This window comes from Hemitrygon akajei, unplaced genomic scaffold (assembly GCF_048418815.1).
Source record: "Hemitrygon akajei unplaced genomic scaffold, sHemAka1.3 Scf000201, whole genome shotgun sequence".
In the NCBI taxonomy this organism is placed as follows: Eukaryota; Metazoa; Chordata; class Chondrichthyes; order Myliobatiformes; family Dasyatidae; genus Hemitrygon; species Hemitrygon akajei.
Window position 1 is genome coordinate 247,440 of NW_027332086.1, and position 144,179 is coordinate 391,618.

Here is a 144,179-nt window from a genome sequence, read left to right on the forward strand (position 1 = left end):
AATCACAGTAATTGTCCTTCCGTCGCGTTTCAGACGCCAGTGATTAAGTTCACCCGGAGTTCGCTCTTACCTGCGTCCCATCGTCTCTCATCTACTCAGCGCATGCGCGAAATTCGGGAATCGGCCGCACCAACCACGCATGCATGCACCTGATGGCATGAACATTGACTTCTCTAACTTCCGTTAATGCCCCTCCTCCCCTTCTCACCCCATCCCTGACATATTTAGTTGTTTGCCTGTTCTCCATTTCCCCCTGGTGCTCCCCCCCCCCCACTTTCTTTCTCCTGAGGCCTCCCGTCCAGCTCTGTATCACTTTCGCCAATCACCTTTCCAGCTCTTAGCTTCATCCCACCCCCTTCGGTCTTCTCCTATCATTTCGCATTTCCCCCTCCCCCCACTACTTTCAAATCTCTTACTATCTTTCCTTTCGGTTAGTCCCGAGGAAGGGTCTCGGTCCCAAACGTCGACAGTGCTTCTCCCTATAGCTGCTGCCTGGCCTGCTGTGTTCTACTAGCATTTTGTGTGTGTTGTTGTTTGAATTTCCAGCATCTGCAGATTTCCTCGTGTTTGCGCATTGGTTTAACAGGCGAGAATCTGCAGATACAGAAACCCAAAGCAACACAAACAAAATGCTGGTGGAACTCAGGGGGGCAGGCGGCGACTATGGAGAGGAGTGAACAGTCGGCGTTTCAGACCGAGACCCTTCTTCAGGACTGGAAAGGAAGAGAGGGATTCTGAATGTGGGGGGGAGACGAGCAGATAGGTGAAAACGGGAGAGGGGGACGAGTAAAGTCAAGAGCTGTGAAGCTGATTGGTGAAAGAGATATAGGGCTGGACAATAATAATAAATACTTTATTGATCTCGTGGGAAATTCTTTCGTTACAGCAGCAATATTTAAAATCACACTTAGCAGTGTGAAGTCTTCACTAAAAATAAATTTTATACACAATAATACTGTATCAATGAGCAATAATAATGTATAAAGAAATATCGCAGAGACAGACTATGATCTGTCGCAGAAAGATGTATTTAAATGACTATATTCATCACATCCTTCACAAAATGTTTACGTTATGCCTCTGTCTAAAGGTGCAGTGTGCAATCATAGTAATTTATAATAAACAGAGCAGTCAATGTAACAGAGAATTACACTCAAATCAGCGTGAGTTAAGCAGTCTGATGGCCTAGTGGAAGAAGCTGTCCCGGAGCCTGTTGGTCCTGGCTTTTATGCTGCGGTAGCGTTGCCCGGATGGGAGCAGCTGGAATAGGTTGTGGTTGGGGTGTCTCAGATGCCCAATGATCCTGCGGACCCTTTTTACACAGATGTCTTTGTAAGTTTCCTGAATTATGGGACGTTCACATCTACAGATGCGCTAGTCTGTCTGCACCACTCTCTGCAGAATCCTGCGATTAAGGGAAGTACAGTTCCCATACCAGGCAGTGATTCAGCCAGTCAGGATTGTTACGTACTCGTGACACGTGACAGTGGTACCCTTGTCACGTGACTGGGGTTAAAGTTATACTGGACTTGAGGTGGGGTGATGTCATTTTCCCGCCAGTAGAGGTCATGTGACAGTTTTTTTTTTACAGGTTATAAAAGGAAGACCCACCCTGTCAGATGGGGCAGTTCGTGGCTAGATTTGCCAAGCTGACTTCATGTCACTGCGTGATTTAATGTGATGACGCAGTTTAGTTGAAAAATGAAGTTTTATATAATGCCTAAAGTTTAAAAGGTCATTGCCAGCGGTTTCTTTGCTGGTGGAGAGTGAAGATAAGAATTTGGAAGATAAAAATCGAGGAGAATCGATTTTCGACGGTGGATTGGTTTCGACCTTGTGTGATCCTCATTCGGAAGGATTTCGTTGACTGTTCTCGTGTTAATCTCCGCTGGGATAGCGGGAGATTGAGGACAGAGTGTGGAAGAAGAGGTTAGTGCCATTAAACCATTACGTTTCATAAAAATTCGACGTGGGAAAGTTCGACGCCGGGGATCGAAGGACAACGACGTGGAAGAGAATTTAAATCGTTTTAAAAAGTTTCTCCTTTTAAACGGACTGTGAGCTTTTGAACTTTCGGCATACCGCTTTAAAGAACTGTTTTGTTTTTTCAATACTGCTTTAAGAACTGTTTGAACTGCAACGCTATTAAGAACTGTGAATCTGCCGCACAGCAGCTGAATTCCGGTTAAGCTAGTGTTTGTTTACTTTTGGGGGGTTTGTTTTCAGTGTTTAATAAATGTGTTATTTGTTTTGAAAACCTTGCCTAACTCACACATATTTATTGTTGCCTGAATACATAACATAAATTTGGGGGCTGCGTCCGGATTGGATCGTTTGAGTTTAAATGCTTGTTAACTTTTGAGTCGGTGTTTTGGTAACGGGGATTGCTCGATTCTTTTGTTTGATTGGCTTGAGAGTGGTATTCGGCAACGATGAATATTGATGAGTTTCTGGATTCGCCAGCCGCGGATTTGTTAGCGAAGGCGAAAAAAACTGAAGTATCTGAGATTGCTAATAGATTGCAACTTAAAGGTATTTTGAAGACTACATCAAAGGCTGTAATACAGAGAAAAATCGCATCACACTTTGTGGCTTCGGGTGATTTTGATGAATCGATTTTAGAATCGTTTCCAATAAGTAATATGGAGATACAGTTGCAAATTGAACAAATGAAGTTGGATCAAAGTAAAGCAGAATTGGAGCGTTATAAATTGGAAGCTGAACAGAAGCAGAGAGATTTTGAATATGCAATGGCGAATTTAAGGTCTGGGAATCAGTCTTCTGATTCTAAAAAACCGTTTGTTGCTAGCCAAGAAATTAAATTGGTCCCTCCATTTAGTGAAACAGAAGTGGAAAGATATTTTCAACATTTTGACACTATTGCAGGGATGTCAGAGTGGCCGAAAGATAAATGGTCAGTGTTGTTACAGAGTGTGATTAAAGGCAAGGCACAACAAGTTTACACAGCTTTAACTGCTGTGCAAGCATTAGATTATGATATTGTGAAAACGAATATTCTCAAAGCATACGAATTAGTCCCAGAAGCTTATAGGGAAAGATTCAGGAGTTTGAAAAAGTCTGTGGAAAAGACTTATGTGGAATTTGCCTATGATAAAGCTATGTGTTTTGAGAGATGGGTTTCTTCTAAAAATGTAAATGAGGACTATGATACATTGAAAGAGCTGATTTTAATGGAGGAATTTAAAAGAAGCATTCCTGTTGAAGTAAGGACCTACTTAAATGAGAGGGATACTGATAAATTGCAGGACTGTGCTAGATTAGCTGATGAGTGTGTTTTAATCCATAAGAATAAATTTCCTCAGGGTAGAATTTTTAAGAGGAAAAATAATATGGAGACTGAAGGTAAATCAGAAATTAAATCAGAGGTTAATGAGAAAGGTAAGGAGGAAGGAAAACCTGTGAAGGTAAGACAGTTTGGTCTTATTTGTAACTATTGTAAGAAATTTGGCCATGTAATAGCTAACTGTTTCAAATTGAAAAAGAAAGAGAAGGAAGCAGTTCCAGATGCTTGTGTGCAACATACTGAAGCACCTGTAAAGTTACAGGGTTTCGTAAACACAAATGAGGATTTGTTAGAGTCTGACCAAGTTAGAAAGGGATATGATCATTTTATAACTGAAGGGTTTGTATCCTTGAAAGAAGGATCTACTCTGGTGCCAATAAAAATCCTTAGGGATACTGGAGCTTCTCAATCACTGATGTTAGACAGTGTGTTGAAGTTTAATGAAGAGAGTGATACTGGTGAGGTAAATTACATAAGAGGTGTTGGAAGTGATTTTATGCCTGTACATTTACATAAAGTAAATTTAAAATCAGGGTTAGTTACAGGATTTGTTAAAGTAGGATTACAGCATAGCTTACCTGTGAAGGGTATTTCTTTATTGTTAGGTAATGACTTGGCAGGTGGACAAGTTTTTCCTGAAGTGCATTTGACAATGGAGTCAGAGGAACCAGAGATAAATTCTAACACAGATTCTTCCTGTGTTGTGACTAGAGCCATGGTTAAAAAGATTGATGTGCAGAATGAGGTTGTTACTCATGACTGTTCAACCCAGGATTCGAGGTTTGAGGATGTGTCAGAGACTTTCTTACCTTCGTTGTTTGAACAAGGTTCAGGGAGTAAGTCTGCCTATGAAGATTTATCTCTGTCTCGGAAGGAGATGATAGCAGAGCAGAATAGAGATTCTGAGATTATAAAATTAAGGGAACAAGCTTTACTAGGTAGTGAAATTGAGAAGGTGTCAGTAGGATATTACTTGGAAAAAGGAGTGTTGATGAGGAAGTGGAGGTCGCCTACAATTCCTGCAAGTGAGGAATGGAATGTTGTTTACCAGGTAGTTGTTCCTAAAGTTTATCGGAATGAGATTTTGACTTTAGCTCATAGTGTGCCTTTAGGTGGACATCAAGGGGTAAGGAAAACTGTGGACAAGATTTTAAAACATTTTTACTGGCCTGGTCTGAGAAAAGATGTGGCGATGTTTTGTAAGACGTGCCATACTTGTCAAATTGTGGGGAAATCAAATCAGGTTACACCAGTAACTCCATTACAACTTATTCCAGCATTCGGTGAACCGTTTTCTAAAGTTATTGTAGATTGTGTTGGTCCATTACTAAAGACAAAAACTGGTTATCAGTATTTGTTGACTATCATGTGTACTTCGTCTAGGTTTCCAGAGGCAGTACCTCTTAGGAATATAAAAGCTAAAACTGTGACGAAGGCTCTTATAAAATTCTTTACTTATTTTGGATTGCCTAAGGAAATACAAACTGATCAAGGCAGTAATTTTATGTGTGGATTGTTTCAACAGATAGTTTATAAATTGGGAGCTAAACAAATCACTTCGTCTGCATACCATCCAGAATCGCAAGGTGCCTTGGAGAGGTTTCATTCTACCCTCAAGAATATGATTAGGACATATTGTGTGGAAAATGAAAGTGACTGGGATGAGAGTTTAAACTTACTTTTATTTGCAGTAAGGGAATCGGTACAGGAATCTTTAGGTTTTAGTCCATTTGAACTTGTGTTTGGACATAGAGTTAGAGGACCTTTAGCTTTATTGAAAGAACAATGGATTAGTAAGGAAGTGCATACTAATTTGTTGGACTATGTTTTGAAATTTAAGGACAGGTTACATAAAGCTTGTAGTTTAGCCAAGGAAAATTTAAAGTTGGCTCAGGAGAAAATGAAAACTTGGTATGATAAAGAAGCTAGGATGAGGATGTTTAAGCCTGGAGATAAGGTGTTGGTTCTTTTCCCAGTGCAGACAAATCCTTTACAAGCTAGATTTCATGGTCCTTATGAAATTGTGTCTAGAATCAATGATGTGGATTATGTAATAAAAACTCCAGATCGTAGAAGGTCAACACAACTTTGCCACATAAATATGATTAAACCATATTTTGGGAAACAATCTGATACTGTGACTGTTGTGGTTAGTGAGAATGAGTTTGATTTAACTGGGAACATGATAGATGATTCATCTGACTTTCATTCTAAATCCAACATTGTTTCTGTTAGGTTACCTAATTCGACCATTCTGGAAAATATGGATGAGAAATTAGTACATTTACAGCTAGAGCAGAAACAACAGATGAAGGAATTGATTTTTAAGTATAAGGATTTGTTTCCAGATGTTCCGAGAAGGACTACTATAGCTTCACATGATGTAGATGTTGGAGATGCCAAACCTATTAAACAACATCCATATAGGATGAACATGGAAAAATGTGAACTTGCTGAGAAAGAAATTGAATACATGTTAGAGAATGATATTATTAGACATTCTAACTCGAATTGGAGTTCGCCATGTGTTATGGTGCCAAAACCTGATGGTAGTATTAGGTTTTGTACGGACTATCGGAAGGTGAATGCTGTAACGAAAACAGATGCATATCCAATTCCTAGAGTAGATGATTGTGTAGATAAGGTTGGGAAAGCAAAGTTCCTTACAAAGATTGATTTATTGAAAGGGTATTGGTGTGTTCCATTAACAGACAGAGGTAGAGAGATTTCTGCATTTGTAACTCCATCTGGGTTATATGAGTATAATGTTCTTCCATTTGGGATGAAGAATTCCCCAGGTACTTTCCAGAGGATGATTAACTCTGTGATTCAGGGATTGAAAGATACTGATGCTTATATTGATGATTTAGTGACAGGAAATGATACTTGGGAAGCACACATAATTGCGGTGGAGAAATTGTTTGAAAAGCTTTCAAAAGCTAACTTGACTATTAATTTAGCTAAGAGTGAATTTGGACATGCCACTGTGACTTACCTTGGTTATGTTGTAGGTCTAGGTAAGGTAGCTCCTGTTCAGGCAAAAGTTCAGGCAATTTTAGAGATTCCCACTCCGACGGGGAAAAAAACTCTCAGAAGATTTTTGGGAATGGTAGGATATTATCGAAAATTTTGTAAGAATTTTGCTAATGTTGCCCTTCCATTAACTAACCTTCTGCAGAAGAATGTGAAGTTTGTGTGGACAGTGCTTTGTCAGGAAGCATTTGAAAAATTGAAAACAATGATATGTCAACAACCTGTGCTAAAGGTACCTGACTTTGAACAACCTTTTTCATTAGCTGTAGATGCTAGTAATGAAGCTGCGGGAGCAGTATTGATGCAAAGGAATGAGGGTGATGAGGTTGATCATCCAGTAGCTTACTTTTCTAAGAAATTTAATAAGCATCAAAGAAACTATTCAACAATAGAGAAAGAATTGTTATCTCTTGTTTTAGCTTTGGAATATTTTGAGGTATATGTTGGTACAACTCAAAAACCACTTATTGTTTACACTGATCATAATCCGTTAGTTTTTCTGAGTAAGATGAAAAACAAAAACAGAAGATTATTAAATTGGAGTTTGATGTTACAAGAGTACAATATTGTGATAACTCATATTAAAGGTAAAGATAATGTTGTTGCTGATTGTCTATCTCGATGTTGAATGTGCAATGTAATTTTTTTTTGGAGTGGTTAGTTTATTCTGATTGTAACACTCCTACTGTATTGTATGTTGTAAGATGTTATATGATGGTATTGTATATTGTGAATGTTATAATATATACATTTGTTTTTCTTGTAAGTAATTGTTAAAAATTTTTGTTCTTGTCAGACCAAAAATGTTTTTTTTTTGGCGGGAGGTGTTACGTACTCGTGACACGTGACAGTGGTACCCTTGTCACATGACTGGGGTTAAAGTTATACTGGACTTGAGATAATGGTCTTGTGATGGTGGGGTGATGTCATTTTCCCGCCAGTAGAGGTCATGTGACAGTTTTTTTTTACAGGGTATAAAAGGAAGACCCACCCTGTGGGGTGGGGCAGTTCGTGGCGGGATTTGCCAAGCTGACTTCATGTCACTGCGTGATTTAATGTGATGACGCAGTTTAGTTGAAAAATGAAGTTTTATATAATGTCTAAAGTTTAAAAGGTCATTGCCAGCGGTTTCTTTGTTGGTGGAAAGTGAAGATAAGAATTTGGAAGATAAAAATCGAGGAGAATCGATTTTCGACGGTGGATTGGTTTCGACCTTGTGTGATCCTCATTCGGAAGGATTTCGTTGACTGTTCTCGTGTTAATCTCCGCTGGGATAGCGGGAGATTGAGGACAGAGTGTGGAAGAAGAGGTTAGTGCCATTAAACCATTACGTTTCATAAAAATTCGACGTGGGAAAGTTCGACGCCGGGGATCGAAGGACAACGACGTGGAAGAGAATTTAAATCGTTTTAAAAGGTCTCTCCTTTTAAACGGACTGTGAGCTTTTGAACTTTCGGCATACTGCTTTAAAGAACTGTTTTGTTTTTCAATACCGCTTTAAGAACTGTTTGAACTGCAACGCTATTAAGAACTGTGAATCTGCCGCACAGCAGCTGAATTCTGGTTAAGCTAGTGTTTGTTTACTTTTGGGGGGTTTGTTTTCAGTGTTTAATAAATGTGTTATTTGTTATGAAAACCCTTGCCTAACTCACATATATTTATTGTTGCCTGAATACGTAACAGGATGCTCTCAGTTATGCCCCTTAGGACTTGGGGGCCCATACCAAACTTCCTCAACCGTCTGAGGTGGAAGAGGCGCTGTTGTGCTTTTTTCACCGCACAGCTTGTGTGTACAGACCACGCGAGGTCCTCAGTGATGAGGATCCTGAGGAACATAAAGCTGTTTACCCTCTCAACCCCAGATCCATTGTTGTCAGTAGGGGTTAGCTCGTCTCCATTCCTCCTGTAATCCATAACCAGCTCCCTTGATTTTCCGACATTGAAGGAGAGGTTGTTTTCTCGACACCATTGTGTCAGAGAGATGACTTCTTCCTTGCAGGCCACCTCATTATTGTTTGAGATTGGGCCAATCAATGTGGTGCTGTCGGCAAATTTAATGAAGAGATTGGAGCTGTGGGTGGCCGGTTAGCAGATGGACTGTTGTATGTGGTTATTACATCTGATAGGAAAGAGCTTCCGTAACGATCCTTGTGACAGCGGTGCTGAGTGAGTCTGTTCGAAAGGGTGCTCCGCTGCCTGTGCAGTCGCTCATGGAGAGGATGTGCCCGATTGTCCGTAATGGGTGCCCATTTGTTCAGTGACACCACTCCTCTCCACCACTCACTCCAAAGAGCCCCGGTTGTGGCCAAGGACGGTTCCAACCTTTCTGATGAGTTTATTTTGCATCGATGCTGCTCCCCCAACGTAAAGCCGCAAAGGAGACTGTAGTCGAAACAACAGACTGGTAAAAGATCTCCAGCATCCTGCCTCACACATTCAAGCATCTCGGCTTACTTAGAAAATGGAGCCCGCTCATTCCCTTCTTGTAAACAACATTACTGTTGGTTTTCCAGTCGTGTCTATTGCCGAGGTGAACCCCCAAGTATTTGTATTCCTCCACCTCCGAACGTCTTCTCCAAAACGTACACAGGACTCGTCATGACCTCTTCTTCCTAAATCAATCACCATTTCCCTGGTTTCGGCCACATTCAGGAGCAGGTGATTCCTCCCTCACTATTCCACAATCCTGTTCACCAGTCCTCTGTACCCCGACTCCTGCCCGTCTCTGATGCACCCAACTACCGCAGAGTCATCAGAGAACTTCTGCAAGTGGCCAGACTCAGAGTTGTACTGAAAGTCTGAGGTGCACAGTGTGAACAGAAACGGAGACAGGACAGTCCCTTGTGGGTCTCCAGTGACACTCACCTCCACCTCAGGCATTGAACCACCCAGCGGTACAAACTGGGCTCTATCAGTCAGGAAGTCAGATATCCAGGAGAGAGTGGATTTGTCTACGCCCATCCTTTGCAGCTTCTTGCTCAGATGACGTGGCTGGATTGAACTGAAGGCACTAGAGAAATAAAACAACTGTGATTCTCAGAATGCCACCACCATCACCCAGGTCGGAGTGAGCTCGCTGCAATAGGTAGATGATAGTGGAACACCCATGTCGGAGTGAGCTCGCTGCGATAGGTAGATGATAGTGGAACACCCAGGTCGGAGTGAGCTCGCTGCAATAGGTAGATGATAGTGGAACACCCAGGTCGGAGTGAGCTCGCTGCGATAGGCAGATGACAGTGGAACACCCAGGTCGGAGTGAGCTCGCTGCGATAGGTAGATGATAGTGGAACACCCAGGTCGGAGTGAGCTCGCTGCGATAGGTAGATGATAGTGGATCACCCAGGTCGGAGTGAGCTCGCTGCGATAGGTAGATGACAGTGGAACACCCAGGTCGGAGTGAGCTCGCTGCGATAGGTAGATGACAGTGGAACACCCAGGTCGGAGTGAGCTCGCTGCGATAGGTAGATGATAGTGGAACACCCAGGTCGGAGTGAGCTCGCTGCAATAGGTAGATGACAGTGGAACACCCAGGTTGGAGTGAGCTTGCTGCGATAGGTAGATGATAGTGGAACACCCAGGTCGGAGTGAGCTCGCTGCGATAGGTAGATGATAGTGGAACACCCAGGTCGGAGTGAGCTCGCTGCGATAGGTAGATGATAGTGGAACACCCAGGTCGGAGTGAGCTCGCTGCGATAGGTAGAAGACAGTGGAACACCCAGGTCGGAGTGAGCTCGCTGCAATAGGTAGATGATAGTGGAACACCCAGGTCGGAGTGAGCTCGCTGTAATAGGTAGATGATAGTGGAACACCCAGGTTCTGTTCGGCTACCTAAGTCTAGGGAAGAGCATCTCTGGCCCCGCCAAACGTGTGAGATTGAGGTGTGAGCTCTCCCCTTTTTGAGTGGATGCTGCGTGATTTGTTTCCCTGATACAAATCAATCCCACGAAACAACAGACTGTACACCAGACACAATTAAACGACTGAGCTGTGTAATTCTAAATGTGACTAAAGGGTTAGTAAAGACAAAGCAAAAGAAAAAAGGGCCCGTATTAATGAGACAGTCGAATGTGCACAAGTTGGAGATCCCGGTTTCCCCTCGCTGCTCCTCCTTCTATCACCCCGGCCCTTGTCGGATCAGTATCCCATTCAGGGACGGGGCCGGTATAATCTCTCCTCCAGTCGCTCCACGTCGTCACGGAATCCTCTCACTAGGTGTCGGCTCCAGTTCGGGCTCCGGGTCAACCTGCACCTCTTGTCCCAGAGGCAGAAGGTGGTTCCCATGGAGAATCTTGACAGGCCCGTTCCCATCCTCTGGTTTCACCCGGAAAATTGGTACGTTTGGCATCTGACTCTCCACTACACAGGGCGTAGCCACCCAGTGTCCAGACAACTTATGCTTCCCAGGTAGCCCCACATTCCTGATAGGAGTCTGTCTCCCGGCATGAGTTGGGAGATCCTAACATTTTGATCACAGCTCCTCTTACTTCCTTGATTCTGCTGGTTCGGAAGACTTTTCCCGGCTCCCTTCTCATATCAGACACACACTACAGATCAGTGTTCGGTGGTCGGTCCTTCTCAGTCCCAGAATAAAGGTCATGGGTCACATCGCCTCGCGCCCAAACATGAGATAATATGGCGAGTACCCGGGAGCTTCCTTACATGTACAGTTGTAGCAGTGGAACAGATGTCCAACATGTTGACTCCAATTGCTCTTCTTGCTGATTTCCAATTTTCTGAGCATGTCTGGTAAGGTCCGATGAGACATCTCCGGCCGGGGATCACCCAGCGGGTGATAAAGCGTAGTCCACGACTTCTCCACCCCAAGCAGGCTCAGTGAATCATGTATTCAAGTATGAGCCTACTCTGGAAATCCCGTCCCCGATCACTATGTATCCGCCTGGGGAGGTCACAATAAATTAAATACTTCTCCCATAACACTTTGTCCACCGTGGACGCCCCCTGATCGTTGGTAGGGAAAGCCTGCGCGTTTCTGGTGCAGTGATCCGTGATGACTGAGACATTCGCCGTGTTGCTGGCATCGGGTTCTATTGACAGTAAATCCATACACACCGGGTCCACAGGCCTCGCACATTTCTCTGACATTAAATGTACCTTTGAATTAAAATGGGGGCCGTTTGGAGATCCTGCTTCTCCTGGCGGATGGAGCGGTGGTGCTCGGCGAAGCGGTGTCCCAGTCTACGACACCAATGTACAAGAAGACACAGCAGATACGGTAGATAACCCCAACCGACTCACAGTCCAAGTGTTGCCTCACCAGGAAGGACTGTTTGGAGACCTGAATGGTAATGACGGAGGAGGTGAAGCGGCGGGTGTAACGCTCATTCCACTTGCAAGGACAAGTGCCAGAATGGAGATCAGTAGGGAGGGGAGAACGGACAAGGGAGTCACGCAGGGAGCGATCTCAGCGGAAAGCAAAACATGTTGAGAGGGAGGGAAAGAAGTGCTTTGTGCTGGGATCCTGCTGAAGATGGCGGATGTTGCAGAGAATTATGTGCTGGACACGGACGATACTGGGGTGGTAGGTGAGGATGACGAATCTTCTCTCTGTACCCCTGGTGGGGTAGTAGGAGGATGGGGTAAGGGCAGATGTGTGCAAGATGGGAGAGATGCGGTTGAGGGCAGCGTTGATGGTGGAGGAAGGGAAGCCCCTCACTTTGAGGAAGGAGGGCATCACCTTCGTTCTGAAATGAAAAGCAGCATCCGGAGAGCAGATGCGGCGGAGTCGGAGGAATTGAGAGAGGGGGATGGCAATTTTATAAGTAACAACTTGTAAAAGAGGTAGAGTCCAGTTGAGTAGGTTTGAAATGGACATCAGTGGATAAACTGCCACCAGAGCCAGAGACAGTGAAATGGGAAAGGGGAAGGGACTAATGGACAAGGTGAATTTGAGGTCAGGGAGAAATTTACAGGTAAAATTGATGAAGTCGACTTGCTTAGCTTTGGTGCAGAAGGCAACACCAGTGCAGTCAGAATCAGGTTTATTATCACCGGCATGTGAATTGAAATTTCGGAGACGGCATGGTCATGTACTTTGATAGAAGAAATATGACGGCAGACTATTTTGTAACTGGGAAAAAAAAATTAAAAACAAAAAAAGATGAAGGGTATTCTGAATCATCGTGTAGGATTCCCTGAAGGATGTCGATGGGCCGATGATGAGGAAGTATCGACGATTGGGACGATGATGAGGAAGTATCGATGATTGGGACGATGATGAGGAAGTATCGATGATTGAGTCGATGATGAGGAAGTATCGATGATTGAGTCGATGATGAGGAAGGATCGATGTTTGAGTCGATGATGAGGAGGTATCTACGATTGGGTCGATGATGAGGAAGTATCAATGATTGAATCGATGATGAGGAAGTATCGATGATTGAGTCGATGATGAGGAAGTGTCGATGATAGAGTCGATGATGAGAAAGTGTCGATGATTGGGACAATGATGAGGAAGTATCGATGATTGAGTCGAAGATGAGGAAGTATTTACGATTGAGTCGATGATGAGGAAGTATCTACGATTGGGTCGATGATGAGGAAGTATCGATGATTGAGTCGATGGTGAGGAAGGATCGATGATTGAGTCGATGGTGAGGAAGTATCGATGATTGAGTCGATGATAAGGAAGTATCGATGATTGAGTCGATGGTGAGGAAATATCGATGATTGAGTCGATGATGAGGAAGTAACGATGATTGAGTCGATGATGAGGAAGTGTCGATGATTGAGTCGATGATGAGGAAGTATCGATGATTGGGACAATGATGAGGAAGTATCGATGATTGAGTCGAAGATGAGGAAGTATCGATGATTGAGTCGATGGTGAGGAAGTATCGATGATTGTGTCGATGGTGAGGAAGTATCGATGATTGAGTCGATGATGAGGAAGTATCGATGATTGAGTCGATGATGTGGAAGTGTCGATGATTGAGTCGATGACGAGGAAGTATCGATGATTGAATCGATGACGAGGAAGTATCGATGATTGAGTCGATGACGAGGAAGTATCGATGATTGAATCGATGATGAGGAAGTATCGATGATTGAGTCGATGACGAGGAAGTTTCGATGATTAGGAAGATGATGAGGAAGTATCGATGATTGAATCGATGATGAGTAAGTATCGATGATTGGGTCGATGATGAGGAAGTATCGATGATTGAGACGATGATAAGGAAGTATCGATGATTGGGACGATGATGAGGAAGTATCGATGATTGTGTCGATGGTGAGGAAGTATCGATGATTGAGTCGATGATGAGGAAGTATCGATGATTGAGTCGATGATGTGGAAGTGTCGATGATTGAGTCGATGACGAGGAAGTATCGATGATTGAATCGATGACGAGGAAGTATCGATGATTGAGTCGATGACGAGGTAGTATCGATGATTGAATCGATGATGAGGAAGTATCGATGATTGAGTCGATGATGAGGAAGTTTCGATGATTAGGAAGATGATGAGGAAGTATCGATGATTGAATCGATGATGAGTAAGTATCGATGATTGGGTCGATGATGAGGAAGTATCGATGATTGAGTCGATGATAAGGAAGTATCGATGATTGGGTCGATGATGAGGAAATATCGATGATTGAGTCGATGATGAGGAAGTATCGATGATTGGGTCGATGATGAGGAAGTATCGATGATTGAGTCGATGACGAGGAAGTATCGATGATTGAATCGATGACGAGGAAGTGTCGATGATTGAGTCGATGATGAGGAAGTGTCGATTATTGATTCGATGATGAGGAAGTATCGATGATTGAGTCGATGACGAAGTATCGATGATTGAGTCGATGATGAGGAAATATCGATGATTGAATCGATGATTGCGTCGATGATTAGGAAGTATCGATGATTGAGTCGATGATGAGGAAGTATCGATGATTGAGTCGATGGTGAGGAAGTATCGATGATGAGGAAGTATCGATGATTGGGGCGTTGATGAGGAAGTATCGATGATTGAGTCGATGGTGAGGAAGTATCGATGATTGAGTCGATGATGAGGAGGTATCGATGATTGGGGCGATGATGAGGAAGTACCGATGATTGAGTCGATGGTGAGGAAGTTTCGATGATTGAGTCGATGATGAGGAAATGTCGATGATGAGAATGTATCGATGATTGAGTCGATGGTGAGGAAGTATCGATGATTGAGTCGATGATGAGGAAGTACCGATGATTGAGTCGATGATGAGGAAGTATCGATGATTGTGTCGATGATGAGGAAGTATCGATGATTGAGTCGATGGTGAGGAAGTCCAATGTGATGTTGGCAATCAATTCGAGAGGACGACATCATAAAAGCAAGGATGCATTGGTGAGGCTTTACAAAGAGGCCTCACTTGGAGCATTGTGAGCAGTTTCCGGCCCCATATCTAAGAAAAGATGTGCTGACCTCGGAAGAGGGTCAAAGGAGCCACAGGAATTTGAACAGGACCCCACTGAGTCTGTTGACGGGACATTAACCGTCTGGACTTCAACAGTCCTCTCTCCAATTCCAGCCTCAATCTTTCTGAACGTCGAGCTTTCCACTCCCACCTCACTAATCCTAACCTCTCCATCAAACCCGCAGATAGCGGAGGTGCTGTAGTAGTCTGTCGGACTGACCCCTACCTTGCTGAGGCCTATCGTCAACTCTCAGACACCTCCTCTTACTGACCCCTCGAACAGGACCCCAGTAAGGAACACCAGGACATTGTCTCCCACACCATCACCAATCTTTTTGACTCTGGGGATCTCCCAACACCACCACCAACCTCATACTTCCCAGACACCCCAGCTCCTCTTTCTACCTCCTCCGCTAAATCTTGTCCAGGTAGACCCATTGTTTCACCTTGTTCCTCCCCAATGAACATGTAGAATATCTCGACTCTGCTTAGCTCCCCATGGTTCAGTCCCTTCCTACCTACATCCGTGACAAGTCACCCGCTGTTAATCTGTTCAAGGACTTCAGGTTCCCTGCCCCATCACCTTATTAGTACTATGGATGTCCAGTCCATACACATCTTCACCCCACCCCCACCAGGAAGGCCTCAAAGCTCTCCGTTTATTTCTGGACACAGACCCAACCATTTCCCTTCCACTCTCCTCCGCCTAGCGTAACTTGTCCTCACTCACAATAATTTCTCCTTTGGCTCCTCCCGCTTCCTTCAAACAGGAAGGTAGCCACGGGCACTCGCATGGGTCCCAGCTGTGCCTGCCTGTTTGTCGGCTACGTGGAACAGTCTGTGTTCTAAGCCCACACTGGTGAGCGTCCCGCACTTTTCTTACACTACATCGATGACCGAATTGGTGCTGCTTCCTGAAACTCGTCAACTTCATCTACTTCGCCTCAAACTTCCACCCGCCCTCAAATTCACCTGGTCCATTTCTGACACCTCCCTTCCCTTTCTCCATCTCAATGACCCTATCACCAGAGACAGCTTATCCACCTGTGTCCATTGCAAATCCACGGACTCTCGTATCTCTCTGGACGAGATCTCGTCTCACCGCGCTGCTTGTAAAAGCGCCACCCCACTTCTCAATTCCCCCGTCTCCGCCGCATCTGCTCTCAAGATGAGGCTTTCCTTTCTAGAACGAAGGAGATGTCCTCCTTTTTCAAAGAAAGGGACTTTCCTCCCCCCACCATCAACGTTGCCCTCAACCGCATCTCTACCACTTCACGCACATCTGCTCCTACCCCATATTCCCGCAACCCTACCTGGGATAGGATTCTTTTTGTCCTCACCTACCACCCCAGATAAATCTCCGACACTTCTGGCACCTCCAACGGTTTCCCACCTCCAAGCACATCATTCCCTCCCCCGCACAATTCCCCACTCCCAAGTTTGTGCTTTCTGCAGGGATCCTTACGCAACCCCCTTGTCCATTCATCCCTCCCCACTGATATCCCTCCTGGCAATTATCCTGGCAAGCGGAACAAATTAAAATGGGTGGCTGCCCATACACCTCCTCCCTCACTACCATTCAGGACTCTAAACAATCCTTTCAGATGAGGCGGCACCTGTGAGTCTGTGTCCAGTGTTCCCGCTGTGGCCTCCTGTATACCGGTGAGATCCGAGTTAGATTGGGACACCACTTCGACAAGCATCTAAGCTCCTTCCGCCAGAAAACGTGGGATCTCCCCGGAGACACCCATTTTAATTTCACTTCCCATTCCCATTCTGATGTGTCCCATCCATGGTCTCCTCCACTGTCATAATCACGCCACACTTACACTGGAGAACCAACGCCTTATATTCCGTTTGGACAGACTGCAACCTGGTGGCATGAACAACGATTTCTCAAAGTTCCGGTGATGTCCCTCATTCACCATTTCCCATTCCCTTTTTCCTCTCTCATGTTACCTCCTTGCCTCCCTCTGGTGCTCCACTCCCGATTTTTTTTTCTACCATCGTCTTCACCAATCAACTTCTCAGCGTATTCCTTCATCCCCCCTCCCGATTTCACCGATCAGTTGTTACGATCTTAACAAAATACCAGCAACTGCGGATCACAACCGGAGGCAGGTTTTATTCTAAATCCACTGTTTTTATTAGTGACTACTTATAATGTAAGACATTAGTCAAAGTAAACAGAAGTGTGTGTGTGTGTGTGTGTGTGTGTGTGTGTGTGTGTGTGTGTGTGTGTCTGTGAGTGTGTGTGTGTGTGTGTGTGTGTGTGTGTGTGTGTGTGTGTGTGTGTGTGTGTGTGTGTGTGTCCCAAACAATTAAGCTTAGGAACTGGTCTGAAAAGCCTTTTCCCCAAATCAATCTCTGGAATCCAGTGTCGAAACGTACAACTGGTAAGACAACGCGGAGAAGTATTTACGAGAGGATTGTAAGACTGGGTAACCGAGTGACAGGCACCGCCGTTTGAAGTCGTCGAAATCTCACGAATCCACGCAGAAGAGTATCCAGAGAAGTATCCTTTGACACAACACCCCTCGACTCCTTGTACAAGGGAAACGAAAATGCGATCGCCACCAATACTTCAGAGACCCACACATGGATCAATCAACGTGACAGTTACTTTAGCCACAGGCACTGCGTCGATGTTTCAGTAATTCTCCGGGCAGGGAGAATTATCAAAGTTGTCCGTATTTTGAAACGAGCCGTGCCAGCTCGTGGTGCGATGCTTTTTAAGATGGTAAGTCTTCAGGGGAGTCTTCAGCCAGTCTTCATGTCTGGCTTCCTCCAGTTACCCCGCCCCCCACAAGTCACACTGTCTTTTCGAGCACAAACTGTTCATATATCCTCTCTCTCTCTTCCTGGCTGTCACTCAGAACCCAGCTCCGCCTTTTTTGACGTCACTCAGTCCAATGTCTTAAAGGGACACTCACAGTTAATGAAACGGGAGCTCGTGATACACGCCGGTTCGCTCTAAACTCCTTCAGTCTATTCTGAGATTTTTTTTAAATCTCCAGTCCTGCCGAAGGGTTTCGACCCTAAAGGTCGACAGTTCTTTTTCTCCATAGATGCTGCCTGGCCTGCTGAGTTCCTCCGGCATTTTGTGTGGTTTCTCACAAAAATGATTCCGGGAATGAAAGTCTTGTCATATGAGGAGATTCGATGACTCTGGGCCTCTGTCACTGGAATTCAGAAGAATGAGGCGGACTTCATTGAAAACCTATCAGGTGTTGAAATGTCTCGATGGAATCGATGTGGAGAGGATGTTTCCTGTGGGGACCCAGAGGACAGAGGCTCAGAATAGAGCGACGTCGTTTTAGAGAGGAGATGAGGAAGAATTTCGTTACCAAAAGAGTCGCGAATCTGTAGGATTTGTGGCCTCTGGACTGACCATAAACGTCAGGCTGTGACGTAGCACAATTTCATTCTCTCATTGGTGTTACTCCCTGTTGTCGCTGTGCTGCGCGTGTGCGCGGTTGCACAGTATCTGAAACACTCCCACGCAGATCGCAGTCGGTGCGGCGCTGATGGAATTTCCTTTCATTGGAAGTTCCGTGCAGTGTTCAGGCCATGCAGAAAGATTCCTGCCCAGATCAGTGGCCATGTTCCACAGCGCCACAAAGAGCCCGTGATATTACATGGCTAATCCCGGAGACTTTCCACCCACCCACTCTGACCCACCCACTCCAGCTGACTGACGGTGGTGAACCCATCGATGTCCAAGCTCTTGTCTCTCTGCTGCCATCACATGGACGGTACAAGAACCTCAGGACTCGCATCACCAGGTTCAGGGACAGCGGCTGCCTTCCCCTGGGACAGATCCCTTCCCCAGTGATCAGGATCGTGAACAACAGAGGATAATTACACTGCCTTGTCCATCCATTGAGATGCTCCCACAACCAATGATCGCACTTTAGCGAATTTATATCTTGTTATTTCATCTCCCGTTATTTATTGCTATTTATTTATAATCGCGTCTGCACAGTTTGTTGTCTTCTGGTTGATATTTCACTGATACTGTTATAGTCACCATTCTATGGATTTTCTGAGTATTCCGCAGGTAAATGAATCTCGGGGTTGTAGGATGTGCTCTGATAATAACATTTACTTTGCACTTTGAGTTTCAGGGAACCTCCCCTGATTCTGGAAACAAATGGAGACTGACATCTCCGGCTCCCGACAGCGTCATCAGACACACTCAACCAATCAGTGAACAGCGCTGGGAGACACAAGTTCTCATTGGCGGAGGAGTGTAGGTGGGCGGGGCGCTGGAAGACGCGTGTTCTCATTGGCGGGGGAGTGTAGGTAGGCGGGACGCTGAGCTCTCGGATCGGGCCGAACCTGGAACCGGGAGCGAGTGGATCCGGGGAGAGGCGGCAGATCGCGAGTTGCATCTCAAGCTGCAACACCGGCCGGGGGTTTGAATCCTTCCGATAGCAGAGGTGAAGAGAGTATGAGATGTTTCAGCTACACGGAGGGCACACACCCTTTCCCCGCCGTGGATCGGGGCCTACTGTCTGGAGTTGTCTCGCAGACACGTCCCTTGCTGCTGGGAGACGGGAGCAATCCCCTGTGCAATCCGAACGGCTGAAGGACAAAGAAGAACAAAGCGCAAAGGTAAACCCGTGCTTTAGAAGATAAGAAACAGGAGTAGGCATGGCCATTCGGCCCTTTACGCTTGTTCTGTCCTTTCCTGCGATTACGCCCGATCTTTGAGCTCAGCTCCACTTTCCTGCAACGTTCCCATAATCGCTGGGCCCCTAAATTTTTCTTTAAATTCGTAAACCTAGTGGAGAAAATTCCAAAGATTCACCACACTCTGGGTGAGAAAAATTCCCCTCATCCTGATGAGCCGGCCTCGGATTTTGAGTCTGTGACCCCTGGTTCCACACCCCAGCCAGGGGAAACATCATTCCTGCCCCGACCCTGTCAGTACCCTGTGAGACTGTGTCTGTCTCAGTCTGACCACCTCTTATTTCTCTCATTTTGAGACAGGCCCAGTCAGTGTAATCTCTCTGAGGACACCAGCACAACCCCAGAATCAATCTGGGAAACCTCTTCGTTCCTTTTATCCCACAGACTGACTCTGAGAGGTGAGCAGACCTGCGTACTCTCTCACCAGGACCCCGGATAACTTCAGAGGAGTTCGTCATTCTTGTATTAGACACCATAGGACCATTTTGCCGATCACGTCTGCTCCGTCATTTCATCATGGCTGATCCATTTTACCTCTCTTTCGAGTCTCCTGCCTCACCCCCTCCACACCGCCCCGTATCCCTTCATGCCCTGACCGATCTAGAGTCTTATCCACCTCTGTCTTAAATATACATAATGACTTGGCCTCCGTAGCTGCCTGGGGCAACAATTTCCACAGATTCAGTCCTCTCTGCACAGAAATTCCTCCTCATTTCGGTTCCAAAAGGAGAACCCTCTATTCTGAGGCTACGTTCTCTGGTCTTAGAGCCACCCACCAGAGAAAACATCCTCTCCACATCCACTCTGTCAGGGTCTTTCAACATTCAATTAGGTTACCCGTCAGTCTTCTGAATTCCAGTGAAAACTGGCCCAGAGCCATCAGACGCTCTTCACATTACAAGCCGTTTAATCCTGGAATCATTTTCATGAGCCATTGAACCCTTTCCAGTTTCAGCACATCTTTCCAGGATAAGGGCCCAACACTGCTTCAGTATTCCAGGTGAGGCCTCACCAATGCTTTATAAAGACTCAGCATTACATCTGTGTCTTTATATTCTCATCCTCTTCTAATGAATAGTGAGATCACATTTGCTTTCCCCACCAGAGACTCCTGCAAATTCACCCTGCACACGGACTCCCACTTCCCTTTGCATCTCAGTTTCTGCATTTTTCTCCATTTAGAAAATAACCAACCCTTTTATTTCTGAGACCAAAGAGCATGAGCGTACATTTCCCGACAGTGTGTTCCATCTGCCACTTCATTGCTCAGTCTCCGAAGCTGTCTCCTTCTGTAGTCTCTCAAACCCCGAGTCCAATCCTCTGTATATGAAATAATGTTTGATGAGTAAATCTGACTTGCTGTGAGAATTACCTCTTTTAAGACTTTTGAAAACCGAAGGGAATCTGAACAAATGACAACTTTACATGGACAGATTCCCTGCACCCACTGTAAGCACGAAATGATGGCGACCAGTTCCTGATAAATGGATGGTAGGTCGTTTCTTTATCATTACCTATCATTCACGCATAACACAGCAACACCAACATTCCCAGTTCAATTATATTTTCATCCTTCTGTAAAAATGGTTAAGCTAGGTCAACAACTTCCTTAATATATAGCGAACCAACACATATTCCCAGTGTGATAAAAACCCAGGCACCCAAAACTAAAAACACTCTTCTTGTGAAGTTCCCAAAAGTCCTCCAACACACCTTGAACAGATTAATCATTTATTTCCCCTTATATTAAACCAGTATGTTAACATTAAATTGAAACTCCACAATTTCAACCAGTAAAGCCGAAACAGGGGACGAACTGACTGCACCACAACACAATCTCAAAGCCTGTGCTTGTATCACACCCAAACATAATAAAGTTGAAGATGAAGCTGATCGATAAACCACAACCATAATCAAGAACAATGAAATTGATTAACAAATATTTTCATGTAACACCCCAGAATACTCACAGGGATAACTGAGAATATTTAATGTTTCTTGATATTCATCAACTATTTTCTGCTAATCTAAATGGAAAGAACCTACTCGCATTTACTGTCTATATCCCCCATAATTTTGTAAACCTCTATCAAATCCCCCCTCATTCTTCTACGCTTCAAAGAATAAAGTCCTAACCTGTTCAATCTTTCCCTGTAACTCAACTCCTGAAGACCTGGCAACATCCTAGTAAATCTCTGCACTCTTCAAACTCTCCAACCTCTCCATGGATACCTCATGTCTGAACTTTCTGAACTAACCTCCCATGTGGGACCTTGTCAAAGACCTTACTAACGTTCATGTAGACAACATCCAGAGCCTTTCCTTCATCTACTTTCTTGGTCACCTCCTCGAAAAACTCTACAACATTCATTAAACACGATCTACCATGCACAAAGTCATACTGACTATCCTTAATCAGCCCTTGGCTGTCCAAATACTTGTAAATCCGATCTCTCAGAACATCTTACAATAATTTACATACTACTGATGTCAGGCTCACTGACCTGTAATTACCTGGTTTACTATTGGAGCCTTTTTTAAACAATGGAATAACAAGAGCTACCCTCCAATCCTCCGGCACTGCACCCGTGGCTGAGGACATTTTAAATATTTCTGTCAGGACCCCTGCAATTTCTACTCTAGTCTCTCTCAGGGTCCGAGGAAATATCAAGTCAGGCCCGGGGGATTTATCTACCTTTATTCGCTGTAAGGCAGCAAGCACCTCCTCCTCTTTAATCTACAAATGTTCCATGACACTACTGCTTGTTTCCCTTCCTTCCATATACACTATGCCAGTTTCCTGAGTAAATACTGATGCAAAAAAACTGTTCTAAGATCTCCGCCATCTCATAAGGCTCCACACATAGACGACCACTCTGATCTTCTAGGGGACCAATTTTGTCCCTTACTATCCTTTTACTCTTAATATACTTGTAGAAACACTTCAGGTTTTCCTTCACATTATCTGCCAAAGCCACCTCATGTCTTTTTTTTTCATTCCTGATTTCCTTCTTTAGTATTTTCTTACGTTTTCTATACTCTTTAAGTAACTCATTTGCTCTTTGTTGCCTCTACCTGCTGTACACTTCTCTCTTTTTCTTAACCAGATCGCCAATATCCGTTGAAAACCAAGGTTCCCTATGCCTGTTAACTTTGCCTTTAATCCTGGCAGGAACATGCAAACTCTGCACCCTCAAAATTTCACATTTGGAGGCCTTCCACTTACTGAACACATCCTTGTCAGGAAAAAAAAACTTATCCCAATCCACTCTTCCTAGATCTTTTTTCATTTCCACAAAATTAGCCCTTCTGCTTTAGAACCTCAACTCGAGGACCAGACCTATCCTTATCCATAATTAACTTGAAACTGATGACATTATGGTCACTTGATCCAAAATGTACACCTACACATACTTCTGTCACCTGACCTGTCTGGTTTCCTAATAGGAGATCAAGTATTGCATCCTCTCTCGTAGGTACCTCTATATATTGATTTAGAAAACTTTCCTGAAAACATTTCACAAACTCCAAGCCATCTAGCCCTATTACAGTTTGGGAGTCCCAGTCAATATGTGGAAAGTTAAAATCTCCTACTATTACAACTTTCTGTTTCTTACAGCGGTCTACTATCTTTATACAGATTTGCTCCTCCAATTCTCTCTGACTATTGGGCGGTCTATAATACACCCCTATTAGTGTGGTCACACCTTTCCTGTTCCTCAGCTCCACCCATATGGCCTCTGTAGACAAGCCCTCCGTTCTGTCCTGTCTACGCACAGCTGTGATATTTTCCCTGACTAGTAATGCCACTCCTCCCCCTTTCATCCCTCCTCCTCTATCACGTCTGAAACAACGAATATTTCTATCATGTATAAACCTTAGGTGGGAGGTTATCTTTTTGTATTAATGTATTAAAAATAAATTATAAATTCTACCAATGGAACCTCTTACTAAAGGATTCATATTCAAAATAGTATCCAACAAATCAGATTCTTGCATATATGGGAACTTAGATAATTATTTTTGTAAAAAATGTCTAACCTGAAGATATTGCAGAAAGTGTGTATGAGAGAATATTTACTAATTAACTCTTCAAAAATCATCAATCGACCATCACAAAATAAATGAGAATAAATGAATCTGCAAAAAAATATATCTTCTTTGATATGTGCCAATCACTGTTTAATTCAGTTAAAAATTGCTCACTGTTACTATTTAACAAAGGAGAGACTATTCAAAATATTTCCTAACATAGATAATTATTACGATAGGTGTAAAACTGAAGTAGCCACTTTTTCACATATGTTCTGGTCATGTTCATTATTTTCTTTTGGAAATCTTTGTTTTCTCCAATTTTTAAAGTTCTGAAAATTAATTTACAACCTAATGTATAAACCTTTGATTTCTGTCTATACATGCAGTCCTCGCATGACCTTTATCCTCCTCCACCTCACTATCTGCTCTAACATTCTGGTTACCCTCCCTCTACAGATCTAGATTAAATCCCCCGGAGCAGCACTGGCAAATCTACCCGCAAGAATGTTGGTCCCACTCCAGTTCAGGGGCAAACCGTCCTGTCAGAACAGGTCCCACCTTCCCGGGAACAAAGCCCAATTGTCCAGAAACATGAAGCCCTCCCTCCTGCACCATCTCCTTAGCCACGTATTTAGCTGCTCTCTCCGCACATTTATATTTACAGGGTGTTACGTATTCAGGCAACAATAAATATATGTGAGTTAGGCAAAGGTTTTTATAACAAATAACACGTTTATTAAACACTGAAAACAAACCCCCCAAAAGTAAACAAACACTAACGTAACCGGAAAACAGCTGCTGTGCGGCAGCTTCACAGTTCTTAAAGCGATGCAGCAAAGACAGTTCTTAAAGCGATGTTGAAAAAAACAGTTCTTTAAAGCGGTATGCCGAAAGTTCAAAATCCTCACAGTCCATTTAAAAGGAGAGACTTTTTAAGGCGATTTAAAATTCTGTTCCACGTCGTTGGCCTTCGATCCCCGGCGTCGAACTCTTCCCACGTAGAATTTTATGAAACGTAACTGTTTAAAAGCACTGACCTCCTCTTCCACACTCTGTCCTCAATCTCCTGCTATCCCAGCAGAGATTAACACGAGAACAGTCAATGAAATCCTTCCGAATGAGGATCACACAAGGTCGAAACCAATCCACCGTCGAAAATCGATTCTCCTCGATCTTTAACTTCCGAACTTTCATCTTCACTCTCCACAGTAAAGAAACTGCTGGCTATGACATTTTAAACTTCAGGCAATAGATAAAACTTCATTTTTCAACTAAACTGCGTCATCACATTAAATCACGCAGTGGCATGAAGTCAACTTGGCAAATCCAGCCACGAACTGGATGGGTGACAGGGTGGGTCTTCCTTTTATAACCTGTAAAAAAAACCTGTCACATGACCTCTACTCGCGGGAAAATGACGTCACTCCACCATCACAAGACCATTACCTCAAGTCCAGTATAACTTCAACCCCAGTCACGTGACAAGGGTACCACTATCACGTGTCACGGGTACGTAACAAGGGACTTTACTCCTGACACCGGTCCCCGGGACCCGACCCGTTTACAGACCCGGAGCGGAACCGGAGCAGATTCTCAGCCACTGGTTTACATCCCAGGTCGCGAAGAAAGGATAAAGTTTCCCCGTGAATTTATTCCCAGTGAAGGTGTGGAGATGGATCTTTGTCTCCGCGTTGTAAAATGAAACTGTCCCGGACTCGTAACTGAGATAAACTCCCACCCTCCCGGGGATGGGACCGGCAGCGAGACGGGCCCCGGGGGAGGGGAGATCACCGAAAACGTCATAATCCCTATGTAACACGTCATCAACCCGCCTGATGATCCAGAATCCGGTCTCCGGACTCAGACCGACCGGTCCCTTCCTCTCCACAGACTCTGCGGCGACTCCCAGACACCAGCCCCGTTTCCCCGTCACCTCCACCTCCCAGTAATGTCTCCCCGAAGTGAATCCCTCCGATCCCAGCACACATTCCCAGTCTGTGAATCTCTTCCCGCTGTCAGGGAGATTCCTCCCGGTCCGGGTCCGTCTCACACTCTTCCGATCCTCAGACACCTCGAGCTCCGGATGCGCCGTTTCCACATCCAGGGTGACAGAGACTGCGGGAAGAAGCAGAGAATTAGAGAGTCCCCGGGGATCGGGGGGAGACTCGGGCAGCGCAGCCCCGGAGATCGGGGGGAGACTCGGTCAGCGGGGCTCCGGGGATCGGGGTGTGGGGGGGGGGGGTCTCAGGCAGCGCGGTCCCGGGGATCGGGGGAAGACTCGGACAGCGCGGCCCCGGGGATTGGGGAGAGACTCGGGCAGCGGGGCCCCAGGGATCGGGGGGGGGGGGGGACTCGGGAACAGAGAACATAGAGCAGCACAATACAGGAACAGGCCCGTCATACAATGTTCACATTCATTTGTGAGTGTGAAGTGGGGCAGTGTGATGGTTTGAGACAGTAAAGGAGGTGATAATGGGAACCAGTAGGGGACAGATGAATGACAGATTAAACCAGGTGGGGGAGGGGTGGAAACCCTGTGGGTGAACTGTGTGTGTAGACGTAATGAGAAGCTAGAGGGAGCAAAGATGGCAGATGAGGATGACTTTGTCCCCTTTCCCACAACCCCATCCCCCGCAGCCCTTCATTAGGACAGGGGATGAATTTGCAGTAACCCTTAAGCAACACAGGTCCTGATGAAGTGTTTCAGTTTGAACAGTCGACTGTTTACTCTTTTCCATAGAAACTTCCCGGCCTGCTGTTCCCCCAACAATCTGTGTGTGTTACTCTGCTTTAAATATACTCAATTATTTGGCATCCACAGCTGCCTGTGGCAGATTCACTATCCTGTGGATAAAGGAATTCCTCCTCATGTCTGTCCTAAATGGACATCCCTATAGTCGGAGGCTGTGCTTACCGTTCTCGACCCACCCACATCCTCCCAACATCAACTCTCTCCAGACAGGTGTCAGAGAGATCTGGCGAGACCCTTCATCAGGACCTGTGTAGCTTGGATTACCAGCATCTGCAGATTTTCTCCTGTTTGATTTTTAAAGCAGAAGTTAATAAGTAAACTTCTTGATTAGTCAGAGTCTCAAAAGTTATGGGGAGGAGGCGGGAGAATAGGGTTCAGGGGGATAATAAATCAGCCATTCTTCTAAACTCCAGTGAGTACAGGACTCCTCATATGTTAACTCCAACAAACACTCCTCATATGTTAACTCTTTCATTCCCAGAATTATTCTTGTGAATCTTCTGGACCCCCTCCAATGCCAGCACATGTTTTCCGATAGAAGATATCCAAAACTGCTCACAATACTCCAAGTGTGGTCTGACCAATGCCTTATAAAACCTCAGCACTACATCCTTGCTCTTGTATTCTAATCCTCTCGAAATGAAAGCAAACATTGAGTTTGCCAATCCTACCACTGACACAAACTGCAAGTTAACCTTCAGGGAATCCTGCACAAGGACACCCATGTCCCTTTGGACCTCTGGTTTTTGAATTTCGCCCTGTTTACAGAATTATCAATATGTTTAATTCCTTCGACCAAAATCGTACCTGCCTAAGTTTGTACCTGCCAAACTCTACCTGTGCTACAAGATCCTTATTACGTATACTGGTGCATTCAAATAAGACCATAAGACAAAGCAGCAGAAGCTGGCCATTCGGCCCTTCGAATCTGCTCCGCCATTTAATCATGAGCTGATCCATTCTCCCATTTATTCCCACTCCCCAACCTTCTCACCATGACCTTTGATGCCCTGGCTACTCAGATACCTATCAATCTCTGTCTTAAATACACCCAATGACTTGGCTTCCACTGCCGCAAGAAATTCACAAATTCACCACCCTCTGGCTAAAAAAATTTCTTTGCATCTCCGTTCTGAATGGGCGCCCTTCAATCCTTAAGTCATGCTCTCTCGTACTAGACTCCACCATCATGGGAAACAACTTTGCCACATCCACTCTGTCCATGCCTTTTAACATTCAAAATGTTTCTCTGAGGTCCCCCCTCATTCTTCTAAACTCCAAGGAGTACAATCCAAGAGCGGTCAAATGTTCCTCATATGTTAACCCTCTCATTCCCGGAATCATTCTAGTGAATTTGCTCTGAACCATCTCCAATGTCAGAACATCCTTTCTTAAATAAGGAGCCCAAAACTGCACACAGTATTCCAAGTCATGTCTTACCATTGCCTTATAGAGCCTCAACGTCACATCCCTGCTCCTATACTCTATTCCTCTAGAAATGAATGCCAACATTGCATTCGCCTTCTTCACCACCGACTCAACCTGGTGATTAACCTTAAGGGTATCCTGCACGAGAACTCCCAAGTCCCATTGCATCTCAGAACTTTGAATTCTCTCTCCATTTAATAATAGTCTGCCCGTTTATTTCTTCTACCAACGTGCATGACCGTACACTTTTCAACATTGTATTTCATCTGCCACTTCTTTGACCATTCTCCTAATCTATCCAAGTCTCTCTGCAAACTCTCTGTTTCCTCAGCACTACCGTCCCCTCCACTTATCTTTGTATCATCAGCAAACTTAGCCACAAAGCCATCTATTACATAATCCAAATCGTTGATATACAACGTAAAAAGAAGCGGCCCCAACACGGACCCCTGTGGAACACCACTGGTAACCGGCAGCCAACCAGAATAGGATCCTTTATTCCCACTCTCTGTTTCCTGCCAATCAGCCAACCCTCTATCCACATATGTAACTTTCCCGTAATTCCATGGGCTCTTATCTTGTTTAGCAGCCTCATGTGCGGCACCTTGTCAAAGGCCTTCTGAAAATCCAAATACACAACATCCACTGCATCACCCTTGTCTAGCCTACTTGTAATTACCTCAAAAACTTTCAATGGGTTTGTCAGGCAGGATTTTCCTTTAAGGAAACCATGCTGAGTTTGGCCTATCGTCATATGGCTCCAGGTACTCCATAACCTCATCCTTGACAATTGACTCCAACAACTTCCCAACCACCGATGTCAAGCTAACAGGTCTATAATTTACTTTTTGCTTCCTTGCCCCTTTCTTAAATACCAGAGTGGCATTTACAATCTTCCACTCCTCCGGAACCATGCCAGAATCTATTGACTTTTGAAAGATCATTGCTAATGCCTCCACAGTCTCCACAACTACTTCCTTCAAAACACAACGGTGCATTCCATCTGGTCCTGGAGATTTATCTACCCTTAGACTATTTAGCTTCCTGAGTACTTTCTCTGTCGTAATTGTGACTGCGCACACTTCTCTTCCCTGACACCCTTGAGTGTCCGGTGTACTGCTGATATCTTCCTCGGTAAGGACAGATGCAAATACTCATTCAGTTCCTCAGCCATCTCCTTATCTCCCATTACAATTTCTCCAGCATCATTTTCTATCTGTCCTATATCCAACCTCACCCATTTTTTACTCCTAATGTACTTGAAAAAGCTTTTAGTAACTTCTTTGATATTATTTGCTAGCTTCCTTTCATAGTTCATCTTTTCCCTCTTAATGGCCTTCTTAGTTTCCTTTTGTAAGCTTTTAAAAACTTCCCAATCCTCTGTCTTCCCACTAATTTTTGTTTCCTTGAATGCCCTCTCCTTTGCTTTTACTTTGGCTTTCACTTCTCTTGTCAGCCACAGTCGCATCCTTTTTCCATTCGAAAATTTCTTCTTTTTTGGAATATATCTGTCTTGCACATTCCTCACTTCTCGCATAAACTCCAGTCACTGCTGCTCTGCCGTCCTCCCACTAGTGTCCCTTTCCAGTCAAATTTGGCCAGTTCCTCTCTCATGCCACTGTAATTTCCTTTACTCCACTGCAATACCAACACATCGGATTTCGACTTCTCTTTCTCAAATTTCACAGTGAACTCAATCATGTTATGATCACTGCCTCCTAACGGTTCCTTCACCTCAATCTCTCTAATCACCTCTGGGTCATTAGACAATATCCAATCCAGTACCTCTGATCCCCTAGTGGGCTCAACAACAAGCTGTTCTGAAAAGCCATCTCGTAGACATTCTACAAATTCTCTGTCTTGAGATCCAGTGTCGACCTGATTTTCCCAATCCACTCGCATGTTAAAATCCCCCACAATTATCATAACACTGCCCTTCTAGCAAACCTTTTCTATTTCCTGTTGTAATTTGTAGTCCACCTCACTGCAGCTGTTAGGAGGCCTGTAGATAACTGCCAACAGGGTCCTTTTACCCCTGCGATTTCTTAGCTCAACCCAGAAAGATTCTGCAACTTCCGATCCTATGTCACCTCTTTCTAATGATTTAATATCATTTCCATGCCACCCCCTCTGCCTACCTGCCTATCCTTCCGATACACCGTGTATCCTTGGACGTTCAGCTCTCAGAGACATGCATCCTTTAGCCACGTCTCAGTGATGGCCACAAAATTATACCTGCCAATCTGTAGCTGTACGACAAGATCATCCACCTTATTCCTTATGCTGTGTGTATTTAAGTACAGCACCTTAAGTCCAGTATTTGATACTTTTTGTTTTGATTGCACTGCAACTCATCCCAGTGGCTGCAAATTTGCCCCATCACCTGCCTGTCCTTCCTGACATCTTTACTGCTCAGTATCTTAGATATATTTCTGTTTTCCCTCTCCTACGCTCTATCATTCCGCTTTCCCATCCCCCTGCCAAATTAGTTTAAACCCTCCCTAACAGCTCTATTAAACATTCCCGCTATGGTTCAGGTGTAACCCGTCCTTTTTGAACAGGTAATACTTCCCCCTGAAGAGATCCCAATGATCCAAGAATCTGAAGCCCTGCCCCCTGCACCAGTCTCTCAGCCACGCATTCATCTGCCTGATCCTACTATTCTTGCCCTCGCTAGCACGTGGCACAGGTAGCAATCCTGAGATTACTACCCTGGAGGTCCTGCTTCTCAGCTTCATTCCCAATTCCCGGAAATCTCTCTTCAGGACCTCCTCCCTTTTCCTCTCTATGTCATTGGTACCAACATGTACCAAGACAGCTGGCTGCTCGCCCTCTCCCTTCAGAATATTCTGGACCCGATTCGAGACATCCCGTACCCTGGCACCTGGGAGGCAGCACACCATGCGGGTATCTCTACCAGGCTCACAGAATCTCCTGTCTGTTCCCCTGACTATGGAATCCCCTATGACTACCGCATTCCTCTTCCCCTCCTTCCCTCCTGCACAACAGCGCCAGGCTCAGTGCCAGAGACCCGGTCACCGTGGCCGTCCCCTGTCAGGTCATCCCCCTCAACAGCATCCGAAACGATATACTTGTTGCTGAGGGGGGCAGCCACAGGGGTGCTCTCCACTATCCGGGCATTTCTCTTCCTTCTCCTGCCAGTCACCCAGTTTTCTGACCCCTGTAGCCTAGGGATGACTACCTCCCTGTAGCTCCTGTCTATCACCTCTTCATTTTCTCTAATAAGCAGTAGGTCATCAAGCTGCAGCTCCAGATCCCTAACACGGTCTCCGAGGAGCTGAATCTCGGTTCACCTGGTGCAGATGTGGCTATCAGGGAGGCTGGAGGTCTCCTAGGATTCCCACATCTGACACCCTGAACAAAGCACTAACCCTGCAGACATGCTACCTATTTCTACAGGAATGAAACAAAGAAAGATAGCTCTACTCACCCACTTACTTCACCAAACACACGAACTTTTTAAACCGTTAGCTAATGTGCCCTGCTGTTCCCCCGTTCGTCCGGGCCGATTTGCCAAGGGAAGAAAAAGAGTCGGTGCCTCGCTCTCGCCTCTTCCCGTTACCGCCTAAGCCCGTTGAGCCAAAGCCCTACACTCTGCTGCCACCCACTCCGCTGCCCGCTGTATAGGGTGGTCATCTTTTTAAACTCTCCACGCTGTCCTGCGCAGTCTCGCCGTTCTTGTACGCAAAGTTTTTAAAAAAACTGCCTTCCTTCAGAATTTAGCTCCCACACCGCCCTTCTTGTCCCAATCTAAAAAAACACCTTCAGTCCTGTATTCATCAGCCTATTCCACACTGTCCACATGAAATTCAGCAAGGCCTCTGATGTCGATGATAGACCACACTTGGAGCATTGTCTGCATTTCCAGTTCCCGAATATGGGGAGGATGTCATTACACTGGACAGGAGGCTTCAGGAGGATGTTACCAGGACTGGGGGCTTGGGTTAAAAGCAGAGATTGGATAAGCTTTGGCTATTCAGCTGTAGTGTAGGATGTTCAGGTATGACCCCTTATCGAGGGAAATAATTCATAAGGAGCTTAAATAAAGTTTCTTTTTCCAAGAAATGTGAGTACAGAACCAGAGGCCTCAGATTGAAAGTGAGACGGGAAATTTTTCTGAGTGGTCTATCGGGTAACATTCTCATAGAGAGGGAGGTCGGTAAATGGAATTTGCCCTCAAACACTGTAGAAAAAGGTAAAAATAAAACATTTTAAAATAAATTTGGGCCGGTACACAGATGGGAAATGGTTAGAGGGAAGGGGGAGGCAAACACACACAAATGGGCCGTGCTCAAGAAGACATCTTAGTCTTGCAGATTGATGAAGTGGGCCGTGGGTTCAACATCCGTCAAACCCTCCCAGATCATCCTCCTGAGGAATCTCACCCCGGAGTCTGTCTGTGAAGTGTTGATGTGACGTCACGTCAGAGGGCAGCTTGGTGCCACAGAACAGACAGACTGGGTAAGGACGGCAGATTTCAATCCTAAATGGGAATTTGTGCCTATTTCTGTGGCCGTGTGTCACACTCTGATAGTGTATCTCGTGTGTGTGTGTGTGTGTGTGTGTGTGTGTGTGTGTGTGTGTGTGTGTGTGTGTGTGTGTGTGTGTGTGTGTGTGTGTGTGCGTGTGCGTGTGCGTGTGCGTGTGCGTGTGCGTGTGTGTGTCAAATTTCTTCGCATCTGTTTTAAATAGATGCCCCTCTATCTTGAGGCTGTGCCCTCTTGTCCTAAACTCCACCGCCATGGGAAACATCCTTTCCACATCTACTCTGTCTAGGCCTTTCAACATCCGAAAGGTTTCAATGAGATCCCCCCTCATCTTTCTAAATTCCAGCGAGTACAGACACAGAGCTATCAAACGTTCTTTGTATGATAACCCTTTCATTCCTGGAATCATCCTTATGAAATGAACCTTCTGCAATGCCAGCACACCTTTTCTTAGACGAGGAGCCCAAGTTCAATACACAAGGTGGGGCTTCACAAGCCTCAGCATCACATCCTTGCTCTTGAATTGAATACTTTTCTAAACCCCTTGAAATGAATGCTAACATTGGATTTGCCTTCCTCACCACTGTGTTCTGCAGAATGACTGCTAAGTCCATTTTCAACTCAGCTTTTTGGGTTTTCTCCCCATCTGAATAATAAATCTGCACATTATTTCTACGACCACAGTGCATGGCCATGCATTGTCCAACATTGTATATCATTTGTCACTTTCTTTCCCATTCTCCTCATTCAAGTCCTTGTGCAGCCTAACTGTTTCCTCAACACTACCGGCCCCTCCACCAATTCTGTATCATATGCAAACTTGGAAAAATGCCATCTACTCTAGGACATGAGGGTATGAATTCAGGATTGAAAGACGTCCTTTTCGAACTGAGATGTGGAGAAATTACTTTAGTCAGTGCGTGGAAAATCTGTGGAATTTGTTGCCACAAGTGGCTGTTAAGGCAAAGTCATATTTAAGGCAGAGATAGATAGGTTCTTGATTAGCCAGGGCATCAAAGGGTATAGGGTGAAAGCAGGGGAGTGGGGATGACTGGAAGAATTGGATCTGCCTATGACTGAATGGTGGAGCAGACTCGATGGGCCGAATGGCCTACTTCTGCTCCTGTATCTTATTGTCTATTCCATCAGCTGAATCTTGATATACAGCATAAAATGATGGTGTCGTAACACTGACCGCTGCGGAACTCAAGTCACTGGCAGCCAACCAGAAAAGGATCCCTTTACTCTCATCCGCTGTTTCCCACCAATCAGCCAATGTTCTAACAATGCCTGTAACTTTTCTGTAATACCATGGCCTCTTAACCTGGTTCCCACCTTCATGTGTGGCACCTTGTCAAAGGCCTCTTAAATTCCAAATATACAACATCCACTGCATCCCCTTTATCTATCCTGCTTGTAATCTCCTCAAAGAATCCCAACAGGTTTGTCAGGCAGGATATTCCCTTAACGAAGCCATGCTGACTTGTCCTATCTTGTCCAGGGTCACCAAGTATTCCATAACCTCATACTTAACAATTGTCTCCAATTTCTTCCCAACCACAGAGGTGAGGCTAACTGTCTATAATTTCCTTTCTGCTGTCTTCCTCCTTACTTAAAGAGTTAAGTGACATTTGCCATTTTCCAGTCCTCTGGCACCATGCCAGGGTCCAGTGATTTTTGAAAGATCAAACCTCTTTCAGAACACTAGGGTGCAGTTCATCTGGTCCGGGTGACTTATGTACCTTTAGGGCTTTCAGCTTTTTGAGCACCTTCTCCCTTGTATCAGTAACTGCACTCACTTCTCTTCCCTCGCACTCTTCAACACCGGGCACAGTGCTAGTGTCTTCCACAGTGAAGACTGGTGCAAAATATTTGGTTTATCTGCCATCTCTTTATCCCGCGTTATTATATATCCGGCCTCATTTTCTAGCGGTCCTATATCCACTCTCATCTCTGTTTTTTTTTACAATACTTGAAAAACAATTTGATATTGTTTGCTAACTTGTTTTACAAAGACAGGTGTGTAAAAAGGGCCTGAAGGATCATTGGAGACCAGAGTCACCCCAAACACAACCTGTCCCAGTTGCTACCATCCGGGATACGGTACCGCAGCATAAAAGCCAGGAGCAACAGGCTCCGGAACAGCTTCTTCAACCAGGCCAGCAGGCTGATTAACTCATGTGGAAACAACAATATTTCTATGTTATATGAACCAGCCTGTTGTACATATTATTCATTATAAATTACTATAAATTGTGCATTGCACATTTAGGTGGAGACATAACATAAAGATTTTTACTCCTCATGTATATGAAGGATGTAAGTAATAAAGTCAATTCAATTCAAATCAATTTCTTGTTTATTTTTCCCCTCCCAATCATCCTTTTAGTTCCTCTCTGTAGATATTTAATAGCTTTCCAATCCTCTGTCTTCCTACTAATTTTTGCTTAGTTGTATGCCCTCTCTTTTGCCTTTACATTAACTTGTCTTCCCTTGTCAGCCACGGTTTTACTACTTTGCCATTTGAGTATTTATTTATTTTTGGAATAAATCTATCCTCATCTTCCTCATTTTCCCAGAAACTGACACCATTTCTCCTCTGCTCTCATCCCTGCCAGCATCTCCTTCCAATTTGCTTTGGCCAACTCTTCTCTCAGACTGCTGTAATTTCTTTTACTCTGAAATACTACAACATCAGACTTTACTTTCTCCTTATCAAATTTCAAGTTGAACTCAGCATGTTGTGAGCACTACTTCCTAAGGTTTCATTTAACTACTCACCTCTGGTTCAATACATAACACCCAATCCAGTAGAGCTGTTCCCCGAGTAGGCTCAACGACAAACTGCTCTAGAAAGCCATCACATTGCATTCAACAAACTCACTCTCTTGAGATCCTTTACCAACCTGATTTTCCCAATTGACCTGTATGTTGAAATCTCCCATGATTATCATAACATTGTCCTTTTCATCAGCCTTTTCTATTTCCAGTTGTAATCTGTGGGCCTCAGCCCACTGACTGTTGGGAGGCCTGTATATGACTGCTGTCAGTGTCATTTTTACTTTTGCAGTTCCTTACCTCAACCCACAAGGATTCAACATCTTCTAATGCTATGTCATATCTTGCTGCTGATTTACCAGCAGAGCCACACCACCCCATCAGCCTTCCTTCCTTCCTCCGATACATTGTGTAACCGTGAACATTCAGATCCCAACTACAACCATCCTTCAGCCACGTTTCCGTGATGGCCACAACATCACACCTGACAATCGGTAATAGTGCAACAAGATCATCCACCTTATTTCTCATACTCCATGCATTGGGATATAACACTTTGTGTACTGTATCTGCTACCCTTTTTAATTCTGCATCCCTATTGCACTGATACTCAACCTGCTGGCTGCCATTTTCTCCTCTCATCTGTCCGCCCTATCTGACAGTCTGACTGCACGCTATCTTTGCATTTTACCATCAGTTCTATCGCTTCACTCCTCTTCCAACCCCTCACCCCACCAAATTAGTTTAAACCCTCCCCGACAACTCTATCAAACCTCTCTGTGAGAGTATTATTCTCCCTCGGGTCGAGGTGCGACCCATCCCTTTTGAGCAGGTCATTCCTCCACCAGAACAGATCCCAATGACCCAACAACCTGAATCCCTGTCCTCAGCACCATCTTCTCAGCCATGTTTATCTGTCAAATTATCCTGTTTCTACCCTCACCAGCACGTGGCACAGGCAGCAATCCAGAAATTACAACCCTGGGGGTGCTGCTTCTGAGCTTTCTACCAAGCTAGCCAGATTCTTTTCAGGACCTCTTTGCTTTTACTTCCAATGTCATTGTCACAAATTTACCAAGATATCCGGCTCTTTTCCCTCCCTCTCTAAAATGCTGCGGACACGATTCGAGGCATCCCTGACCCTGGCACCCAGGAGGCAACATACCATTCGGGTGTCCCGTTCACATCAATAGATTCTCATGTCTGTTCCCCTGATGATTCAGTCCCCGATCACGACCACTCCCCTCTTCTGCCTCTAACAACAGTGAGAGATGCTGATCCGGAAGGGGGAAGACCTGTGTCAGTCAGAGTCTGCACTCACAGGGCACATGAAGGACTTGTGTATTTTCCTGACAATCCCTGTCACCACACTGATACCTGCTTTTATTCCCTACAATATTATCATCAGTATTAAATTCCCAGTTCCTCTGGTAGATCCAACCTCATGTCCTGGTGTGTTAGTGCATTTGCCTGGGATTGACACACAGTGGTTCATCTGCCAGTCCCGTGTATTGGTTGTATTGTGACTCTGTGCTGGTGTGTTCAGGGGTCTGACATCTCCAGCTGACAATGTGACAGTGATGCCTCCCAGTCGGTGCGGTTGATGTGGAATAAGCTTCAGTTCCCCTTCAGCCCAGTATTACAGACAATCTTTGCCTCAAATTGGAACTAAATTGAGCTTCATAAACAAGGGGAAATGAATCTTTGTAAGTTTTACCTCGATTAATAGCATCAAGCGTTTCTCTCAGCACTGTGTTCAACAAATAGGGGTGATCGAATTTTTCAACCGGTAGGGTTTGATCTGTCATTGACAATTCCAGGACATCGTCACTGATTCTGTAAATATTAAACTGCTGGTTATAAATTGATATTCTGAACTATTTTACAAATCCATTCAGGGTTTCAGTAAAGAGCCTGTCCTACCTTCTGTTCCGACGAGCTTCCTCCTGAAATAAATAAAACACAAATCCGATTAGACTTAGACTTACTATCCACATCCTGAATTTCATCCAAATCATTACCAGGTGTTGAAAATTCCCACTCCCACAGTCACTCGCACACACGGACAATACAGAACCACGGGGTAAATGACATGGAAAGTTTCTGAATGTCAGACCATTACTGAGAGGATGAAACTTACAGGGAAGACAGGACAGGCTGTGCATTATCATCTGGATATGACGTCAGTGTGATAGGATGGAGGAATTTAAGATCAGTGATGTATGTGATTGTGTGCGGGTGGAGGAAGTACCTCTATTTATGGGGAGACTCGTGGGGAGATGTAATTCCAGATGGATTTTAACAAATTCCACAAGAAATTTAGTGAAGAGGATGTGGAACTTGCTGCCACAGGAGTGCCTGAAATGGAACAGCAGAGACTGACTGTAATGGGGAGGCTGGATAAACACGTGAGGGACCAGAGATTTCGGGGCACTGTTGCTGGTTGTGGTGAGTAGGTGGCAGGAGGACCGTGCAGAGGGGAAATTGAGAGGAGAAAATGGGCCGAATGGCCTGGTTATGTTTTGAACGATTGAACGTTCATTTGAATGTTATCTGTAAAAGTAAAGAGACAGTAATAGTTTCCCTAATCTGATGGAAACCGGATACAGAAGATAAGTCTGATGTGTGGGTCAAATTCTTTGTTCTCACTGATTGACAAAGAGAGCCTCACACCCACCGCACCAGACACACTCACAGCCTGTGACTGGAAATGGGAGTTAATGAGAGTTTTAGATAATATTTAATGTAGAATTAAGGACACAGTCAGCAGCTCTGTGTTATAATCAGAGTAAATAATTTCAGAGAAATTTGCATTCTGTCCTGGGATGTACAGAAGTTGTGCAAGTCCAGTTTTGGGAAAACAACAACCCTGAATAGATGCATCAATTGTCTGATGAGAAACAGTTTACTGTCATTTGTAAATGCTGTGTGTAGGAGCAACACGTCTGTTTTCTGTCTGCATTGTATTCTGTGTTACTTGTTTATTACGATAACCAGTCTGGTGAGTGGGGATGTGGTAAAAGTGAAGGGAATAAGTTGCGTATCTGTACTTTGTTCTGCACAGTTTTGAGCTGGGGACGGGCGGATCTCGTTCTGTTGTTGACTGCTGTGTTGCAGCTTACTTTACAATGAATTACCCTGAAGTTTCATCGCTTCAAGATTGTATTTTGCTAATGAAGGACTGAAAGCGTATCTTGGACATTTTGAAATGTCATTATTGGAGTGATGGGAGGGCGAATCATGCAGGTATAGCAACTTGTGTGAGGTCGCCAGCAGCGACAATTGATTTGTTAGAATTGGCCTCGGTGCTGTGTTTATTTCAAATATACCACTGTTCATTTAGTGCCCTTTGACAGAAACAAATTGAAATATAATCCCTCACCTTGAGAAACATCACACTGTCTTTTTGATCCATCTGTTCCTTTAACTTAGTGATTTCCTCCTGAATACTCCTTATATTCTCTTGAAGAGCTAGAAGATTTTTCTCCATTGGGTTGAGAATCCTCTTCTCTTCTTCCCTGAGATCCCTGAGTAAGCTCTGCTCTTTCTCAGTGATAATCTGACGCAGTTCAGCAAACTGGGATGTGATGTGGGACTGAAGGCTGTGTGACTGTTCCTGTTGAATGAAAGGTGAAGATTAATATACTGCATTGCTCTGCCCTGTTTCCTTTTGTCATTCAGTTCGGTCTATTGGAGTCCATTCTACTTCTGAGAGCATTCCCATCAACACCATTCCCTCACGTTTTCCTGAAACCTCACTTATTGACCCATAAACTCCCATCTGATTCACGCACACCCTCCCCACCTTTACAGGGTTAACGGTAATTAGCCATTCATCCGGCATGTCCTTGGGATGTGTCGGAGTCTCTCGTGGTCACAGGGAGAGCATGCAAACTCCACACAGACAGCAGCAGAGGTCAGGATCGAACCCAGGTCACTGGAGCTGCGATGCTCTGCTATTCTGCATTAAATGGAGCAAAACTCGACAGTAATATCAGAAATTCCGCTCAGGAAGCCTCACCAGAACTCCGGAAATCTTCTCTTTCTGTTGCTGCTCCTTTTTCTGGAAGACTGGTTTCTTTTTTGTGAGCGAGTCTAGGGAAGATTTTAGCTGATCCTGGAAGTCAGAGAGTCAAGGAAATAGAAACAAAGATGCATCAAAAGAAACAGGTGATCAAACCCGATTATCACACAAAATACCGGAGGACTCAGTGAGTCAGGCAGCATTTATTCAGGGGAAATAAACAGTCGGTGTTTCGGGATGAGACCCTTCATTAGGACTGGGAAAGAATGGGACAGAAGCCAGAATTAAAAGGTTGGGGACGAGAACCAGCTGACAGGTGACGGGTGAGACAACGTGAGGGGGAACGTGGGGGAGGGTGATGAAGTGAGAAGCTGAGAGGGGACAGGTGGAAGAGGTAAAGGGCTGGAGAAGAAGGAATCTAATTCGAGAGGACAATCGACCATGGAAGAAACGGGAGGAACTGGGCTGTTTGCGGCCCTGAATGGTGACGAGGGAAGAGGTTAGGAGTCAGGTGTAGCACTTGTCCCGCTTGCAGTCGTCAGTGCCAGGAGGGAGATCAGTGGGGAGGAGCGAGTGGATAATGGAGTCATTGTACGTAACTTACGATCCTTACAGAGCGTGGAGAGTTGTGGGGAGGGGTGTGTCTGGGCTGTTGGAGGGAGAGATGTGTTTGGTTTTAGAATCCCGTTGGAGATGGCGGAATGATGTGTTCGATGTGAAGGCTCCTGTGGTCCCAGGCAGAAGAATGGAGGATAGAGTGAAGATCAAATTCGGGTTAGTTTTACCTTGTAGATTTTAACAGCTTCTTTAATCGGCTTGAAGCGGTGCTCTCTGTGTTCCTCCGCCACTGCACAGACCAGACAGATCAGTGTCTTGTCCGTTTCACAAAACAGCTTCAGTTCTTCCTCATGTTCCTCGCAGTGACGTTTACTTTCCTTCCCTTTCGGGTTCAGGCTTAGATTCCGAACTTTTTGTGTCAGATTTGCTAAGGCCCGATTCACCCTGAGGGTGCGGTCAGCAAACACCTCTCTACATTCCGGGCAGGAGTTTCTCTCCTCCCTTTCCCAACACCGTGTGATACAAGAGCGACAGAAGTTGTGTCCGCACTCCAGTATAACCGGATCGATGAAGAAATCCAGGCAGACGGGACAAATCACCTCCTCGCTCAAACTCTCGGCCTGTCCTTTCGAAGCCATGTCAACTCCCGGCACTTCCTGATTCAGAATGCTTTCACTTTCGGGGAGCTGCTGATCCCCTGCAGTACCGCGATTGTCCACTACGCGCGCTGCAGACTCGGGGAATGAACATTATGTTGCTCTCTGAGGGAGGAATTGTATCTATATCAGGGAGGGATCAGAAACAGATTAAGCATGTCGGAACAGTCTCGGGGAATGAACATTCTGCTGCTGGATGTGTTCGGTGGGAAGTAATAGTGGTAATTTCCATCGCAGGGTGAGATCAGCAACACATTAAACAGATCAGAACAGAAATGAAAACTCGGCCACGGACTGCCTGAGCCCGGCTCCGAAAGGAGCGGCGTTGGGCCTGAGGTTTGCAACCTCGTCCCGAAAAGTGGCAGTGCACAGAAATGTCAAATGAACCTCCAAAGGCCTCATCCCTGAGATCGGAAGGACCTTCCCCTGGAAGACGATTGAAGTCGTGCGGAGAAAGGAGAAGCCACAGTGCTGTTGGCGGCCTGTGTCCCGGTAGGCGTGATGGGCTAAAGAAGAAGCAGAACAGAAATAAAGCCGGAGAGAAGAGCCTGGTTCAGTCTGAGGCAGGACTGAAAGGGACTAGTTCTGAAAAGAGAGGCACAAGAGACTGCAGATGCTGGAATCTCGAGAAACAAACTCGAGGGACTGAGCGGGTCAGGCAGCATCTTTGGAGAGAAATGTAAAATCGACTTTCAGGTCGAGATCCTTCAGCTGGACTGTCTGAACTCCAAATCTCGATTGCCATTTCCCTCAGTCTAAGGGTAGATAAATCTCCCAGACCAGATGGAATGCACCCTCGTGTTCTGAAAGAAGTAGCTGTGGAGATTGCGGAGGCATTGTGATGAACACACACAAGGTGTTGGATTCGGCCCGGTACATCCCGGGTGGATCCTCCCAACCACTGAGCACATCGACATGAAACGCTGTCGGAGTAGAGCAGCATCCATCATCAGAGATGCTCACCACCCAGGCCAGGCTCTTTTCTCGCTGCTGCAAACAGGCAGAAGGTACAAGAGCCTCGGGTCTCGCACCAGGTTCAGGAACAATTACTACCCCTCAACCATCAGGCTCGGGAACAACACAGGATGACTACACTCACTTACCGTCCATTGAGATGCTCCCACAACGAATCATCGTAACAAAATGAGTGAAATTGGAGGTGGTTTGACTGAGATGGATCGCATTGGGCCTGTCTCAGAATTAGAGAAGTAAAAGGGACAGGCTCAATCTCACAGGATATTGTCAGGGTTGGGCAGGAACAGCAGCACTTGTTCAAGTATATAAAAATACAGGTGAGAGCAGATACAGGACCGATAGAAAATGATGCTGGAGAAATTGTAATGGGAGATAAGGAGATGGCTGAGGAACTGAATGAGTATTTGCATCTGTCCTCACCGAGGAAGATATCAGCAGTACACCGGACACTCAAGGGTGTCAGGGAAGAGAAGTGTGCGCAGTCACAATTACGACAGAGAAAGTACTCAGGAAGCTGAATAGTCTCAGGGTAGTTAAATCTCCTGGACCAGATGGAATGCACCCTTGTGTTTTGAAGGAACTAGCTGTGGAGATCGCGGAGGCATTAGCAATGATCTTTCAAAAGTCACTAGATTCAGGCCTGGTTCCGGAGGACTCCGCTATTTAAGAAGGGGGCAAGGAAGCAAAAAGAAAATCATAGACCTGTTAGGTTGACATCGGTGGTTGGGAAGTTGTTGGAGTCGATTGTCAAGGATGAGGTTACCGAGTACCTGGAGACATATGACAAGATAGGCAGAACTCAGCATGGTTTCCTTGAAGGAAAATCCTGCCTGAAAAACCTAGTGCAATTTTTTGAGGAGATTACAAGTAGGCTAGACAAGGGAGATGCAGTGGATGTTGTGTATTTGGATTTTCAGAAGGACTTTGACAAGGTGCCGCAGATGAGGCTGCTAAACAAGATAAGAGCGCATGGAATTACAGGAAAGTTACATCTGTGGATAGAGCGTAGGTTGAATGGCAGGAAACAGAGAGTGGGAATAAAGGATCCTATTCTGGTTGGCTGCCGGTTACCAGCGGTGTTCCACAGGGGTCCGTGTTGGGGCCCCTTCTTTTTACGTTGTATATCAACGATTTGGATTATGTAATAGATGGCTTTGTGGCTAAGTTTGCTGATGATACAAAGATAGGTGGAGTGGACGGTAGTGCAGAGGAAACAGAGAGTCTGCAGAGAGACTTGGATAGATTGGGAGAATGGGCAAAGAAGTGGCAAATGAAATACAATGTTGAAAAGTGTATGGTCATGCACGTTGGTAGAAGAAATAAATGGGCAGACTATTATTTAAATGGAGGGAGAATTCAAAGTTCTGAGATGCAACGGGACTTTGGAGTTCTCATGCAGGATACCCTTAAGGTTAACCTCCAGGTGAAGAAGGCGAATGCAATGTTGGCATTCATTTCCAGAGGAATAGAGTATAGGAGCAGAGATGTGATGTTGGGGCTCTATAAGGAACTGGTAAGACCTCACTTGGAATACTGTGTGCAGTTTTGGGCTCCTTATTTAAGAAAGGATGTGCTGACGTTGGAGAAGGTTCAGAGAAGGTTCACTGGAATGATTCCGGGAATGAGAGGGTTAACATATGAGGAACATTTGACCGCTCTTGGACTGTACTCCGTGGAGTTTAGAAGAATGAGGGGGGACCTCAGAGAAACATTTCGAATGTTAAAAGGCATGGACAGAGTGGATGTGGCAAAGTTGTTTCCCATGATGGGGGAGTCTAGTACGAGAGGACATGACTTGAGGATTGAAGGGCGCCCATTCAGAACGGAGATGCGAAGAATTTTTATTAGCCAGAGGGTGGTGAATCTGTGGAATTTGTTGCACAGCCTCGGGGTAGGGGGACCCCTTTCAAAACAGAGATGCGGAGAAATGTCTAGATAAGGCGTGGTGAATTTGTGGAATTCGTAGCCACATGCAGCTGTGGAGGCCGGGTCGTTAGGTGTCATTAAGGCGGAGATTGATAGGTTCTTGATTGGACATGACAGCAAAGGCTACGGGGAGAAGCCGGGAACTGGGGATGAGGAGGGAAAAAGAATCATCTGTGATCGAATGGCGGAGCAGACTCGATGGGCCAGGCGGCTTAATTCTGCTCCTGTGTCTTATGGTTTTATGTTCTGACTGAAGGGCAGAACAGGCGCAAGGGGCCGAATAGCCACGCCTCCTCCTGTTTCTTATTTTATAAAACACGAGTTCCGCTTTGCGCCTTGTTCTCCCTTGGCCTTCAGCCGGTGGATTGAGCAGGGGAGCGGTGAGAGCTCCGGAGATCCATCAGCAGCCGCTGTGGTTATTTCATGTTCATGTTATTAATTGCTAATTATTTATATTTGTATTTGCACAGTTTATTGTCTTCCGCACTCTGGCTGATCATTCACTGATCCAGCTGACACTATTCTGTCGATCTTTTCTGTGTCCGCAGCAAAATGCTTCTCGGGGTTGTATGTGGTGAGTTATCCGTACTCTGATAATAAAATTTACTCTGAAGTTTGAGTTTCGGGGAAATTCCTTCGATTCCGAGAACAAACTGTGACTGACATCTCCAGCTCCCTGTAGCAGCCCGTCAGTCACACTTACAGCCAATCAGCGGCACTGCTGGGAGAGTCTTGTTCCTATTGGTTGAGGAGTGCCAGTGAATGCTGAATGTTCGGAGCAGTCCGAGGTTTGGAGCTGAGAGCGAGTGGACCCGGGGAGAGGCCGGAGATTGGGAGCTAAATTTCGGGTAAAGGCTGCAACACCGGCCGGGTGAATCCTTCCCGTGGCAGAGATTCCGTGAGATGTTTCAGCTGCACGGAGGGTACCGGGTCTTTTCCTGCCGAGAATCAGGGGCCTGTTGTCGGGAGTTTCCTCTCAGACCTGTTTCCTGTGGCTGGGAGCCCGGATCTGACCCGCAACAGCAGCCGATGGATCTCCGGTGCTCTCACCGCTCCCCTGGGTAATCGGACGGGCTGAAGGCCAAGGGAGAACAAGGCGCAAAGGTAAATTCGTGCTTTCGAAAATAAGAAACTGCAGCAGGCGTGGCCATTCGGCCCCTTGCCCCTGTTCTGCCTTTCACTCCGATCATGGCTGATCTTTGACCTCAGCGACACTTTCTTGCAACGTTCCCATCTTCGCTGAGCCCTTCAATATTCCTTGTGAATTTAGAAACCTTGTGGGGAAAAAATCCAAAGATTTGCCGCACTCCTCATTTAAGTCCTGTCAGATGACATCGGATTCTGAGTCTGTGACCCCTTATTCAACACCCAGTGAAGAAAAACACCATTCCTGCCCCACCCTGTCAATACCCTGTGAGACTGTGTCTGTCTCAGTCAGACCACCTCTTATTTCTCTAATTTTGAGACAGGCCCAGTCAAAGTGTAATCTCTCTGAGGACACTACCTCCCCCCCCCCCCCCCCCCCAAAGCAATCTCTGAAACCTTCTCTTCATTCCCTTCATCCCACAGGCTGACTCCGGGAGGGAGACCAGACCTGTGCACAGTGTTCCATGTACGCTCTCACCAGGACCCCATATACCTTCAGAGGAGATCTTTATTCAAACCTTCCTTCCCATTCAATGCTCTTCATTTAATATCGAACTCAAACAGTGAACAGACACAACACAGCCTCAGCCATGAATTTAAAGGGCAGGTTTTGCAACAGTTTGAGCTTCATACCGGGGCCACGGAGCAAGAAGGGTGTCACAAAGGGAGGAATGTGGGAGTGTTGTATGTCTGAGCCCAGCTGTGTGTGTTTGTGTATCAGAATCAGGTTTAATATCACCGGCACATGTGGTGAAATTTATTGTTTTGTGACAGCAGTACATTGCAATACATAATAATAAACGTATAAATCACAATAAGTATTTACAAAAGTAAATTCAAAACGTATTGCAAAACCGGAGGGAAAATACAGAGGAAATGTTCTTGAGTTCATTGTCCATTCAGAAATCTGATGGAAGAGGGAATGTGTCCTGAATGTGTCCTGGATGCTGTGGAGTCCAGTGCCCATGAAGGAGCTGGCTGAGTTTACAACTTTCTGCAGCATTTTCCGATCCTGTGCAGTGGCCTCTCCATACCAGGCAGTGATGCACCCAGTTAGAATGCTCTCCACAGTACATCTGTGGAAATCTGCAAGTGTCTTTAGTGACAGACCGAATCCCCTCAATCTCCGAATGAAATATAGCCGATGTTGTGCCTTCATTGTAACTGCATCAATATGTTGTGCCCAGGATAGTTCCTCAGAAATGTTGACAGGCAGGAAATGGAAACTGCTCACCCTTTTCACTTCTGATCCCTCGATGAGGACTGGTGTGTGTTCCCTCGAGTTCCCCTTCCTGAATCCACAATCAATTCCTTTGTCTTCATGATGTTGAGTGCAAGGTTGTTGCAGTGACGCCACTCAACTTGCTGATCTATCTCACTCCTGTACTCCTCCTCGTCACCATCTGAAATTCCAGCAACAATAGTTGTGTCATCAGCAAGTTTACAGATGAGCCTAGCCACACAGACGTGGGTGTAGAGAGAGTAGAGCAGTTGGCTGAGCACGCATCGTTGAGGTGTGCCAGTGTTGATTGTCAGCAAGGAGGAGATGTTATTTCTGATCCACACAGACTGGAGTCTCCTGGTGAGGATCCAGGTGCAGAAGGAGGTACAGAGGCCCAGGTTTTGGAGCTTGTTGATTACAATTGAGGGTCTGATTGTGTTGAACGCTGAGCTGTAATCATCAGCCTGACTTGTATATTGCTATTGTCCAGGTGATCTAAGGCTGAGTGGAGAGCCAGTGAGATTGCATCTGCTGTAGGTATATTGTGGCGATCGGCAAATTGCAGTGGGTCCAGGTCCATGCACAGACCGGAGTTGAGTCTAGTCATGACCAACCTCTCAAAGCTCTTCATCACAGTAGATGTGAGCGCCACTGGGTGATAGTCATGGAGGCAGTTCACCCTGTTCTTTTTGGGCACCAGTATGATTGTCACCAGAGTGTGTGTGTGTGTGTGTGTGTGTGTGTGTGTGTGTGTGTGTGTGTGTGTGTGTGTGTGTGTGTGTGTGTGTGTGTGTGTGTGTGTGTGTGTGTGTGTGTGTGTGTGTGTGTGTGTGTGTCCCTTTAACTGTACAATTTAAAATCTACAAAGTAAATTTATTATCAAAGTTTAAGCATGTCATCATGCACAATCCTGGTTTCATATTTTTGGGGAAAATTCAGGAAATCCAAGAGCCATAATAGAATCACTGACAGACTGACCCCAACAGGACGGACTAAAAACTTAATGCAAAAGACAATAAACTGTGAATATAAAGGAAATAACAATAATAAATAAATGAGAAATAAAGATGAAGAACATGAGATGAAGGGTCCTGGAAAGTGAGTCCAGAGGTTGTGGGAACGGTTCAGTGAAGGGGTTACTGAATTTCGGTGAAGTTATGCCCTCTGGTTCGAGAGCCTAATGGTTCAGGGGTAGTCGCTGTTTCTCACCTGGTGGTGTGGGCCTGAGGATCCTGCACCCTCTTCCAGATGGCAGCAGTGAGAAGAGAGCATGTCCTTGTTGGTGTGTGTCCTTCCTAATGGATGCTGCTTTCCTGTGACAGCACTCCATAGAGATGTGCTCGGTGGAGGGGAGGGTTTTACCCGTGATGTACTGGGACGTATCCACTACTTTGTGTAGGATTTTCCTTTCAAGGGTTTGCTGTTTCCATACCAGGCCACGATGCAGCTACTCTCCACCGCACATCTGTAGATGTTTGTCAAAGTTTTCGATGTCATGCTGCAGCTTTGCAAACTTCAAAGGAAGGAGAGGCACTGCCGTGCTTTCTTCGTAATTGCACTGAGATTAGATTATGAGGACACTCAGTCCGTTTATTGTCACCTTGGAAATTTTCACCTTTTATTGTTTTACAACATTGAGACAGAGTGGATTTAGATTTGTTTTATTCACACTGATCAACAGAAATAAAAACTCTCTTGTGTCAATGTGAAAATAGATCACCAAAAAGTGAAAAAATTAATTACAAATATAAAATAGAAAATAATATAATTCAATACAATCTGTATCATTGGACATGAAGCTCCCAGCTATAATCTTCCTTCGGCCACCATTCAGTGATGCCCACAATGCCAATCTGTAACTGTGACACAAGTTCATCTCCCTTACTCCATGTATTGCTCACATTCAAATATAAAACCTTCAGTTCTGTATTCATCACCTTTTTCATTTTCTCACCCTTTTGCATTGCAACTCATCCCGCCCACTGAAATGTTGCCCTATCGTCAGCCTCTCGATGGTGGCAGTCTCACTACACACTGCCGCTGTTTGAAAACTAACAACATTCTCCTCAGCCCATCACTCCACTTCAGATCTGCTGCCAAATTAGTTTAAAACCTCTCGGACAGCTGTAGCAATCCTACCCGCATGGATATCAGCAGATAATGACCCTCCCCACCGCCCGAGTTCAGGTGTAAACAGTTCCTGTTGTACAGGTCCTATGTTCACTAATGATCCCGGACCCTGCCCCTCCGCACCAGTTTCACAGCCACACTGTCATCTGTCAATCATCCTGTTCTTACCTTCACTGGCCCGTGGCTCAGGCAGAATCGAGGGATCATTACACCTGAGGTCCTGCGTTTCACTGTTCTACTTCAGTCCCTAACATATCTATTGCGATATGCACAAATATTTCTGGTGGCCACAGTTGCCGGCTCCTTCTGCTCCCTCCCCTGTGTGATCAATTGGAGACCCCTCGGAGGTCATTGAAGTAGCTGCAGACGTCCAACAGCGGCCTCGATAACCACCTGCTGAGGCTCCCTCTGCATCGGCTGTTGTTCCCACGCCCGGAGGGGCCGGGACGGAATGGCTCCCTGAATTAACACCTGTTAGCCGGGAACAGACACGGCAGATAACAAAATCAAAGGGAATAAGATCTGAGCCAGCAGATAGATCTTTCGGGGAAATTTCAGACAGTTTCCCGGAATAATGGTGAGAGATATTCCAATTTCAAAGCCCTGGACCCCAGTGAGATGTGGAGACTGATTAGTAATGCTTCTGACCCGCTAGAAAAACCAATGGCGTTCCATAATTGGCTCACACAGACTTGCCAAACTCTCCAGACCCTGACCGGGGACTTGTGCCACTCCTCAGGGTTATATATGGAAACTCTCGGGCAGGGACAGGGAGTGGGTTCCCCTTTCCAGACCCTGCCCGGGGACTTGTCTGCACTCCTCAGGGTTATATATGGAACCTCTCGGACAGGGACAGGGAGTGGGTTCCCCTTTCCAGACCCTGCCCAGGGACTTGTGCCAATCCTCAGCGTTATATATGGAACCTCTCGGACAGGGACAGGGAGTGGGTTCCCCTTTCCAGACCCTGCCCGGGGACTTGTCTGCACTCCTCAGGGTTATATATGGAACCTCTCGGACAGGGACAGGGAGTGGGTTCCCCTTTCCAGACCCTGCCCAGGGACTTGTGCCAATCCTCAGCGTTATATATGGAACCTCTCGGACAGGGACAGGGAGTGGGTTCCCCTTTCCAGACCCTGCCCAGGGACTTGTGCCAATCCTCAGCGTTATATATGGAACCTCTCAGACAGGGACAGGGAGTGGGTTCCCCTTTCCAGACCCTGCCCAGGGACTTGTGCCGCTCCTCAGGGTTATATATGGAACTTCTCGGACAGGGACAGGCGGTGGGTTCCCCTTTCCAGACCCTGCCCGGGGACTTGTGCCACTCCTCAGGGTTATATATGGAACCTCTCGGACAGGGACAGGGAGTGGGTTCCCCTTTCCAGGCCCTGCCCGGGGACTTGTGCCACTCCTCAGGGTTATATATTTAACCTCTCAGACTGGGTCAGGGAGTGGGTTCCCCTTTCCGGACCCTGCCCGGGGACTTGTGCCACTCCTCAGGGTTATATATTTAACCTCTCAGACTGGGTCAGGGAGTGGGTTCCCCTTTCCGGACCCTGCCCGGGGACTTGTGCCACTCCTCAGGGTTATATATGGAACCTCTCGGAAAGGGACAGGGAGTGGGTTCCCCTTTCCAGACCCTGCCTGGGGACTTGTGCCACTCCTCAGGGTTATATATGGAACCTCTCGGGCAGGGAACGGGAGTGGGTTCCCCTTTCCAGACCCTGCCCGGGGACTTGTGCCACTCCTCTGGGTTACATATGGATACCTCTCGGACAGGGACAGGGAGTGGGTTCCCCTTTCCAGACCCTGCCCGGGGACGTGCCACTCCTCGGGGTTATATATGGAACCTCTCGGGCAGGGACAGGGAGTGGGTTCCCCTTTCCAGACCCTGCCCGGGGACTTGTGCCACTCCTCAGGGTTACATATGGAACCTCTCGGGCAGGGACAGGGAGTGGGTTCCCCTTTCCAGACCCTGCCCGGGGACGTGCCACTCCTCAGGGTTATATATGGAACCTCTCGGGCAGGGACAGGGAGTGGGTTCCCCTTTCCAGACCCTGCCCGGGGACTTGTACCACTCCTCAGGGTTATATATGGACTTAAATCTCTTTAAATGGACTGTGGAAAAGCGAGAGTGTGCACAGAGAACCGGTAGTGAGGAGATGGAGTTCGGGTCCCGACGATGAACCCAGAACAGGTGGCAGGATCGTGCGGACGGTACAGATGAAGGGGACACTTGGCTAAGGACAGAAACGGGGTTTGTAGAAAGAGGGGACATTGGGTCAGAGATTATCGCTCTGCAATCACAGACAAGAATAATAAGGGGCAGGAAGAGAGCCAGGATCACAGTAATACTTGGCAGAGTACCACATTTACTCTCCACAATCCCTTTGGTCCCGGATAGGGCAGGCCAGAGGGGACGGATCACAGTGATACTCGACAGAGTACCACATTTACTCTCCACAATCCCTTTGGTCCCGGATAGGACAGGCCAGAGGGGACGGTGATACAGGCAGCTGTGATCAGGCTCGCCACACGGGCAGGCTCTTTTCTCACTGCTGTAATCAGGTAGAAAGTACGAGAGCCTCAGGACTCGCCCCACCAGGGTCAGGAACAGTTACTACCCCTCAACCATCAGGCTGTGGAACAATACAGGATAGCTGCACTCACCTGCTGTCCATAGAGATGCTCCCACAACAAATCATCGTACTCGGACTGTCTCAAAATGAGTGAAATAAGAGGTGGTTGGACTGAGACAGATCACATTCCTGTCTCAGAATTAGAGAAATACAATCTCACAGGATACTTACAGCGGAAGGGCTGGAATGATGTTTCCCATAAGGTGTGGAACCAGCGCTCACCGACTCAGAATCCGAGGACAACTCAGCAGGACTGAGATGAGGAGAAATTTCCTCACCCAGAGTGCAGTGAATCATTGCAATTATCTCCACAAGGTTTCTAAATTGAATAGACATATCCTGGGGCTCAGCGGTGATGGGAAGTTGCAGGAAAGTGGTGCTGAGGTCAAAAGTCAAGCATGTTCTGAGTGAAAGGTAGAAGAGTTGCAAGGGGCCGAATGGCCACACCTTCTCTATTTCTGATTTTCTGAAACACGAGTTTACCTTTGCGCCTCACTGTTTCTCGTCCTGTCAGATTGAACAGGGAGCGCTGAGAGCACCGGACATCTATCGGCAGCCGCTGCGGTTATTTCATGTTCTCGTTGTTTATTTGCATTGGCGAAGTTTGTTGTCTTCTGCACTCTGATTGATCTTTCAGTGATCCAGGTATAGTTACCATTCTGTAGCTTTGCTCTGTATGTTTGTAGGAGTTGTATGTGGTGACTTATATGTACTCTGTTAGTTTTTGGAATAGTCGCTTGGGGAATCTGAGGTGGAGGAGTATTTGGGGCTTTTTTAAAATTAGACATAGATATTACCCAACCAATGTTTATTTGGCAAGGTTTAATTCTGATATTGAAACTAACTGTTCTTTTTGTGGTTTATATCCAGAGGATTTATTTCATCTGTTTTGGGATTGTGAATATGTTAAAACATTTTGGGTTGATGTTTGTCAATTTATGGATCAATATATTAATGTGGATTTTACTTTTTGTTTTCAAAATGTCTTATTTGGGTTTACTTATAACACCAAATCTCATAGGGATCATTTCTTTATCAGAAATCTGTTGTTAGTTTACAGCAAATTTTATATCCATAAATGCAAATACAGCATTTATAAACCTTCATTTATATTTTTACGTCAGACTGCAAACTAAACGTTTATACTCTGAAACTACCCATAACCAGAAGGCTGTAAAGACTGTACAAATCTGTCAACCTTTTGGGTTATCACTGTAAATGTTCCTTTTTGTGACTCCTCTTAGATACAGTTCCTTCGGTCCAACAATATTTAGAGCGGATTTCCTTTTTTATTTGTATATTTAAAGTTAATAGTTATATATTTGTTGCTGCTTTCGTGTGATTCCCTGTCTTTGTTAGCATATGTTTAGTGTTTCTGTTTTTGTTTGTGTTCAATAAAAATTAAAAAAAAATAATAATAATAAAATTTACTTTGAACTTTGAGCCTCGGGGAACTTGCATTGATTCTGAGAACAAACTGTGACTGATATCTCCAGCTCCCGGTAGCAGCCCGCCCTCGGACACACTCACAGCCAATCAGAGAACTCCGCTGGGAGGATCTTGCCTCCATTGGCTGAGGCGTGTCAGTGGGCCGAAGTTTGGAATCGGGAACGAGTGGACCCGGTGAGAGACCCGAGATTGGGAGCAGCTCCCCGGGTAAAGGCTGCAACAGCGGCCGGAGATTTGAATCCTTCCGATGGCGGAGGTGAAGATTCGGGCGGAGATTCCATGAGATGTTTCAGCCACACAGAGGGTGCCCGGTCTTTCCCCGCCGTGGATCGGGGCCTATTGTCCGGAGTTTCCTCCCAGTCCTGTCTCCTGCTGCTGGGATACGAGAGCTGGCCCTCAGCGGCTGCCGACGGAACTCCGGTGCTGTGAGCGCTCCCCTGTGCAAAAGGACAGGCTGAAGGTCAAGGGAGAACAAGGCGCAAAGGTAAACTCGGACTTTAGAAAAAGGAAACTGGAGCAGGCCATTCGGCCCTTTGTGTTTGTTCTGCCTTTCACTCAGAACTTGCCTGATCTTTGCCCTCAGCGCCAGTTTCGCGCAACGTTCCCAGCATCGCAGAGCCACAAAATTTGTCCTTCGAATTTAGAAACCTTGTGGAGAAAATTCCAAAGATTCGCTGCCCTCTGGGTGAGGAAATTTCTCCTCATCTCAGTAGTGCTGTGGTGAACTCGGATTCTGTGACCCCGGTTCCTCACCACAGCCAAAGGAAACATCATTCCTGCCTCTACCCTGTCAATACCCTGTGAGACTGTGTCTGTCTCAGTCAGACGGCCTTTTATTTCTCTAATTTTGAGACAGGCCCGGTCAGTATAATCTCTCCGAGGACACTACCTCACCTCCTAAATCAATCTGGGAAATCTCTTCATTCCCTTCATCCCACAGGCTGACTCCGGGAGGGAGACCAGACCTGTGCACAGTGTTCCATGTACGCTCTCACCAGGACCCCATATACCTTCAGAGGAGATCATTATTCTTGTATTCAAACCTTCCTTCCCATTCAATGCTCTTCATTTAATATCGAACTCAAACAGTGAACAGACACAACACAGCATCAGCCATGTGGTGAAATTTGTCAGCCATACATTGCAATATCTAGGAATGAAAACCACAAATTACAGTAAGTATTTATAAAATTATACTTAAAATGTATTGCAAAAAGAGAAGGCAAATCCTGAGGAAGTATTTATCGGCAGAAGTGTGGTGAAATTTGTTCCTTTGTGTCTGCAGTACATTGCAATATTTAGTCATAAACACTACAGACTACAGTTAGTACGTGTAAAATTATATTTAGAATGTAGTGCAAAACGAGAGGAAAAATACTGAGGGGGTGTTCCTGGGTTCTTTGTCCATTCAGAAATCTGACAGTGGGGAAGAAGCTGTTCCTGAACCGGTGAGTGTGTCTCCAGGCCCCTGTACATTCTTCTTGATGGTAGCAATGAGAAGAGGTCATGTCCTGGGTGATGGGGTCCTTAATGATGGATGCCACCTTTTTGAATGTGTCCTGGATGCTGTGGAGTCCAGTGTCCATGAAGGAGCTGGCTGAGTTTACAACCTTCTGCAGCATTTTCTAATCCTGTGCAGTGGCCTCTCCACACCAGGCAGTGAAGCAACCAGTTAGAATGCTCTCCACAGTACATCTGTAGAAATTTGCAAGTGTCTTTAGTGACAGACTGATTCCCCTCAATCTCCGAATGAAATATAGCCGATGTTGTGCCATCATTGTAACTGCATCAATATGTTGGGCCCAGGATAGTTCCTCAGAGATGTTGACAGGCAGGAAATGGAAACTGCTCACCCTTCTCACTTCTGATCCCACGATGAGGACTGGTGTGTGTTCCCTCAACATCCCCTTCCTGAATCCACAATCAATTCCTTTGTCTTCATGATGTTGAGTGCAAGGTTGTTGCTGTGACACCACTCAACTTGCTGATCTATCTCACTCCTGTACTCCTTCTCGTCACCGTCTGAAATTCCACCAACAATAGCTGTGTCATCAGCAAGTTTATAGATGAGCCTAGACACACAGACGTGGGGGTAGAGAGAGTAGAGCAGTGGGCTGAGCACGCATCGTTGAGGTGTGCCAGTGTTGATTGTCAGCAAGGAGGAGATGTTATTTCTGATCCACACAGACTGGGGTCTCCTGGTGAGGATCCAGTTGCAGAAGGAGGTACAGAGGCCCAGGTTTTGGAGCTTGTTGATTACAATTGAGGGTCTGATTGTGTTGGACGCTGAGCTGTAATCAGCAGCCTGACTTGAGTTTTGCTATTGACCTGGTGATCAAAGGCCAAGTGTGAGCCAGTGAGAATTGTTGACAGATTGTAGCGATTGGCAAATTGCAGTGGGTCCCTGCACACAGACAGGAGTTGATTGACCATGACCAATCCATCAAAGCACTTCATCACAGTAGTGAGCGACACTGGGTGATAGTCGTTGAGGCAGGTCACCCTGGTATTTTTGGGCACTGGTATGATTGTCGACGTTTGTGTGTGTGTGTGTGTGTGTGTGTGTGTGTGTGTGTGTGTGTGTGTGTGTGTGTGTGTGTGTGTGTGTGTGTGTGTGTGTGTGTGTGTGTGTGTGTCTACGTGTGTTCGCACGCTTGAGCAGAGAGACAGTATTTGAGGCTTTCCAGTTGAATTCAGGTATATTTCCAGTAATTGGTGTGCCTCGAAAGATGGGTCACAGTGTTGGGCCGACCATTCAGATCAGAACAAAATAATTTACCCGGCAGGCTGAGCTCACAACCCGCTCTTGTGTTTCAGAGAGTTATTTACAAATTGAAATGTACAATTTAAAATGTGCAAAGTAAATGTATTATCAAAGTATAGGCATGTCACCATGTATAATCCTGGGATTTGATTATATTGTAAATTCAGTAAACTCAAGAACAATTATACGATGAATGAAAGATCGCCCCCAACAGGACAAACAAAACAACCATGTGCAAAAGACAACAAAATTCAAATACAAAAGAAAACTAATAAATAACCCAGAAAGAAACATCAAGAACATGAGATGAGGAGCTGTTGATTGTGTCCATTGGTTGTGGGAATAGCAAAGTTTAAGTATCTGGTCTCAATTTAGAAAATTTTTTGGTTTAGCGAATTTTTCATTATCATTTCCCAATCTCCTTAATTTTTTTTATCCCTTCCATGACTGACAAAGTCTTTAAGGATTGGGATGAACTGGGTATTAAGTGTTTTTGGGACTTGTTTATCTCAGGATCTCTTGCATCATTTGACCAATTGTCAAATAAATTTGCACTCCCAAAATCTCATTTTTACAGATACCTGCAAATTAGAGATTTTCTACGTTTCCAATTAGCTACTTTTCCTATAGGTCCTGATAAAAATTTACTGGACGCTCTTTTAAATTTAAAACCTTTTGTTAATGGTTCTATTACCGGTATCTATAACTTGTTGATTAATTCTAGACAAGACTTTTTAGATAAAATATAAAAAGCTTGGGAGGATGACCTAAATTGTCAGATTTCTGATGATAGATGGAATAAAATTCTTAAGCGGGTTAATAAATCATCTTTCTGTGCTCGTTATGCTCTTCTACAATTTAAAGTGGTTCATAGAGCTTACATTTCTAAACAGAAGCTCTCCAGTTTTTACCCGAATGTTTCTCCACTTTGTAATAAATGCAACTCTGCTGATGCCTCTTTAATTCATATGTTTTGGTTTTGCCCTACAATTGAAAAGTTTTGGCGGGAAGTATTTCATACCTTCTCTCAACTTTTTAGGGTCCAATTTGACCCAAATCCCCTTACTGCCTTGTTTGGTATTATTGCAAATGAAGATATAACTTTAAATACCCCTAACCTACAGGTTTTAGTTTTTACCTCTCTTTTAGCAAGAAGAGCAATCCTGCTTAAATGGAAGGAGTCTACCCCTCCTACACATCTTCAATGGCTACATGAAATTATGTCATATTTAAATTTAGAAAAGATCCGCTGCTCAGTCTTAAATTCGAAACAATCTTTTTTATGATATTTGGGGACCTTTCTTAAATTACTTTTCCAATTTATAAAGTTTAACAGTGCACAGACTTTTATGTATATTTCTATCTTCTCTTCTTAAGTGAATACATTTTTTTTCTAATTATCGATTGTCATCCATTAGTTTTTTTCTTTGGTAGTTGGTAGGGGGTTGACTTTTTATATATATATATATAAAATATTTTATGATGTATGACCTATCTTTAAATGTTTGATTACAGAGTGGTATAACTTTATGTGTTATGCTATAACATTTTGATCAATTTTATTACACTATATGAATGTACACAAGTTATGTTGAGATGTATCTATGTGTTGCACTCTAAATCTTTTTTTTCTTCTGAATAAAAATATTGTAAAAAGAAAGAAGGACCTGTTGGTTGAGTGTAATAACTGTTCCTGAACCTGGGGTTGAGGCTCCTGAGGCTCATGTACCTTCTTCCTGATGGCAGCATTGAGAAGAGAGCATGGCCTGGGTGGTGGGGGTCCTTGATGATGGATGCTGATTTCCTGCGACAGCACTCCGCAGAGATGTGCTCAGTCGTGAGGAGAGTTTTACCCGTGATGTGCTGGGCCATATCTACTATGATGTGCTCGGCCATACTACTGAGGACAGACAGTTCCTGCTTTCTTGTAATTACACTTGTGTAATCATGCCCTGACCGATCGAAAGTCCATCAACCTCTGCCTTAACAAAAGGAAAAGCAGCGTCAGTCATCAGGGCAAGATGAGGTGAGGCACCTCCCACTCCATACCCATCCATTTCTGTCCCTCCCCCTCCCTACTCTCTTGCCTACAAACCTGGCTTTCACTCCCTACCATTCTCTTCTCTCTCTCCCTCCCCTCCCTCAACTTTCTCAACTCTCTCCTCTCTCACACTCTCCTCCCCTTTCACTCTCTCCCCACACTTCCCACTCTCTCCCCTCTCTGCTTCACTCTTTCCTCCCCAGTATACCCCATTCTCCTACTCTTGAACCCTCTCTCCCCACGTTCTCTTTCTTTCACTCTCTTCCCTCCCTCTCCCCTTCCCTTTTCCCCTTTCTCCACCCCTCTCCAGTCTCCCCCACTCCCCCTCACCCTTTCTCTCAGATCAATGATTCTGTGCTCTGTTTACACTTGTTTAGTAGATTGTTCATATCACTTGTTCCTTCATCAATTCTTTCACTTTGTTTTAGACTTGGGATTGTGTTTTTCATTATATATTGTACTTCTCACTTACTGTAATCTAACAAACAATCCCGCAGTATCCTCGGGAAGTTCCCACTCCCCACTGATCGAATCCTCTCATCTTGCTGATCTCGGTCCGACACGTCCACTTTTTATTATTTTCCATAGAGTTTGCCTGACCTGCTGAGTTCCTCCAGCATTTTGTGTGTGTTGTTCTCCGTTACACCAACTCCTCTCTGTTCCTTTCCTTTCCCATTTCCTGCACCTCTCTCCCTTCCACCATTCTTACCCATCTCTCCCACGCGCTCTCACTCCCTCTGTCCCTCTCTCACCCCGACTGTTCATTGCAGTCTCTCTCTCTCCCCCTTTATCACACTCACTCTCTCACACACAAACCTCTCCCCTGTATTACTCTCGCAATCACTCCCACACTCTCCTCCGCTCCAGCCCTCTCCATCTCTCCCACCTCCACGCTGGTCTACTCCTTCCTTTCTCCCTCTCTCCTTCCCTCCCTCTCTATCACACCCCTGTTCCTGCTCTCCTGCTCTCCTTCTCTCGTTTGCTCAAATTTCACGTAAAATTGTTCTCCCTCTCTGCCTCCCCTCCCTCTATCTTTGCTCACGTTCTTACCCTCCATCTTCCTTCTTCCCTCGGTGCCTCTCTTCACCCTCTATCACTGCACCCACTCGCTCATCCCACTCTTACCCTCTTCAACCTTTTGTCTCTGAACATTTCTCTCCCTCACTCTCTTTCTCTCTTCACCACTGTCACATCTGTCCTTCGGCCAAGGAGAGAGGGAAAAGAGTTAGACGCAGATGGAGAGAGAGGAGTGAAACTGATCGAGTCAGCAATTGATTGTATCGGCTTTGGCTTCGTTCAGTGACTCCAGCTCCACCTTGCTCCCCGACTGCATATCCTTCCCTCCATCCGTGCCTTCAAAGTACACTGAGAGAGAGAGAGAGAGAGGGAGAGAGAAGACAGAGAGAGGGAGAGAGAGACAGAGAGAGGGAGAGAGGAAGAGAGGGAGAGAGACAGAGAGAGAGAGGAACAGAAAGAGAGAGAGACAGAGAGGGAGAGCAAGGGACAGAGAGAGAGGGAGAGAGATAGAGAGAGAGAGGGTGGGGAGAGAGTGAGACAGAGAGAGGGAGAGGGAGAGAGAGGAACAGAGAGAGAGAGACAGAGAAGGAGGGAGGGAGAACGAGAGGGAGAGATAGAGAGAGAGAAAGAGACAGAGAGGCAGAGAGAGAGGAACAGAGAGAGAGACAGAGAGGGTGGGGAGAGAGTGAGACAGACAGAGGGAGAGAGAGGAACAGAGTGAGAGAGAGACAGAGAGGGAGAGGGAGACAGACAGAGAAAGAGGGTGGGAGAGAGAGTGAGGGAGAGAGACAGATAGAGAGGGACAGAGACAGAAAGAGAGCGAGAGGGAGAGATGGAGAGAGTGAGACAGGGAGAGAGAGGAACAGAGAGTGAGAGGGAAAGATGGAGAGAGACAGAGAGACAGGCAGAGAGAGAGGAACAGAGAGGGAGACAGAGAGAGGGTGGGGAGAGAGTGAGAGGGAGAGAGAGACAGAAAGAGAGAGACAGAGAAAGAGAGAGAGAAACAGAGTGAGAGAGAGAGAGACAGAGGGAGAGATGGAGAGGGAAAGAGAGAGAGAGGGAGACAGAGAGAGAGGGTGGGGAGAGAGACTGAGCGAGAGAGGGACAGAGAGAGAGACAGGGAGAGACAGACAGAGAGAAAGAGAGAGAGGGAGTGAGAGATTGAGAGAGAGTGAGAGAGGGAGACAGACAGAGAGGGGAAGAGAGAGAGGGTGTGGAGAGAGTGAGAGACAACAGAGAGAGAGAAACAGAGAGTGAGTGAGAGAGAGGCAGAGAGAGTGATGGAGAGAGCGTGACAGAGAGGGAGAGAGGAAGAGAGAGGGAGAGACAGAGTGCGAGGGAGAGAGACAGAGAGAGCGGAACAGAGAGTGAGAGAGGAACAGGGAGTGAGAGAGACTGACAGAGAGGGAAAGCAAGAGAGAGAGTGTGAGAGACAGAGAGACAGGCAGAGAGAGGAGGAACAGAGAGAGAGAGAGGGAGAGCGAGATACATAGAGAGAGAGAAGGAGAGAGACAGGCAGAGAGAGAGAGGGTGGGGAGAGAGTGAGAGGGAGAGGGAGAAAGAGACAGACAGAGAGGGAGAGAGAGAAAGAGAGTGAGAGAGAGACAGAAAGAGAGAGACAGAGTGAGGGGGGAGAGAGACAGAGGAAACGTGGGAGAGAGAGGCAGAGGGGTAGAGGAAGAGAGAGAGAAGGAGAGAGGGAGAGCGAGATACAGAGAGAAAGAGAGAGAGGGAGAGACAGAGAGACAGGCAGAGACAGAGAGGGTGGGGAGAGAGGGAGAGGGAGAGAGACAGAGAGGGAGAGAGAGAGGGGGAGAGAGAAAAAGGGAGTGAGACAGAAAGAGAGTGAGAGAGAGACAGAGGGGGGGAGAGAGAGTGGGGAGAGAGTGAGAGACAGAAAGAGAGAGAGAGAGGGAGAGGGAGTGAGAGGAACAGAGAGTGAGAGAGAGACAGAGACAGAGAGAAAGAGAGGGAGACAGAGAGAGAGTGAGACAGAGAAAGAGAGAGAGAGAGAGGGGCGGAGACAGAGAGAGAGAGGGTGGGGAGAGAGGGAGGGAGAGAGGGAGAGAGACAGCAAGAGAGAGAGAGAGATAGAGAGGGTGGGGAGAGAGTGAGAGAGGAACAGTGGGAGAGAGAAACAGAGAGAGGGAGAGAGAGGAACAGAGTGAGACAGAGAGAGGGAGAGATGGAGAGAGAGGGAGCGAGATACAGAGAGAGAGAGAAGGAGAGACAGGCAGAAAGAGAGGGTGTGGAGAGAGTGAGAGACAGACAGAGAGAGCGAAAGAGAGAGTGAGTGAGTGAGAGAGGCAGAGAGAGTGATGGAGAGAGCGTGAGAGAGAGGGAGAGAGGAAGAGAGAGGGAGAGACAGAGAGAGTGGGAGAGCAAGACAGAGAGAGTGAGAGAGACAGAGAAACAGGCAGAGAGAGAGAGGAACAGAGAGAGAGGGAGAGAGAGGGAGAGCGAGATACACAGAGAGAGGAGAGACAGACACGTAGAGAGAGAGAGGGTGGGGAGAGAGTGAAAGGGAGAGGGAGAGAGGGAGAGACAGAGGGGGAGAGAGAGAAAGGGAGAGAGACAGAGAGAGAGGAACAGGGAGAGAGACAGATAGAGTGGGAGAGCAAGAGAGAGAGAGAGGGAGAGAGACAGAGACACGTAGAGAGAGAGGGTGGGGAGAGAGTGAAAGGGAGAGGGAGAGACAGAGGGGGAGAGAGAGAGAAAGGGAGAGAGACAGAGAGAGAGAGTGGGGAGAGAGTGAGAGAGATGAACAGAGAGTGAGAGAGACAGAGAGTGAGAGAGAGGAACAGGGAGTGAGTGAGAGACAGACAGAGAGGGAGGGCAAAAGAGAGAGTGAGAGAGACAGAGGCAGGCAGAGATAGGAACACAGAGAGAGGGAGGGAGACAGAGAGAGGGTGGGGAGAGTGAGAGAGAGAAAGACAGAGACAGAGAAAGAGAGGGAGAGAGAGTGAGAGGAACAGAGAGTGAGACAGAGAGAAAGAGAGAGAGAGGGGGGCGGAGACAGAGAGAGAGAGGGTGGGGAGAGAGACAGAGAGAGAGGGAGAGAGAGGAACAGAGTGAGAGAGAGAGAGGGAGAGATGGAGAGAGAGGGAGAGCGAGATACAGAGAGAGGAGAGACAGGCAGAGAGAGAGGGTGTGGAGAGAGTAAGAGACAGACAGAGAGAGAGAAAGAGAGAGTGAGTGAGTGAGTGAGAGAGGCAGAGAGAGTGATGGAGAGAGCGTGAGAGAGAGGAAGAGAGAGAGGGAGAGACAGAGAGCGAGGGAGAGAGACAGAGAGAGCGGAACAGAGAGTGAGAGAGGAACAGGGAGTGAGAGAGAGACAGAGAGGGAAAGCAAGAGAGAGAGAGTGAGAGAGACAGGCAGAGAGAGAGGAACAGAGAGAGGGAGAGAGAGGGAGAGATGGAGAGAGACGGAGAGCGAGATACAGAGAGAGAAGGAGAGACAGGCAGAGAGAGAGGGTGTGGAGAGAGTAAGAGACAGACAGAGAGAGAGAAAGAGAGAGTGAGTGAGTGAGTGAGAGAGGCAGAGAGAGTGATGGAGAGAGCGTGACAGAGAGGAAGAGAGAGGGAGAGACAGAGTGCGAGGGAGAGAGACAGAGAGCGGAACAGAGAGTGAGAGAGGAACAGGGAGTGAGAGAGACTGACAGAGAGGGAAAGCAAGAGAGAGAGTGTGAGACAGAGAGACAGGCAGAGAGAGAGGAACAGAGAGAGAGAGAGAGAGAGAGAGGGAGAGACAGGGAGAGCGAGATACATAGAGAGAGAGAAGGAGAGAGACAGGCAGAGAGAGAGAGGGTGGGGAGAGAGTGAGAGGGAGAGGGAGAGAGAGACAGACAGAGAGGGAGAGAGAGAAAGAGAGTGAGAGAGAGACAGAAAGAGAGAGACAGAGTGAGGGGGGAGAGAGACAGAGGAAACGTGGGAGAGAGAGGCAGAGGGGTAGAGGAAGAGAGAGAGAAGGAGAGAGGGAGAGCGAGATACAGAGAGAAAGAGAGAGAGGGAGAGACAGAGAGACAGGCAGAGACAGAGAGGGTGGGGAGAGAGGGAGAGGGAGAGAGAGAAAGGGAGTGAGACAGAAAGAGAGTGAGAGAGAGGCAGAGAGGGGGGAGAGAGGCAGAGAGAGAGGAAAAGAGGGAGAGAGAGACAGAGAGAGAAGAAGAGAGAGGGAGAGTGGGAGAGACAGAGACAAGAGGGACAGAGATTGAGAGAGAGAGGAACAGGGAGTGAGAGAGAGAGAGAGGGGCGGCGAGAGGGAGAGAGACAGAGAGGGTGTTGGAGAGAGAGTGAGACAGAGAGAGAGGCAGAGAGAGAGAGAGGAACAGATAGAGAGGGAGAGACAGAGAGAGGGAGAGCGAGATAGAGAGAGAAGGAGAGAGACAGAGAGACACGTAGAGAGAGAGAGGGTGGGGAGAGGGAGAGACAGAGGGGGAGAGAGAGAAATGGAGAGAGACTGAGAGAGAGTGGGGAGAGAGTGAGAGAGATGAACAGAGAGTGGGAGAGACAGAGAGTGAGAGAGAGACAGACAGAGAGGGAGGGCAAGAGAGAGAGAGTGAGAGAGACAGAGGCAGGCAGAGATAGGAACAGAGAGAGAGGGAGGGAGACAGAGAGCGAGGGTGGGGAGAGAGTGAGAGAGAGGGAGAGGGAGAGAGAGTGGGAAAGAGACAGAGGGAGAGAGATGGAGAGAGAGGGAGAGGGAGATACAGAGAGAGAGAAGGAGAGACAGGCAGAGAGAGAGGGTGGGGAGAGTGAGAGAGAGAGACAGAGACAGAGAAAGAGAGGGAGAGAGAGGGAGAGAGACAGAGAGGGAGTGAGACAGAGAGAAAGAGAGAGAGAGAGAGTGGGGAGAGAGTGAGAGACAGAAAGAGAGAGAGAGGGAGAGGGAGTGAGAGGAACAGAGAGTGAGAGAGAGACAGAGACAGAGAGAAAGAGAGGGAGACAGAGAGGGAGAGACAGAGAGAGAGTGAGACAGAGAGAGAAAGAGAGAGAGAGAGGGGCGGAGACAGAGAGAGAGAGGGTGGGGAGAGAGTGAGAGAGGAACAGTGGGAGAGAGAAACAGAGAGAGGGAGAGAGAGGAACAGAGTGAGACAGAGAGAGGGAGAGATGGAGAGAGAGGGAGCGAGATACAGAGAGAGAGAGAAGGAGAGACAGGCAGGGAGAGAGAGAGGAACAGAGAGAGAGGGAGAGCGAGATACACAGAGAGAGGAGAGACAGACACGTAGAGAGAGAGAGGGTGGGGAGAGAGTGAAAGGGAGAGGGAGAGAGGGAGAGACAGAGGGGGAGAGAGAGAGAGAAAGGGAGAGAGACACAGAGAGAGGAACAGAATGAGAGAGAGAGAGAGGAACAGGGAGAGAGACAGATAGAGTGGGAGAGCAAGAGAGAGAGAGGGAGAGAGACAGAGACACGTAGAGAGAGAGGGTGGGGAGAGAGTGAAAGGGAGGGGGAGAGAGAGAGAAAGGGAGAGAGACAGAGAGAGAGAGTGGGGAGAGAGTGAGAGAGATGAACAGAGAGTGAGAGAGAGGAACAGGGAGTGAGTGAGAGACAGACAGAGAGGGAGGGCAAAAGAGAGAGTGAGAGAGACAGAGGCAGGCAGAGATAGGAACACAGAGAGAGGGAGGGAGACAGAGAGAGAGGGTGGGGAGAGTGAGAGAGAGAGACAGAGACAGAGAAAGAGAGGGAGAGTGAGAGGAACAGAGAGTGAGACAGAGAGAGAAAGAGAGAGAGGGGGGCGGAGACAGAGAGAGAGAGGGTGGGGAGAGAGGGAGGGAGAGAGGGAGAGAGACAGCAAGTGAGAGAGAGAGGATGGGGAGAGAGTGAGAAAGGAACAGTGGGAGAGAGAGACAGAGAGAGAGAAACAGAGAGAGAGGGAGAGAGGAACAGAGTGAGAGAGGGAGAGGGAGAGATGGAGAGAGAGGGGAGAGCGAGATACAGAGAGAGAAGGAGAGACAGGCAGAGAGAGAGGGGTGTGGGGGAGAGTAAGAGAGAGACAGAGAGAGAGAAAGAGAGAGTGAGTGAGTGAGTGAGAGAGGCAGAGAGAGTGATGGAGAGAGCGTGAGAGAGAGAGGAAGAGAGAGAGGGAGAGACAGAGAGCGAGGGAGAGAGACAGAGCAGAACAGAGAGTGAGAGAGGAACAGGGAGTGAGAGAGAGACAGAGAGGGAAAGCAAGAGAGAGAGAGTGAGAGAGACAGGCAGAGAGAGAGGAACAGAGAGGGAGAGACAGAGAGGAGGAGAGAGAGAAAGAGAGTGAGAGAGAGACAGAAAGAGAGAGACAGAGTGAGGGGGGAGAGAGGCAGAGAGGAAACGAGGGAGAGAGGAAGAGAGAGAGAAAGAGAGAGGGAGAGGGAGACAGAGAGGGAGAGCGAGATACAGAGAGAAAGAGAGAGAGGGAGAGACAGAGAGACAGGCAGAGACAGAGAGGGTGGGGAGAGAGTGAGAGGGATTGGGAGAGAGAGAGAGGGAGAGAGAGAAAGGGAGTGAGACAGAAACAGAGTGAGAGAGAGACAGAGAGAGGGGGAGAGAGGCAGAGAGAGAGGAAAAGAGGGAGAGAGAGGGAGAGAGAAATGAAAAGAGAGTGAAAGAGACTGAGAGATAGAGGGACAGAGAGTGAAAGGGAGAGGAACAGGGTGTGAGACAGACAGACAAAGAGGGAGGGCAAGAGAGAAAGTGAGAGAGACAGAGGCAGGCAGAGAGAGTGGAACAGAGAGGGAGAGAGAGGCAGCGAGATACAGAGAGAGAGAAGGAGAGAGTCAGAGACAGGCAGAGAGAGAGAGGGTGGGAAGAGAGTGAGAGGGAGAGAGAGACAGAGAGGGAGAGAGAAAGAGTGAGACAGATAGAGGGGGAGAGAGGCAGAGAGAGAGGAGAGAAGGAGAGAGAGAGACAGAGGGGGAGAGAGAGAAAGGGAGAGAGACAGAGAGAGAGAGTGGGGAGAGAGTGAGAGAGACAGAGAGAGACAGAGAATGAGAGAGAGGAACAGGGAGTGAGTGAGAGACAGACAGAGAGGGAGGGCAAGAGAGAGAGAGTGAGAGAGACAGAGGCAGGCAGAGAGAGTGGAACAGAGAGAGAGGGAGAGAGGGAGAGAGAGAGAGGGAGCGAGATACAGAGAGAGAGGAGAGTCAGAGACAGGCAGAGAGAGATAGGGTGGGGAGAGAGGGAGAGGGAGAGAGAGACAGGGGAGAGAGAGACAAATGGAGAGAGAGTGAGACAGAGAGAAGGGGAGAGAGGCAGAGAGAGAGGAGAGGGAGAGAGAGAGGGTGGGAGAGAGAGAGGAACAAAGTGAGAGAGAGAGATGAACGGAGTGGGAGAGAGAGAGTGGGAGAGCAAGAGAGAGAGTGAGAGAGAGAATCAGGCAGAGAGAGAAGGACAGAGAGAGAGAGGGAGAGAGAGATACACAGAGAGAGGAGAGACAGACACGTAGAGAGAGAGGGTGGGGAGAGAGAAAGGGAGAGAGACAGAGAGAGACAGAGGGGGAGAGAGAGAAAGGGAGAGAGACAGAGAGAGAGAGTGGGGAGAGAGTGAGAGAGAGATGAACAGAGAGTGAGAGAGACAGAGAATGAGAGAGAGAGGAACAGGGAGTGAGTGAGAGACAGACAGAGAGGGAGGGCAAGAGAGAGAGTGAGAGAGACAGAGGCAGGCAGAGAGGAACAGAGAGAGAGGGAGACAGAGAGAGAGGGTGGGGAGAGAGAGAGAGAGTGAGAGAGGGAGAGGGAGGGAGAGAGACAGAGAGAGGGAGAGCGAGATACAGAGAGAGAAGGACAGGCAGAGAGAGAGGGTGGGGAGAGAGAGAGAGACAGACAGACAGAGAAAGAAAGGGAGACAGAGAGAGGGAAGGAGACAGAGAGGGTGAGAGAGAGAGAGAGTGGGGAGAGGGAGAGAGACAGAGAGAGAGGAACAGAGTGAGAGAGAGATGAACAGGGAGTGGGAGAGACAGAGAGAGTGGGAGAGCAAGAGAGAGAGAGAGAGACAGTGAAACAGGCAGAGAGAGAGGGAGAGCGTGATACACAGAGAGAGGAGAGACAGACACGTAGAGAGAGAGAGGGTGGGGAGAGAGTGAGAGGGAGGGGGGAGAGAGAGAAAGGGAGAGAGACAGAAAGAGAGAGTGGGGAGAGAGTGAGAGAGACAGAGAGAGACAGAGAATGAGAGAGAGGAACAGGGAGTGAGTGAGAGACAGACAGAGAGGGAGGGCAAGAGAGAGAGAGTGAGAGAGACAGAGGCAGGCAGAGATAGGAACAGACAGAGAGGGAGGGCAAGAGAGAAAGTGAGAGAGACAGAGGCAGGCAGAGAGAGTGGAACAGAGAGAGAGGGAGAGAGGGAGAGAGAGAGGGAGCGAGATACAGAGAGAGAGGAGAGTCAGAGACAGGCAGAGAGAGATAGGGTGAGGAGAGAGGGAGAGGGAGAGGGAGAGAGAGACAGAGGGGGAGAGACAAATGGAGAGAGAAAGAGTGAGACAGAGAGAAGGGGAGAGAGGCAGAGAGAGAGGAGAGGGAGAGAGAGAGGGAGAGTGGGAGAGAGAGAGGAACAAAGTGAGAGAGAGAGAGATGAACGGAGTGGGAGAGAGAGAGTGGGAGAGCAAGAGAGAGAGTGAGAGAGACAGAGAATCAGGCAGAGAGAGGAACAGAGAGAGAGAGGGAGAGAGAGAGATACACAGAGAGAGGAGAGACAGACACGTAGAGAGAGAGAGAGGGAGAGCGAGATACACAGAGAGAGGAGAGACAGACACGTAGAGAGAGAGAGAGGGTGGGGAGAGAGAGAAAGGGAGAGAGACAGAAAGAGACAGAGGGGGAGAGAGAGAAAGGGAGAGGGAGGGAGAGTGGGAGAGAGACAGAGGGAGAGAGATGGAGAGAGAGGGAGAGAGACAGAGAGAGGGAGAGCGAGATACAGAGAGAGAAGGACAGGCAGAGAGAGAGGGTGGGGAGAGAGAGAGACAGAGACAGAGAAAGAGAGGGAGACAGAGAGAGGGAGGGAGACAGAGAGGGTGAGAGACAGAGAGAGAGTGGGGAGAGGGAGAGAGACAGAGAGAGAGGAACAGAGTGAGAGAGAGAGATGAACAGGGAATGGGAGAGACAGAGAGAGTGGGAGAGCAAGAGAGAGAGAGAGAGAGAGAGAGGGAGAGCGCGATACACAGAGAGAGGAGAGACAGACACGTAGAGAGAGAGAGGGTGGGGAGAGAGTGAGAGGGAGAGGGAGAGAGAGAAAGGGAGAGAGACAGAAAGAGAGTGAGAGAGACAGAAAGAGAGAGAGGGGGAGAGAGGCAGAGAGAGAGGAAAAGTGGAAGAGAGAGACAGAGAGAGAGGGAGAGAGGAAGAGAGACAGAGAGAGAGGAACAGAGAGTGAGAGAGAGAGGGACAGAGAGTGAGAGAGAGAGGGACAGAGAGTGAGAGAGAGAGGAACAGGGAGTGAGACAGACAGACAGAGGGAGGGCAAGAGAGAAAGTGGGAGAGACAGAGGCAGGCAGAGAGAGAGGAACAGAGAGCGAGGGAGAGAGACAGAGAGAGAGGGTGGGGAGAGAGTGAGAGAGAGAGGGAGAGTGAGTGGGAGAGAGACAAGAGAGAGATAGAGAGAGACAGGGGGAGAGATAGAGAGAGAGGGGGAGAGAGGAACAGAGAGGGAGAGAGACAGAGGGTAGGAAGAGAGTGAGAGAGAGAGGGAGAGATAGAGAGAGGGGGAGACGGAGACAGAAAGAGAGAGACAGAGAGAGGGAGAGAGGAACAGTGAGAGAGAGACAAGAGGCAGAGAGAAAGAGAGGGAGAGACAGGGTGGGGAGAGGGTGAGAGAGAGGGAGTCAGAGAGGGAGAGACAGATGAAGACAGAGGGAGAGGGAGTGAGAGATTGAGAGAGAGGGAGAGAGAGACAGAGAGGGAGAGAGAGGAAGGGAGTGAGACAGAAAGAGAGTGAGAGAGACAGAAAGAGAGAGACAGAGAGAGGGGGAGAGAGAGAGAGGAAAAGTGGGAGAGAGAGACAGAGAGAGAGGAGGAGAGAGAGAGACAGAGAGAGAGGAACAGAGAGAGAGAGGGACAGATTGACAGAGAGAGGAACAGGGAGTGTGAGAGAGAGAGTGGGGCGGAGAGAGGGAGAGAGACAGAGAGGGTGTTGGAGAGAGAGTGAGACAGAGAGAGAGGCAAAGAGAGAGAGGATGGGGAGAGGGAGAGGGAGGGAGAGAGACAGAGAGAGAGGGAGAGAGAGGAACAGTGAGAGAGAGGGAGAGAGACAGGGAGTGAGGGAGAGCAATGGTACAGAGAGAGAGAAGGAGAGACACGCAGAGAGAGAGAGGGGGTGTGGAGAGTAAGAGAGAGCAAGAGAGAGACAGAGAAAGAGAAGATCGAGAGAGGGAGAGAGACAGAGAGGGTGAGAGACAGAGAGAGCACGTGGGGAGAGAGTGATTGACAGAAAGAGAGACAGAGAGAGAGAGGGGGGAGAGGCAGCGAGAGAGGAACAGTGGAAGAGAGACAGAGAGAGGAAGAGAGAGAAGGAGAGAGGGAGAGAGAGAGAGAGGGAGAGACAGAGAGAGAGGGAGACAGAGAGAGGAACAGAGAGAGAGAGAGTGAGAGACGAAGAGAGTGAGAAAGAGAGGGAGAGAGAGGGAGAAACTGATGAAGACAGAGGGAGAGGGAGTGAGAGATTGAGAGAGAGGGAGAGGGAGACAGAGAGAATTGAGAGAGGGGGACAGAGAAGGAGAGAGAGTGAGAGAAAGAGAGGAACAGGGAGTGAGAGAGAGAGAGAGAAGGAGGGCAAGAGAGAGAGTGAGAGACAGAGAGACAGGCAGAGAGAGAGGAACAGAGAGAGGAGAATAGACAGAGAGAGAGGGTGGGGAGAGAGTGAGAGAGAGAGGGAGAGATAGAGAGAGACAGAGGGAGAGAGATAGAGAGAGAGGGGGAGAGAGGAACAGAGAGTGAGAGAGAAAGAGGGAGAGAGACAGAGGGTGGGGAGAGTGAGAGAGAGAGGGAGAGGGAGAGAGAGAGAGGGAGAGAGTCAGAGAGACAGAAAGAGAGAGACAGGCATAGAGAAAGAGAGGGAGACTGAGAGGGAGAGAGACAGAGAGGGTTGGGAGAGAGTGAGAGAGACAGCGAGACAGGCAGAGAGAGAGAGGAACAGAGAGAGGGAGAGAGACAGAGAGGGAGAGCGAGATACAGAGAGAGAAAGAAGGAGAGAGACAGAGACAGGCAGAGAGAGAGGGTGGGGAGAGAGTGAGAGGGAGAGGGAGAGAGAGACAGAGAGGGGGGAGAGAGAAAGGGAGAGAGAGACAGAAAGAGTGAGACAGAGAGAGGGAGAGAGAGAGGAAATGTGGTAGAGAGAGGGAGAGTGAGAGACAGAGATAGAGGGAGAGAGACAGAGAGACAGAAAGAGAGAGACAGGCATAGAGAAAGAGAGGGAGACTGAGAGGGAGAGAGACAGAGAGACAGAAAGAGAGAGACAGGCATAGAGAAAGAGAGGGAGACTGAGAGGGAGAGAGACAGAGAGAGAGAGGGTTGGGAGAGAGAGAGAGACAGCGAGACAGGCAGAGAGAGAGAGGGAGAGACAGAGAGAGAGGGAGAGCGACATACAGAGAGAGAGAAGGAGACAGAGACAGGCAGAAAGAGAGGGTGGGGAGAGAGTGAGAGGGAGAGGGAGAGAGAGACAGAGAGGGGGGAGAGAGAAAGGGAGAGAGAGACAGAAAGAGTGAGACAGAGAGAGGGAGAGAGAGGAAATGTGGTAGAGAGAGGGAGAGTGAGAGACAGAGATAGAGGGAGAGAGACAGAGAGACAGAAAGAGAGGGAGGGAGAGTGAAAGAGAGAGAGAGAGACAGAGACAGGCAGAGGGAGAGAGGGAAAGAGACAGAGAGACAGGCAGAGAGAGAGACAGAGAGGGTGGGGAGAGAGTGAGACAGGGAGAGGGAAAGAGAGACAGAGAGACGGAGAGAGAGGAGCAGAGAGTGAGAGAGGAACAGAGAGGGAGAGAGAGAGAGGGAGAGGGAGAGAGACAGAGAGAGGAACAGAGAGTGAGAGAGACAAAGAGGAGGGAGAGAGAGAGAGAGAGAGAGAGAGAGAGAGAGAGAGAGAGAGAGAGAGAGAGAGAGGGGGGGAGAGAGAGACAGAGAAAGAGGGTGGGGAGAGAGACAGAGAGAGAGTGAGGGAGAGAGACAGGAAGAGAGGGAGACAGAGAGGGTGGGGAGAGGGTGAGACAGGGAGAGTGAACAACAGAGAGAGAGAGGGACAGACAGAGAGGGAGAGATGGAGAGACAGGCAGAGAGACGGAGAGAGAGGAGCAGAGAGTGAGAGAGGAACAGAGAGGGAGAGAGAGAGAGGGAGAGAGACAGAGAGAGAGAGGAACAGAGTTAGAGACAGAGAGAGAGGAACAGAGAGTGAGAGAGAGACAAAGAGGAGGGAGAGAGACAGAGAGAGAGAGAGGGGGAGAGAGAGAGAGACAGAGAAAGAGGGTGGGGAGAGAGAGACAGAGAGAGAGTGAGGGAGAGAGACAGAAAGAGAGGGAGACAGAGAGGGTGGGGAGAGAGTGACACAGGGAGAGGGAGAGAGAGAGACAGACAGAGAGAGGGAGAGTGAAGAACAGAGAGAGAGAGGGACAGACAGAGAGGGAGAGATGGAGAGAGACAGGCAGAGAGAGAGGAACAGAGAGGGAGAGAGAGTGGGAGATAGAGAGAGAGACAAACAGAGTGAGAGAGAGACAGACAGAGGGAGAGATGGAGAGAGGGAAAGAGACAGAGACAGAGAGAAAGAGAGAGAGACACAGAGAGGGTGGGGAGAGAGAGTGAGCGACAGGGACAGAGAGAGACAGACAGAGAGAGAGTGAGAGAGAGAGAGGGAGAGAGACAAAGAGAGGGAGAGGGAGAGACAGAGGGAGGGAATGACAGAGTGAGAGAGGGAGACAGACAGAGAGGGGAAGAGAGAGTGGATGTGGAGAGAGTGAGAGACAGGCAGACAGAGAGAGAGAGAGAGTAAGAGAGAGGCAGAGAGAGTGATGGAGAGAGCGTGAGAGGGAGACAGAGAGGGGGAGAGAGGAGGGGGAGTGAGAGAGGGGGGCGGATTGAGAGAGGGGGACGGATATGGAGAGGGAGATGGAGAGGGTGAGAGTGAAATTCCTCTCCTGTCTGGTTCCATTTAGTCTTGTTTCTCCATCTTCCCAGTATCTCCTGCTTCTCAACTTCCCCCGAGTTCTTTATCTGTTCTATCTCTCCTCCTTCTACACACTTACTTCTCCCCACATCTCATCATCCCTTAGTCTACCTCCTCCCCACCCCCTCCATTTCACCAACACAATAGAGCTGGTTACTGACAACAGGAAGTCAGCCTGTTCTATTTTTACAGAACACATCCTGTGAGGAAACTAGTCGTGTTGTCACGGCAACAGCACTGGCCACCACCGGAAACACTGCAGAGAGCTGTGAACAAGTTCAGTACATCATGGAAACTGTGGACACTGTTTACACATCTCTCTGCCTCAATAAAACAGTCCACGTTATCAAAGACCCCACACACGTCGAACATTCTGACTTCCTGAGAGATGGACCACTAACTTCACAATCTCCCTAATGCAGTTGTGATTAATTGGTCTGTATGATTCGTTCATTTAATTAATTGTCCCTCACATTTCGCAACCCCGCACTCCCTGTCCCGAGGTGATGAATTGATCTTTATGGACGGGATGCGAATCAAAAGTTATCACTGTACCTTGATTCATTGAAAGCAAATGTCCCAATTTATGCTCACCTCTCCTTTCCTCTTCTCTCTCTCTCCCCCCTCTCTCATTCTCTCTGCCTGTCACTCTCTTTCTCTCTCTGTCTCTCTCTCTCTTCCACTTCTCTCTACCCCTCTCCTTTCCCCTCTCTTACCGCCTCACTTACCCTCCCTCTCCCCCCTTCTCCACACTCCTCCGCCGCCTATTCTGTAGCACACTAAACGGAAACTAACAGGCCTCTCCCAGAAACCACAAGCCTTTATCTTCTGAGAGAACATTGAATCTTTCCAACCGACGAGAAATTATACAGCATCTGTAATCCATTGAGTGTGTAAAACCGTCATCACAGTGCGGGGTGAGGGAGGGGTGCTGGTCTGGACGGGTGGGTGGCGGAGACAGCAAGCTACAGGAAAGGGGGAATTGGGGAGAAAACGAGAGGCAAGCGAAAGGTTAGGCATAAACGGAGGAAGAGACAATAAGGGATAGATGCAGGTTAGTGACTGTGTAGGGAAGAATGTTTGGAGAAAAGAGTGGGAGGGTGCAAAAGAGAACGGATGAGAAAAAGATGAGATAGGGAAATTGAGGAATTGTATATGTATAGAGAGAGTGAGAGAGAGAGAGACGGAGAGATAAGAGAGTTAAGGGGGAGTGAGAGGGAGAAAGGGAGAGAGAGAGAGGACTGTGGAGCAGAGTGGAGTACCGGGGCACAGGTAAACATCATCTTTGAACTGTCCCACACTCACCTTGAAATCACATCCTCTGGTAATTGAGATATTCACCTCGTGAACAAATGATGTCGGTTCTCTTCTCTCAGATCTCTACTCAGCCTCAGTCTGCCTCTGGTCTCCCCTCAGTCCCCATCGCTACAGAGGAAACAACTGAAGCCTCTCCAACCTTTCATTCCCTCTGATCCATGAGGCAACCCCTCCATTTCCAGAACATTAACTCTCACCCGATCCTCCCTCCGCCGTAACAGGGTTAGAGTTCCTCCTGTTGTCAACCAACGACCAGCGGTTCTGTGGTGGCGATAGAGACACCCGGATGGTGAGATGTGCCCAGGTGCCAGGGACAGGGATGACTCCGATCAGGTCCCTGGCATTCTAAAGGGGGAGGGCGAGCAACCAGACTTGTTGGTAAATATTGGAACCAATGACAGGTAGAAAATGTCAGCAGGCCCTGAAAAGAAATTTTGTGAGTTAGGTAAGGGGTTTGGGAACCGATGTGCTACCGCCGAGGATGAGGTAGTTGGTTTGTAGACAGAGACAGTATGTTGTGAGACTGCCGGCAATGAGAGGCTGCTGATAGGGCAACCTGGCAGTCGACAGGATGAGTTGCAATGGAAAAGACGCACAGAATCTAAAAGGCTGAACACAGGACTGAAGGTATTACATTTGAATGCGCGTATTGTACAAACTGACGTGGAGGAAGAGCTACAGACTGGCATACATGAGGTTGTGGGCATCACTGAAAGCGTGGCCCTGTTGGTAAACATAATAAAATCAAACCATCAGAAAGAGCTGGCATAGGGTCGGAAGGTGCTGAGTCGTTGTGGGTAGAGCTAAGGAACTGCAAGTGCAAAGAAAACCCTGGTGGAAGGTATGTGCAGACCCCCAAACAGTAGTAAGGATGTAGTCTACAAACTACAACGGGAGATAGAAAATGCAAGTCAGTGGGTCAACGTTACAATAGTCATGTGGGATTTCAGTACACAAATAGATTGGGAAAACCCGGATGGTGCTGGATGCCCCGAGGGAGAATTTCTAGAATGCCTGCGAGGTGGCTTCAGAGAGCAGCTCGTGGTTAAACCCACTATCGCCAAATCATATCGTTCCCTCGCGGCCCGGTGGCTGGGGACCACTGCACTAAGGGATCTGCTATTCTGGGTAGGGTGTGATGCAATGAACTGGGATTGAATTTGCAGTTTGAGAAGGGGAAGCACAACGTAGATGCAGTGTTGCAGTGGAATGAAGGAAACTGCAGAGGCGTGAGAGAGGAGCTGGCCAAAAGTGATTGGAAAAGACCTTTGGCACCGATAACGTCAAAGCAAGACTGGGTGGAATTTCGGGAAGCAATTCAGAAAGCGCAGGATATACACATTCCGAAGAGACAGAAGTGTTCAAAAGGCAGATAGTCCATAAGACCATAAGGTGCAGGAGCAGATTAGGACATTCGGCCCATCGACTCTGCTTTAACATATCACCATATCATCCTGGTTGATCCAATTTCGTCCCAGACCCAATCTCCTGTCTTCTCCCCGTATCCTTTCACACCCTGAACAATCAGTAATATATGACCTTCTGTAGTACATGTACAGAGAGACTCGGCCTCCACCGTTGCCTGTGGCAAAGAATCCCATAGATTCTCCACTCTGGCTAAAGAAATTCCTCCTCATTTCCGTTCTAACAGGATGCCCTCTGTTATGGCTCATCGGGTCTTAGACCCACCAATCACAGGAAAAATCCTGCCCACATCCACTCTATCAAGGCTCCTCCTTCAACGAGTGCACCCCTTATTTTTCTGAATTCTGGCCCAGAGACATCAATGGTGATATGACAAACTATTCAATACTGGAACCATTTTCGTGCACCTCCTCTGAACCCCCTGGAGATTCAGCACATCCTTTCTAAGACAAGGAGCTCAAACCTGCTCAAAATACTACAAGTGAGGCCTCACCAGAGCTTTTTAATGTTCCAGCATTTCGTCCTTGCTTTTACCTTTTAGTCCTCATGAAATGAATGCTCTGTATTCCATCTGCCGTTTCCAATCCTAATCTGTCCAGCTCCTTCTGTGGCCTCTCTACGTCCTCAGAACTACCTTTCCCTCCATCTCTGTTCATGTCCTCTGCAGACTTTGCAACAAAGCCATCAAATACATCATCTGAGTCATCGCCATATAGCAGAGAATAATCGGTCCCATCACAGACCCCTGTAGAATGCCATTGGACATCTGCAGCCAGACAGAAAATGCTCCATTTATTCACACGTTCTGCCTCCTGTCAATCAGCCACTGCTTTATCTGTGCTGGACTCTTTCTGTAATATCATGGGCTCGTAGCTTGTTAAACAGCCTCATGTCTGCCACCTTTTCAAAGGCCTGAAATTCAAAGTACACAACATCAACCGATTGTCCTTTGTCTATCCCGCCTGTTATTTCTTCAATGAATTTCAACAGATTTCTCAGGAAACTATGCTGACTCCGGCTCTTTTTATCATTTGCCCAAAGTTCCCTGAGACATCATCCTTAATAATCGAATCCAATATCTTCCCAAACACTGAGGTCAGACCAGCTGGCCTTCGGTTTCCTTCCCTCTGCCTCTCTCGCTTCCTGAAGAGTGGAGTGACACTGTTGTACTCCCCTTCCGCCGGAATTCCTCTTCCACACCACACTGTTCCTTACTCTTCACCTATTCCCTATTCTTCCTTATCTCTCTTCATCTCCCCCCTCTGTCTTCTCCATCTTTCAATCCCCACTCTCCCTTCTCTCTCTCTCACTCTCTTTTCCCCCCTACACTCCCTTTTCACTTATACTACCCCGTCTCTTCATATCCACTCCCCGTCTCTCTCCCGGACCCCACACTCCCTTCTCTCTTCTATTGCCCTCTCTCCCTAATCTCTCCCCCAGGCCCCACTCCCCCTTCTTTCCTCTCCCCACTCCCCCGTCTTTCTTCTCCCAAATCTCACTTCGTTCTCTGCATTGCAGGGGCAAACCTAGCTACAACAAGACCAGCCAGACCGCCCAACCCAGCCAGACCCATGCCCACACCAACCCACCCTCTGCACCTCCTTTACCTGAAATTGCCTGAGGACAGAACTCAGACATTTCCTGAGACGGGAAATGCCCCACCTCAACCACCAAGGCGCCTCACCACAGGGGTGGCAGACCTTCTCCCTCCCCCCCCCCCCATAGGATGAAGGTCAGGGCCCCCGGCGCATTTGCTCTCTCGCCCTCTCCCGCCCGGGGGACCTGAGGCCACATATACCTGTCGTAGTACACTGGGGAAAGGGAAACACGCAGAGGTGGATGGCACTTGTCGATACAGGTGCCCAGCACACCATCCTCCCAGGCAACCCCGCCGCATAGCGCGCTACAGCCCCTTCGAGCGCCAGCTACTAGCCTGTTACCTGGCGTTCATCGACACAGAACACCAAACAGGCCCCGACCCTGTCGTCCTCCGCCCTCACCTCCCCATAATGCGATGGGTCAAGTCCCCTGATTCCTCCCACAAAGAGGGCCGTCCTCCATTGTCCAGTGGAAGCTACATTGCGGAGCGGGCTGAACCCGGTCCTGAAGGGGTCAGCCGCCCCCATGAACAAGTCATGGCTTTCCCCCAGTCCCAGAACCCTGCCCTGGACATCCCCAAGGTACAACCCTCCTCAGCGTGTTGGGGTCAACCCTTCGATTCCCTCGATCCCGACGACAAACTGCACTCCTGGTTCACAGACGGCTCCAGCCGCTGGAAAGGGGGAGACCATTGTGGACAGCGGCAGCACTTCATCCCGCCACGGGCAAAATTAACCACAGAGAGGGAGGGGGGTTCCAGTCAACTTGCCGAGCTGGCAGCAGTAGCCCTCCCCCTCCAAAACACCACCGGACCAATCCACATCTACACTGACTCCTGGGCTAATGGCATTTGCGGTGTGGATGGCCACACCGGGAGCACCGGATGCATTCCGGCCCTCACCCCATCCTCCCGTCACCATAACAGGGACCGTGTTCCCCTCGTCCTCACCTACCACCCCACCAGCCTCCGGATCCAGCATATTACCTCCGCCACCTTCAACAGGACCCCACCACTAAGCACATCTTTCCCTCTCTAAGCCTCTCTGCTTTTCGCAGTGATCGTTCCCTCCGCGACTGCCCGGTCCACACGTTCCTCCCCACAGATCTCCCACCGGGTACTTATCCCTGCAAGCGTAAGTGCTACACCTGTCCCTACAACTTCTCTCTTACCACCATTCAGGGCCCCAGACAGTCCTTCCAGGTGAGGCAACACTTCACTTGTGAGTCTGCTGGGGTCATCTATTGCATCCGGTGCTCCCGGTGCGGCCTCCTCTACATCGGCGAGACCCGACGCAGATTGGGGGACCGCTTCGTCGAGCACCTCCGCTCCGTCCACCACAATAGACAGTATCCCCCGGTTGCCATTCACCTCAACTCTGCTTCACATTCCCATTCGGATATGTCCATACATGGCCTCCTCTACTGCCATGATGAGGCTAAACCAGGTTGGAGGAGCAACACCTCATATACCGTCTGGGTAGTCTCCAGCCCCTTGGTATGAACACCAAATTCTCCAACTTCCGGTAATTACCCCCTCCTCCCTTCCCCTATCCCAGTTTCACTCCGCCTCCTCTTCCAGCTGCCTATCTCATGATTCTGTCTTCTTCTACTACCCATAGTGCTTTCCCCTTACATTCCTTCTTCACCTTTCCTGCCTATCCCTCCGTGCTTCCCCTCCCCCACCCCTCGATCTTTCCTCTGATTGGTTTTTCACCTGGCACCTACCAGACTTCTCCTTCCCACCCACACCCACCTTCTTTGTAGGGCTCCTGCCCCCTCCTTCTTCAGTCCTGACGAAGGGCCTCGTCCCGAAACGTTGACTGCTCGTTTCCACGGATGCTGCCTGACCTGCTGAGTTCCTCCAGCTTGTTAGTACGTGTTGATCTTCATTTAACTGTGTTTCCTAATATGATCTTCCAAACCCAAAACTGATTTAAAAGTTTCCCAAATTCCCATCTGATAAAACGTGAAATCAACACTTTTATCAAAAATGTAATGCAACTCTCGATTACCACACATTCCACAAGTTTTCATAAATGAGACGTTCATGATATTGGCCTAAAACAAGGAGGATCAGACGGGGAGCTGAAGGTTTTAGAATGGACACTATGACAACAACCATTTTCCAGGAGGAAAATGGATGGCCAAACCTCGAAATACAATCCAAAAAGTTAATATTTTCACACAAGAAGCTACATATATACCTGTTGAATCAAGAATTTCTATAAGTGTGTCATACAATTTATACCCATTCACAACTCTATACCCTGCCCCTTTCCTTATAAAACTGGCAACATCACCCCTCCGCCAACTACCCTGTCAAGCCAAACGAAAATATATTCCGTGCACAGGAATAAAAACTTAAAATGTGCAGGTTTCCTGAACAGATATAACATCGGAAGAGTCTGACAAATCAGAAATAAACTTCTTAAAGTCTTGACCATTATAAATCAGATTTATTGCATTTCATTGATATATTTTAATACTATTATGTATGTTCACAAGTAGACTGGGATACAGATACCCCACCCAACAAAACTTCATTTGAAGCTTCCCACAAAACACCAGTTACACCGAGATCCCTTTCTGCAGATTTCACAATAATTTTAATTTCTTCAGTAGGATGAGATGTCTGAGCAGTACAATTCACTACATCGGTTATAAACATCACAAACTTCATTTTATCCAGCAGTGAAGTGTCTTTGGTGAGAGAACTGTGATGCCGGCATATATCCACTGATGTCACAGTCTGTTCTCTGAGTGGGATCACTTTATCCAGTTTACCTGCTCTGCTTGCTGTACTTGTCCTTGAACAGGCCCTTCTGCTCACTGGGTTGTTCTGAACCAATTGAACTGGTCACTTCATGCCTTACTAAACCAATCCCTTCTGCCTACACAAGGAACACATCCTTCCATTCTCCTCACATTCACGTGGTATCTAATAGCCTCCATCACATCTGCCTCCCCCACAACCCCTGACATTCACTCCAGACACCCACCACTATGGGAATGAAAAACAAAACTTGAAACGCAAATCTCCTTTAAACATCCTCAGTCAGGTTTTTAACATCATTGTCTTTTCTAATTGTTTTTTTTTAACAGCAGCTATGCAGAGAAAAGATACAAAATGAACTAAATTACAAAATACTTCAATAGTGCAAAAAGGACCAATGAGGATGTGTTCCCCCTTTCTCCTGAAGTGCATGCCCACTGGCATTGGACATTTCCTCCTTAGAGAAAAAATCCCGGCTGTCCACTCTGTCTGTGTCTCTCACATTCCTGTAAACGCCTGTCAGACCTCCCTCAGCCTCTGGCACTCCGGAGAAAATTACCCGAGATTGTCCGGTCTCACTTTACCCAGGCAGCATCCTGTTAAGCCTCTTCCACTCACCATCCAAAACCTACACATTATTCCTGCATTCGAATGCAATTCTCCAGATGTGGTTAAACTAGAGATTTATACAACTGCAACATAACTGTCTGACAATGGAACCACTATCTGGGAGTTATGAACTCGGATTCCAAGATCCCCCTGTAGATCATCACAGTCCAATCTCGCCCCATGAATATAACAGCAAAGAGATAATGCTGAGGCTTTATAAGACAAGAGTCAGGCCGCACTTGGAGTATTGTCAACAGTGTTGGGCCCCATATCTCAGACAGGATGTGTTGTCATTGGAGAGAGTCCAGAGGAGGTTCACTAGGATGATTTCGGGAATGAAGGGGTTAAAATATGAGGAGCACTTGGCAGCTTTGACCCTGTGCTCACTGGAACTCAGAAAAATGCAGGGGCATCTCATTGAAACCTACCGAATGTTGAAAGGACTGGATAAGGTGGATGTGGAGAAGGTATTACCTGTGGTGGGGCACAGCCACAAAGTTGAGGGGCCACCTTTTCAAACAGAGGTAAGCAGGATATTTTTTTTATTAGCCAAGGTGTATTGGATCTGTGGAATGCTCTGCCACAGACTGTGGTGGAGGCCGAGTGTGTAGGTATATTCAAGGCGGAAGTTGATCGTTTCCTGATCAGTCAGGGCATCAAAGGATATGGCGGGAGGTCAGATATCTGGAATTGAGTGCGATCTGGGATCAGCCATGATGGGAAGGTGGCTGACTCAATGGGCTGAATGGCCTAATTCTGTTTCTATGCCTTATGGACTTATGAACACAAGCCCCCTCAATCATGATGAATCTCCTCTGCACTCTTCCAGCACAAAACATCCTTTGTACAGAATGCTAAGCGGAACTGAATGCAACTTTTCAAGAACGTTGTCAAGTCAGGCAGCATCTGTTGAGGGGAATAGAGTCGATGGTTGGGACAGAACCCCTCCCTTATGGCACTAACACAGGCCTTTCGGCCCAACCTTTCCATGCTGTCCTCCTGTCCATTTAAACTAATCCCTCTGCCTGTCTTTGACACAGAACACAGAAATCTACAGCACATTACAGGCTCTTCAGCCCACAATGTTGTACCGACCATGTAACCTACTCTAGAGACTGCCTAGGATTTCCTGATCGTATATCCCTCTATGTGTCTAAGCTCCATGAACTTATCTAAGAATCTCTTAAAATATCCTATTGTATCCACCTCCACCATCGCTGCAGGCAGCCCATTCCATGCACCCACCACTCTCTGTGTAAGAAACTTACCCTGACATTCCCTCGGTACCGACTTCCAAGCAGCTTAAAACTACGTCCCCTCGTGTTAGTCACTTCAAGCCTGGGAAAATGCTTCTGGCTATCCACATGGTCAAAGCCTCTCATCATCTTATACACCTCTATCAGGTCACCTCTCATCCTCCGTCGCTCCAAGAAGGAAAGGCCAAGTTCACTCAATCTATTCTCATAAGGCATGCTCTCCAATCCAAGAGCAATATCCTTGTAAATCTACTCTCCACTCTCTATAGTATCCACATCCTTCCTGTAGTGAGGTCACCAGAACTGAACACAGGACTCTCAAGTGGGGTCCAACTAAGCCCACAGCCCTGCCGTGTTGGGGTACAATTACTTATGTACAGTTTAGGAAAAATATAGCTTCAACATTACCTCACAGCTCTTGAACTCAATCCCACGTTTGATGAAGGCCATCACACCAGACGCCTTCCTAACAACACTGCCAATCTCCACAGCAGCTTTGAGTGTCGTATGGACATGGACCCCAAGATCTCTCTGACCCTCCACACTGTCAAGAGTCTTACCATTAATATTATATTCTGTGTTCAAATTTGACCTGCAGAAATGAATCTCTTCATCTGTGTTGAACTCCATCTGCCACTTCCCAGTTCTGCATCTGAGGCGAGGAAATAGATCGCTGAGCCTCTGGCTAGGATCATTATGTCCTCATTGTCCACGGGAATGGTCCCAGAAGATTGGAGGGAGGCGAATGTTGTCCCCTTGTTCAAAAAGGGTAGTAGGGATAGTCCGGATAATTATAGACCATTGAGCCTTACATCTGTGGTGGGAAAGCTGTTGGAAAAGATTCACAAAGATAGGATTTATTGGCATTTAGAGAATCATGGTCTGATCAGTGACAGTCAGCATGGCTTTCTGAAGGGCCGAACGTGTCTGACAAGCCTGATGGAGTTCTTCTAGAAGGTGACCAGGTATATAGATAAGGGTAGTGCAGTGGATGTGATCTACATGGATTTAGTAATGCATTTGATAAGGTTCCACACGGTAGGCTTAATCAGAAAGTCAGAAGGCATGGGATCCAGGGATGTTTGACCAGGTGGATTCAGAATTGGCTTGCCTGCTGAAAGCAGAGAGTTGTGGTGGAGGGAGTACATTTGGATTGGAGGGTTGTGACTAGTGGTGTCCCACAAGGATCAGTTCTGGGACCCCTACTTTTCGAGATTTTTATTAACGACCTGGATGTGGGGGTAGAAAGATGGGTTGGCAAGTTTTCAGAAGACACAAAGGTTGGTGGTGTTGTGGATATTGCAGAGGATTTTCAAAGATTGCAGAGAGACATTGATAGGATGCAGGAGAGGGCTGAGAAGTGGCAGATAGAGTTCAACTTGGAGAAGTGTGAGGTGGTACACTTTGGAAGGACAAACTCCAAGGCAGAGTACAAAGTAAATGGCAGGATACTTGGAAGTGTGGAGGAGGAGAGGGATCTGGGGCTACATGTCCACAGATCCCTGAAAGTTGCCTCACTGGTAGACAGAGTATTTAAGAAAGCTTATGGGGTGTTAGCTTTCATAAGTCGAGGGATAGAGTTTAAGAGACGCGATGTAACGATGCAGCTCTATAAAACTCTGGTTGGGCCACACTTGGAGTACTCTGTCCAGTTCTGGTCACCTCACCATAAGAAGGATGTGGAAGCACTGGAAAGGGTACAGAGGAGATTTACCAGAATGCTGCCTGATTTAGAGAGCATGGATTATGATCAGAGATTAAGGGAGCTAGGGCTTTACTCTCTGGAGAGAAGGAGGATGAGAGGAGAAATGATAGAGATATAGTTGATATTAAGGGGAATAGATAGATAGCCAGCGCCTCTTCCCCAGGGCACCACTGCTCAATACACGAGGACATGGCTTTAAGGTAAGGGGAGGGAAGTTCAAGGAGGATATTAGAGGAAGATTTTATACTCAAGAGAGTGGCTGGTGCGTGGAATGCACTGCCTGAGTCAGTGATGGAGGCAGATACACTAGTGAAGTTTAAGAGGCTACTGGACAGGTATATGGAGGAATTTAACCTTAGGGAGGCAGAGTTTAAGGGTCGGCACAACATTGTGGGCCGAAGGGCCTTTACTGTGCTGTATTGTCCTATGTTCTATCTATTTCTCGCTGGAATCTCTTTTAATTTAATTTAATTGAAGGCACGACACAGTACAGAAAACGTAATGCATTACATTTTCCTCCATTTTCTTTGATAACTTACCCCTGAACAACACCACAACGTCATCAGTGGGGCCTTCTGGGAGTTGTAGTCATTTGTCCTCGCTCGCTCCCTGTCGAAGCATGTTTCGTCAGCCACCACAGACGTCACCGAAACAGACCCACCGAGGCGCGAAGGGGAATCACACCCGTCCTTGTGGGCGCCGAGGCCGGCGACACCGACAGAAGCGAATCGCTGATCTCCGCCATGGCGATGGAGCGGAAGAGGAGGGGCTGCTCATGGGCCGATTTCTTCCAGCCTATCGTAGCTCAGACTTAACACAGACCCCTGCTGTCACTGGCTGTGGTGCCTGTCACTCAAATGGGAACTCAGAGGGTGATTAGTTTATGTAAACGTCAGTCAGCCTTCCTGACCTTATGAGTTTGGATTTGGATTTATAACGGGACAGGAAGCAAATTGGGAGAAATGTGAGTTTTTATGTGATGGTTCATCAGTCTCCGAGTTACATTATTGACAATTAAAGGGCAAAGGCCGTTGTGAGGTGATTTACTGGAGGTTATATGGAGATAATATTGGAAGGGATATCAAACTTGGAATTGTTTGGGATATAATTTGGAAAATGGGGGGATTTGTGGGTATCATAATATTCCAGTGATGATTAATGAGGGCAAAATGATTGTTACTGAAACAGGGGAGGTTGTGTTACTGGCTGGGTCATTTGCTGAGATTCATAATCAGGATAATTTAAGTGAAGAAGTTAAACAATGTAGGGATCTGTTTTTCACTGCTGGAATGATGTGCTGGAAGTCAGCTGTAGCAATGATAGTATCACTGATGGAGAGATTTCTTTGTATGAATTTAAGAAGTCTATTAATAATGCAGGTCAGGTGTTCCCAGGAAAGAGTGATATTTGAAATTGTAATTGTTTCTAATTCGCTTTTGTGAAAATATTAAATGTTTGAATTGTGCATCTACTTTCCTCATGGAAAATGGAAATAGTCGTGCCAATTCTAAAACCTGGCAGATCCCCATCTGATCCTTCTAGTTATGGGCCTATATCGTGAATGTCTCATTTATGTAAACTTATGGAATGTATGGTAATCAAGCGCTTGAGTTATATTTTGGAAAGAGTGGTGATAAAGTGTTTTATTAGAGTGGATTTTGGAAGGGTGAAATGACATTAGATTCAGTTTTAGACTTGGAAGATGATATTCGGAAAACAATTAAATAAAGATGTTGTAATAGCAGTATTTCTTGATACTGAAAAGGGAAATGATATGGAAGAAAGGACTTTTGATTAAATTAGGAGTGAGGGGGACATTGTATAATTTTTTTGAGTTTTTTTTGGATGGACTGTCCAAGTATCGGTCGGCATGTTATGTTTGTGTTTCTATGAGATAGAGAATGGGATCCCACAAGGCAGTATTTGTAGCCCTTCATTATTTAATATTATGATTAATGATATTTTCTCTGAGATGGGAAAATGGGATACCCTGGGTAAATCACAATATACAGATGACGTAGCTTTATAGATTAGAGGTTTTAATTGCAATTTACAATTAATAGGTCAAACAGTGGGCAGATTGATGAGGATTTTAAGCTTTCAGTCGTTAAAACACATTACGTGGTTTACAAACAGCATTAATAGACTTGCAGTTGATTTTAAATTATATGATTAGTGTCTTGAGGAAGTGGCAGTGGCAAGATTTCTCAGAATGTGGATGGATAATAAGCTGACATGGAAGCACCTATCAGTAAAATAATTGATAAATGTAAAATAGCTTTAAATCTCCTCAGGCATGTATGTGGGTATACTTGGGTGCAACATGAAAATCTTTGTTGATCAATTATATTTGTTTAATTTGATCTGTTCTTGATTATGTCTGTGTGGCTAATGGATCAGCTTCATCTTCAAATTAAAAATGTTTGTATGTGATACAATTACAGACTTTAAGATTGTGTTCTGGTGCAGTAATGTCATCTCCTGTTTTGGCTTTACTGATTGCAATGGGACAATTGCCCTCAAAGTAACAGAGGTTCAAGTTGATGTCAACATACTGGATTAATTTGCGGGGGCAAGGAAATGATCATCCTGTTAAAGGTGTGCTGGAGGACGGTTGGGGACATCACAAGAAGAGTGTTTTTTGTTTTGGGTGGCTGGGTTCTTACCACGCTGGGAATATTGGTGTATTTGATGATACAATAAGTCCCACTGTAGCTTTCTCCGTAACCCCACCTTGTTTTCTCCAATGACTTCAGTTGATTTTAGGTTACACGATCGGTTTCGGTTCTGCCTGAGTGTCTGTTGGTTCATCAGTATATTAATGAAAGTTGTTATCATACAGTAACCATTTTTACAGATGAATCAAAAGATAAGTTTACTGGGGATGTTGGTGTGGCTGTTTTTGTGTGCCTGAATTGCAGGTAATGGTAAAGAAATGACTTATAGCCATTTATCAGCATAGGAAGCAGAATTCTTTCCCAACAGTTTAGGTTTACAGTGGGTGGAGGAAATTGGTCCTTATAATTTGCTCAGAATACATTTTGGTTTTGATGAGTCTTAAACAGGTCATTCTGACAGTAGGTCAGATTGACTGTTGGAAACTTGTCAAACGGTATTTCATATATAAAGTTTGATTTATATGTCTGCACATTATGACATATAGGGTAGCAAAGGTGAGTGGGATGTTGGATTATTGGGATGCTGTTAAAATCCAACAAAAGGCAACGAAAAAAACCATAAGAATGGTAAAGACGAAATATGAGGGCAAACTGGCCAACAATATAAATCAGGATACTAAAAGTTTAGTTTTCAGTTACATGAAGAGTGAAAGGGAGATGAGAGTTGATACTGGACCACTGGAAAATGATGCTGGTGAAGTAGTAATGGGGGACAAAGAAATGGCAGATGAACTTAATGAACAATCTTCACTGTCTTTTCCAGTCAGCACCGCCCCCACTTGTCCCATTTAACCTGTCTCATTATGGGTGGACTTTAGGACCCGGGGGAGCTCAGGACCCGCCGCCCGCAGCTGCTGCTGAATCCCCGGTGTATCTGTTCGGTTGACGGATGCGGTGAACGAGTTAAAATTAATCGATCGATAATTCTCATCTCGTGTTTATTTCACTCCATAGAACCATAGAACACTACAGCACAGAAAACAGGCCATTTGGCGCTTCTAGTCTGTGCGGAAACTTTATCCGCTCGTCCCATTGACCTGCACCCAGTCCGTAACCCTCCAGACCTCTCCCATCCATGTATCTATCCAATTTATTCTTAAAACTTAAGAGTGTTCCCACATTTATCACGTCAGATGGCAGCTCGTTCCACACTCCCACCACTCTCTGAGTGAAGAAGATCCTCCTCATGTTCCCCCTAAACCTTTCCGCTTTCACCCTAAAGCCATGTCCTCCCATTTTTATCTTTCCTAATCTAAGTGGAAAGAACCTTCTCACATTTACTGTCTATACCCCTCATAATTTTGTAAACCTCTATCAAATCCCCCCTCAGTCTTCTATGCTCCAAGGAATAAAGTCCTAACCTGTTCAATCTTTCCCTGTAACTCAACTCCTGAACACCTGGCAACATCCTAGTAAATCTTCTCTGCAGTCTTTCAATCTTACTGATATCCTTCCTATAGTTAGGTGACCAGAACTGCAGATAATACTCCAAATTTGTCTTCACCAATGCCTGATACAACCTCAGCATAACATCCCAACTCCTGTACTCAGTACTTTCATTTATGAATGCCAGGATGCCAAAGGCCTTCTTTACAACCCTGTCTACCTGTGACTCCCAGATCCCTTTGTTTCTCCGCACTCCTCAGTGCCCTACCATTTACTGTGTATGTCCTACCTAGGTTTGTCCTTCCAAAACATAACACCTCACACCTGTCTGCATTAAATTCCATCTGTCATTTTCTGGCCCATTTTTCCAGTTGGTCCAGATCCCTCGGCAAGCTTTGAAAGCCTTCCTCGCTGTCCACAACGCCTCCAATCTTGGTGTCATCAGCAAAATTGCTGATCCAATTGACCACATCTATATCATTGATATAGACAACAAACAACCATAGTCCCAGCACAGATCCCTGAGGCACACCACTAGTCACAGGCCTCCAGTCTGAGAAGCAATCATCCACTACCACTCTCTGTCTTCTCCCACACAGCCAATTCCGAATCCAGTTTACAACCTCTCCATGGACACCTCGTGTCTGAACCTTCTGAACTAACCTCCCATGTGGGACCTTGTCAAAGGCCTTACTAAAGTTCATGCAGACAACATCCACAGCCTTTCCTTCATCTACTTTCTTGGTAACCTCTTCGAAAAATTCTACAAGATTTGTTAAACATGATCTACCACGCACAAAGCCATACTGACTATCAGCCCTTGGCTGTCCAAATACTTGTATATCCGATCTCTCAGAACACCTTCCAATAACTGACCTACTACTGATGTCAGGATCACCGGCCTGTAATTACCTGGTTTACTATTGGAGCCTTTTTTAAACAACAGAACTACAAGAGCTACCCTCCAATCCTCCGGCACTGCACCCGTGGCTGAAGATATTGTAAATATTTCTGTCAGGGCCCCTGCAATTTCTACACTAGTCTCTCTCAAGGTCCGAGGAAATATCAAGTCAGGCCCGGGGGATTTATCTACCTTTATGCACTGTAAGGCAGCAAGCACCTCCTCCTCTTTAATCTACAAATGTTCCATGACACTACTGCTTGTTTCCCTTCCTTCCATATACACTATACCAGTTTCCTGAGTAAATACTGATGCAAAAAAACTGTTTAAGATCTCCCCCATCTCGTGAGGCTCCACACATAGACGACCACTCTGATCTTCTAGGGGACCAATTTTGTCCCTTACTATCCTTTTACGCTTAATATACTTGTAGAAACCCTTCGGGTTTACCTAAACATTATCTGCCAAAGCCACCTCATGTCTTTTTTCCTTCCTGATTTCCTTCTTTAGTATTTTCTTACATTTTCTATACTGTTCAAGTAACTCATTTGTTCTTTGTTGCCTCTACCTGCTATACACCTCTCTCTTTTTCTTAACCAGATCACCAATATCCCTTGAAAACCAAGGTTCCCTATGCCTGTTAACTTTGCCTTTAATCCTGGCAGGAACATGCAAACTCTGCACTCTCAAACTTTCGCCTTTGAAGGCCTTCCACTTACTGAACACATCCTCGCCAGAAAAAAAAAATTATCCCAATCCACTCTTCCTAGATCCTTTTTCATTTCCACAAAATTGGCCCTTCTCCAATTTAGAACCTCAACTTGAGGACCAGTCCCATCCTTATACATAATTAACTTGAAACTAATGACATTATGGTCACTGGACCCAAAATGTTCGCCTACACATACTTCTGTCACCTGACTGTCTGGTTTCCTAATAGGAGATCAAGTATTGCATCCTCTCTCGTAGGTACCTCTATATATTGATTTTAGAAAACTTTCCTGAAAACATTTCACAAACTCCAAGCCATCTAGTCTTTTTACAGTTTGGGAGTCCCAGTCAATATGAGGAAAAGTAAAATTCCCTACTATTACAACTTCCTGTTTCTTACATCGGTCTTCTATCTTTATACAGGTTTGCTCCTCCAATTCTCTCTGACTATTGGGCGGTCTATAATACACCCCTATTAGTGTGGTCATACCTTTCCTGTTCCTCAGCTCCACCCATATGGCCTCTGTAGACAAGCCCTCCGGGCTGTCCTGTCTACGCACAGCTGTGATATTTTCCCTGAATAGTAATGCCACTCCTCCCCCTTTCATCACTCCCCCTCTATCACGTCTGAAACAACAAATAATTCTATCACGTATAAACCTTAGGTCAGAGGTTATCTTTTTGTATTAATGTATTAAAAATAAATTATAAATTCTACCAATGGAATCTCTTACTAAAGGATTCATATTCAAACAGTATCCAACAAATCAGATTCTTGCATATATGGAAACTTAGATAATTATTTTTGTAAAAAATGTCTAACATGAAGATATTGCAGTAAGTGTGTATGAGAGAGAGAATATTTGCTAATTAACTCTTCATGTCATCAATCGACCATCACAAAATAAAGGAAAATAAAAATAAATAAATCTGCAAAAAAAAACAGATCCCCTTAATCACTAAAATTTAAACAACATTGGGAGAGAGAACTTAATATGACCTTTGTTAATGAAGATGGTCAACTCTGCTTTAATATGAACCAATATGAACCAATCAACCACATGGGCCGGTTTCAGTCGGTCCACCGAGAAAACCTCCTCTCTCCCCCCAATGTCCAGCACGAACGTGGACCCGTTGTTCCTGATCACCGTAAACGGCCCCTCGTAGGGCAGCTGTAGCGGTGCCCGATGTCCGCCCTGTCGTACAAACACAAACTTACAGTTTCGCAGGTCTTTGGGTACGCAGGTTGGGTTCTGCCCATGCTGCGAAGTGGGTATGGGGGCCAGGTTGCCGAGCCTCTCGCGTAGTCTGCTCAGGACTGCTGCGGGTTCTTCCTCTTGCCCCCTTGGGGCTGGTATGAACTCCCCTGGGATGACCAGGGGTGCGCCGTACACCAACTCGGCCGACGAGGTGCGCAGATCTTCTTTGGGCGCCGTGCGGATTCCGAGCAGGACCCAGGGAAGCTTGTCCACCCAGTTAGGCCCTTTGAGGCGGGCCATGAGAGCCCCTGTCTGAGGAGTCAAGGGCCAGGGGTCTCTCTGCTCTCGGTCCAGCGTAAAACCCTTGGGGAGACATTAGATGTCCATCCACTTTCATCGAGTCAAACCACGGGAAAGGTTCGTGTCGGCCACCCGACCGCGCCTGAGGCCCAGCGGCCTTTCCCCGATCCCCGGGGCCCCGCTGCCCGTGTCTCCCCCGATCCCCAGGGCCCCGCTGCCCCAGTCTCCCCCCCCGATCCCCGGGGCCCCGCCACCTGAGTCTCCCCCCGATCCCCGGGGCCGCGCCGCCCGAGTCTCCCCCCGATTCCCGGAGCCCCGCCGCCCGAGTCTCCCCCCGAACCCCGGGGCCCGGCTGCCCGAGTCTCCCCCCGATCCCCAGCGCTGCCCGAGTCTCCCCCCTATCCCCGGGGCCCTGCTGCCCCAGTCTCCCCCCCCCGATCCCCGGGGCCCCACCACCTGAGTCTCCACCGATCCCCGGGGCCGCGCCGCCCGAGTCTCCCCCCCGATTCCCGGAGCCCCGCCGCCCGTCTCCCCCCAAACCCCGGGGCACCACTGCCCGAGTCTCCCCCCGATCCCCGGGGCCCGGCTGCCCGAGTCTCCCCCCGATCCCCAGCGCTGCCCTAGTCACCCCCTATCCCCGGGGCCCCGCTGCCCGAGTCTCCCCCCTATCCCCGGGGCCCCGCTGCCCGAGTCTCTCCCCGATCCCCGGGACCGGCTGCCCGAGTCTCCCCCCGATCCCCGGGGCCCGGCTGCCCGAGTCTCCCCCGATCCCCAGCGCTGCTCGAGTCTCCCACCCCCGATCCCCGGGGCCCCACTGCCCGAGTCTCCCCCCCGATCCCCGGGGCCCTGCTGCCCGAGTCTCCCCCCCGATCCCCGGGGCCCTGCTGCCCTGTAGATCAACACAGTCCAATATCACCCCATGAATATAACAGCAACGAGATAATGCTGAGGCTTTATAAGACACGAGTCAGGCCACACTTGGAGTATTGTCAACAATGTTGGGCCCCATATCTCAGACAGGATGTGTTGTCATTGGAGAGAGTCCAGAGGAGGTTCAGAAAGATGATTTCAGGAATGAAGGGGTTAAAATATGAGGAGCACTTGGCAGCTTTGACCCTGTGCTCACTGGAACTCAGAAAAATACGGGGCATCTCATTGAAACCTACCGAATGTTGAAAGGACTGGATAAGGTGGATGTGGAGAAGGTATTTCCTGTGGTGGGGCACAGCCACAAAGTCGAGGGGCCACCTTTTCAAACAGAGGTAAGCAGCTTATTTTTTTTATTAGCCAAGGTGTATTGGATCTGTGGAATGCTCTGCCACAGACTGCGGTGGAGGCCGAGTGTGTGGGTATATTCAAGGCGGAAGTTGATCGTTTCCTGATCGGTCAGGGTATCAAAGGATATGGCGGGAGGTCAGATATCTGGAATTGAGTGCGATCTGGGATCAGCCATGATGGAAAGGCGGCTGACTCAATGGGCTGAATGGCCTAATTCTGTTCCTATGCCTTATGGACTTAGGAACACAAGCCCCCTCAATCATGATGAATCTCCTCTGCACTCTTCCAGCACAAAACATCCTTTGTACAGAATGCTAAGCGGAACTGAATGTAACTTTTCAAGAACGTTGTCAAGTCAGGCAGCATCTGTTGAGGGTAATAGATTCGATGGTTGGGACAGAACCCCTCTCTTACGGCACAAACACAGGCCCTTCGGCCCAACCTTTCCATGCTGTCCTCCTGTCCAATTAAACTAATCCCTCTGCCTGTCTTTGACACAGAACACAGAAATCAACAGCACATTACAGGCTCTTCAGCCCACAATGTTGTACCGACCATGTAACCTACTCTAGAGACTGCCTAGGATTTCCTGATCGTATATTCCTCTATGTTTCTAAGCTCCATGTACCTATCTAAGAGTCTCTTAAAATATCCTATTGTATCCACCTCCACCATCGCTGCAGGCAGTGCATTCCATGCACCCACCACTCTCTGTGTAAGAAACTTACCCCTGACATTCCCTCAGTACCGAATTCCAAGCAGCTTAAAACTACGTCCCCTCGTGTTAGTCACTTCAAGCCTGGGAAAATGCCTCTGGTTATCCACATGGTCAAAGCCTCTCATCATCTTATTACAATTACTTATGTACAGGTTAGGAGAAATATAGCTTCAACGTCACCTCACAGCTCTTGAACTCAATCCCACGGTTGATGAAGGCCATCACACCAGACGCCTTCCTAACAACACTGCCAACCTTCGCAGCAGCTTTGAATGTCGTATGGACACAGACCCCAAGATCTCTCTGACCCTCCACACTGCCAAGAGTCTCACCATTAATATGATATTCTGTGTTCAAATTTGACCTGCAGAAATGAATCTCTTCATCTGTGTTGAACTCCATCTGCCACTTCCCAGTTCTGCATCCGAGGCGAGGAAATAGATTGCTGAGCCTCTTGCTAGGATCATTATGTCCTTATTGCCCACGGGAATGGTCCCGGAGGATTGGAGGGAGGCGAATGTTGTCCCCTTGTTCAAAAAGGGTAGTAGGGTCAGTCCGGATAATTATAGACCATTGAGCCTTACATCTGTGGTGGGAAAGCTGTTGGAAAAGATTCACAAAGATAGGATCAATTGGCATTTAGAGAATCATGGTCTGATCAGTGACAGTCAGCATGGCTTTCTGAAGGGCAGATCGTGTCTAACAAGCCTGATGGAGTTCTTTTAGGAGGTGACCAGGCATATAGATGAGGGTATTGCAGTGGATGTGATCTACATGGATTTTAGTAATGCATTTAATAAGGTTCCACACTGTAGGCTTATTCAGAAAGTCAGAAGGCATGGGATCCAAGGATGTTTGACCAGGTGGATTCAGAGTTGGCTTGCCTGCAGAAAGCAGAGAGTTGTGGTGGAGGGAGTACATTCGGATTGGAGGGTTGTGACTAGTCGTGTCCCACAAGGATCAGTTCTGGGACCACTGCCTTTCGTGATTTTTATTAATGACCTGGATGTCGGGGTAGAAGGATGGATTGGCAAGTTTGCTGAAGACACAAAGGTTGGTGGTGTTGTGGACAGTGAAGAGGATTGTCAAAGAATGCAGAGAGACATTGATAGGATGCAGGAGAGGGCTGAGAAGTGGCAGATAGCGTTCAACCTGCAGAAGTGTGAGCTGGTACACTTTAGAAGGACAAACTCCAAGGCAGAGTACAAAGTAAATGGCAGGATACTTGGAAGAGTAGAGGAGCAGAGGGATCTGGGGCTACATGTCCACAGATCCCTGAAAGTTGCCTCACAGGTAGACAGAGTAGTTAAGAAAGCTTATGGGTTGTTAGCTTTTATAAGTCGAGGGATAGAGTTTAAGAGTGGTGATGTAATGATGCAGCTCTATAAAACTCTGGTTGGGCCACACTTGGAGTACTCTGTCCAGTTCTGGCCACCTCACTATAGGAAGGATGTGGAAGCATTGGAAAGGGTACAGAGCAGATTTACCAGAATGCTGCCTGGTTTAGAGTATGGATTATGATCAGAGATTAAGGGAGCTAGGGCTTTACTCTCTGGAGAGAAGGAGGATGAGAGGAGAAATGATAGAGGTATAGTTGATATTAAGGGGAACAGATAGAGTGGACAGCCAGCGCCTCTTCCCCAGGGCACCACTGCTCAATACAAGAGGACATGGCTTTAAGGTAAGGGGAGGGAAGTTCAAGGGGGATATTAGAGGAAGATTTTATACTCAGAGAGTGGTTGGTGCGTGGAATGCACTGCCCGAGTCAGTGGTGGAGGCAGATACACTAGTGAAGTTTAAGAGACTACTAGACAGGTGTATGGAGGAATTTAAATTTAGGGAGGCAGCGTTTAAGGGTCGGCACAACATTGTGGGCCGAAGGGCCTGTACTGTGCTGTATTGTTCTATGTTCTATCTATTTCTCGCTGGAATCTCTCTTTTAATTTTTTATTGAAGGCACGACACAGTACAGAAAACGTAATGCCTTACATTTTCCTCCATTTTGCTTTTATACCTTACCCCTAATCAACACCGCAACGTCATCAGTGGGGCCTTCTGGGAGTTGTAGTCATTGTTCCTCGCTCGCTCCCTGTCGAAGCATGTTTCGTCATCCACCACAGACGTCACCGAAACAGACCCACCGAGGCGCGAAGGGGAATCACACCCGTCCTTGTGGGCGCCGAGGCCGGCGACAGCGACAGATGCGAATCGCTGATCACCGCCATGGCGATGGAGCGGAAGAGGAGGGGCTGGTCATGGGCCGATTTCCTCCAGCCTATCGTAGCTCAGATGTAACACTGACCCCTGCTGGCATTGGCTGCCGTGCCTGTCGCTCAAATGGGAACTCAGAGGGTGATTAGTTTATGTGAACGTCAGTCAGCCTTCCTGTCTTTATTTGCTGAGATTCATAATCAGGATAATTTAAGTGAAGAAGTTAAACAATGTAGGGATCTGTTTTTCACTGCTGGAATGATGTGCTGGAAGTCAGCTGTAGCAATGATAGTATCACTGATGGAGAGATTTCTTTGTATGAATTTAAGACGTCTATTAATAATGCAGGTCAGGTGTTCCCAGGAAAGAGTGATATTTGAAATTGTAATTGTTTCTAATTCGCTTTTGTGAAAATATTAAATGTTTGAATTGTGCATCTACTTTCCTCATGGAAAATGGAAATAGTAGTGCCAATTCTAAAATCTGGCAGATCCCCATCTGATCCTTCTAGTTATAGGCCTATATCGTGAATGTCTCATTTATGTAAACTTATGGAATGTATGGTAATCAAGCGCTTGAGTTATATTTTGGAAAGAATGGTGATAATGTGTTTTATTAGAGTGGATTTTGGAAGGGTGAAATGACATTAGATTCAGTTTTAGGTTTGGAAGATGATATTCGGAAAGCACAATTAAATAAAGATGTTGTAATAGCAGTATTTGTTGATACTGAAATTTGAAATGTTATGGAAGGAAGGACTTTTGATTAAATGACGGAAATTAGGAGTGAGTGGAGATTGTATAATATTCTGAGTTTTTTTAATCTGGACTGACTGTGCAATTATGGGTCGGCATGTTATGTTTGTGTTTCTATGAGATAGAGAATGGGATCCCACAAGGCAGTATTTGTAGCCCTTCATTATTTAATATTATGATTAATGATATTTTCTCTGAGATGGGAAAATGGGATACCCTGGGTAAATCACAATATACAGATGATGTAGCTTTATATATTAGAGGTTTTAATTGCAATTTACAATTAATAGGTCAAACAGTGGGCAGATTGATGAGGATTTTAAGCTTTCAGTCATTAAAACACATACGTGGTTTACAAACAGCATTAATAGACTTGCAGTTGATTTTAAATTATATGATTAATGTCTTGAGGAAGTGTCAGTGGCAAGATTTCTCAGAATGTGGATGGATAATAAGCTGACATGGAAGCACCTATCAGTAAAATAATTGATATATGTAAAGGAGCTTTAAATCTCCTCAGACATCTATGTGGGTATACTTGGGTGCAACATGAAAATCTTTGTTGACCAATTATATTTGTTTAATTTGATCTGTTCTTGATTATGTCTGTGTGGCTAATGGATCAGCTTCATCTTCAAATTAAAAATGTTTGTATGTGATACAATTACAGACTTTAAAATTGTGTTCTGGTGCAGTAATGTCGTCTCCTGTTTTGGCTTTACTGATTGCAATGGGACAATTGCCCTCAAAGTAACAGAGGTTCAAGTTGATGTCAACATACTGGATTAATTTGCGGGGGCAAGGAAATGATCATCCTGTTAAAGGTGTGCTGGAGGAAGTTTGGGGACATCACAAGAAGAGGGTTTTTTGTTTTGGGTGGCTGGGTTCTTACCACGCTGGGAATATTGGTGTATTTGATGATACAATATGCCCCACTGTAGCTTTCTCCATAACCCCACCTTGTTTTTTCCAATGACTTCAGTTGATTTTAGGTTACACGATCGGATTCAGTTCTGCCTGAGAGTCTGTTGGTTCATCAGTATATTAATGAAAGTTATTATCATACAGTAACCATTTTTACAGATGAATCAAAAGATAAGTTTACTGGGGATGTTGGTGTGGCTGTTTTTGTGTGCCTGAATTGCAGGTAATGATAAAGAAATGACTTATAGCCATTTATCAGCATAGGATGCAGAATTCTTTCCCAACAGTTTAGTCTTACAGTGGGTGGAGGAAATTGGTCCTTATAATTTGCTCAGAATACATTTCGGTTTTGATGAGTCTTAAACAGGTCATTCTGACAGTAGGTCAGATTGACTGTTGGAAACTTGTCAAACGGTATTTCATATATAAAGTTTGATTTATATGTCTGCACATTATGGGCCCTGCACATCACACTGTTGAGGGAAATGATGATGTTGACTGTTTAGCACCAAAAGCTGTTAAATGTTAAGCTGTGGATATAGACCTTCCACTTAGCAAATTAGAAGCTAAAGGGTTGGTAGTGTTAAGAATTGGGGGCTTATGGCAAGACGTAGGATAATGGACATAAGGACAGACACCTTTACAGAATACATAAACCTGTTGGGTTTATAGAAGAAGGGCTTAAAACAAGGGAAGGAATGATATTGACATGACATAGAAATGCCCACACTATGCTTAATTATGCCTTGTATCTAATTGGAAAACTTCATTCTGTGTCGTGTACATTTTGTCATTGTGAAACTGTCAAAACACATACTATTTCAATGTGAAGCGTATAAGGCTGAAAAAAAATCAAATGCAGTCTGCAGTACAATCTTTGCGAGGGTAGATAGTTTTCAGAAAAAAACTATTAAATTATGGGACTGACTTTAAATCAATTCACAGTTTGAGCTGGAAAAGGCATGTAATAATTGTGTTAAACCTAAGGAAATGGCATATAAAGTAGCAAAGGTGAGTGGGATGATGGATTATTGGGATGCTCTTAAAATCCAACAAAAGGCAACGAGAAAACCCACAAGAATGGTCAAGACGAAATATGAGGGCAAACTGGCCAATAATATAAATCAGGATACTAAAAGTTTAGTTTTCAGTTACATGAAGAGTGAAAGGGAGATGAGAGTTGATACTGGACCACTGGAAAATGATGCTGGTGAAGTAGTAATGGGGCACAAAGAAATGGCAGATGAACTTAATGAACAATCTTCACTGTCTTTTCCACTCAGCACCACCCACACTGGTCCCAATTAACCTGTCTCATTACGGGTGGACTTTAGGACCCGGGGGAGCTCAGGGCCTGCCGCCCGCAGCTGCTGCTGAATCCCCGGCGTTTCTGTTCGGTTGACGGATGCGGTGAACGAGTTAAAATTAATCGATCGACAATTCTCATGTCGTGTTTATTTCACTCCATAGAACACTACAGCACAGAAAACAGGCCATTTGGTGCTTCTAGTCTGTGCGGAAACTTTATTCCGCTCGTCCCTTTGACATGCACCCAGTCCGTAGCCCTCCTGACCTCTCCCATCCATGTACCTATCCAATTTATTCTTAAAACTTAAGAGTGAGCCTACATTTACCACGTCAGATGGCAGCTCGTTCCACACTCCCACCACTCTCTGAGTGAAGTAGTTCCTCCTCATGTTCCCCCTTAACCTTTCCCCTTTCACCCTAAAACCATGTCCTCCCATTTTTATCTTTCCTATTCTAAGTGGAAAGAACCTACTCGCATTTACGGTCAATACCCCTCATAATTTTGTAAACCTCTATCAAATCTCCCCTCATTCTTCTACGCTTCAAGGAATAAAGTCCTAACCTGTTCAATCTTTCCCTGTAACTCAACTCCTGAAGACCTGGCAACATCCTAGTAAATCTCTGCACTCTTTCAATCTCTCCAACCTCTCCATGGATACCTCATGTCTGAACTTTCTGAACTAACCTCCCATGTGGGACCTTGTCAAAGGCCTTACTAAAGTTCATGTAGACAACATCCACAGCTTTTCCTTCACCTACTTTGTTGGTAACCTCCTCGAAAACTCTTCAAGATTCATTAAACATGATCTACCATGCACAAAGCCATACTGACTATCCTTAATCAGCCATTGGCTGTCCAAATACTTGTAAATCTGATCTCTCTGAACATCTGACAATAATTTACATACTACTGATGTCAGGCTCACTGGCCTGTAATTACCTGGTTTACTATTGGAGCCTTTTTTAAACAATGGAATAACAAGAGCTACCCTCCAATCCTCCGGCACTGCACCCGTGGCTGAGGACATTTTAAATATTTCTGTCAGGCCCCTGCAATTTCTACTCTAGTCTCTCTCAAGGTCCGAGAAGACTCAAGGTCAAGTCAGGCCCGGGGGATTTATCTACCTTTATGCGCTGTAAGGCAGCAAGCACCTCCTCCTCTTTAATCTACAAATGTTCCATGACACTACTGCTTGTTTCCCTTCCTTCCATATACACTATGCCAGTTTCCTGAGTAAATACCGATGCAAAAAAACTGTTTAAGATCTCCCCCATCTCGTGAGGCTCCACACATAGACGACCACTCTGATCTTCTAGTGGACCAATTTTGTCCCTTACTATCCTTTTACGCTTAATATACTTGTAAAAACCCTTCAGGTTTTCCTTCACATTATCTGCCAAAGCCACCTCATGTCTTTTTTTTCCTTCCTGATTTACTTCTTTCGTATTTTCTTACGTTTTCTATACTCTTCAAGTAACTCATTTGCTCTTTGTTGCCTATACCTGCTGTACACTTCTCTCTTTTTCTTAACCAGATCGCCAATATCCCTTGAAAACCAAGGTTCCCTATGCCTGTTAACTTTGTCTTTAATCCTGGCAGGAAAATGCAAACTCTGCACCCTCAAAATTTCACATTTGGAGGCCTTCCACTTACTGAACACATCCTTGTCAGGAAAAAAAAAAATTACCCCAATCCACTCTTCCTAAATCTTTTTTCATTTCCACAAAATTAGCCCTTCTGCTATTTAGAACCTCAACTCGAGGACCAGACCCATCCTTATCCAGAATTAACTTGAAACTGATGACATTATGGTCACTGGACCCAAAATGTTCGCCTACACATACTTCTGTCACCTGACTGTCTGGTTTCCTAATAGGAGATCGAGTATTGCATCCTCTCTCGTAGGTACCTCTAAATATTGATTTAGAAAAAAATCCTGAAAACATTTGACAAACTCCAAGCCATCTAGCCCTATTACAGTTTGGGAGTCCCAGTCAATATGTGGAAAGTTAAAACCCCCTATTACAACTTCCTGTTTCTTACATCGGTCTGCTATCTTTATACAGGTTTGCTCCTCCAATTCTCTCTGACTATTGGGCGGTCTATAATACACCCCTATTAGTGTGGTCACAACTTTCCCGTTCCTCAGCTACACCCATATGGCCTCTGTAGACAAGCCCTCCGGTCTGTCCTGTCTACGCACAGCTGTGATATTTTCCCTGACTAGTAATGCCACTCCACCCCCTTTCATCCCTCCCCCTCTATCACGTCTGAAACAATGAATATTTCTATCATGTATAAACCTTATGTGGGAGGTTATCTTTTTGTATCAATGTATTAAAAATAAATTATAAATTCTGCCAATGAGAATTACAAATTCTCTTACTAAATGATTCATATTCAAAATGGTATCCAACAAATCAGATTCTTGCATATATGGAAACTTAGATAATTATGTTTCTAAAAAATGTCAAACCTGAAGATATTGCAGTAAGTGTGTATGAGAGAGAGAATATTTGCTAATTAACTCTTCAAAAGTCATCAATCGACCATCACAAAATAAAGGAAAATAAAAATAAATAAAAGCAAAAAACAGATCCCTTAATCACTAAAATTTAAACAACATTGGGAGAGAGAACTTAATATGACCTTTGTTAATGAAGATGGTCAATTCTGCTTTAATATGTGCCAATCAGTGTTTAATTCAATTTAAAATTGTTCACTGTTACTATTTAACAAAGGAGAGACTATCCAAAATATGTCCTAACATAGACAATTATTGCTATAGGTGTAAAACTGAAGTAGCCACTTTTTCACATATGTTCTGGTCATGTTCTTCATCAAAATCTTCTTGGAAATCTTTATTTTCTACAATTTCTAAAGCTCTGAAAATTAATTTACAACCTAATGTACAAACCTTTGATTTCTGTCTATACATGCAGTCCTCGCATGACCTTTATCCTCCTCCACCTCACTATCTGCTCTAACACTCTGGTTCCCCTCCCTCTGCAAATCTTTTTTACCCCCTCCCCCGAGCAGCACTGGCAAATCTACCCGCAAGAATGTTAGTCCCCCTCCAGTTCAGGGGCAAACCGTCCCGTCGGAACAGGCCCCACCTTCCCGGGAACAAAGCCCAATTGGCCAGAAACATGAAGCCCTCCCTCCTGCACCATCTCCTTAGCCACGTATTTAGCTGCGCTCTCCGCACATTTATATTTACAGGGACTTTACTCCGGACGCCGGTCCCGGGACCAGACCCGTTTACAGACCCGGAGCGGAACCGGAGCAGATTCTCAGCCACTGGTTTTCATCCCAGGTCGCGAAGAAAGGATAAAGTTTCCCCGTGAATTTATTCCCAGTGAAGGTGTGGAGATGGGACTTGGTCTCCGCGTTGTAAAATGAAACTGTCCCGGACTCGTAACTGAGATAAACTCCCACCCTCCCGGGGATGGGACCGGCAGGGTGACGGGACTCGGGGGAGGTGAGAACACGGTACACGTCATAATACCGATGTAACACGTCACCATCCCGCCTGATGACCCAGAATCCGGTCTCCGGTCTCAGACTGAACAATCCCTTCCTCTTCACAGACTCTGCGGCGACTCCCAGACACCAGTCCCGATTCCCCATCACCTCCACCTCCCAGTAATGTCTCCCCGAAGTGAATCCCTCCGATCCCAGCACACATTCCCAGTCTGTGAATCTCTTCCCGGTGTCAGGGCGATCCCTCCGGGTCCCGGTCCGTCTCACACTCTTCCGATCCTCAGACACCTCGAGATACTGATTCGCCGTTTCCACATCCAGGGTGACAGAGACTGGGGGGAGAAGCAGAGAATTAGAGAGTCCCCGGGGATCGGGGGGAGACTCGGGCAGCGCGGCCCCGGGACCGACGGAAAGTCCGCTGGGCCTCAGGCGCGGTCGGGTGGCCGACTCGAACCTTTCCCGTGGTTTGCCCCAACGAAAGCAGATGGACAACTAATGTCTCCCCAAGGGTTTTCCGCTGGATGGAGAGCAGAGAGACCCCTGGCCTTTGACTCCTCCGACAGGGGAAACATCCTCCCTCACTCCTGCCTGTTGACCCCTGAAAGAATTTTGTGTTTCCCTGAGATCTGCTCCAGTTCTTCTAAACAGGGAACAGAGAACATAGAACAGTACAGCACAGGAACAGGCCCGTCATACAATGTTCACATTCATTTGTGAGTGTGAAGTTGGGCAGTGTGATGGTTTGAGACAGTAAAGGAGGTGATAATGGGAAACAGTAAGGGAGAGATGAATGGCAGATTGAACCAGGAGGGGGAGGGGTGGAAACCCCGTGGGTGAACTGTGTGTGTAGACGTAATGAGAAGCTAGAGGGGGCAAAGATGGCAGATGGGGATGACTTTGTCCCCTTTCCCAGAACCCCATCCCCCGCAGCCCCTCATTAGGACAGGGGATGAATTTGCAGGAACCCTTCAGCAACACAGGTCCTGATGAAGTGTTTCAGTCTTAACCATCGACTGTTTACTCTTTTCCATAGAAAGTTCCCTGCCTGCTGTTCCCCCAACAATTTGTGTGTGTTACTCTGCTTTAAATATACTCAATTATTTGGCCTCCACAGCTGCCTGTGGCAGATTCACTATCCTGTGGATAAAGGAATTCCTCCTCATCTCTGTCCTAAATGGACATCCCTAAAGACGGAGGCTGTGCTTACCATTCTCGACCCACCCACATCCTCCCAACATCAACTCTCTCCAGACAGGTGTCAGAGAATTCTGACGAGACCCTTCATCAGGACCTGTGTAACTTGGATTACCAGCATCTGCAGAGTTTCTCATGTTTGATTTTTAAAGCAGAAGTTAATAAGTAAACTTCTTGATTGGTCAGTGTCTCCAATGTTATGGGGAGGAGGCGGGAGAATAGGGTTGATGGAGATAATAAATCAGACATTCCTCTAAACTCCCGTGAGTACAGGCCCAGAACCATCAGACAGTCCTCATATGTTAATTCTTTCATTCCCGGAATCATTCTTGTGAATCTTCTGGACCCTCTCCAATGCCAGTACGTTTTCCAATAGAAGGGACCCAAAACTGCTCACAATACTCCAAGTGTGGTCTGACCAATGCCTTATAAAACCTCAGAATTACATCTTTGTTCTTGTATTCTAATCCTCTCGAAATGAAAGCAAACATTGAGTTTGCCAATCTTACCACTGACACAAACTGCAAGTTAACCTTCAGGGAATCCTGCACAAGGACACCCATGTCCCTTTGCACCTCTGATTTTTGAATTTTGCCCTGTTTACAGAATTGTCTCTGCTTTTATTCCTTCGACCAAAGTCGTACCTGCCTAAGTTTGTACCTGCCAAACTCTACCTGTGCTACAAGATCCTCATTCTGTATACTGGTGCATTCAAATAAGACCATAAGACAAAGCAGCAGAAGCCGGCCATTCGGCCCTTCGAATCTGCTCCGACATTTTATCATGAGCTGATCAATTCTCCCATTTTGTCCCACTCCCCCACCTTCTCACCATGACCTTTGATGCCCTGGCTACTCACATACCTATCAATCTCTGTGTTAAATACACCCAATGACCTGGCCTCTACTGCCACAAGAAATTCACAGATTCACCACCCTCTGGCTAAAAAAAATTCTTCACATCTCCGTTCTGAATGGTCGCCCTTCAATCCTTAAGTCATGTCCTCTCGTACTAAACTCCCCCACCATGGGAAACAACTTTGCCACAACCACTCTATCCATGCATTTTAACATTCGAAATATTTCTGTGAAGTTCCCCCTCATTCTTCTAAACTCCAAGGAGTACAGTCCAAGAACGGTCAAATGTTTTTCATATGTTAACCCTCTCATTCCCGGAATCATTCTAGTGAATCTTCTCTGAACCCTCTCCAATGTCAGAACATCCTTTCTTAAATAAGGAGCCCAAAACTGCACACAGTATTCCAAGTGAGGTCTTACCAGTGCCTTATACAGCCTCAACATCACATCCTGCTCCTATACTCTATTCCTCTAGAAATGAATGCCAACATTGCATTCGCCTTCTTCACCACCGACTCAACCTGGAGGTTAACCTTAAGGGTATCCTGCATGAGCACTCCCAAGTCCCATTGCATCTGTTCCGAATGTGCAAAAACTCTCACGGGCCGAAGGGTACAAATTCATCCCCTCCTTCTTGAGAATCGCAAGATGGCTTTTAATTCGGGTCTGGGACCCAGGAAATGAGAGAGAATCCTCAAGGTTTTTGCAATGGGTCCTGGCCTCTCAGCAAGACAAAGCCACGAATAACGGCCATTGTCTCTTGGAGACGGAATTATGTATTGAGTACTGTACTATTCATTGAAGCCCTCAGGGAATGACCGGAGTGGGCTGATTGAGGGATTGCATCATCCCAACCTGATTGACATCTGAGACCCCGTGAGTAAGGATAAAAGCGGGTCTGGGAAACAACCCCTTGAGACGCTCCAGGAGAAATGTTAGAAATCCCGTGACAGCGTTTAATAGCGACAGCCGGTGGAGGGCTCGCGTGCGTCCTTTCCCGTTGCCTGGGATTGGGGCCTTACCACGGAAGAACGGCTTCACTAAAGAAGAGGCCACCAACGAAATTTCGAAGGATCGACATCATAAAAAGGAAAAGCTGGCAAGTTTCTAAAAACTCTCTCTTGACTCCAACCAAATGCTGAAGCCTGCATGAACTGAGTGACTTTTATATTTCCATCGGACAATACATTATCCCCTAGACAACGATAGTTATTTCTTATTGATTATTATTATACCCGCACTTTTAGATTTAGTATTGACGATGTATATTATCTGTATGTTTGCATTGATATTATTTTTGTGTATTTTTACCAATAAATACTGTTAAAAATAGTACCATCAGACTTCAACCGACCTCTCTATCTTTGCTGGTAAGTGACCCAGTTACGGTGTTCGTAACACATCTCAGAATTTTGAATTCTCTCTCCATTTAAATAATAGTCAGCCCATTTATTTCTTCAACCAACGTGCATGACCATACACTTTTCAACATTGTATTTCATTTGCCACTTCTTTGACCATTCTCCTAATCTATCCAAGTCTCTCTGCAGACTCTCTGTTTCCTCAGCACTACCGTCCCCTCCACCTATCTTCGTATCATCAACAAACTTAGCCACAAAGCCATCTATTCCATAATCCAAATCGTTGATATACAACGTAAAAAGAAACGGCCCCAACAAGGACCCCTGTGGAACACCACTGGTAACCGGCAGACAACCAGAATGGGATCCTTTATTCCCACTCTCTGTTTCCTGCCAATCCGCCAACGATCTATCCACATATGTAAATTTCCCGTAATTCCATGGGCTCTTATCTTGTTTGTCAGGCAGGATTTTCCTTTAAGGAAACCATGCTGAGTTTGGCCTATCTTGTCATATGACTCCGTAACCTCATCCTTGACAATTGACTCCAGAAATCTCCCAACCATTTCTCAAGCTAACAGGTCTATAATTTACATTTTGCTTCCTTGCCCCTTTCTTAAATACCAGAGTGGCATTTACAATCTTCCACTCCTCCGGAACCATGCCAGAATCTACTGACTTTTGAAAGATCATTGCTAATGCCTCCGCGATCTCCACAGCTACTTCCTTCAAAACACAAGGGTGCATTCCATCTGGTCCTGGAGATTTATCTACCCTTAGACTATTCAGCTTCCTCAGTACTTTCTCTGTCGTAATTGTGACTGCGCACGCTTCTCTTCCCTGACACCCTTGAGTGTCCGGTATACTGCTGATATCTTCCTCAGTGAGGACTGATGCAAGTACTCGTTCAGTTCCTCAGCCATCTCCTTATCTCCCATTACAATTTCTCCAGCATCATTTTCTATCGGTGCTTTCTCCACTCTCACCCGTTTTTTACTCTTTATATATTTGAAAAAGCTTTAAGTATCTTCTTTGATATTATTTGCTAGCTTCCTTTTATAGATCATCTTTTCCCTCTTAATGGCCATCGTAGTTTCCTTTTGTAAGCTTTTAAAAACTTCCCAATCCTCTGTCTTCCCACTAATTTTTGTTTCCTTGAATGCCCTCTCCTTTGCTTTTACTTTGGCTTTCACTTCTCTTGTCAGCCACAGTCGCATCCTTTGTCCATTCGAAAATTTCTTCTTTTTTGGAATATATCTGTGTTGCACCTTCCTCACTTCTCGCATAAACTCCAGCCACTGCTGCTCTGCCGTCCTCCCGCTAGTGTCCCTTTCCAGTCAAATTTGGCCAGTTCCTCTCTCGTGCCACTGTAATTTCCTTTACTCCACTGAAATACCGACACATCGGATTTCAGCTTCTCTTTCTCAAATTTCACAGTGAACTCAATCATGTTACAATCACTGTCTCCTAACGGTTCCTTCACCTCAATCTCTCTAATCACCTCTGGTTCATTACACAATATCCAATCCAGTACCTCTGATCCCCTAGTGGGCTCAACAACAGGCTGTTATGAAAAGCCATCTCGTAGACATTCTACTAATTCTCTCTCTTGAGATACAGTGTCGACCTGATTTTCCCAATCCACTCGCATGTTAAAATCCCCCACAATTATCATAACACTGCCCTTCTGGCAAGACTTTTCTATTTCCTGTTGTAATTTGTAGTCCACCTCACTGCAGCTGTTAGGAGGCCAGTAGATAACTGCCATCAGGGTCCTTTTACCCCTGCTATTTCTTAGCTCAACCCAGAAAGATTCTGCACCTTCCGATCCTATGTCACCTCTTTCTAATGATTTAATATCATTTCTTGCCAATAAAACCACGCCACCCCCTCTGCCTACCTGCCTATCCTTCCGATACACCGTGTATCCTTGGACGTTCAGCTCTCAGAGACATGCATCCTTTAGCCACGTCTCAGTGATGGCCACAAAATTATACTTGCCAATCTGTAGCTGTACGACAAGATCATCCACTTTATTCCTTATGCTGTGTGTATTTAAGTATAACACCTTAAGTCCAGTATTTGGTACTCTTTGTTTTGATTGCACTGCAACTCATCCCAATGGCTGCAAATTTGCTCCATCACCTGCCTGTCCTTCCTGACATCTTTCCTACTCACGATCTTAGATTTATTTCTGTTTTCCCCCTCTTCCACTTTACCATTCCGGTTTACCATCCCCCTGCCAAATTAGTTTAAACCCTCCCTAACAGCTCTATTAAACATTCCCGCTATGGTTCAGGTGTAACCCGTCCTTTTTGAACAGGTAATACTTCCCCCAGAAGAGATCCCAATGATCCAAGAATCTGAAGCCCTGCCCTCTGCACCAGTCTCTCAGCCACGCATTCATCAGCCTGATCCTACTATTCTTGCCCTCGCTAGCAATTGGCACAGGTAGCAATCCTGAGATTACTACCCTGGAGGTCCTGCTTCTCAGCTTCATTCCTAACTCCTGGAAATCTCTCTTCAGGACCTCCTCCCTTTTCCTCTCTATGTCATTGGTACCAACATGTACCAAGACAGCTGGCTGCTCGCCCTCTCCCTTCAGGATATTCTGGACCCGATCCGAGACATCCCATACCCTGGCACCTGGGAGGCAGCACACCATGCGGGTATCTCTACCAGGCTCACAGAATCTCCAGTCTGTTCCCCTGACTATGGAATCCCCTCTGACTACCGCATTCCTCTTCCCCTCCTTCCCTCCTGCACAACAGCGCCAGGCTCAGTGCCAGAGAACCGGTCACCGTGGCCGTCCCCTGTCAGGTCATCCCCCTCAACAGCATCCGAAACGATATACTTGTTGCTGAGGGGGGCAGCCACAGGGGTTCTCTCAACTATCCGGGGATTTCCCTTCCCTCTCCTGACAGTCACCCAGTTTTCTGACCCCTGTAGCCTAGGGATGACTACCTCCCTGTAGCTCCTGTCTATCACCTCTTCATTTTCTCTAATAAGCAGTAGGTCATCAAGCTGCAGCTCCAGATCCCTAACACGGTCTCCGAGGAGCTGAATCTCGGTTCACCTGGTGCAGATGTGGCTATCAGGGAGGCTGGAGGTCTCCCAGGATTCCCACATCTGACACCCTGAACAAAGCACTAACCCTGCAGACATGCTACCTAATTCTACAGGAATGAAACAAAGAAAGATAGGTCAACTCACCCACTTACTTCGCCAAGTACACAAACTTTTTAAACCGTTAGCTAATGTGCCCTGCTGTTCCCCCGTCCGTCCAGGCCGATTTGCCAAGGGGAGAAAAAGAGTCGGTTCCTCACTCTCGCCTCTTCACGTTACCGCCTAAGCCCGTTGAGCCAAAGCCCTACACTCTGCTGCCACCCACTCCGCTGCCCGCTGTATAGGGTGGTCATCTTTTTAAACTCTCCGCGCTGTCCTGCGCAGTCTCGCCGTTCTTGTACGCGAAGTTTTTTACAGAACTGCCTTCCTTCAGAATTTAGCTCCCACGCCGCCCTTCTTGTCCCAATCTAAAAAAACACCTTCAGTCCTGTATTCATCAGCCTGTTCCACACTGTCCACATGAAATTCAGCAAGGCCTTTGATGTCGATGACAGACCACACTTGGAGCATTGTCTGCATTTCCGGTCCCCGAATATGGGGAGGATGTCATTACACTGGACAGGAGGCTTCAGGAGGATGTTACCAGGACTGGGGGCTTGGGTTAAAAGCAGAGAGTGGATAAGCTTGGGCTATTCAGCTGTAGTGTCGGATGTTCAGGTATGACCCCTTATCAAGGTAAATAATTCATAAGGAGCTTAAATAACGTTTCTTTTTCCAAGAAATGTGAGTACAGAACCAGAGGCCTCAGATTGAATGTGAGACGGGAAATTTTTCTGAGTGGTCTATCGGGTAACATTCTCATAGAGAGGGAGGTTGGTAAATGGAATTTGCCCTCAGACGCTGTAGAAACAGGTAAAAATAAAATATTTTAAAATAAATTTGGGCCGGTACACAGATGGGAAATGGTTAGAGGGATGGGGGGGGGGGGGGGGGGCAAACACACACAAATGGGCCGTGCTCAAGAAGACATCTTAGTCTTGCAGATTGATGAAGTGAACCGTGAGTTCAACTTCCGTCAAACCTTCCCAGATCATCCTCCTGAGGAATCTCACCCCGGAGTCTGTCTGTGAAGTGTTGATGTGACGTCACGTCAGAAGGCAGCTCAGTGCCACAGAACAGACAGACTGGGTAAGGACGGCAGATTTCAATCCTGAATGAGAATTTGTGCCTATTTCTGTGGCTGTGTGTCACACTTGATTGAGTAGTTTAAATGAATAAATGAGTGTCTCTGAAGAGATTGGTTTCCAGGTTACTGAGGGAAATAACAACGTACATTGCTGAGGCTCTGACTACAATCTGCCAGTCCTTCCTGTGTATGTGTGTGAGGGAGCTTTGCCAGGCCGGTTATGCTGTGTGTGCTTCTCCCGAGATGAAATCTTGACCCATGTCAATGCTTGTTGGTGTGTCCGAGCTCATTCTCACAATGCTTCAATGTAGTGGTCTGATCACCATAAGACATAGGAGCAGAATTAGGCCATTTGCCTATCGAGTCTGCTCTGCCATTCAATCATGGCTGTTCCTTTTTTTCCCTCCTCAGCCGCACTCCCTGGTCTTCTCCCCATAACCTTTGATGCTGTGTCCAATCTAGAACCTATCAAGCTCTGCCTTAAATACACACAACAAGTTCCACAAATTCACCAGCCGCTGGCTCAAATTTTTTCGCATCTGTTTTAAATAGACCCCCCTCTATCTTGAGGTAGTGCCCTCTTGTCCTAAACTCCACCACCATGGGAAACATCCTTTCCACATCTACTCTGTCTGGGCCTTTCAACATTCGAAAGGTTTCAATAAGATACCCTCCCCATCTTTCTAAATTCCAGCGAGTACAGACACAGAGCTATCAAACGTTCCTCTTATGATAACCCTTTCATTCCTGGAATCATCCTTATGAAATTAACCTTCTGCAATGCCAGCACATCTTTTCTTAGATGAGGAGTCCAAAATTGTTCACAATACTCAAGGTGAGGCTTCACCAGTGCCTTATAAAGCCTCAGCATCACATCCCTGCTCTTGGATTGAATGCTATTCTGAATCACAGATTAAAAGCCAGGAGCAACAGGCTCTGGGACAGCTTCTTCAACCAGGCCATCAGACTGATTAACTCATGCTGACACAACTGAATTTCTATGTTATATAAACCAGCCTGTTGTACATATTATTCATCATAAATTACTATAAATTGCACATTGCACATTTAGGCGGAGATGTACCATAAAGATTTTTAATCCTCATGTATATGAAGGATGTAAGTAATAAAGTCAATTGAATTCAAATCAATTTCTTGTTTATTTTATTCATCCTAATCATTCTTTCAGTTCCTCTCTGTAGATATTTAAAAGCTTCCCAATCCTCCGTCTTCCTGCTAATTTTTGTTTAGTTGTATGCCCTCTCTTTTGCCTTTACATTAACTTGTCTTCCCTTGTCTGCCACGGATTTACTATTTTGCCATTTGAGTATTTATTTTTGGAATACATCTATCCTTCACCTTCCTCATTTTCCCAGAAACTGACACAATTTCTGCTCTGCTCTCATCCCTGCCAGCATCTCCTTCCAATTTGCTTTGGCCAACTTCTCTCTCAGACCACTGTAATTTATTTTACTTCTCTGAAATACTACAATGTCAGGCTTTACTTTCTCCTCATCAAATTTCAAGTTGAACTCAGCATGTTGTGAGCACTGCTTCCTAAGGTTTCTTTTAACTACTCTCCTCTGGTTAAATACATAACACCCAATCCAGTAGAGCTGTTCCCTGAGTAGGCTCAACGACAAACTGCTCTAGAAAGCCATCACATTGCATTCAACAAACTCACTCTCTTGAGATCCTTTACCAACCTGATTTTCCCAATTGACCTGCATGTTGAAATCTCCCATGATTATCATAACATTATTCTTTTCATCAGCCTTTTCTATTTCCAGTTGTAATCTGTGGGCCCCAACCCACTGACTGTTGGGAGGCCTGTATATGACTGGTGTCAGTGTCATTTTTACTTTTGCAGTTCCTTACCTCAACCCACAAGGATTCAACATCTTCCAATCCTATGTCACATCTTGCTGCTGATTTACCAGCAGAGCCACACCACCCCATCAGCCTTCCTTCCTTCCTCCGATACATTGTGTAACCTTGGACATTCAGCTCCCAACTACAACCATCCTTCAGCCACGTTTCCGTGATGGCCACAACATCACACCTGACAATCGGTAATAGTGCAACAAGATCATCCACCTTATTTCTCATACTCCATGCATTGAGATATAACACTTTGTGTACTGTATCTGCTACCCTTTTTAATTCTGCATCACTAATGCACTGATACTCACCTTGCTGGCTGTAATTTTCTCCTCGCATCTGTCCGCCATATCTGACAGTCTGACTGCACGCTATCTTTGCATTTTACCATCAGTCCTCTCCCTTCACTCCAGTTCCCGAGCACCCCCACCCCCACCAAATTAGTTTAAATCCTACCCAACAGCTCTATGAAACCTCTCTCACCGAGAATATTGTTCTCCCTCGGGTCGAGGTGCAACCCATCCCTTCTGAGCAGGTCATTCCTCCACCAGAAGAGATCCCGATGATCCAAGAATCTGAATCCTTGTCCCCAGCCCCATCTTCTCAGCCATGTTTATCTGCCAATTGTCCTGTTTCTACCCTCACCAGCACGTGGCACAGGCAGCAATCCAGAAATTACAAGCCTGGGGGTACTGCTTCTGAGCTTTCTACCAAGCTCTCCAAATTCTTTTCAGGACCTCTTTGTTTTTACTTCCTATGTAATTGGTCCCAAAATGCAACAAGTTATCTGGCTGTTTTCCCTCCCTCTCTAAATGCTGCAGACACGATCGGAGACATCCCTGACCCTGGCACCTAGGAGGCAACATACCATTCGGGTGTGCAATTCACGTCCATACCATCTCCTGTCTGTCTGTCTCCTGACAATTGAGTCCCCTGTCACTACTGCTCCCCTCTTCTCCCTCTAACAACAGTGAGAGATGCTGATCCGGAAGGGGGAAGACCTGCGTCAGTCAGAGTCTGCACTCACAGCGCACGAAGGACTTGTGTATTTTCCTGACAATCCCGGTCACCACACTGATACCCGCTTTTATTCCCTACAATATCATCAAAACAGTATTAACTTCCCAGCTCCTGTGGTAGATTCAAACTCATGTCCTGGTGTGTTAGTGCAGTGTGCCTGGGATCAGGACACAGTGGTTCATCTGACAGTCCCGTGTATTGGTTGTATTGTGACCCTGTGCTGGTGTGTCCAGGGGTCTGACATCTCCAGCTGACCATGTGACAGTGATGCCTCCCAGTGGGTGGGGTTGATGTGGAATAAACTTCAGTTCCCCTTCAGTCCATTATCACAGCCAATCCTTGCTTCAGCTTATAAATTAATTGTGTTTCATGAATAAGTAAAAATGAATCTTTGTAAGTTTTACCTCGGTTAATGGCATCAAGTGTTTCTCTCAGCACTGTGTTCAACAAATAGAAGCAATCGAATTTTTCAACCGGTAGGGCCTCATCTGTCACTGACAATTCCTGGACATCGTCACTGATTCTGTAAATATTAAACTGCTGGTGATAAACTGGAATTTTGAAGTATTTTACAAATCCATACAGGGTTTCAGTAAAGAGCATGTCCTACCTCCTGTTTCGATGAGCTTCCTCCTGAAATAAATAAAAGCACAAATCTGATTAGACTTGGACTTAATGTCCACATCATGAATTTCATCCAAATCATTACAAGATGTTGAAAATTCCCACTCCCACAGTCACAAACACACACCAGGAATACAGAACCACGGGGTAAATTACAGGGAAAGTTGCTGAAAGTTAGACCATTACTGAGAGGACGGACTCACAGTTGGCTGTGCTCGGGTGCTTCCAGAGGCTGCATCGGGAAGTTTTGCCACGTTGGAGGTTTCTTCCTTCTGCCATCTGCGTGAGATGATGGGCTATCTGGGACTTTGAGACTTTTTTTTTACCGTGCCCATGGTCTGCTCTTATCAAATTATGGTATTGCTTTGCACTGTTGTAACTGTATGTTATAATTATGTGGTTTTTTTTGGTCAGTTAGTCTTGGTCTGTCTTGTGTTTATGTGATATCATACTGGAGGAACATTGAATTTCCCCTTGGGGATGAATAAAGTATCTATCTATCTATCTATCTATCTATCTATCTATCTGACAGGAAAGACAGGACAGGCTGTGCATTACCATCTGGATATGACGTCAGGCAGATAGGATGGAGGAATTTAAGATCAGTGATGTATGTGATTGTGTGCGGGTGGAGGAAGTACCTCATTATGGCAAACTCGAGAGGACACAGGTGCTTGGAAGTAGTACGGAGGAGATGTTGGGTAAGTGTTTTGGAATGGGTGGAATGAGCTGCCGGCAACGACGGTGGAGGTGGATGCGATAGGGTCTTTCACAAGACTCTTACATAGGTACATGGAGCTTAGAAAAATAGAGAGCTATGGCTTACTCGGTAATTTCTAAAGTGAGTAGATGTTTGGCACAGAACTGTGGGCCAAAGAGACTGTATTGTGCTGTAGGTTTTTTTTGTTTCTATGTTTCTATTTATGGGGAGACCTTCAGTCAAAAATAAAATGCCAGGTGGTTTTTAATAAATCCCACAAGAAATTTAGTGAAGAGGATGTGGAACTCAGTGCCACAGGAGTGGATGAAATGGAACAGCAGAGATTGAATGTAATGGGGAGGCTGGATAAACACGTGAGGGGCCAGAGATTTCGGGGCACTGTTGCTGGGTGCGGTGAGTAGGTGGCAGGAGGATTTTGACAGAGGGGAAACTGATAGAAGATGGACCAAATGGCCTGCTCATGACAGAGAATGGGACACAATCCCATGTAAAACTAATTCGAAAAAGTAGAGACAGTGAACGTTTCTGTAATCTGATGGAAACCGGATATGGAGGATAAGTCTGATGTGTGGGTCACATTCTTTGTTCTCACTAATTGACAGAGAGACCCTCACACCCACCGCACCAGACATACTCACAGCCTGTGACTGGAACTGGGTGTTAATGGGAGTATTAAAGTATATTTAATGTAGTAATTAAGGACACAATCAGCAGCTCTGTGTTATGATCAGAGTAAATCATTTCAGAAAAGATTACATTCTGTCCTGGGATGTACAGAAGTTGTGGAAGTCCAGTTTTGGGGAAACAACAGCCCTGAATATTTGCATCAATTGTCTGGTGAGAAACAGTTTACTGCCATTTGTAAATGCTGTGTGTAGGAGCAACACGTCAGTTTTCTGTCTGCGTTGTATTCTGTGTTAGGTGTTTATTACGATAACCAGTCACGTGAGTGGGGACGTGGTAAAAGCGAAGGGAATAAGTTACGTATTCATTCTTTGTTCTGGGCTGTTTTGACCCTGGGACTGGTAGATGTCATATCTTTTGTTGACCGATTCACTGCAGTTTAATTTACGATGAATTATGCTGAAATTTCATCATTTAAATATTGTATGTTGCCGATAAAGGATCGAATATCTATCTCCGATATTTAGAACGTCATTAGCGAAGTGATTGGAGGTTCGTCATGCAAGGAGAACACTCTGTGTGAGGTCACCAGCAGCGGAAATTGATTTGGTAGAATTGGCCGCTGTGCTGTGTTTATTTCAAATATACCACTGTTCATTTAGTTCAATTTGACAGAAATAAATTGAAATGTAATTCCTCACCTTGAGAAACATCACACTGTCTTTTTGATCCATCTGTTCCTTTAACTTAGTGATTTCCTCTTGAATAATCCTTATATTCTCTTGAATCTTAAGAAGATTTTTCTCCATTGGATTGAGAATCCTCTTCTCTTCTTCCCTGAGATCCCTGAGTAAGCTCTGCTCTTTCTCAGTGATAATCTGGCGCAGTTCAGCAAACTGGGATGTGATGTGGGTCTGAACGCTGTGTGACTGTTTCTGTCGAATGAAAGGTGAAGATTAGTTTACTGCATTGCTGTGTTGTATTTCCTTATGACATTAAAGTGACCATTCAGTCCATTCAGGTCCATACTACTTCTGAGACATTCCCGTCAACCCCTTTCCCTCACATTTTCCTGAAACCTATTCTCCCTCAATGACCGATTAACTCCCACCTGATTCACATACACCCTCCACCACCTTCACAGGGTTAATTGTAGTTAACCATTCATCCAGTATGTCCTTGGGATGTGTCTGAAACTGTCATGGCCACAGGGAGAACATGCAAACTCCACACAGACAGCAGCAGAGGTCAGGATCGGACCCAGGTCACTGGAGCTGCGATACTCGGCTATTCTGCATTAAATGGAGCAAAACTCGACAGTAATATCAGAAATTCCGCTCAGGAAGCCTCACCTGAACTCCGGAAATCTTCTCTTTCTGTTGCTGCTCCTTTTCCTGGAAGTCTGATTTTTTTTTTGTGAGAGTGTCTAAGGAAGATTTTAGCTGATCCTGGACGTCAGAGAGTGAAGGAAATAGAAACAAAGATGCATCAAAAGAAACAGGTGATCAAACCCGATTATCACACAAAATGCCGGAGGAACTCAGTGAGTCAGGCAGCATCTACTCAGGGGAAATAAACAGTCGGTGTTTCGGGATGAGACCCTTTATTAGGACTGGGAAGGAATGGGACAGAAGCCAGAATATAAAGGTTGGGGATGAGAACCAGCTGACAGGTGACGGGTGAGACAACGTGAGGGGGAACGTGGGGGAGGGTGATGAAGTGAGAAGCTGGGAGGGGACAGGTGGAAGAGGTAAAGAGTTGGAGAAGAAGGAATCTAATACGAGAGGACAATCGACCATGGAAGAAACGGGAGGAACCGGGCTGTTTGCGGCCCTGAATGGTGACGAGGGAGGAGGTTGGGAGTCAGGTGTAGCACTTGTCCCGTTTGCAGGTGTCAGTGCCAGGAGGGAGATCAGTGGGGAGGAGAGAGTGGATCAGGGCGATACAGTACGTGGACCGCGATCCGAAAAGAGAGCGGAGAGTTGCAGGGTGCGGAGTTGGGCTGTGGGGCGGAGAGATGCTAGAATCCCGTTGGAGATGGTGGAAGTTGCAGAGAATGATGTGTTAGTTATGTAGGCTCGTGTAATGGTACGTAGGAGAAAGGAAATGTGTTAAGTATTAAATTAATGTTAGTTTTACCGTGTAGATTTTAACAGCTTCTTTAATCGGCTTGAAGCGGTGCTCTCTGTGTTCCTGCGCCACTGCACAGATCACACAGATCAGTGTCTTGTCCGTTTCACAAAACAGCTTCAGTTCTTCCTCATGTTCCTCGCAGTGACGTTTACTTTCCTTCCCTTTCGGGTTCAGGTTTAGATTTCGAAATTTTTCTGCCAGATTTGCTAAGGCCCGATTCACCCTGAGGGTGCGGTCAGCAAACTCCTCTCTACATTCCGGGCAGGAGTTTCTCTCCTCCCTTTCCCAACACTGTGTGATACAAGAGCGACAGAAGTTGTGTCCGCACTCCAGTGTAACGGGATCGGTGAAGAAATCCAGGCAGACGGGACAAATCACCTCCTCGCTCAAACTCTCGGTCTCTCCTTTCGAAGCCATGTTAACTCCCGTCACTTCCTGATTCAGAATGCTTTCACTTTCCGGGAGCTGCTGATCCCCTGCAGTACCGCGATTGTCCACTACGCGCGCTGCAGTCTCAGGGAGTGAACATTCTGCTGCTGGATGTGTTCAGTGGAAATTCTGGCCATTTCTATTTTTAGTGTGGGATCAAAAACACATTAAACAGGCAACAGATAAGAAAACGCGGCCATGGACTGTCTAAGCCCGGCTACGAGCGGAGGAGGGTTGGCCATATGGCCAGCAACCCCATCTCTTAAAAACCTAGAGCGACAAAAACGTCAGCTGAATCTCCAAAGGCCTCATCCCTGCGGTCGGGAGGACCTTCCCCTGGAAGCCGATTGAAGTCCTGCGCTGAAAGGAGAAGCCATGTGCCTCCCTGGGGTGGTTCACTACTACAATAACTGTGAGGCTTCCTCAGCCAACCCGGCCACTCCCTGTCCAGTGTAGAGGATCCCTGTAGTCCCAATGGTGTCCCTGTAGACTGGAATGTGCCAGTCGGCAGCATTCCTGTATGACAGGGTTTCCCAAACTTTTTTTTAATGCCAAAGACCAATACCAGTAACAGTGGATCCCAGGTTGGGAACCCCTGCTCTCCGGACATCTCGGTGTGATGGCAGGCCAATAAGTTTCGAGCGTCTTTCCCCGAGTTGATGGTCTTCCAGCAGCACTCGCTGTCCGTTTTCCTGCGCGTCCTGGGAACAGCCCGAGGATCAGTGAGCCTTTTGTCACGCAGCTGCTGTGACACAGGCCCTTGCATCTTTCTCCACAGATCTTCGCCAGCCCACAGTCCACAAAGAGGTGAGTGACCGTCTCGACTCCACTGCAGTAATATCGGGGCAGCGCGCTGTGGGAGTGATCTCCGGGCATACAGCAAGGATCAGACTGGGAGGGGCCCTCTCGTCTCCACTGCAGTAATCTCGGGGCAGCGCGCTGTGGGAGTGATCTCCGTCCATGCGGCAAGGATCAGACTGGGAGGGCCCCTCTCGTCTCCACTGCAGTAATCTCGGGGCAGCGCGCTGTGTGAGTGATCTCCGGGCATGCAGCAAGGATCAGACTGGGAGGGGCCCTCTCGCTGCCAGACAGGTGAGGTCTCGCTGCCTGTCGGTGAGATCTGGTGATGAGGCATTCTGCCAGATGGTCTGGACTGTCTGCTCAGGGAACCACTCCACTGTGTCCATCCAGTCCTTCTCCTGCAGTAACTGCAGGACATTCCATGCTGAACACTGTCTGGTGTTCTTGTGGTCAAAGCTGCTGGTCTGAAAGAACTGTCACCAATTTCATTAACACAAGGTTCACATGGAGAAGCTTCCTGATTGAGACAGACACAGTCTCACAGGGTATTTACAGGGTAGGGGCAGGAATGATGTTTCTCCTGGCTGGGCAGTGGAACCAGTGATCACAGACTCAAAATCCGAGGTCACCTCAGCAGGACTGAGATGAGGAGAAATTTCCCCAACACATTGCGGTGAATATTTGGAGTTTTCTCCACAAGTTTCCTAAATTAAACTGTCATATTTAGGGTCTTGGCGATGTTGGGAACGTTGCAGGAAAGTGGCGCTGAGGTCAAAGATCAGCCATGTTCTGAGTGAGGGACAGAACAGCGCAACGGGCCGAATGGCAACGTCTGTTCCTGTTTCTTATTTTCTAAATCACGAGGTTACCTTTGCGCCTTGTTCTCCCTTGGCCTTCATCCTGTCGGATTGCACAGGGGAGCGGTGAGAGCTCCAGAGATCCATCAGCAGCCGCTGCGGTTATTTCATGTTCCTGTTATTTATCCTGTTTCTCCATATTTGCATTTGCACAGTTTGTTACCTTCAGCACTCTGGCTGATCTTTCACTGCCTGCTTCTGTTATGGTCACTATTCTATATTTTTTCTAAGTATGTCCGTAGGAAAATGCTTCTCGGGGTTGTATGTGGTGACTTATCTGGACTCTGATAATAAAATTTATTTTGCAATTTGAGTTTGGGGAAACTTGCTTTAATTCTGAGAACAAACTGTGACTGACATCTCCAGCTCCCAGCAGCAGCCCGTCCTCACCCATTCTCAGCCAATCAGCGATCACCGCTGGAAGAGGCATGCTCTCATTGGCTGAGAATTGTCAGTGGGCGGGACGCTGAGCGCCCGGCCGGGCCGCAGTTTGGAACCGGGATCGAGTGAGGCCGGAGACTGGGAGCTGCGCCTCGGGTTTCGGCTGCACCACCGGCGGGTCGTGAATCCTTTCGAAGGCAGAGCTGAAGAGACCGGCGGAGATTCCGTGAGATGTTTCAGCTACACGGAGAGCGCCCGGCCTTTCCCCGCCGAGGATCGGGGCCTGTTGTTTAGAGTTGTCTCCTAGACCCTTCCCTTCCTGCTGGGAGACGGGAGCTGCCCCGCAGCGGCTGCCGATGGATCTCCGGAGCTCTCACCGCTCCCCTGTGCAATCCGAACGGCTGAAAACCAAGGGAGAACAAGGCGCAAAGGTAAACTCGTGCTTTAGAAAATAAGTAACATGAGCATGCCTGGCCACTCGGCCCGTTGCGCCTATTCCACCCTTTCGTCAGAATAGTCCTTTTTAAATCTTTTTATTGATTTTAAACAAACACAAAAATGAAACATGAATACAAAGAGCTTGAGAGTACATAATTAATAAGTGAAGGTATAAATACAAATAGATGATAATAACCTCCCAAACTCATAGTGGTTACAAAAAATGGAGAAAATAAGAAATCCTTCCCCCAAAAAAATGACAAAAATCCTAACCGACATGGGCCATTGCATTATATCAATTATACACAGTAGCGTCAATAACTACGCACCTCCATCCAAATAATTAAGGACAATAAAAGGAAGGTTTAGGAAAAGTCAGTTTAGCTCATATGAAAATGTTGAATAAATGGTCTCCAAGTTTCTTCATATTTAACTGAAGGGTTAAAGACAACACTTGTAATTTTTTCTAAACTCGAACAAGAAATAGTTTGAGAAAACCACTGAAATATTGTTGGAGGATTAATTTCTTTCCAGTTAAATAGGATAGATCTTCTAGCCATTAACGTAACAAATGCATTCATCCGCCGGGCTGAGGGGGGATAAACGACTATTATCCACCATTGGTAAACCGAAAATTGCAGTAATAGGATGTGGTTGCAATTTGATATTCAGAACTGTTGAAATAATACCAAAAACATCTTTCCAATAATTTTGCAAACAGGGGCAAGTCCAGAACATGTGGGTCAATGAAGCGACTTCAGAATGACATCTGTCACTGGTTGGATTAACATAAGAATAAAATCGAGCGAGTTTATCCTTGGACATGTGAGCCCTATGAACAACCTTAAATTGTATTAGGCATGTTTAGCACAAATAGAAGAAGAATTGACTAATTGTAAAATTTTCTCCCACTGCTCTGTGGGTATAAGACAGTGAAGTTCTTTTTCCCATTCCTTCTTTATTATTTCTGATATTCCTGGCTGTATTTTCATGGTAATATGATAAATTATGGCTACTTAACCTTTCTGGCAAGGATTCAGAGCTAGATTTTTTTCTGTAATGTCCATTGGACATAATTTCAGAAAGTACTAACATTCAAGAAATTTCTAACTTGCAAGTATCTAAAAAAAAGTGAGTTTTCGGCTGGATAGCTGTTCAAAGGGCATAAAACTGTTATCTAAAAATAGATCACGAAAACATGTTATACCTTTTGTTTTCCATAACACAAAGGCTTGGTCCATAAAAGAGGGCTGGAAAAAGAAGTTAGATATAATAGCGCTTGATTATTCAAGCCAAAGAATTTACGAAATTGAAACCATATTCTTAATGTATGTTTAACTATAGGATTAGTTATTTGTTTATTCGGTTTAGATAAAGCAAAAGGAAGTGAAGATCTTAAAATAGAAAACAATAAGAAGTCTTGTACAGATTTACACTCCAAATTTACCCATTGTGGGCAAGGTACTATGACCGATTCTTGTGTCCAAAATATTAAATATTGAATATTAACTGCCCAATAGTAAAATCTCAGGTTTGGCAAGGCCAAACCACCTTCCTTCTTAGGCTTCTGTAAATATTTTTTACTTAATCTAGGGTTTTTATTCTGCCAGACATACGAGGATATTTTGGAGTCAATAAGATCAAAAAAAGATTCAGGAATAAAAATTGGTCATGCTTGGAATAAATATAAAAATTTGGGTAATACTATAATCTTGATAGTATTAATTCGACCAACCAATGACAGAGATAATGGGGACCACCTGATAACAAGATGCTTGATTTGTTCAATTAAAGGTAAAAAATTAAATTTAAATAAACCCTTATGTTTCTTGGTAATTTTAATACCCAAATAAGTAAAATGTTATGTGACAACTTTAAATGGTAAGTGTTTATAAATTGGAACTTGCATATTTAATGGAAATAATTCACTCTTATTAAAAATCAGTTTGTAGCCAGAAAAGCTGCTAAACTGAGCAAGCAAGGATGAAATAGCAGGAATAGATCTCTCAGGGTCAGATATGTATAGTAACAAATCATCAGCATATAATGATAACTTATAAGTCCCTTACCCACCTAATATAAAAATTCTGCAACGTATTAAATAAATATAGCCATTCAACTCTATCAAACACTTTTTCAGCATCTAAGGAAATGACATTCTGGTATTTTAGATGAAGAAGTATAAATTATATTAATTAAGTTTCTAATATTAAAAGATGAATAACAGGTTTTAATAAATCCGGTCTGATCTTCAGAGATAATTTGAGGTAATACATTTTCTAATCTGGTGGCCAAAATTTTGATAAAAATCTTAGAATCCGTATTCAGCAAGGATATTGTACGATAGGATGCACATTCAGTGGGGTCTTTATCTTTTTAAAGAAATGGAGAAATGGAGGCATCATAAAAAGATTGTGGTTATTTACCTACAGTTAACGCATCTTTAAAAATTTTACAAAGCCGAGGAGGGAGTATAGAAGAAAAGGATTTTAAAAATTCAGGAGTATAACCATCCGGACCAGGGGCTTTACCTGAATTCATTGAAAAAGAGAGTGGGTTCCCCTTTCCAGACCCTGACCGGGGACTTGTGCCACTCCTCAGGGTTATATATGGAACCTCTCGGGCAGGGACAGGGAGTGGGTTCCCCTTTCCAGACCCTGCCCGGGGACTTATGCCACTCCTCAGGGTTATATATGGAACCTCTCGGACAGGGACGGGGAGTGGGTTCCCCTTTCCAGACCCCGCCCGGGGACTTGTGCCACACCTCAGGGTTATATATGGAACCTCTCGGACAGGGACAGGGAGTGGGTTCCCCTTTCCAGACCCTGCCCGGGGACTTGTGCCACACCTCAGGGTTATATATGGATCCTCTCAGACAGGGACAGGGAGTGGGTCCCCCTTTCCAGACCCTGCCCGGGGACTTGTGCCACTCCTCAGGGTGACATATGGAACCTCTCGGACAGGGACAGGGAGTGGGTTCCCCTTTCCAGACCCTGCACGGGGACTTGCCTGCACTCCTCAGGGTTATATATGGAACCTCTCGGGCAGGGACAGGGAGTGGGTTCCCCTTTCCCAGGCAGACGCCCGAAGGTGACCGGGAGCCACCAGAGGGGCTGATGTAATACAAGCCATGGTACGGTGGGTCGCCGAGGTAAGGGAACCCATTTGAATGACAGCCCGACTGCATGTGGATTTTGGTGAATTTACCCGATAACGACAGAAAAAAGGAGAATCCCTTGCGTACTTTATAGCTCGTTTTAAGGATACGAGAGAGTCCAATGCCGGCAAACCCCTGGACAGATCAGTATGTCCAGCTGGCAGTGCAGACTTTTCTAAACTGTCTCAGTCCCAAGCCTGCCCACTCCTTTAAGTTAACTAATCTCAATTTGCTGTGTCATACCTGGCCCCGGGTGACATAAATTCTGATGAATCGGGAGCGCAATTGTCTCTTTAAAGGGACTGGGGAAAATCGAGAGTGTGCACAGAGAACCGGTAGTGAGGAGATGGAGTTCGGGTCCCGAAGAAGAACCCAGAACGGGTGGCAGGATCGTGCGGACGGTGCAGATGAAGAGGACACTTGGCTAAGGACAGAAACGGGGTTTGTAGAAAGAGGGGACATTGGGCCAGAGATTGTCACACTGCAATCACAGACAAGAATAATAGGGGGCAAGAAGACAGCCCGGATCACAGTAATATGCGACAGAGTAGCACATTTACTCTCCACAATCCCTTTGGTCCCGGATAGGGCAGGCCAGAGGGGACGGATCACAGTGATACTCGACAGAGTACCACATTTACTGTCCACAATCCCTTTGGTCCCTGATAGGGCAGGCCAGAGGGGACGGACCACAGTGAAACTCGACAGAGTACCACATTTACTCTCCACAATCCCTTTGGTCCCGGATAGGGCAGGCCAGAGGGAACGGACCACAGTGATACTCGACAGAGTACCACATTTACTGTCCACAATCCCTTTGGTCCCGGATAGGGCAGGCCAGAGGGTACGGACCACAGTGATACTCGACAGAGTACCACATTTACTCTCCACAATCCCTTTGTTCCCGGATAGGGCAGGCCAGAGGGGACGGATCACAGTGATACTCGACAGAGTACCATATTAACTCTCCACAATCCCTTTGGTCCCGGATAGGGCAGGCCAGAGGGGACGGATCACAGTGATACTCGACGGAGTACCACATTTACTCTCCACAATCCCTTTGGTCCCGGATAGGGCAGCCCAGAGGGGACAGATCACAGTGATACTCGACGGAGTACCACATTTACTCTCCACAATCCCTTTGGTCCCGCATAGGGCAGGCCAGAGGGGACGGATCACAGTGATACTCGACAGAGTACCACATATACTCAAAACAATCCCTTTGGTCCTGGATAGGGCAGGCCAGAGGGGACGGATCACAGTGATACTCGACAGAGTACCACATTTACTCTCCACAATCCCTTTAGTCACCGATAGGGCAGGCCGGATGGAACGGATCACTGTGATACTCGACAGAGTACCACATTTACTCTCCACAATCACTTTGCTCCCGGATAGGGCAGGCCAGAGGGGACGGATCACAGTGATACTCGACAGAGTACCACATTTACTCTCCACAATCCCTTTGGTCCCGGATAGGGCAGGCCAGAGGGGACGGATCACAGTGATACTCGATAGTGTACCACATTTACTCTCCACAATCACTTTGGTCCCGGATAGGGCAGGCCAGAGGGGACGGATCACAGTGATACTCGACAGAGTACCACATTTACTCTCCACAATCCCTTTGGTCCCAGATAGGTCAGGCCAGAGGGGACGGATCACTGTGATACTCGACAGAGTACCACATTTACTCTCCACAATCCCTTTGGTCCCGGATAGGGCAGGCCAGAGGGGACGGATCACATTAATAGTCGACAGAGTACCACATTTACTCTACACAATCCCTTTGGTCCCGGATAGGGCAGGCCAGAGGGGACGGATCACAGTGATACTCGACAGAGTACCACATTTACTCTCCACAATCCCTTTGGTCTTGGATAGGGCAGGCCAGAGGGGACGGATCACAGTGATACTCGACAGAGTACCACATTTACTCTGCACTATCCCTTTGGTCCCGGGTAAGGCAGGCCTGAGGGGACGGATCACAGTGATACTCGAAAGAGTACCACATTTAGTCTCCAAAATCCCTTTGGTCCCGTATAGGGCAGGTCAGAGGGGACAGATCACAGTGATACTCGACAGAGTACCACATTTACTCTCCACAATCCCTTTGGTCCCGTGTAGGGCAGGCCTGAGGGGACGGATCACAGTGATACTCGACAGAGTACCACATTTACTCTCCACAATCACTTTGCTCCCGGATAGGGCAGGCCAGAGGGGACGGATCACAGTGATACTCGACAGAGTACCACATTTACTCTCCACAATCCCTTTGGTCCCGGGTAGGTCAGGCCAGAGGGGACGGATCACAGTGATACTCGATAGTGTACCACATTTACTCTCCACAATCACTTTGGTCCCGGATAGGGCAGGCCAGAGGGGACGGATCACAGTGATACTCGACAGAGTACCACATTTACTCTCCACAATCCCTTTAGTCACCGATAGGGTAGGCCAGATGGAACGGATCACTGTGATACTCGACAGAGAACCAAATTTACTCTCCACAATCACTTTGGTCACGGATAGGCCAGGCCAGAGGGGACGGATCACAGTGATACACGACAGAGTACCACATTTACTCTCCACAATCCCTTTGGTCCCGGATAGGGCAGGCCAGAGGGGACGGATCACAGTGATACTCGACAGAGTACCACATTTACTCTCCACAATCCCTTTGGTCTTGGATAGGGCAGGCCAGAGGGGACGGATCACAGTGATACTCGACAGAGTACCACATTTACTCTGCACTATCCCTTTGGTCCCGGGTAAGGCAGGCCTGAGGGGACGGATCACAGTGATACTCGAAAGAGTACCACATTTACTCTCCACAATCCCTTTGGTCCCGTGTAGGGCAGGCCTGAGGGGACGGATCACAGTGATACTCGACAGAGTACCACATTTACTCTCCACAATCACTTTGCTCCCGGATAGGGCAGGCCAGAGGGGACGGATCACAGTGATACTCGACAGAGTACCACATTTACTCTCCACAATCCCTTTGGTCCCGGGTAGGTCAGGCCAGAGGGGACGGATCACAGTGATACTCGATAGTGTACCACATTTACTCTCCACAATCACTTTGGTCCCGGATAGGGCAGGCCAGAGGGGACGGATCACAGTGATACTCGACAGAGTACCACATTTACTCTCCACAATCCCTTTAGTCACCGATAGGGTAGGCCAGATGGAACGGATCACTGTGATACTCGACAGAGAACCAAATTTACTCTCCACAATCACTTTGGTCACGGATAGGCCAGGCCAGAGGGGACGGATCACAGTGATACTCGACAGAGTACCACATTTACTCTCCACAATCCCTTTGGTCCCGGATAGGGCAGGCCAGAGGGGACGGATCACAGTGATACTCGACAGAGTACCACATTTACTCTCCACAATCCCTTTGGTCTTGGATAGGGCAGGCCAGAGGGGACGGATCACAGTGATACTCGACAGAGTACCACATTTACTCTGCACTATCCCTTTGGTCCCGGGTAAGGCAGGCCTGAGGGGACGGATCACAGTGATACTCGAAAGAGTACCACATTTAGTCTCCAAAATCCCTTTGGTCCCGGATAGGGCAGGTCAGAGGGGACAGATCACAGTGATACTCGACAGAGTACCACATTTAGTCTCCAAAATCCCTTTGGTCCCGGATAGGGCAGGTCAGAGGGGACAGATCACAGTGATACTCGGCAGAGTACCACATTTACTCTCCACAGTCCCTTTGGTCCCGGATAGGGCAGGTCAGAGGGGACGGATCACAGTGATACTCGACAGAGTACCACATTTACTCTCCATAATCCCTTTGGTCGCGGATTGGGCAGGCCAGAGGGGACAGATCACAGTGATACTCGGCAGGGTACCACATTTACTCTTCAGAATCCCTTTGGTCCCGGATAGGGCAGGCCTGAGGGGACTGATCACAGTGATACTCGACAGAGTACCACATTTACTCTCCACAATCACTTTGCTCACGGATAGTGCAGGCCAGAGGGGACGGATCACAGTGATACTCGACAGAGTACCACATTTACTCTCCACAATCACTTTGGTCCCGGATAGGGCAGGCCAGAGGGGACGGATCACAGTGATACTCGACAGAGTACCACATTACTCTCCAAAATCTCTTTGCTCCCGGATAGGGCTGGCCAGAGGGGACGGATCACAGTGATACTCGACAGAGTACCACATTTACTCTCCACAATCCCTTTGGTCCTGATAGGGCAGGCCAGAGGGGACGGATCACAGTGATACTCGATAGTGTACCACATTTACTCTCCACAATCACTTTGGTCCCGGATAGGGCAGGTCAGAGGGGAGTGATTACAGTGATACTCGACAGAGTACCACATTTACTCTCCACAATCCCTTTGGTCCCAGATAGTTAAGGCCAGAGGGGACGGATCACTGTGATACTCGACAGAGTACCACATTTACTCTCCACAATCCCTTTGGTCCCGGATAGGGCAGGCCAGAGGGGACGGATCACATTAATAGTCGACAGAGTACCACATTTACTCTACACAATCCCTTTGGTCCTGGATAGGGCAGGCCAGAGGGGACGGATCACAGTGATACTCGACAGAGTACCACATTTACTCTCCACAATCCCTTTAGTCACCGATAGGGCAGGCCGGATGGAACGGATCACTGTGATATTCGACAGAGTACCACATTTACTCTCCACAATCCCTTTGGTCTTGGATAGGGCAGGCCAGAGGGGACGGATCACAGTGATACTCGACAGAGTACCACATTTACTCTGCACAATCCCTTTGGTCCCGGGTAGGGCAGGCCTGAGGGGACGGATCACAGTGATACTCGAAAGAGTACCACATTTAGTCTCCAAAATCCCTTTGGTCCCGGATAGGGCAGGTCAGAGGGGACAGATCACAGTGATACTCGACAGAGTACCACATTTACTCTCCACAATCCCTTTGGTCCCGGGTAGGGCAGGCCTGAGGGGACGGATCACAGTAATACTGGACAGAGTACCACATTTAGTCTCCAAAATCCCTTTGGTCCAGGAAGGGCAGGTCAGAGGGGACAGATCACAGTGATACTCGGCAGTGTACCACATTTACTCTTCAGAATCCCTTTGGTCCCGGATAGGGCAGGCCTGAGGGGACTGATCACAGTGATACTCGACAGAGTACCACATTTACTCTCCACAATCACTTTGCTCCCGGATAGGGCAGGCCAGAGGGGACGGATCACAGTGATACTCGACAGAGTACCACATTTACTCTCCACAATCCCTTTGGTCCCGGGTAGGTCAGGCCAGAGGGGACGGATCACAGTGATACTCGATAGTGTACCACATTTACTCTCCACAATCACTTTGGTCCCGGATAGGGCAGGCCAGAGGGGACGGATCACAGTGATACTCGACAGAGTACCACATTACTCTCCAAAATCTCTTTGCTCCCGGATAGGGCAGGCCAGAGAGGACGGATCACAGTGATACTCGACAGAGTACCACATTAACTCCCCACAATCCCTTTGGTCCCGGATAGGGCAGGCCAGAGGGGACGGATCACAGTGATACTCGACAGAGTACCACATTTACTCTCCACAATCCCTTTGGTCTTGGATAGGGCAGGCCAGAGGGGACGGATCACAGTGATACTCGACAGAGTACCACATTTACTCTGCACAATCCCTTTGGTCCCGGGTAGGGCAGGCCTGAGGGGACGGATCACTGTGATACTCGATAGAGTACCACATTTAGTCTCCAAAATCCCTTTGGTCCCGGATAGGGCAGGTCAGAGGGGACAGATCATAGTGATACTCGACAGAGTACCACATTTACTCTCCACAATCCCTTTGGTCCCGGTTAGGGCAGGCCTGAGGGGACGGATCACAGTAATACAGGACAGAGTACCACATTTAGTCTCCAATATCCCTTTGGTCCCGGATAGGGCAGGTCAGAGGGGACGGATCACAGTGATACTCGACAGAGTACCACATTTACTCTCCACAATCCCTTTGGTCCCAGATAGGTCAGGTCAGAGGGGACGGATCACAGTGATAGTCGACAGAGTACCACATTTACTCTCCATAATCCCTTTGGTCCCGGATTGGGCAGGCCAGAGGGGACAGATCACAGTGATACTCGGCAGAGCACCACATTTACTCTTCAGAATCCCTTTGGTCCCGGATAGGGCAGGCCTGAGGGGACTGATCACAGTGATACTCGACAGAGTACCACATTTACTCTCCACAATCACTTTGCTCCCGGATAGGGCAGGCCAGAGGGGACGGATCACAGTGATACTCGACAGAGTACCACATTTACTCTCCACAATCCCTATGGTCCCGGTTAGGGCAGGCCAGAGGGGACGGATCACAGTGATACTCGATAGTGTACCACATTTACTCTCCACAATCACTTTGGTCCCGGATAGGGCAGGCCAGAGGGGACGGATCACAGTGATACTCGACAGAGTACCACATTACTCTCCAAAATCTCTTTGCTCCCGGATAGGGCAGGCCAGAGGGGACGGATCACAGTGATACTCGATAGTGTACCACATTTACTCTCCACAATCACTTTGGTCCCGGATAGGGCAGGCCAGAGGGGACGGATCACATTAATAGTCGACAGAGTACCACATTTACTCTACACAATCCCTTTGGTCCCGGATAGGGCAGGCCAGAGGGGACGGATCACAGTGATACTCGACAGAGTACCACATTACTCTCCAAAATCTCTTTGCTCCCGGATAGGGCAGGCCAGAGGGGACGGATCACAGTGATACTCGGCAGAGTACCACATTTACCCTCCACAATCACTTTGGTCCCGGATAGGGCAGGCCAGAGGGGACGGATCACAGTGATACTCGACAGAGTACCACATTTACTCTCCACAATCCCTTTGGTCTTGGATAGGACAGGCCAGAGGGGACGGATGACAGTGATACTCGACAGAGTACCACATTTACTCTCCACAATCCCTTTGGTCTTGGATAGGGCAGGCCAGAGGGGACGGATCACAGTGATACTCGACAGAGTACCACATTTACTCTGCACAATCCCTTTGGTCCCAGATAGGGCAGGCCAGAGGGGACGGATCACAGTGATACTCGACAGAGTACCACATTTACTCTCAACAATCCCTTTGGACCCGGATAGCGCAGGCCAGATGGGACGGATCACAGTGATACTCGACAGAGTACCACATTTACTCTCCACAATCCCTTTGGTCTTGGATAGGGCAGGCCAGAGGGGACGGATCACAGTGATACTCGACAGAGTACCACATTTACTCTGCACAATCCCTTTGGTCCCGGGTAGGGCAGGCCTGAGGGGACGGATCACAGTGATACTCGAAAGAGTACCACATTTAGTCTCCAAAATCCCTTTGGTCCCGGATAGGGCAGGTTAGAGGGGACAGATCACAGTGATACTCGGCAGAGTACCACATTTACTCTCCACAGTCCCTTTGGTCCCGGATAGGGCAGGTCAGAGGGGACGGATCACAGTGATACTCGACAGAGTACCACATTTACTCTCCATAATCCCTTTGGTCCCGGATTGGGCAGGCTAGAGGGGACAGATCACAGTGATACTCGGCAGGGTACCACATTTACTCTTCAGAATCCCTTTGGTCCCGGATAGGGCAGGCCTGAGGGAACTGATCACAGTGATACTCGACAGAGTACCACATTTACTCTCCACAATCACTTTGGTCCCGGATAGGGCAGGCCAGAGGGGACGGATCACAGTGATACTCGATAGTGTACCACATTTACTCTGCACAATCACTTTGGTCCCGGATAGGGCAGGCCAGAGGGGACGGATCACAGTGATACTCGACAGAGTACCACATTACTCTCCAAAATCTCTTTGCTCCCGGATAGGGCAGGCCAGAGGGGACGGATCACAGTGATACTCGACAGAGTACCACATTTACTCTCCACAATCACTTTGGTCTTGGATAGTGCAGGCCAGAGGGGACGGATCACAGTGATACTCGACAGAGTACCACATTTACTCTGCACAATTCCTTTGGTCCCGGGTAGGGCAGGCCTGAGGGGACGGATTACAGTGATACTCGAAAGAGTACCACATTTAGTCTCCAAAATCCGTTTGGTCCCGGATAGGGCAGGTCAGAGGGGACAGATCACAGTGATACTCGACAGAGTACCACATTTACTCTCCACAATCCCTTTGGTCCCGGGTAGGGCAGGCCTGAGGGGACGGATCACAGTAATACTGGACAGAGTACCACATTTAGTCTCCAAAATCCCTTTGGTCCCGGATAGGGCAGGTCAGAGGGGACAGATCACAGTGATACTCGGCAGAGTACCACATTTACTCTCCACAGTCCCTTTGGTCCCTGATAAGGCAGGTCAGAGGGGACGGATCACAGTGATACTCGACAGAGTACCACATTTACTCTCCATAATCCCTTTGGTCCCGGGTAGGGCAGGCCTGAGGGGACGGATCACAGTAATACTGGACAGAGTACCACATTTAGTCTCCAAAATCCCTTTGGTCCCGGATAGGGCAGGTCAGAGGGGACAGATCACAGTGATACTCGGCAGAGTACCACATTTACTCTCCACAGTCCCTTTGGTCCCGGATAGGGCAGGTCAGAGGGGACGGATCACAGTGATACTCGACAGAGTACCACATTTACTCTCCATAATCCCTTTGGTCCCGGATTGTGCAGGCCAGAGGGGACAGATCACAGTGATACTCGGCAGGGTACCACATTTACTCTTCAGAATCCCTTTGGTCCCGGATAGGGCAGGCCTGAGGGGACTGATCACAGTGATACTCGACAGAGTACCACATTTACTCTCCACAATCACTTTGCTCCCGGATAGGGCAGGCCAGAGGGGACGGATCACAGTGATACTCGACAGAGTACCACATTTACTCTCCACAATCCCTTTGGTCCCGGATAGGGCAGGCCAGAGGGGACGGATCACAGTGATACTCGATAGTGTACCACATTTACTCTGCACAATCACTTTGGTCCCGGATAGGGCAGGCCAGAGGGGACGGATCACAGTGATACTCGACAGAGTACCACATTACTCTCCAAAATCTCTTTGCTCCCGGATAGGGCAGGCCAGAGGGGACGGATCACAGTGATACTCGACAGAGTACCACATTTACTCTCCACAATCACTTTGGTCTTGGAAAGGGCAGGCCAGAGGGGACGGATCACAGTGATACTCGACAGAGTACCACATTTACTCTGCACAATCCCTTTGGTCCCGGGTAGGGCAGGCTGAGGGGACGGATCACAGTGATACTCGAAAGAGTACCACATTTAGTCTCCAAAATCCCTTTGGTCCCGGATAGGGCAGGTCAGAGGGGACAGATCACAGTGATACTCGACAGAGTACCACATTTACTCTCCACAATCCCTTTGGTCCCGGGTAGGGCAGGCCTGAGGGGAGGGATCACAGTAATACTGGACAGAGTACCACATTTAGTCTTCAAAATCCCTTTGGTCCCGGATAGGGCAGGTCAGAGGGGACAGATCACAGTGATACTCGGCAGAGTACCACATTTACTCTCCACAGTCCCTTTGGTCCCTGATAGGGCAGGTCAGAGGGGACGGATCACAGTGATACTCGACAGAGTACCACATTTACTCTCCATAATCCCTTTGGTCCCGGATTGGGCAGGCCAGAGGGGACAGATCACAGTGATACTCGGCAGGGTACCACATTTACTCTTCAGAATCCCTTTGGTCCCGGATAGGGCAGGCCTAAGGGGACTGATCACAGTGATACTCGACAGAGTACCACATTTACTCTCCACAATCCCTTTGGTCTTGGATAGGGCAGGCCAGAGGGGACGGATCACAGTGATACTCGACAGAGTACCACATTTACTCTGCACAATCCCTTTGGTCCCGGGTAGGGCAGGCCTGAGGGGACGGATCACAGTGATACTCGAAAGAGTACCACATTTAGTCTCCAAAATCCCTTTGGTCCCGGATAGGGCAGGTCAGAGGGGAGAGATCACAGTGATACTCGACAGAGTACCACATTTACTCTCCACAATCCCTTTGGTCCCGGGTAGGGCAGGCCTGAGGGGACGGATCACAGTAATACTGGACAGAGTACCACATTTAGTCTCCAAAATCCCTTTGGTCCCGGATAGGGCAGGTCAGAGGGGACAGATCACAGTGATACTCGGCAGAGTACCACATTTACTCTCCACAGTCCCTTTGGTCCCTGATAGGGCAGGTCAGAGGGGACGGATCACAGTGATACTCGACAGAGTACCACATTTACTCTCCATAATCCCTTTGGTCCCGGATTGGGCAGGCCAGAGGGGACAGATCACAGTGTTACTCGGCAGGGTACCACATTTACTCTTCAGAATCCCTTTGGTCCCGGATAGGGCAGGCCAGAGGGGACTGATCACAGTGATACTCGACAGAGTACCACATTTACTCTCCACAATCACTTTGCTCCCGGATAGGGCAGGCCAGAGGGGACGGATCACTGTGATACTCGACAGAGTACCACATTTACTCTCCACAATCCCTTTGGTCCCGGATAGGGCAGGCCAGAGGGGACGGATCACAGTGATACTCGATAGTGTACCACATTTACTCTGCACAATCACTTTGGTCCTGGATAGGGCAGGCCAGAGGGGACGGATCACAGTGATACTCGACAGAGTACCACATTACTCTCCAAAATCTCTTTGCTCCCGGATAGGGCAGGCCAGAGGGGACGGATCACAGTGATACTCGACAGAGTACCACATTTACTCTCCACATTCCCTTTGGTCCCGGGTAGGGCAGGCCAGAGGGGACGGATCACAGTGATACTCGACAGAGTACCACATTTACTCTGCACAATCCCTTTGGTCCCGGGTAGGGCAGGCCTGAGGGGACGGATTACAGTGATACTCGAAAGAGTACCACATTTAGTCTCCAAAATCCGTTTGGTCCCGGATAGGGCAGGTCAGAGGGGACAGATCACAGTGATACTCGACAGAGTACCACATTTACTCTCCACAATCCCTTTGGTCCCGGGTAGGGCAGGCCTGAGGGGACGGATCACAGTAATACTGGACAGAGTACCACATTTAGTCTCCAAAATCCCTTTGGTCCCGGATAGGGCAGGTCAGAGGGGACAGATCACAGTGATACTCGGCAGAGTACCACATTTACTCTCCACAGTCCCTTTGGTCCCTGATAAGGCAGGTCAGAGGGGACGGATCACAGTGATACTCGACAGAGTACCACATTTACTCTCCATAATCCCTTTGGTCCCGGGTAGGGCAGGCCTGAGGGGACGGATCACAGTAATACTGGACAGAGTACCACATTTAGTCTCCAAAATCCCTTTGGTCCCGGATAGGGCAGGTCAGAGGGGACAGATCACAGTGATACTCGGCAGAGTACCACATTTACTCTCCACAGTCCCTTTGGTCCCGGATAGGGCAGGTCAGAGGGGACGGATCACAGTGATACTCGACAGAGTACCACATTTACTCTCCATAATCCCTTTGGTCCCGGATTGTGCAGGCCAGAGGGGACAGATCACAGTGATACTCGGCAGGGTACCACATTTACTCTTCAGAATCCCTTTGGTCCCGGATAGGGCAGGCCTGAGGGGACTGATCACAGTGATACTCGACAGAGTACCACATTTACTCTCCACAATCCCTTTGGTCCCGGATAGGGCAGGCCAGAGGGGACGGATCACAGTGATACTCGATAGTGTACCACATTTACTCTGCACAATCACTTTGGTCCCGTATAGGGCAGGCCAGAGGGGACGGATCACAGTGATACTCGACAGAGTACCACATTACTCTCCAAAATCTCTTTGCTCCCGGATAGGGCAGGCCAGAGGGGACGGATCACAGTGATACTCGACAGAGTACCACATTTACTCTCCACAATCACTTTGGTCTTGGAAAGGGCAGGCCAGAGGGGACGGATCACAGTGATACTCGACAGAGTACCACATTTACTCTGCACAATCCTTTTGGTCCCGGGTAGGGCAGGCCTGAGGGGACGGATCACAGTGATACTCGAAAGAGTACCACATTTAGTCTCCAAAATCCCTTTGGTCCCGGATAGGGCAGGTCAGAGGGGACAGATCACAGTGATACTCGACAGAGTACCACATTTACTCTCCACAATCCCTTTGGTCCCGGGTAGGGCAGGCCTGAGGGGAGGGATCACAGTAATACTGGACAGAGTACCACATTTAGTCTTCAAAATCCCTTTGGTCCCGGATAGGGCAGGTCAGAGGGGACAGATCACAGTGATACTCGGCAGAGTACCACATTTACTCTCCACAGTCCCTTTGGTCCCTGATAGGGCAGGTCAGAGGGGACGGATCACAGTGATACTCGACAGAGTACCACATTTACTCTTCAGAATCCCTTTGGTCCCGGATAGGGCAGGCCTGAGGGGACTGATCACAGTGATACTCGACAGAGTACCACATTTACTCTCCACAATCCCTTTGGTCCCGGGTAGGGCAGGCCTGAGGGGAGGGATCACAGTAATACTGGACAGAGTACCACATTTAGTCTTCAAAATCCCTTTGGTCCCGGATAGGGCAGGTCAGAGGGGACAGATCACAGTGATACTCGACAGAGTACCACATTTACTCTCCACAATCCCTTTGGTCCCGGGTAGGGCAGGCCTGAGGGGACGGATCACAGTAATACTGGACAGAGTACCACATTTAGTCTCCAAAATCCCTTTGGTCCCGGATAGGGCAGGTCAGAGGGGACAGATCACAGTGATACTCGGCAGAGTACCACATTTACTCTCCACAGTCCCTTTGGTCCCTGATAGGGCAGGTCAGAGGGGACGGATCACAGTGATACTCGACAGAGTACCACATTTACTCTCCATAATCCCTTTGGTCCCGGATTGGGCAGGCCAGAGGGGACAGATCACAGTGATACTCGGCAGGGTACCACATTTACTCTTCAGAATCCCTTTGGTCCCGGATAGGGCAGGCCTGAGGGGACTGATCACAGTGATTCTCGACAGAGTACCACATGTACTCTCCACAATCCCTTTGGTCCCGGATAGGGCAGTCCAGAGGGGACGGATCACAGTGATACTCGAAAGAGTACCACATTTAGTCTCCAAAATCCGTTTGGTCCCGGATAGGGCAGGTCAGAGGGGACGGATCACAGTGATACTCGACAGGGTACCACATTACTCTCCAAAATCTCTTTGGTCCCGGATAGGGCAGGCCAGAGGGGACGGATCACAGTGATACTCGACAGAGTACCACATTTACTCTCCACAATCCCTTTGGTCCCGGATAGGGCAGGCCAGAGGGGACGGATCACAGTGATACTCGACAGAGTACCACATTTACTCTCCACAATCCCTTTGGTCCCAGATAGGTCAGGACAGAGGGGACGGATCACTGTGATACTCGACAGAGAACCACATTTACTCTCCACAATCCCTTTGGTCCCGGATAGGGCAGGCCAGAGGGGACGGATCACATTAATAGTCGACAGAGTACCACATTTACTCTACACAATCCCTTTGGTCCCGGATAGGGCAGTCCAGAGGGGACGGATCACAGTGATACTCGAAAGAGTACCACATTTAGTCTCCAAAATCCGTTTGGTCCCGGATAGGGCAGGTCAGAGGGGACAGATCACAGTGATACTCGACAGACTACCACATTTACTCTCCACAATCCCTTTGGTCCCGGGTAGGGCAGGCCTGAGGGGACGGATCACAGTAATACTGGACAGAGTACCACATTTAGTCTCCAAAATCCCTTTGGTCCCGGATAGGGCAGGTCAGAGGGGACAGATCACAGTGATACTCGGCAGAGTACCACATTTACTCTCCACAGTCCCTTTGGTCCCTGATAAGGCAGGTCAGAGGGGACGGATCACAGTGATACTCGACAGAGTACCACATTTACTCTCCATAATCCCTTTGGTCCCGGATTGTGCAGGCCAGAGGGGACAGATCACAGTGTTACTCGGCAGGGTACCACATTTACTCTTCAGAATCCCTTTGGTCCCGGATAGGGCAGGCCTGAGGGGACTGATCACAGTGATACTCGACAGAGTACCACATTTACTCTCCACAATCACTTTGCTCCCGGATAGGGCAGGCCAGAGGGGACGGATCACAGTGATACTCGACAGAGTACCACATTTACTCTCCACAATCCCTTTGGTCCCGGATAGGGCAGACCAGAGGGGACGGATCACAGTGATACTCGACAGAGTACCACATTTACTCTCCACAATCCCTCTGGTCCCGGATAGGGCAGACCAGAGGGGAGTGATCACAGTGATACTCGAAAGAGTACCACATTTTGTCTCCAAAATCTCTTTGCTCCCGGATAGGGCAGGCCAGAGGGGACGGATCACAGTGATACTCGACAGAGTACCACATTTACTCTCCACAATCACTTTGGTCTTGGAAAGGGCAGGCCAGAGGGGACGGATCACAGTGATACTCGACAGAGTACCACATTTACTCTGCACAATCCCTTTGGTCCCGGGTAGGGCAGGCCTGAGGGGACGGATCACAGTGATACTCGAAAGAGTACCACATTTAGTCTCCAAAATCCCTTTGGTCCCGGATAGGGCAGGTCAGAGGGGACAGATCACAGTGATACTCGACAGAGTACCACATTTACTCTCCACAATCCCTTTGGTCCCGGGTAGGGCAGGCCTGAGGGGACGGATCACAGTGATACTCGACAGAGTACCACATTACTCTCCAAAATCTCTTTGCTCCCGGATAGGGCAGGCCAGAGGGGACGGATCACAGTGATACTCGATAGTGTACCACATTTACTCTCCACAATCACTTTGGTCCCGGATAGGGCAGGCCAGAGGGGACGGATCACATTAATAGTCGACAGAGTACCACATTTACTCTACACAATCCCTTTGGTCCCGGATAGGGCAGGCCAGAGGGGACGGATCACAGTGATACTCGACAGAGTACCACATTACTCTCCAAAATCTCTTTGCTCCCGGATAGGGCAGGCCAGAGGGGACGGATCACAGTGATACTCGGCAGAGTACCACATTTACCCTCCACAATCACTTTGGTCCCGGATAGGGCAGGCCAGAGGGGACGGATCACAGTGATACTCGACAGAGTACCACATTTACTCTCCACAATCCCTTTGGTCTTGGATAGGACAGGCCAGAGGGGACGGATGACAGTGATACTCGACAGAGTACCACATTTACTCTCCACAATCCTTTTGGTCTTGGATAGGGCAGGCCAGAGGGGACGGATCACAGTGATACTCGACAGAGTACCACATTTACTCTGCACAATCCCTTTGGTCCCAGATAGGGCAGGCCAGAGGGGACGGATCACAGTGATACTCGACAGAGTACCACATTTACTCTCAACAATCCCTTTGGACCCGGATAGCGCAGGCCAGATGGGACGGATCACAGTGATACTCGACAGAGTACCACATTTACTCTCCACAATCCCTTTGGTCTTGGATAGGGCAGGCCAGAGGGGACGGATCACAGTGATACTCGACAGAGTACCACATTTACTCTGCACAATCCCTTTGGTCCCGGGTAGGGCAGGCCTGAGGGGACGGATCACAGTGATACTCGAAAGAGTACCACATTTAGTCTCCAAAATCCCTTTGGTCCCGGATAGGGCAGGTTAGAGGGGACAGATCACAGTGATACTCGGCAGAGTACCACATTTACTCTCCACAGTCCCTTTGGTCCCGGATAGGGCAGGTCAGAGGGGACGGATCACAGTGATACTCGACAGAGTACCACATTTACTCTCCATAATCCCTTTGGTCCCGGATTGGGCAGGCTAGAGGGGACAGATCACAGTGATACTCGGCAGGGTACCACATTTACTCTTCAGAATCCCTTTGGTCCCGGATAGGGCAGGCCTGAGGGAACTGATCACAGTGATACTCGACAGAGTACCACATTTACTCTCCACAATCACTTTGGTCCCGGATAGGGCAGGCCAGAGGGGACGGATCACAGTGATACTCGATAGTGTACCACATTTACTCTGCACAATCACTTTGGTCCCGGATAGGGCAGGCCAGAGGGGACGGATCACAGTGATACTCGACAGAGTACCACATTACTCTCCAAAATCTCTTTGCTCCCGGATAGGGCAGGCCAGAGGGGACGGATCACAGTGATACTCGACAGAGTACCACATTTACTCTCCACAATCACTTTGGTCTTGGATAGTGCAGGCCAGAGGGGACGGATCACAGTGATACTCGACAGAGTACCACATTTACTCTGCACAATTCCTTTGGTCCCGGGTAGGGCAGGCCTGAGGGGACGGATTACAGTGATACTCGAAAGAGTACCACATTTAGTCTCCAAAATCCGTTTGGTCCCGGATAGGGCAGGTCAGAGGGGACAGATCACAGTGATACTCGACAGAGTACCACATTTACTCTCCACAATCCCTTTGGTCCCGGGTAGGGCAGGCCTGAGGGGACGGATCACAGTAATACTGGACAGAGTACCACATTTAGTCTCCAAAATCCCTTTTGTCCCGGATAGGGCAGGTCAGAGGGGACAGATCACAGTGATACTCGGCAGAGTACCACATTTACTCTCCACAGTCCCTTTGGTCCCTGATAAGGCAGGTCAGAGGGGACGGATCACAGTGATACTCGACAGAGTACCACATTTACTCTCCATAATCCCTTTGGTCCCGGGTAGGGCAGGCCTGAGGGGACGGATCACAGTAATACTGGACAGAGTACCACATTTAGTCTCCAAAATCCCTTTGGTCCCGGATAGGGCAGGTCAGAGGGGACAGATCACAGTGATACTCGGCAGAGTACCACATTTACTCTCCACAGTCCCTTTGGTCCCGGATAGGGCAGGTCAGAGGGGACGGATCACAGTGATACTCGACAGAGTACCACATTTACTCTCCATAATCCCTTTGGTCCCGGATTGTGCAGGCCAGAGGGGACAGATCACAGTGATACTCGGCAGGGTACCACATTTACTCTTCAGAATCCCTTTGGTCCCGGATAGGGCAGGCCTGAGGGGACTGATCACAGTGATACTCGACAGAGTACCACATTTACTCTCCACAATCACTTTGCTCCCGGATAGGGCAGGCCAGAGGGGACGGATCACAGTGATACTCGACAGAGTACCACATTTACTCTCCACAATCCCTTTGGTCCCGGATAGGGCAGGCCAGAGGGGACGGATCACAGTGATACTCGATAGTGTACCACATTTACTCTGCACAATCACTTTGGTCCCGGATAGGGCAGGCCAGAGGGGACGGATCACAGTGATACTCGACAGAGTACCACATTACTCTCCAAAATCTCTTTGCTCCCGGATAGGGCAGGCCAGAGGGGACGGATCACAGTGATACTCGACAGAGTACCACATTTACTCTCCACAATCACTTTGGTCTTGGAAAGGGCAGGCCAGAGGGGACGGATCACAGTGATACTCGACAGAGTACCACATTTACTCTGCACAATCCCTTTGGTCCCGGGTAGGGCAGGCTGAGGGGACGGATCACAGTGATACTCGAAAGAGTACCACATTTAGTCTCCAAAATCCCTTTGGTCCCGGATAGGGCAGGTCAGAGGGGACAGATCACAGTGATACTCGACAGAGTACCACATTTACTCTCCACAATCCCTTTGGTCCCGGGTAGGGCAGGCCTGAGGGGAGGGATCACAGTAATACTGGACAGAGTACCACATTTAGTCTTCAAAATCCCTTTGGTCCCGGATAGGGCAGGTCAGAGGGGACAGATCACAGTGATACTCGGCAGAGTACCACATTTACTCTCCACAGTCCCTTTGGTCCCTGATAGGGCAGGTCAGAGGGGACGGATCACAGTGATACTCGACAGAGTACCACATTTACTCTCCATAATCCCTTTGGTCCCGGATTGGGCAGGCCAGAGGGGACAGATCACAGTGATACTCGGCAGGGTACCACATTTACTCTTCAGAATCCCTTTGGTCCCGGATAGGGCAGGCCTAAGGGGACTGATCACAGTGATACTCGACAGAGTACCACATTTACTCTCCACAATCCCTTTGGTCTTGGATAGGGCAGGCCAGAGGGGACGGATCACAGTGATACTCGACAGAGTACCACATTTACTCTGCACAATCCCTTTGGTCCCGGGTAGGGCAGGCCTGAGGGGACGGATCACAGTGATACTCGAAAGAGTACCACATTTAGTCTCCAAAATCCCTTTGGTCCCGGATAGGGCAGGTCAGAGGGGAGAGATCACAGTGATACTCGACAGAGTACCACATTTACTCTCCACAATCCCTTTGGTCCCGGGTAGGGCAGGCCTGAGGGGACGGATCACAGTAATACTGGACAGAGTACCACATTTAGTCTCCAAAATCCCTTTGGTCCCGGATAGGGCAGGTCAGAGGGGACAGATCACAGTGATACTCGGCAGAGTACCACATTTACTCTCCACAGTCCCTTTGGTCCCTGATAGGGCAGGTCAGAGGGGACGGATCACAGTGATACTCGACAGAGTACCACATTTACTCTCCATAATCCCTTTGGTCCCGGATTGGGCAGGCCAGAGGGGACAGATCACAGTGTTACTCGGCAGGGTACCACATTTACTCTTCAGAATCCCTTTGGTCCCGGATAGGGCAGGCCAGAGGGGACTGATCACAGTGATACTCGACAGAGTACCACATTTACTCTCCACAATCACTTTGCTCCCGGATAGGGCAGGCCAGAGGGGACGGATCACTGTGATACTCGACAGAGTACCACATTTACTCTCCACAATCCCTTTGGTCCCGGATAGGGCAGGCCAGAGGGGACGGATCACAGTGATACTCGATAGTGTACCACATTTACTCTGCACAATCACTTTGGTCCTGGATAGGGCAGGCCAGAGGGGACGGATCACAGTGATACTCGACAGAGTACCACATTACTCTCCAAAATCTCTTTGCTCCCGGATAGGGCAGGCCAGAGGGGACGGATCACAGTGATACTCGACAGAGTACCACATTTACTCTCCACATTCCCTTTGGTCCCGGGTAGGGCAGGCCAGAGGGGACGGATCACAGTGATACTCGACAGAGTACCACATTTACTCTGCACAATCACTTTGGTCCCGGGTAGGGCAGGCCTGAGGGGACGGATTACAGTGATACTCGAAAGAGTACCACATTTAGTCTCCAAAATCCGTTTGGTCCCGGATAGGGCAGGTCAGAGGGAACAGATCACAGTGATACTCGACAGAGTACCACATTTACTCTCCACAATCCCTTTGGTCCCGGGTAGGGCAGGCCTGAGGGGACGGATCACAGTAATACTGGACAGAGTACCACATTTAGTCTCCAAAATCCCTTTGGTCCCGGATAGGGCAGGTCAGAGGGGACAGATCACAGTGATACTCGGCAGAGTACCACATTTACTCTCCACAGTCCCTTTGGTCCCTGATAAGGCAGGTCAGAGGGGACGGATCACAGTGATACTCGACAGAGTACCACATTTACTCTCCATAATCCCTTTGGTCCCGGGTAGGGCAGGCCTGAGGGGACGGATCACAGTAATACTGGACAGAGTACCACATTTAGTCTCCAAAATCCCTTTGGTCCCGGATAGGGCAGGTCAGAGGGGACAGATCACAGTGATACTCGGCAGAGTACCACATTTACTCTCCACAGTCCCTTTGGTCCCGGATAGGGCAGGTCAGAGGGGACGGATCACAGTGATACTCGACAGAGTACCACATTTACTCTCCATAATCCCTTTGGTCCCGGATTGTGCAGGCCAGAGGGGACAGATCACAGTGATACTCGGCAGGGTACCACATTTACTCTTCAGAATCCCTTTGGTCCCGGATAGGGCAGGCCTGAGGGGACTGATCACAGTGATACTCGACAGAGTACCACATTTACTCTCCACAATCCCTTTGGTCCCGGATAGGGCAGGCCAGAGGGGACGGATCACAGTGATACTCGATAGTGTACCACATTTACTCTGCACAATCACTTTGGTCCCGTATAGGGCAGGCCAGAGGGGACGGATCACAGTGATACTCGACAGAGTACCACATTACTCTCCAAAATCTCTTTGCTCCCGGATAGGGCAGGCCAGAGGGGACGGATCACAGTGATACTCGACAGAGTACCACATTTACTCTCCACAATCACTTTGGTCTTGGAAAGGGCAGGCCAGAGGGGACGGATCACAGTGATACTCGACAGAGTACCACATTTACTCTGCACAATCCTTTTGGTCCCGGGTAGGGCAGGCCTGAGGGGACGGATCACAGTGATACTCGAAAGAGTACCACATTTAGTCTCCAAAATCCCTTTGGTCCCGGATAGGGCAGGTCAGAGGGGACAGATCACAGTGATACTCGACAGAGTACCACATTTACTCTGCACAATCCCTTTGGTCCCGGGTAGGGCAGGCCTGAGGGGAGGGATCACAGTAATACTGGACAGAGTACCACATTTAGTCTTCAAAATCCCTTTGGTCCCGGATAGGGCAGGTCAGAGGGGACAGATCACAGTGATACTCGGCAGAGTACCACATTTACTCTCCACAGTCCCTTTGGTCCCTGATAGGGCAGGTCAGAGGGGACGGATCACAGTGATACTCGACAGAGTACCACATTTACTCTTCAGAATCCCTTTGGTCCCGGATAGGGCAGGCCTGAGGGGACTGATCACAGTGATACTCGACAGAGTACCACATTTACTCTCCACAATCCCTTTGGTCCCGGGTAGGGCAGGCCTGAGGGGAGGGATCACAGTAATACTGGACAGAGTACCACATTTAGTCTTCAAAATCCCTTTGGTCCCGGATAGGGCAGGTCAGAGGGGACAGATCACAGTGATACTCGACAGAGTACCACATTTACTCTCCACAATCCCTTTGGTCCCGGGTAGGGCAGGCCTGAGGGGACGGATCACAGTAATACTGGACAGAGTACCACATTTAGTCTCCAAAATCCCTTTGGTCCCGGATAGGGCAGGTCAGAGGGGACAGATCACAGTGATACTCGGCAGAGTACCACATTTACTCTCCACAGTCCCTTTGGTCCCTGATAGGGCAGGTCAGAGGGGACGGATCACAGTGATACTCGACAGAGTACCACATTTACTCTCCATAATCCCTTTGGTCCCGGATTGGGCAGGCCAGAGGGGACAGATCACAGTGTTACTCGGCAGGGTACCACATTTACTCTTCAGAATCCCTTTGGTCCCGGATAGGGCAGGCCTGAGGGGACTGATCACAGTGATTCTCGACAGAGTACCACATGTACTCTCCACAATCCCTTTGGTCCCGGATAGGGCAGTCCAGAGGGGACGGATCACAGTGATACTCGAAAGAGTACCACATTTAGTCTCCAAAATCCGTTTGGTCCCGGATAGGGCAGGTCAGAGGGGACGGATCACAGTGATACTCGACAGGGTACCACATTACTCTCCAAAATCTCTTTGGTCCCGGATAGGGCAGGCCAGAGGGGACGGATCACAGTGATACTCGACAGAGTACCACATTTACTCTCCACAATCCCTTTGGTCCCGGATAGGGCAGGCCAGAGGGGACGGATCACAGTGATACTCGACAGAGTACCACATTTACTCTCCACAATCCCTTTGGTCCCAGATAGGTCAGGACAGAGGGGACGGATCACTGTGATACTCGACAGAGAACCACATTTACTCTCCACAATCCCTTTGGTCCCGGATAGGGCAGGCCAGAGGGGACGGATCACATTAATAGTCGACAGAGTACCACATTTACTCTACACAATCCCTTTGGTCCCGGATAGGGCAGTCCAGAGGGGACGGATCACAGTGATACTCGAAAGAGTACCACATTTAGTCTCCAAAATCCCTTTGGTCCCGGATAGGGCAGGTCAGAGGGGACAGATCACAGTGATACTCGACAGACTACCACATTTACTCTCCACAATCCCTTTGGTCCCGGGTAGGGCAGGCCTGAGGGGACGGATCACAGTAATACTGGACAGAGTACCACATTTAGTCTCCAAAATCCCTTTGGTCCCGGATAGGGCAGGTCAGAGGGGACAGATCACAGTGATACTCGGCAGAGTACCACATTTACTCTCCACAGTCCCTTTGGTCCCTGATAAGGCAGGTCAGAGGGGACGGATCACAGTGATACTCGACAGAGTACCACATTTACTCTCCATAATCCCTTTGGTCCCGGATTGTGCAGGCCAGAGGGGACAGATCACAGTGTTACTCGGCAGGGTACCACATTTACTCTTCAGAATCCCTTTGGTCCCGGATAGGGCAGGCCTGAGGGGACTGATCACAGTGATACTCGACAGAGTACCACATTTACTCTCCACAATCACTTTGCTCCCGGATAGGGCAGGCCAGAGGGGACGGATCACAGTGATACTCGACAGAGTACCACATTTACTCTCCACAATCCCTTTGGTCCCGGATAGGGCAGACCAGAGGGGACGGATCACAGTGATACTCGACAGAGTACCACATTTACTCTCCACAATCCCTCTGGTCCCGGATAGGGCAGACCAGAGGGGAGTGATCACAGTGATACTCGAAAGAGTACCACATTTTGTCTCCAAAATCTCTTTGCTCCCGGATAGGGCAGGCCAGAGGGGACGGATCACAGTGATACTCGACAGAGTACCACATTTACTCTCCACAATCACTTTGGTCTTGGAAAGGGCAGGCCAGAGGGGACGGATCACAGTGATACTCGACAGAGTACCACATTTACTCTGCACAATCCCTTTGGTCCCGGGTAGGGCAGGCCTGAGGGGACGGATCACAGTGATACTCGAAAGAGTACCACATTTAGTCTCCAAAATCCCTTTGGTCCCGGATAGGGCAGGTCAGAGGGGACAGATCACAGTGATACTCGACAGAGTACCACATTTACTCTCCACAATCCCTTTGGTCCCGGGTAGGGCAGGCCTGAGGGGACGGATCACAGTAATACTGGACAGAGTACCACATTTAGTCTTCAAAATCCCTTTGGTCCCGGATAGGGCAGGTCAGAGGGGACAGATCACAGTGATACTCGGCACAGTACCACATTTACTCTCCACAGTCCCTTTGGTCCCTGATAGGGCAGGTCAGAGGGGACCGATCACAGTGATACTCGACAGAGTACCACATTTACTCTCCATAATCCCTTTGGTCCCGGATTGGGCAGGCCAGAGGGGACAGATCACAGTGATACTCGGCAGTGTACCACATTTACTCTCCACAATCCCTTTGGTCTTGGATAGGGCAGGCCAGAGGGGACAGATCACAGTGATACTCGACAGAGTACCACATTTACTCTCCACAATCCCTTTGGTCCCGGATTGGGCAGGCCAGAGGGGACAGATCACAGTGTTACTCGGCAGGGTACCACATTTACTCTTCAGAATCCCTTTGGTCCCGGATAGGGCAGGCCTGAGGGGACTGATCACAGTGATACTCGACAGAGTACCACATTTACTCTCCACAATCCCTTTGGTCCCGGATAGGGCAGGCCAGAGGGGACGGATCACAGTGATACTCGATAGTGTACCACATTTACTCTGCACAATCACTTTGGTCCCGGATAGGGCAGGCCAGAGGGGATGGATCACAGTGATACTCGACAGAGTACCACATCACTCTCCAAAATCTCTTTGCTCCCGGATAGGGCAGGCCAGAGGGGACGGATCACAGTGATACTCGACAGAGTACCACATTTACTCTCCACAATCACTTTGGTCTTGGAAAGGGCAGGCCAGAGGGGACGGATCACAGTGATACTCGACAGAGTACCACATTTACTCTGCACAATCCCTTTGGTCCCGGGTAGGGCAGGCCTGAGGGGACGGATCACAGTGATACTCGAAAGAGTACCACATTTAGTCTCCAAAATCCCTTTGCTCCCGGATAGGGCAGGTCAGAGGGGACAGATCACAGTGATACTCGACAGAGTACCACATTTACTCTCCACAATCCCTTTGGTCCCGTGTAGGGCAGGCCTGAGGGGACGGATCACAGTAATACTGGACAGAGTACCACATTTAGTCTTCAAAATCCCTTTGGTCCCGGATAGGGCAGGTCAGAGGGGACAGATCACAGTGATACTCGGCAGAGTACCACATTTACTCTCCACAGTCCCTTTGGTCCCTGATAGGGCAGGTCAGAGGGGACGGATCACAGTGATACTCGACAGAGTACCACATTTACTCTTCAGAATCCCTTTGGTCCCGGATAGGGCAGGCCTGAGGGGACTGATCACAGTGATTCTCGACAGAGTACCACATGTACTCTCCACAATCCCTTTGGTCCCGGATAGGGCAGGCCAG

General features: G+C 47.4%; 2 protein-coding genes and 1 long non-coding RNA gene across 4 annotated transcripts; all 3 read right to left on the minus strand.

Annotated features, from left to right (window-relative positions):
• Window positions 1–24,071: 24,071 nt before the first annotated feature.
• On the minus strand, window positions 24,072–75,470 carry LOC140724386 (zinc-binding protein A33-like). The gene is made up of 6 exons (XM_073038833.1): window positions 75,285–75,470; window positions 38,972–39,067; window positions 38,333–38,566; window positions 36,874–36,896; window positions 36,668–36,786; window positions 24,072–25,599 (listed from the first exon to the last, which is right to left on the minus strand). Exons 1-6 carry the CDS (start codon window positions 75,468–75,470, stop codon window positions 25,046–25,048), a joined length of 1,212 nt encoding a protein of 403 aa, XP_072894934.1. The 3' UTR covers window positions 24,072–25,045.
• Window positions 75,471–84,885: 9,415 nt separating this feature from the next.
• Window positions 84,886–92,980, minus strand: LOC140724385 (uncharacterized). Of its 2 annotated transcripts, XR_012098116.1 has the most exons (3): window positions 92,477–92,980; window positions 90,790–91,057; window positions 84,886–88,524 (listed from the first exon to the last, which is right to left on the minus strand). XR_012098116.1 is itself a non-coding variant. In XM_073038832.1 (2 exons), the coding sequence occupies exons 1-2, from the start codon at window positions 90,474–90,476 to the stop codon at window positions 87,922–87,924; spliced, it is 612 nt and encodes a 203-aa protein (XP_072894933.1). In that variant the 5' UTR covers window positions 90,477–90,584; the 3' UTR covers window positions 84,886–87,921. The 2 variants fall into 2 exon arrangements, 1 of the variants encoding a protein (XP_072894933.1); XM_073038832.1 differs by lacking the exons at window positions 90,790–91,057; window positions 92,477–92,980 and adding an exon at window positions 90,468–90,584.
• Window positions 92,981–110,114: 17,134 nt separating this feature from the next.
• Window positions 110,115–112,461, minus strand: LOC140724387 (uncharacterized). Its single transcript, XR_012098117.1, has 3 exons — window positions 112,375–112,461; window positions 110,315–110,337; window positions 110,115–110,227 (listed from the first exon to the last, which is right to left on the minus strand). It is a non-coding gene; the product is annotated as an uncharacterized lncRNA (long non-coding RNA).
• Window positions 112,462–144,179: the final 31,718 nt, after the last annotated feature.

Coding starts and splice junctions, on each gene's coding strand:
- LOC140724386 (XM_073038833.1), bottom strand. CDS start 75,470: ATGGGGGCGGCTGACCCCTTCAGGACCGGGTTCAGCCCGCTCCGCAAT. Junction 38,567..38,971: donor AGAAGATTTCCGGAGTTCTG/GTGAGGCTTCCT, acceptor TTCATTCAACAG/GAACAGTCACACAGCCTTCA. Junction 25,600..36,667: donor GCTTGATGCTATTAATCGAG/GTAAAACTTACA, acceptor TTCTTCCCGCAG/TCTCTGTCACCCTGGATGTG.